General features: G+C 35.6%; 1 protein-coding gene across 1 annotated transcript; it reads left to right on the forward strand.

Moving 5' to 3' along the window:
* The first annotated feature begins 24,010 nt into the window (after positions 1-24,010).
* LOC139701582 (ankyrin repeat domain-containing protein 26-like) lies at positions 24,011-84,241 on the forward strand. The gene is made up of 9 exons (XM_071600681.1): positions 24,011-24,138; positions 43,898-43,970; positions 46,549-46,606; positions 46,699-46,799; positions 62,377-62,607; positions 64,573-64,669; positions 69,947-70,020; positions 83,223-83,973; positions 84,042-84,241. The coding sequence occupies exons 1-9, from the start codon at positions 24,011-24,013 to the stop codon at positions 84,239-84,241; spliced, it is 1,713 nt and encodes a 570-aa protein (XP_071456782.1).
* Positions 84,242-144,179: the final 59,938 nt, after the last annotated feature.

Consider the following 144,179-nt stretch of genomic DNA (forward strand, 5'->3'; position numbering starts at 1 on the left):
CATTAGCCCAATGGCTCCCTCTACGGCATCGTGGGCAAATACCTGGTATTCTACTCCTTTGATACCTAGTTTTGTTAAACCCTCCTCCAATGGGGCAATTCCTTTTAAAATGTCCTGTTTGTTCACAATTGTAGCATGTTCTTGGCCTGGCATCTAAAGCCTGTTTTACTGCAGCTGCCACAATTTGCCCTTGTTCATTAATGTCTCTGGCATCTAAAGCCTGTTTTACTGCAGCTGCCACGACTTGCTCTTGTTCATTAATGTCTCTACATAATTTAATATATGTGTTTAAATCTTAATGTTTCCATGGTCTAATGATATCTCTGCACCAATGATTCGCTTGCTCATAAGCCAGGTGTTTTAATAATGGCATTGCTTGTTCTGTATTCCCAAAAACTCTGTTAGCTGTTTGAATAAGCCTATCTACAAATTCAGCATAAGGTTCATTAGCTCCTTGTATTACCTTAGATAATTGACCTTGTAAACCTCCATGTCCTTGTAAAGTCTTCCATGCCTTAATTGCATCTACAGCAATTTGTGCGTATACACCAGGATCATATGCAATTTGTTGCTGCTGATCCTCATAAGGTCCCTTTCCTAACAACATGTCTAGATTTCTCTGAGGGTAAACAGCTGCTGCATTTCGCCTAGCCATCTCCTTGCAAAATTCCTCATTGGCAACCTCCCATAACAGGTATTGTCCTCCATTTAGCACAGCTTTACACATATTATCCCAATCTGCTGGTGTCATGTTCAAGTTGTTAATGGATTCGACCATGCTTACAGTGAAGGGTGCTTGAGGACCATAGGTTGTTACAGCCTCTTTTAGCTGCTTCACTGTTTTGAAATTTAAAACATGGTAAACTCGCTGCCCTCCTGCCTCAAATACAGGGCATGTTAATATTTGAGATCTTGTCTCAGGATCCCAACTATCAACTGCGGGGGTTGGGGGCCTCCCAGCATATGGAGGTGGCCTTGTTAGTTGGACACTTACATCCTCTGGTGATAGAAAGGTGTTAGTAGCAGTCTCCTGTAGAGGTGGTGCTGTTGGTTGGACACTTACACCCTCTGGTGATAGAAAGGTGTTAGTAGCAGTCTCCTGTTGTAATTTTCCCCCTGATGGCTTTTTCTGTTTTACACTTTCTTTCTCTGTCTGACTAGCTTGAGAGGCCTTCGCTTTTACTTGAATTTTTTCCTCTGTCTGACTAGTTTGAGAGACCTTCTCTTTTACTTGAATTTTTTCCTCTGTCTGACTAGCTCGAGAGACCTTCTCTTTTACTTGAATCTTTTCCTCTGTCTGACTAACTTGAGAGACCTTCTCTTTTACTTGAATCATTTCCTCTGTCTGACTAACTTGAGAGACCTTCTCTTTTACTTGAATCAATATGTCTTCTCCTTCCTCTACCATTGTCTGAACTGAAGGCTTTGAACTAAGCAAACAAGATATGAACGTCCACAATGGCAATGTGCCAACTGGCAGAGTCCCTGGGCTTTTCTTTTCTATTCTTTTTAAATCTTCACCATGATGGTTCCATTGTGATATATTTAACAACTCCTCCTTAAAAAGCCATGGGCTACATTTTTGTATTGTATCAACGTATGCCCTGACTGCTCTTGATTTTACTGGGATGCCTCCTTCCTCTAACAATTTACTTAACACTCTTTCGGTTTGTTTTTTACTAATTTCTGATCCCAAATTTCTACTATAATACAACCCAACAAGATAACACCAAACAAAACTGAGATAGAATGAAATAAAAATGGAACAACAAAAAATCATTATAACCTTTTTCCCTATCTCTTCCTCAGATGCAAATAGTTTTTCCTCAGATGTGAGTGGTTTCTCTTGCATCTCACTCATCTCCAGGGACAGGCAACTTAAAACAAAAGTGAAGCAAATCAAAAGAGGAATTTTAAAATGGCTACCCATCCTCTCGCCCTGCCCTCAGGGGCGAGCAGTTTACCTTATCACTTACCTTCAGTAGCTCCCCGTGCGAGCCACCAAATGCCGCAGTCTGGCTGGGCAAAATCAGGAGCCACTTGTCAAAAGAAACTAACTTTATTTTTAGAACCACACACGCCAAACAAAACAGCCTCTCAGGAAAAACCCTCAGAGCCCCAACTGCCACCACTGGCTTTCCACAAGCCTCTCTCTCCACCTCCCACAATCCTCCTGCTCTTGAGGCCGATTGGCTGGGTCACGTGGGCAGAGCCAAAAAAGTCCCCCAATGAGCAGCTCCGTGGTCTAAAAGGGCAGGGAAACAGCCCAATGAGCATCACCGCATAGGAGCCAATCAGCTAGATGTTGCTGGGGCTGCTGTGAGCCAATCATCAGCTGGCAGCTGGAAGTTTGCTGGCAGTTGGAAGTTTGCTGGGGCCCCTTCGGCTGTGGCTCTCAACACATCACTGTAGTATTCTGACTTTAAATCCTTTGGGTATGAACTGAGAAGTGGGATAACTGGGTCAATTTCAAGTTTTCTGAGGAATCTCCATGCTGCTTTCCATAATGATAAATTGAAAATTTGCCTTCCCACCAGCAAGATATGAATGAACCTTTTTTCCTACATCCACCAACATTTATTGTTGCTTGAATTCCTGATAATTGCCATTCTGATTGAAGTGAGATGAAATCTCAGTGTAGATTTCACTTGCATTTTTATAATTACTAAAGATGAACATTTTTTCATATATTTGTTGATGGTATTTTTTTCTGCTGTGCAGTGTCTGTTCAGATCCTTAGTCCATTTATTGATTGGGTGGTTGCTATTATTGTTGTTATTATTAATATTATTATTAGTAGTAGTATAAAGTTTTTGACTTCTTCATATATCCTGGAGATTAATGCTGAAGCTGAGGTGCAGGTGGTAAAGATTTTCTCCTGTTCAGTAGGCTTTCTCTTCATATTATTGTTTCTTGAGCTGAGAAGAATTTTATTATATTTTATTTTATTTTTTAAGGTGAACTTTCTTTTTTTAAATTTTTTATTGTTGGTTGTTCAAAACACTACATAGTTCTTGATATATTATATTTCACACTTTGATTCAAGTGGGTTATGAACTCCCATTTTTACCCCATATACAGATTGCAGAATCACATCAGTTACACATCCATTGATTTACATATTGCCATACTAGTGTCTGTTGTGTTCTGCTGCCTTTCCTATCCTCTACTATCCCCCTCCCCTCCCCTCCCCTCCCCTCTTCTCTCTCTACCCCCTCTACTGACCTTCATTTGTCCCCCTTGTATTATTTTTTCCCTTTCCCCTCACTACCTATTGTATGTACTTTTGTATAACCCTGAGGGTCTCCTTCCATTTCCATGCAATTTCCAATCTCTCTCCCTTTCCCTCCCACCTCTCATCCCTGTTTAATGTTAATCTTCTTCTCATGCTCTTCGACCCTACTCTGTTCTTAGTTACTCTCCTTATATCAAAGAAGACATTTGGCATTTGTTTTTTAGGGATTGGCTAGCTTCACTTAGCATAATCTGCTCTAATGCCATCCATTTCCCTGTAAATTCTATGATTTTGTCATTTTTTAATGCAGAGTAATACTCCATTGTGTATAAATGCCACATTTTTTTTATCCATTCGTCTACTGAAGGGCATCTAGGTTGGTCCCACAGTCTTGCTATTGTGAATTATGCTGCTATGAACATCGATGTAGCAGTGTCCCTGTAGCATGCTCTTTTTAGGTCTTTAGGGAATAGACCGAGAAGGGGAACAGCTGGGTCAAATGGTGGCTCCATTCCCAGCTTTCCAAGAAATCTCCATACTGCTTTCCAAATTGGCTGCACCAATTTGCAGTCCCACCAGCAATGTACAAGTGTACCCTTTTCCCCACATCCTCGCCAGCACTTGTTGTTGTGTGACTTCATAATGGCTGCCAATCTAACTGGAGTGAGATGGTATCTTAGGGTGGTTTTGATTTGCATTTCTCTGACTGCTAGAGATGGTGAGCATTTTTTCATGTACTTGTTGATTGATTGTATGTCCTCCTCTGAGAAGTGTCTGTTCAGATCCTTGGCCCATTTGTTGATTGGGTTGTTTGTTCTCTTATTGTCTAATTTTTTGAGTTCTTTGTATACTCTGGATATTAGGGCTCTATCTGAAGTGTGAGGAGTAAAGATTTGTTCCCAGGATATAGGCTCCCTATTTACCTCTCTTATTGTTTCTTTTGCTGAGAAAAAACTTTTTAGTTTGAGTAAGTCCCATTTGTTGATTCTAGTTATTAACTTTTGTGCTATGGGTGTCCTATTGAGGAATTTGGAGCCCGACCCCACAGTATGTAGATCGTTCTTGAGCTGAGAAGAATTTTAAAGGCTGCTTCTTTGATTCCATCCCATTTATTGATTCTTGATTGTACTTCTTGTGCTGTACTGGTGTTGTTAAGAAAGTAAGTTCCTAAGCTTACATTCCTACTTTTTCTTCAGTTAGTTGAAGGTCTCTATGTTCTAATGCCTAAGTCCTTGATCCACTTTGAGTTGCGTGCAGGCTGAGAAGTAGGGGTTTAATTTCATTTTGCTACATGTGTATTTCAAGTTTTCCCAGCACCATTTGTTGAAAATGCTATCTTTTCTTCAGTGTTTGTTTTTGGTGCTGTTTTATAATATTAGATAACTGTACTTATGTAGGTTTTTCTCTGTGTCTTCTCTTCTTTACCATGGTTCTGGTACTGATTGTGATGCCTCCTGCATCACTTTTCTTGCTAATGACTGCTTTGCCTATTCTGTTTCTCTAATATTTCCAAATGAGTTTTATGGGTGATTTTTCTATTTCTACAAAGGAACTCATTGGTATTTTTATAGGAATTGCATTGAATCTATATAGCACTTTGGGTAGTATGGTTAATTTGACAATATTAATTCTGCCTAAGATAGGCAGAAATAGGGCATGGGAGATCTGTCCATCTTCAAAGGTCTTTCATTTCTTTCTTCAGTATTCTGTAGTTTTCATTGTAGAACTATTTCATACCTTTTCATATATATATATATATATATATATATATATATATATATATATATATATATATATATATATATATTCCAAAGTATTCTATTGTTTTCTGAGGCTATTTTGAATGGGATATTTTTCTAATTTCTCTTTCAGTTCATTTGCCATTGATATATAGGTACATAAATTATTTGGGGGTGTTAATAACCCAATGAATTTTGATGTATTGTATCCCTGTTCCCATTTATTTCTGAAATTTTTTCTCCCATGATTGTATCTGTGATCCAATTCTAATCCAGAGTTGTGTATTTTAACCTCCAGGCATTAAAAGGTTTGTTTCTTGTCATTAACTTCTTTTTTTTTTTAATATTTTATTGTTGGCTGTTCAAAACATTACATAGTTCTTGATATATCATATTTCACACTTTGATTCAAGTGGGTTATGAGCTCCCATTTTTACCCCATATACAGATTGCAGAATTACATCAGTTACACATCCATTGATTTACATATTGCCATACTAGTGTCTGTTGTGTTCTGCTGCCTTTCCTATCCTCTACTACCCCCCTCCCCTCCCCTCCCCTCCCCTCTGCCCCCTCTACTGACATTCATTTGTCCCCCTTGTAGTATTTTTCCCTTTCCCCTCACTTCCTCTTGTATGTACTTTTGTATAAACCTGAGGGTCTCCTTCCATTTCCATGCAATTTCCCTTCTCTCTCCCTTTCCCTCCCACCTCTCATCCCTGTTTAATGTTAATCTTCTTCTCATGCTCTTCGACCCTACTCTGTTCTTAGTTACTCTCCTTATATGAAAGAAGACATTTGGCATTTGTTTTTTTAGGGATTGGCTAGCTTCACTTAGCATAATCTGCTCTAATGCCATCCATTTCCCTGCAAATTCTATGATTTTGTCATTTTTTAATGCAGAGTAATACTCCATTGTGTATAAATGCCACATTTTTTTTTATCCATTCGTCTATTGAAGGGCATCTAGGTTGGTCCCACAGTCTTGCTATTGTGAATTATGCTGCTATGAACATCGATGTAGCAGTGTCCCTGTAGCATGCTCTTTTTAGGTCTTTAGGGAATAGACCGAGAAGGGGAACAGCTGGGTCAAATGATGGCTCCATTCCCAGCTTTCCAAGAAATCTCCATACTGCTTTCCAAATTGGCTGCACCAATTTGCAGTCCCACCAGCAATGTACAAGTGTACCCTTTTCCCCACATCCTCGCCAGCACTTGTTGTTGTGTGACTTCATAATGGCTGCCAATCTAACTGGAGTGAGATGGTATCTTAGGGTGGTTTTGATTTGCATTTCTCTGACTGCTAGAGATGGTGAGCATTTTTTCATGTACTTGTTGATTGATTGTATGTCCTCCTCTGAGAAGTGTCTGTTCAGGTCCTTGGCCCATTTGTTGATTGGGTTGTTTGTTCTCTTATTGTCTAATTTTTTGAGTTCTTTGTATACTCTGGATATTAGGGCTCTATCTGAAGTGTGAGGAGTAAAGATTTGTTCCCAGGATGTAGGCTCTCTATTTACCTCTCTTATTGTTTCTTTTGCTGAGAAAAAACTTTTTAGTTTGAGTAAGTCCCATTTGTTGATTCTAGTTATTAACTTTTGTGCTATGGGTGTCCTATTGAGGAATTTGGAGCCCGACCCCACAGTATGTAGATCATAGCCAACTTTTTCTTCTATCAGACGGCGTGTCTCTGATTTGATATCAAGCTCCTTGATCCATTTTGAATTAACTTTTGTGCATGACGAGAGAAAGGGATTCAGTTTCATTTTGTTGCATATGGATTTCCAGTTTTCCCAGCACCATTTGTTGAAGATACTATCCTTCCTCCATTGCATGCTTTTAGCCCCTTTATCAAATATAAGGTAGTTGTAGTTTTGTGGATTGGTTTCTGTGTCCTCTATTCTGTACCATTGGTCCACCCGCCTGTTTTGGTACCAGTACCATGCTGTTTTTGTTACTATTGCTCTGTAGTATAGTTTGAAGTCTGGTATCGCTATACCGCCTGATTCACACTTCCTGCTTAGAGTTGTTTTTGCTATTCTGCGTCTTTTATTTTTCCATATGAAATTCATGATTGCTTTGTCTATTTCTACAAGAAATGCCGTTGGGATTTTGATTGGCATTGCATTAAACCTATAGAGAACTTTTGGTAATATCGCCATTTTGATGATGTTAGTTCTGCCTATCCATGAACAGGGTATATTTTTCCATCTTCTAAGATCGTCTTCTATTTCTCTCTTTACGGTTCTGTAGTTTTCATTGTATAAGTCTTTCACCTCTTTGTTAGGTTGATTCCCAAGTATTTTATTTTTTTTTGAAGATATTGTGAATGGAGTGGTTGTCCTCATTTCCATTTCAGAGGATTTGTCGCTGATATACAGGAATGCCTTTGATTTATGCGTGTTGATTTTATATCCTGCAACTTGGCTGAATTCTTTTATTAGCTCTAATAGTTTCTTTGTAGACCCTTTTGGGTCTGCTAGGTATAGAATCATGTCATCTGCAAATAGTGATAATTTAAGTTCTTCTTTTCCTATTTTGATGCCTTTAATTTCTTTCGTCTGTCTAATTGTTCTGGCCAGTGTTTCGAGAACTATGTTGAACAGAAGTGGTGAGAGAGGGCATCCCTGTCTTGTTCCAGATTTTAGAGGGAATGCCTTCAATTTTTCTCCATTCAGAATTATGCTGGCCTGAGGCTTAGCATAGATTGCTTTTACAATATTGAGGTATGTTCCTGTTATCCCTAGTTTTTCTAGAGTTTTGAACATAAAGGGTTGCTGTACTTTGTCGAATGCTTTTTCCGCATCTATCGAGATGATCATATGGTTCTTATTTTTAAGTCTATTGATGTGGTGAATAACATTTATTGATTTCCGTATATTGAACCAGCCTTGCATCCCAGGGATGAATCCTACTTGGTCATGGTGCACAATTTTTTTGATATGTTTTTGTATCCGAGTGGCCAGAATTTTATTGAGGATTTTTGCATCTAGGTTCATTAGAGATATTGGTCTCTAGTTTTCTTTCTTTGAAGTGTCTTTGTCTGGTTTAGGTATCAGGGTGATGTTGGCCTCATTGAATGAATTTGGAAGTTCTCCCTCCTTTTTTATTTCCTGAAGTAGCTTGAAAAGTATTGGTATTAGTTCCTCTTTAAAGGTTTTGTAAAACTCTGCTGTATACCCATCCGGTCCTGGGCTTTTCTTAGTTGGTAGTCTTTTGATGGTTTCTTCTATTTCCTCAATTGATATTGGTCTGTTTAGGTTGTCTATATCCTCCTGACTCAATCTGGGCAGATCATATGACTTAAGAAATTTATCGATGCCTTCACTATCTTCTAATTTATTGGAGTATAAGGATTCAAAATAATTTTTGATTATCTTCTGTATATCTGAGGTGTCTGTTGTGATATTGCCTTTTTCATTCTGTATGCTAGTAATTTGAGTTCTCTCTCTTCTTCTCTTTGCTAGCATCGCTAAGGGTCTGTCGATTTTGTTTATTTTTTCAAAGAACCAACTTTTAGTTTTGTCAATTTTTTCAATTGTTTCTTTTGTTTCAATTTCATTAATTTCAGCTCTGATTTTAATTATTTCTTGCCTTCTACTTCTTTTGCTGTTGTTTTGCTCTTCTTTTTCTAGGATTTTGAGATGAAGTATGAGATCATTTATTTGTTGGTTTTTTTTCTTTTTTTAAGGAATGAACTCCAAGCAATGAATTTTCCTCTTAGAACTGCTTTCAATGTGTCCCAGAGATTACGATATGTTGTGTCTGTGTTTTCATTAATCTCTAAGAATTTTTTTAATTTCCTCCTTGATGTCTTCTATAACCCATTGATCATTCAGTAACCTATTGTTCATTCTCCAAGTGATGTATGCTTTTTCCTTCCTTCTTTTATCGTTGATTTTCAGTTCCATTCCATTATGATGAGATAGGATGCATGGTATTATCTCTACTCCTTTGTATTGTCTAAGAGTTGCCCTGTGACATAATATATGATCTATTTTTGAGAAGGATCCATGTGCTGCTGAGAAAAAAGTGTAACTGTTTGATGTTGGGTGGTATATTCTATATATGTCAATTAAGTCTAGGTTATTAATTGTGTTATTGAGTTCTATAGTTTCCTTATTCAACTTTTGTTTGGAAGATCTGTCCAGTGGCGAGAGAGGTGTGTTGAAGTCTCCCATGATTATTGTATGGTGGTCTATTAGACTCTTGAACTTGAGAAGAGTTTGTTTGACGAACATAGCTGAACCATTGTTTGGGGCATAAATATTTATGATTGTAATGTCTTGTTGGTGTATGGTTCCCTTAAGCAGTATGTAGTGTCCCTCTTTATCCCTTTTGATTAACTTTGTCTTGAAATCTATTTTATTTTATATGAGTATGGACACTCCAGCTTGTTTCCGAAGTCCATATGAGTGATATGATTTTTCCCAACCTTTCACCTTCAGTCTATGTATGTCTTTTCCTATCAAATGCGTCTCCTGTAGGCAGCATATTGTTGGGTCTTGTTTTGTGATCCATTCTACTAGCCTGTGTGTCTAAATTGGTGAGTTTAAGCCATTGACATTTAGGGTTATTATTGAGATATGGGTTGTTCTTCCAGCCATATTTGTTTATTTCTGTTACTAAACATGGTTTGTTTTCCTCTTTGATTATCCCCCCCCCCTTTACTGTCCTACCTCCCACTATTGGTTTTCATTGTTATTTTCCATTTCCTCTTCCTGTAATGTTTTGCCAAGGATGTTTAGAAGAGATGGTTTTCTAGCTGCAAATTCTTTTAACTTTTGTTTATCGTGGAAGGTTTTAATTTCATCTTCCATCTTGAAGCTTAATTTCGCTGGAAACACAATTCTTGGTTGGAACCCATTTTCTTTCAGTGTTTGAAATATGTTATTCCAGGATCTTCTAGCTTTCAGAGTCTGTGTTGAAAGATCAGCTGTTATCCTGATTGGCTTACCCCTAAATGTGATCTGCTTCCTTTCTCTTGTAGCTTTTAAAATTCTCTCCTCATTCTGTATGTTGGGCATCTTCATTATAATGTTTCTAGGTGTGGGTCTCTTATGATTTTGCACATTCGGCGTCCTGTAGGCTTCTAGGATTTGGGATTCTGTCTCATTCTTCAAGTCTGGGAAGTTTTCTCGAATTATTTCATTGAATAGATTGCTCATTCCTTTGGTTTGAAACTCTGTCCCTTCCTGTATCCCAATGACTCTTAAATTTGGTCTCTCAATGTTATCCCATATTTCTTGGATGTTCTGCTCATGGTTTCTTAACATTCTTGCTGAGCTGTCTATGTTCTTTTCAAGTTGAAATACTTTATCTGCATTGTCTGATGTTCTATCTTCTAAGTGTTCTACTCTGCTGGTAGTATTCTCCATTGAGTTTTTAAGTTGGTTTATTGATTCCTGCATTTCTAGGATTTTTGTTTGTTTGTTTTTTATAACCTCTATCTCCCTGTATAGTTGATCTTTTGCTTCTTGGATTTGTTTATGTAATTCATTGTTGAAGTGATCTTTCATTGTCTGATTTTGCTGTCTGATGTCTTCCTTGAGACTCCAGATCATCTGAAGCATATATATCCTGAATTCTTTATGTGACATTCCATCTGCTGCAGCTATTACCTCTTCTAACGTTGAGTTGACCTGCATTGCTTGTGGTCCTTTCTTTCCTTGTCTCTTCATACTGTTCGCGTTCCTTTCTACTTGGTGAAACTGTTGTGCTATTGAATTTTCCCCCTATATATTTATATTGGTCTTGTATAGTTGCAAAGTCTCCCTCGCAGATGCGGGCGGCGGCTCTGCCCCTCCTCCAATTGGGGCAATGTGCCTACCATGCCGGCAGGCCACTGGGCCTGCTCTGCCGGTCGGTAGCAGGTCCGCCTACCTTGCAGGCGCGGGCGGCGGCTCTGCCCCTCTGCAGGCCTCTGGGACTGTTCTGCCAGTGGGTCGCAGGTCCGCCTACCTTGCAGGTGCGGGGGGCGGGGCGGCTCTACCCTTCCTCAGGCCACTGGGCCTGTTCTGTCTGTCGGTTGCAGGACTGGCCTGTTCTGATGGTGGTCACAGTTCCGTCTACCTTGCAGGTGAGGGGGGAGGGGTGGCTCTGCCTCTCAGCAGGCCGGTGCTCTTCTTCTCCCCGTGGGTTGCAGGCCCGCCTACCTTGCAGGAGTGATTAGAAGCTCTGTCCCGCCGTGGGCCACTGGGCCTTTTCTGTTGGTGGTCACAGTTCCGCCTATCTGGCAGGCGCGGGGGGTGGGGGGCAGCTCTGCCCCTCAGCAGGCCGCTGGGCCTGCTCTGTGGGTGGTCACAGTTCCGTCTACCTTGCCGGTGCAGGGGGAGGGGGCGGCTCTGCCTCTCAGCAGGCCGCTGCTCCTCTTCTGCCTATGGGTCGCAGGCCCGCCTACCTTGCAGGAGTGATTGGAAGCTCTGTCCCGCCGTGGGCCACTGGGCCTTTTCTGTTGGTGGTCACAGTTCCGCCTACCTGGCAGGCGCAGGGGGTGGGGGGCGGCTCTGCCCCTCAGCAGGCCGCTGGGCCTGCTCTGTGTGTGGTCACAGTTCCGTCTACCTTGCCGGCGCAGGGGGAGGGGGCGGCTCTGCCTCTCAGTAGTCCGCTGCTCCTCTTCTGCCGGTGGGTCGCAGGCCCGCCTACCTTGCAGGAGTGATTGGAAGATCTGTCCCGCCGCGGGCCACTGGGCCTTTTCTGTCAGTGGTCACAGTTCCGCCTACCTGGCAGGTGCGGGGGGTGGGGGCGGCTCTCTGTCATTAACTTCTTATTTCTTTCATTTATGATCTTATAGGGTGCAGGAAGTTATCTCTATTTCTTGTATTTACCTTGTACTCAAAAATATGATTTTTTTTTGGTTCAAGGGATTGAACTCAGAGGCACTTGACAATTGAGCCACATCCCCAGCCTTATTTAGATACAGGATCTCACTGAATTGCTTAGCACCTTTTGTTTTCTGAGGCTGGCTTTTAACTTGCAATCCTTCTGTCTCAGATTCCTGAGCTGCTGAGATTACAGGTGTGTTCCACCACGCATGACAATATGAACTATTTCAAAGAATGGTCATTGTTTCATGGAGAAGCAAATGAATTTATTGTTGATGGATTAAATAGTCCATAGATGTCTATTCAGTCTATCTGACTAATGTTTTCTATTTAGTTCTGAAGAAGCTAGGCTGGCAGGTTTTTCTTTTTGGGTGGGCATGGTACAGAAAGTTTTCCCCAAACCTCAGCAGTGCAAAGAGTATGCAGTGTGGTCCTCACAAGGCCTTTCATCTGCCACAAAAACTCTGTGTTCCATATGTGGCTCCCTCCAATTGTCACCTCAACCACCCCCCAACACCAGACCATTTTATAGGAATCTTGTTTTGTTTAAAAGCATTGACCCAGGTGTTGGGTATATGACTTAGTGGTAGAGTGCTTTAGTATGTATGAGAACCTGAGTATGGTGCTTATCTCTTTAAAAAAATGACTTGCCAAAATTATTTTTGCCAATGAAAAAGCTTATCAAGGGAGATTGAGGGATACTGGCTGATGTGGGCCATATGTGGAGGTCCTGACCTGAAAGCCTAGAGAAGCAGAGAGTCCATGAGTGTCTCCATGCATCTATTCACTCATTTTGCAAATTTGACTGAGTCCTGGAGGATAAAGTGCAAGTCACTTATGTAGGTTAGAACAGTGTCCAAGATAGTATGTCTGGTCTCCTTCATTTCAGTTAATATTTAGGGGTAAAACAAATTAAGTACAATAAATACAATAAAGAAGGCTCTGTAAAGGACACAAACTAGGCATTCAGTGTTCATGGTTCCAAGACTGGCTTGCTTCTGAGTGAGGGCTTCATTATCCTGTGATGGCAGGAAAAGTGGGAGCAAGGTGCTACCAGAGGCAGTGGATTAAGTGCAGGGATATGAAATAATGCCACAGGCCCTGAGGGGACGGAGCAAGATCAAGGGAGGGTACAAAAGGATTACAAAAATCATTGCCTGGTCATGGGGACTGTGGACCATGGTGAGTATTTTGAACTTTATTCTAAGAGGAATAGGAAGTCATCTGTGCCTGAATCAGGGTGGGTGTCATGGGTCAGCTCCTGGAATAAACTTTCTTCATTGAACTGATTTTGTTTTAACCCAACTGTTATGTTGTTTTCCCATTTTCAGTATATCAAGGTCTCTAATTTTGTTGGACCATTCATTTAATGAAGACTTTTTGTGTTCCTTGTGTTACCATGTTTCTCTGATTCTTCTTGACCCTAGTAGCTTGAAAAGGTGCATGCACATTTGAAGAAACCATTACTTCTTCCAGACTTAAGGACTTATTTGAGGATGGGAAAGCTTTTTCCTGCAGAGCAGTATGGGAGGACATGCTGACCTAGTATAGTACTGGTCTAGTGGCATGGAGCAACATCTTTGTTATCTGAGGTTGAAGGATGCATTGCTTCGCTTTTAGCAGGCACAACTGTTGGTAACATGAGAACCTTCATGGTCATTGGTGGCTAGAGCTATGGGAAATCTAGAGTTGCTATGAGGACTAGCTGGGTCATAGATAGTGCCTCTAGATCCATGCAGAGAAGACTAGAAAAGGTGAAAGACATATGGGCCAGGCAGTGTGCACACTTTGGTGCAGTGTCAGCTGCAGGCATGTGCAATGTAGAGAGGCTACCTGTGGGCATAGAATTAGTAAGGTAAAGCTAGGAACAAGGACAGAAGCCAGGGCTGGCAAAGAGTGCCTATTATGTGGGACCTAGTTTGTTAAAGCACAGGACTGTAAGATCAGATCTGATTGTAGACACATAGGGCTTCAGGGAAGGACCAGAAGCAGAGCTCTGCCTGGCTGCTGTGTATCTACAGATCTGGGGCCTAATCATGGATGCATAAGGCTAGAAACCTCACCTGTGAATTGAAGTATGGTGGCAGGGACATGGAGGTGTTGAGGATGGCTGTAAACATGCACTATTATTTTGTGAGTGGAACTGAGGAGAAACATGTGCAATGGCACAGAACAACTCTCTTCAGGCAAAGCTACATGGTGGTGGGGATGGTTAATGGGACTCTGGTTGCTTACATTTGTTAATATCACCATGAAATAGAGCTGGTGACACATGTGCCTGTAACTTCAGAGGGTGCTAAATATGGCAAGCAGTGGCTCGTGACAGGTGTTGGAAGTGGTATTGTGCATGTGCAACTGCCAGTCCAACATCTGGCAGTGTGCATGGATATGGCTGCAGGTATACACCCATCACATGGGATTGTGCCTCCAGTATGGGCTGTAGCCTTCATGTTCTCTTGCACAGGAACAGGCTGTTTGGGGACCTTGGGTCTGGATTTGTGGCAACTATAGCTGAGGTTACCTTGGGTAGGCAGAATCTAGAGGTAGTGGTACAGGTGCTTGGAGACTGAATGCAAACACCTTTGAGGCTTTTTGTAGTAGGGAAAGATGCAGGGTTCCTCTGTGGCTGTTGGTTTCCTCAGTGGCAAAAACTACTGCAGTCTGTTTGGAGCAAGCACCTGAAGTATGTAATGGCAAACCCTGAGGGAACTCCAGAAATGAAGGCTATAGTTGTTTACAGAATGAGACAGTGCAGAGGTTGTGGGGGTTCTGGGCAGAGTAGCCACTGGGGGCCATGATTTCTTCTGCTGCAAGTTGATCCATGTGTTGCACCACTTCTTCTTTGTTTCAGATCATCTCCAAATAGCTCATCTCTTCTTCTCTGCTCAATTATCTGGGTTGGGAGAAACTGAATCAGGACATTTTGATACTATACTGGAAAGCCTAGGGTGATGGTTGTTACACTATTCTCCTTTTGCTTTTGAGTGGAACTGGTGGGCTGCTTACTCCCTCTTTGTGTTGAGCAGAGCTATGTCAGGGAGTGGATGATGCAGCAGAGTGACACTAAAATTTGCTTTTGGTGCAGTTATTCTGTTGTTTTCTTCTAATCTGTTGTTTTAAATTAAATGCATTCCTGAATTTTTTCCAGATTTTTTAATGGACATCTTAAGTCAGGGATCTCCTTTTCTGCCATTTACTGAATAAAGTAATAGGAAGAGTGCAGTATTTGTTTCCTGCTGTGGATATACGCAGCTGTGCAATGGCAGAGAGGATGAGTCCTGCCCACCCAGGTCTGGGTGGGGGGGGTTCTCACCTGCCCGCCATTGAGGCCCACCTGATTCTGGTGGGGCATCTCACTCACTGTATAGGTTTTGGGGGGTCTCAGGGGAGTCTCACCCAGTTCTTGGTGGGGTCTGTACAGAATAGCCAGGCGCTGATCACAGTACAGGGGGCGGAACTTCCAGGAGCCAATCACCTAGGGCTATGCAGATTGTGGAATGTGCATTTGTGTTTATCAGTGTCACCTGGTAACGACTATTTTGCCAGTTGGTTGGCAGATAGGTAATGGCAGACCTGCTTTGGTAGGCCACTTGACAGAGGTTGTTACCTAATTGTCTTTAGGATGGATAGAGCCTGGAGAAAGTTTGTTTATGTAAGACTGGGAATCAAGTTTTTCGGATATAACCCTCTTGGGAAGATCCACCAGGCTGCCAAAAATTGTGAACTGGGAAGAATTAAACGTTATCTGGGACGTGGATGTCATGTTTATAGCACCGATCATAAAAATAGGTAATAGGGTCTGGGAGGCCAGGGACTGAGGGGTAAGGGACCAATGGGCTGATGGAATTGAAGCCTGCACCATCCAGGCTGTGGCAATGGGAGCAGAGAAGAAAGGATACCAGTTCTCCTTTCACTAGAATATTTGACTTTAATATCCTGTGGAGTCTTCAATATTCAGGACCTGCACACCTTGGAAGTTCAGTACCCAGGACTTCTAATGGGCAGCTAAACAAAACCAAATTTTTAACTTGTTTCCCAGATACTTAAAATTTCCCTATAAAGTCACTGATTTTTTTAAATAAATACACACAACAGCTTTTAATGTACACATTTTTCAAAAGCATTGAAAAATTTTCAGATGTAATCTATTACCTGTTGTGTCCCAAGAGCCTCACAAGAACTCTGAATTGGGAAGATGGCTCCATGTTCTTTCTTCTTTTTTATATTTTTAAAATTCCTTCACACTAGTATATTTAGGGGTGTGTCTTCCACCTCTAAAAATAAGATTTTACTTATTTCTCACATGCTTCACTCACTAATTTATCAAATTCTTAGGATAACTTGGTGTCATCTTGATAATGCAACCATTTTCATAACAACAGTGTTGACAAGCCCTGAATTTTCTGCAAATACTTCATTAACGTCAGTTAGTGAAGGTAACTACCTTTAACTACCTTTCCACATAGGACACTAGAGTTCACTGGCAGCTTTCACACTTTCCAAAACACCAAACACAGCATGCTTTTTCAATTTTGTTATCACTTTAGACTAAAGTAAAAAAGCATCTGCCAAAAGCTTCTCGCACAAAATTCCAAAATTGCTGATTCCACTGTTCCAGTACCCTTTCCTGTAGTTATCCATTACTGTTTATCTGTACAAGCATGGAGAGTAGAGCATTGGTTGAGAGCATCCAGGAAGTGCAAGCTCTCAGTCACCAGGGCCAAGGGAGTAGCACACAAAGGGTGCCTAGTCTGTACAGGGCTGCCTGCTGCTGCCCTACTGTAGCTTGCCCTACTCGGTTCTGAAGAGACTAAGAGTATCAAAGGTAGGCCCTGCTTGTGGTTTGTACATTAGAATACTCATTGACCCCAAATGTGAGCTCTCTCTGTGGTTATCAATTTCACAAAAAAACAAATGAAAATATCAGTACATTTTTTAGTTCCACACGCAGTCATTTAGGGTCATGATGACACTAAGAAAATGTTTGCAATGAACAAACACTTGCCATTCTGTGTATCAAAATACATTATTAACTTTCACAAATTACTTGTTTGCCAATGGCCAAAAGATAAGTGACTGGAACAGGATAAAAAGAATATTCAAATATCTGGAAGAAGAGTAAAATGGAATTGGTAGGTAGTGGCATGAACAGTTTTAAATGTGGCACAGCAGTTATCATTAAATCATCTATTTGAGGAGCAATAAACAGCTCAAGCCATAATCAACAGCCCAATACCACTACTCTTCATCTTCCAAATATTGTAGCTGAGAAATTTATTTCATTTGTTAGACTTAAATTCCTTCTATTTCCAAGGACATAAATATTTTTTTTCTATGTTCATATGTCACTGTCACTTGAGCGTCTGTAAAATTAGAGTATTTTATCTGATTAAATTAGAATTCCAAGGTTGGAAATGAAGCTCAGTGTTAGAGCACTTCTTGCATGGCAAAGCAAAGGGTAAGGGTGCAATCCCCAGCAAAACAACAACAATAACATTGTCGTCATCATCAACATAATAAATTTTAAAAAGAGAGGTAGGAAAAAAAGAAGTCTTCTTTCAAATTCATTATTCCTTAGAATGCCTTTGCCAACATGAAGAAAGCATTTATGTTTTTTCTAATACATTTCTATATAGATATCCTGTAGTGCATTTCATCTATTGTAGATATTACTATACATACATTTCTTATATATGCATATTTTATTTTACATATGCAATTATAGGTTAGTAATTTTGTTTTGGTGAGAATAGAAGAGAGCAAGTATAAAAGATTATTACTACTGAAAAAGTATTGCTTTACTTTATAAAAGTTTCACATAAAAATACTAAACTTCTCAACTTTAGTATTTTTAAGTGATACTTTTATAAAGTAAAGCATTAAAGAATTATTCTTTAATTCTATTCATTTGTACTCATAAAATGAATACATTTTTAATGCACAAGAAGTGCACATCTATTTATTTTGTATTTGTCATATTCTACTATCTCAGAGAACTCTTACATAAAAACTTTCTAGGTGTGACCAGTTAATTAAAACTGACGTGATAGAACTCAATTTCAAATGAAACAGTTCTTCCTCCTTTTCAATCATGCATTCATGGAGGTAAGAAATTGTAAACGTCTCTTGTGAAAAATTAAGACAATATTAAATACTGAACATTGAAAATACCTGATTCTTACATAAATCCCATATATATAAATACTGAATTAATTTAACCATACTAATTCATTTGGGTTCTTTTTCCTTTGGCATTAAGTTTGCTTTTGGTTTGGCCTTTTACTGTTATTATTCAGCCTACTTTACCCATCATACTTTTAAAACTGAATTTGAATGCCATCCATGTCATGAGAACTGCCATAAATCTATTGTTTGTCTCACATTTCACTTAAGGTAAGGCACCATGAATTATGATGGTTCTTTATTTTTTTTATGAAGAAAAAATTAAATGCTGCCAATTATAGTTGTAATGCATCCCAAATTATTAGTGGGATTCCATTGTCAGTGTTGTTAAAATGATAAGAAAAAAAAATCATGTTAGACTCATTGACATACATAGTTTTTAAAATATATTTTTAAAAATCACTACAATACTACTAACTTATTAATTGAAATACTCTTAGTTGATAAAAAGCAATAATGTTGATTACAATAGCTACCAATTATGGAGCTGCTGCTGGTGCTACAAAATCTTCAGATGTTTTACATAGATTCTCCATTAAGCATCCTGGTAGTATTCAGGGAGATACTCATTTTAATCCTTAATTTTTTAGGAAATTGAGGGAGAGTAAGACTGTGGGATAACTAGTACATCACAGAGTCTAAAGTAGAATTCAAACTGAAGATGAGCTAAATCTCAAGTCCATCTTCTTTCTAGGCAAGTGGGCTGCTCTGCTCTGGGGATGTGGTTCTGTGGTAGAGCCCTTCCTTACCTAGAATGCTTCAGGCCTGGGTTCTATCCCCAGCAATATGAAAACAAAGCAAACAAAAATAAGTAAAATCAATGGAACCAGGCACAGTCTCACATACCCATGATTCCAGTGACTTAGGATGCTGAGGCAAGAGCATTGGAAGTTTAAGACCACAGTGGGCAACCTAGTGAGACCCTGCATCAAAATTGTTTATATAATAAAAATATGCTTAGGATATGACTCATTAGTTGAGTAACCCAGGGTGCAATCCCCAGCAGTATCAGAAACAAGAAATAAGAAGAAAATGTCAGTGGCATAGGCTGATCATTCATTAATAAAATAAGTAATGACAGCTACTAAATATTGCACCTTCTTCATAAGAAAATAAAGGAATTAAGAGCTATTTAATGTTTATAATTGCATAAATAGTTGTATATTTCAAAAGGTACCTTATGAATTCCTAATAAAGCTTCTTACTTGCACAGAACCCCTCTACATTATGCCTGTGCCTATGGCAATCCAGCAGTGGTGGCTCTTCTAGTGAAGAGGAAATGCAATGTCGACTTGTGTGACAGTGATGGCAACACACCATTGATGAAGGTAGATATACCAGTAGTTTTGCAGGAAATGAATTTGATGAAATGCTTAGAAGAAAAATTGGTTAATGCCATTTAGTTATAACTAATGAGTAAAACGTGAAATATTTTTCTTGGATTTCCAAAATTTACAATCTATTTCTTGGTTAAAATCAACAGGCCCTACAATATGAGGAAGAGGAATGTGCAATTATTCTTCTAGAACATGGTGCCAATCCAAATGTTCACAACAACAAGGGTGAAACTCCGCTCCACTATGTTATCTTTTATAGGAACACATTAATAGCAACAAAACTGCTTTCATCCAATGCAGATATTGAAGCCAAAAACACAGTATATACATCAATCACTATTATTTTCAAAATATTTAATTTTTTTCTTAAAATTAACAGTAATGCATGATAAAAATACTGATTATAAGCAATTTTTCTTTTTATTAAAATATTAGCAAATGTTCGAAGTTCTCCTCATATTCTTCCTCCTTCTTTTGTAGCTCATGTGTGTATTTAGTTTGCCTCCATCAGTTGAATCCACACTTAGAATTCAAGAGACTCATGCAGAAATCTGAACTTCAAGCTTCTGTGAAGGAACCTGATGCGGTCCCCTTGAACCATAGTACTGTGGGGTGTGGTGTGCAGGGTTTGCCTCTCACATGCTGGGCACACATGTTCTTCAGTTTGCTTCTGGCAACTGCAGCACTTACTCCAATCACCTACTTTGCCTCTATAAATGAGGTTACAACTCCTCTTTTTTAATATAGTGTGATAAAGATTTCATGGTGTTTTCTACTGATATACAAGAATATGGACTACATAATATATTATGAATCTCTTTCAAATGCGATTAATTGTTTGAATTTAGAATTTGGAAGTCAAATAGTTTTCTCTATATATACTATAAAAATCATGTTTCCACTGGAATTTTTGAAAGGCTGATTAGGTCACTCATTGCTGGAATGGATAAATTATTGCTAGAAGTAGATAACTCATGGATTTCGCCACCTGTACTATGTATCAGTCTTCAGCTTTGTTCCTTTAAAATGCAAATGTTTAGTGTCTTTCATGATGCTACAAGTAATCTGTGTAGATCAGCATAAATCTTGATGATACACAAAATTTCTGAATTAAATTTTGCCTAAAATTATAAGTAACTTTAAGTAGCAATTAAAGTGGATAATAAAAAGAATTTTGGAAAATAACCAAGCATTATGTTACCAGGATTGTCATTACAAGTGATAATACATTTTCAATGTTATTTTTATTAGAGTTTATAGTTTTACATAGTAGTTGAATTCATTCCCCCAAAATCTTACATGCATGGAATTCCAGTTGAGTCATTGATTCCCTCTTTCCATCTGTCTACCCCTCCTCCTCCATTCTCCCCCTCCTATTCTCCTGGACCTCCTTTCAACTGTCTATTTATTTATATTTGGTTGATTCTTTTTACTTATACATAAGGGTGCAATTACCTGTGGTATATTTATATATGCATATAACATGAATTTTAAAGATTTCCTTCTTCATTGCCTTCCCTTTTTCATTATCTCTGTGCCTCTCAATCTTCTTTTTCTACACTAATGATCTTCTTTGCATCTTTTGATATTCTGTTCTTCGTTTCTTTTTCTTTAATTAACTCCAGCTTCCACATATGAAACATTTTACCTTTGAGTTTCTTATTTGACTTATTTCACTTAGCATTATATTCTTGGATACCAACTCATTTACCAACAAGTGACATAATGTATTTTTATGGCTGAGTAATACTCCATTGTATGCATATGCACAGAATTCTTAATCCTTTCATCCATTCACAGGTATGTGGGTTAATTTCTTAATTTACCTGTTGTGAATTGTGCTACTGTAAACACACATGTGAATGTATTAGTATACAGTTACACGTAAAATTTTGTTTTACTAATTTTGGGAAAATACTGAGTCATGGGACAGCTGTTTCATGTTGTGGTTCCCTTCTTAGATTTTGGGGAATCTCCAAACTGTTTTCCAGGGTGGTTGTACTAGTATGTAGTCCCACCAACACTGTAAACGTGTGCCTTACCCCCACATTCTTTTTTTTTTAACCAGGGATAGAGAGAGAGAGAGAGAGAGAGAGAGAGAGAGAGAGAGAGAGAGAGAGAGAGAATATTTTTTTTTTCATTTTCAACAGACACAACATCTTTGTATGTGGTCCTGAGGATCGAACCCGGGCCACATGCATGCCTGGCGAGTGCGCTACCGCTTGAGCCACATCCCCAGCCCCACATTCTTACCATATATATTACTGTGTGTGTTCTTGATAATTACCATTATGGCTGGAGTAAAATAAAGTCTTAGTATAGTTTTTATTTGCATTAACATAATTGCTAGAGATGTAGAAGACTTTTTTATATATAGTTTGGACATTTGTGTTTCTTTTGAGAAATTTCTGTTTAGTTCTTTTGCTCAGTTATTGACTGGGTGATTTTTTTGTTTGTGTGTTTGGAGTTTTAAAAAAATATTTATATTTTAATTCTTATTGGACACAATACATTGATTTTATTTTATGTGCTGCTGAGGATCAAACCCAGGGCCTCACATGTGCTAGGTGAGTGCTCTACCACTGAGCCATAATCCTAGCTCTGTGTTAATTTTTTTTTTGAGTTGGTTATTTCTCTTTGTTAATCCCCTCTCAGTGGATTAGTTGGAAAAAATTTTCTCCAATTGCATAAAAATAATATATTTGTGTATTGAACTTTCTGACATGAAAGATAATTATGAAAAAGCAACATAGTTTACTCAGACTCTATCAATTTTAAGCAGAAATTCCTTACATGGGAATCTGGGATTCTGATTTCATAAATAAAAAAGAATCAAGTGGACTTGTATAACATGGAGAAAACTTCCATGTTGCTGGAAAGCTCTCAGAAATATATTCCTGTAACTTCAATTGTTCACATGTGAATATCTCCAATGAAAAATCAGTGTCAAGTAGGTGTTAAGCAATGGAAAAGCTACTTCTGTACTACTGGACATACAATGCACAGTTGTGTAAATTTTCTCTAACAGTAAAACAAGGAATCTTTTCTATGCAGCTTGGTATTTCTGGAAAAGTAGACGTTCTTCAGAATATGATTTATACATCCTACTAGTGAGTTGAGAATTTGGCTTGTTAATGAAATATAATACTTATATCCTTTACTAATATGTATTAGGGAATGGGGCTATTGGGATATAAAATACAGTTTATGTCCTAAAGATGCTCTTGGTTGAGGAGGGTGCATGTTACATAACTCCAAGATGCCATGATGAATGCTTGACAGCAGCAAAGCTCCATGGAAACAGTAAATGTATGAAGCAGTTTTAGAAATGCTGGAGTTCATGTGGCCATTGTAGGCAGAGGAGAGGCATCTCAAAATGAAAGAGCAGCACTTATGGAAGCAGAATGGGAAGAGAAGAGAGTGGCTACTCTTAATTTACATTATTATTATATGCTTATGTTCATATAGTATTTTGTAAGGTTAACTTCAGTTGAAAAGTAGTAATTTTGTGAATAAACTATATTTGTTGTTTTTCAGAGTGGCCAAACACCACTTTTATTCACCATAAAGAAAAACAGACAGATGATGGTAGAATTTTTTATTAAGAATAAAGCAAACATACATGCAGTTGATGATAAGGGAAGGTATAGTACTTTATATTTTTTGGAAAAAGGTTAATATTATAGTAAAATCACTCAAGTTAAAAATATTAAATTAATGGGAATGACAATCATTGGAATAGAGTGAAATTTATGAACATAAACTAAAATTAAGGAGAAAAGCAATTATTCAAACTGAGCAACACAAATAAGAGTATGTAGTATGATTCACATGCCCTTATAATTATTGGCTGATGATTACTATTTGATTTTGTTGATCACATAATCTTGTGTTAGCTAGAGTTTTCATGTTAGTTTTGTAAAATATAGACTTTTAGTTTGTGCTTTTATTCGGTATTGAACTTTTAAAATTTTCTGTAATATTTCATCTTCTCCTGGTATAGTTTTCTTTTGGAAATGCTGTGTTGAGTATAGATAGACATTGAAAATTATTTTTTCCTATATATAACTATTTGCTTTAAATTGCTTAATTTGTAGAATATTGATTTCAGATTTTTCCTGACGTCTAATTAGTCTTAACAAATTTTGAACATTTATAATGAAAAAGAGTGTAAGATATGCTTGAAATCTGGTTGCAAGATTATACATGTAGCATTGATTTCAATGCCTGGCAAATGCTTCTCAGAGTGAATGACTGAAGCAACAATTATTATTATTATCACCAGTGCTACTGTTATTATGTTATTCCTGCAAATACCTTTTTTACTCCTTGACCTTTGGCTGACTGTGAGTTACAATATATTACATCACCCTAAGAAAGAAATGGAGCTTTATTCATTGAAATCTTTGCCAACTCCAGATGAATGACCTCATCATAATTAATGTTCATTGAAGGATTTTAAGTTTGTAACTCTCCCCTTTTAGGACTTGTGATTTATTTTTTTATGTGTTTGTTTTCCTTTTAGACTTACAAATGATTTATAAAGATAAAGATTTGATCTTCCAAGATGTATATGTCTGTTAGTGTATGTAGAGCTAGATGTCAAATTGGTAAAATGTATTACAATGGCTTTTTAATTAAACTTATTAAAATACCTAAATTTGGAGTTATCTCTCTTATTTTAGAACAGCCCTCATGTTGGCTGTGGAACATAAATCAGCACACATAGCTGAGCTGCTTCTTCAATGTGGTGTTAATGTGTCTGCTTCAGATAATTGTGGAGAGATTGCCTTGTCTTATGCCATTGCTAGTGGAAATACTGCGTAAGTATTTACATTATAATACTAATCAACATTAGATGTATATCCACAATAGTTACACCTGTTGCATCTTATATATAAGGTGATATTTCATAGCATTACTATGTATGTAACCGTAGTGAGTTAGGACAGTTCATTAGTCAGAAACCCTTCAAAGTCTAGCCAAGAAGCAGTGATGATACTTTGATTGGGCAAAGAGAAGGATGAAGGGGTAATGGAGGCAAGAAAGATGGTGGAGTGAGATAGACATTATTACCTTGGTACAGGTATGACTGCATATATGATGCAATGGTACATCCTGTAAAATCAGAAATGAAAGTTGTTGCAGTTGTGTCCAATGAATCAAATTGCACTCTACTGTCATATATACATAATTAAAATGGATTCGTTATTTTTTTAAAAAAAATAAGTAGTGATGCGTGCATGAGTCACCTTCAAGGTTTGTTCTCTCCTCTCTCTTCCCCTCTCCTTTCTTTTTCTTCTCATGCATGCTGGGAAATTTTCCTACCACTGAGATATACCACTAGCTAATATCTTAGGACTTTGCAAACCTTTATCCTTAGGGTTTCCAGCATTATCCAGTTCATTTCAAGCATAACCCCTCCTCACAGGTACAGATAGTATCACACCTATGGTTTTATAATTTGCTATTTGGGTCTTGAAATTCCTTGTTTAGCTGAAGTTAGCTATTCTACCATCCCCCTTTAATTTATCAAGGACCTAATGATATCCTTGAAGTGTAAGGAAGATAATTCTGTAGTCAGATGGAGAGGAATGAATAGATTTTTAAATTGTTCCTTTGTCTCTGTCAGTTCTGTTGCTGTGGTGTTTCTGCCAGACCTGGCCCTGCAGTCTGGTAGTGAAGAGCTTTTATTTCAAAATATCCTGACTGATCCAATCCCTGAGACTAAATGGTAACCCACACTTAGACTCAACACTCTTTTTAGTTCTCATGCACTTATGCTTTTTATTCAACAGTTGTTTCCAAGCAGAAGCACTCTGCTTTGACAGCTTGGCCTCTAGCTTTGGCCAACAAATACTAAGCACTCTGACCCTGTCCCCCTTTTAGGAACCTTATTTGGAATCCCCATATTAGCCTTGCCCTTTCTGGTGCATTATCATTTTAGGACTTTGTCTTTCAGTCATAAAATTAAAATCATTCAAATCTATTAGAAAGGTTCAAGTAAAACTTCAAGTAATCTCTGGATGAGATCAGAGTGTTCTGTCATCTTAGCTAACAGATCTGTGCCTCAAATCCTTCCATCCCTTGAAATAGATTTCCTTTGACTGCAGGGGGTTCCACATCACTATTTTCCATGGTGAGTGCCAATTTAGATTGGCACTTCTAGTAGTTTTCCCAAATAATGGAAAATTTCCAAGCTGTTGGAATCGCTGCCTAAAGTTTTCAGCATTTATTAAGGTCTGCCTCAAAAGGAATAGATTAAGCAGATTCATTGAATCTAAGAGAGCTAAGCCCCATCATGACTCCTCAGTATCCATTGTGTTAAAGAAAATTTTGTGTTCCAAGTCAGTTGGAGATTAATGTGGAAATGTAGCTACACTTATCTGCTGATTCTGTTCAACTAGGTAGAGAAGAAATCGTAGTAGTGAAGTTTTTGGCATTTGTTAATTTCTTACCTTTGTTATTATTGATTAGTCTCACAGAAGGGGATGATTATATTCTCTAATTTAAGGAGATATTTATAAATAGAGTTATAAATTAATTGTTGATTTGCTCTGAGTTATAAAGCACAAAGAAGAGCCGAATTGATCATGAAAATTAGGACTCAAGCATTTTTTAAAATAATTTTAACTTTTGAATATTAGAACCTATGAAAAATACACATTAGTTCTAGCTGAGATTGTAAGTAGTTAAGTATGCCATTAATTTACTATTTTGCTTAACATGTTTCAATATTATCTTAGTAAATCTCCATAACAACCTGGTGAACTAAAGTGATACAACCCTTATTTTTTAAAAGGCCTTAAGCCTAAGAGAAAGAAGTTGTGCAAGAACAAAAACTATTTTTTACAGAGACAGGACATTTTCTGAGTTCAAGCTACACTAGTTAATATATTTACCTGACCTGTTCTCAATTAATGATCATTTCATCTTTTTTCTTCTTTAACTTCAAGCTATGGGTGCAGTGACACATGCATTTACCCCAGATACTTAAGAGACTGAGGCAGGACAATTGCTTGAGCCCCGGTATTTAAGATCACCCTGACCATCATCATGAAATACCATCTCACAAAACAGTAAAAAACAAACATTGTACAAATAATTTTCAAGTTAACAAAATGTTTATAGGGCATACAGATTAGGAGAGCATATGAAAAAGTTCTGATACTAGATCTAAAACATTATTAAGTATTGAATTATATTTGGTCAGTGTTTTCATATGAGTGTTAAAATACCAATTTTATTACTTTTTTTTCAAATATAGAAACAGGAATCTAATTCTTCAATACACGTAAATGATATTGTGTGAAGAAATTTTACATTAATTTTGACCCTAAAATTTTATGTCTTTGCAGAAGTAGAATATTTTTATATTATACATTCTGTTTCATATATGGTCACATGATAGCAGATTGGACTTGTTATAAAACCAGGTGTTCTTATCAACTGTTAATATCAGCTCCTATTGAGTGCCTACATTAGTGAATTTCACAGTGATATTTCTGTACACACATATACAATACTTGAATCCTGACCACTCTCCTTACTTCCATTTTCCCCTCTACTACCTTTTTCATCCCCAGTTACCTTCCTTCTTCCTTAATGTCCCCTCCGTCATTTTCTAGTCATTCTTATTTTCTTCCCAGATTCCACATGTTAGGGAGAGAATGTGATAATTGGGGTTTTGTTTCTGATTTTTTCACCTTAACATGATGACCACCCCTTCCATCCATTTTACAATTATTGTCTTTGTTTCTTTTTTAACATTTTTATTTGGGGTTTGAAATATACCATTTCCTGGGCCTTAAAATTTCTACTCAGAAATCTAATATTTTTCTGATGTGTTTATAATTGCTTTGGCCCTTATTATAGATTTCAGTGTACCTTTGGTAATTTTATAGACTATGATTTGGAGAAGTTCTTTTCGGGCCATGTCCATTTGGTTTTCTAAATTCTTATACCTGAATGTCCATAACTTTCACAAGATATAAGAAATAGTTTCTTTTATTCACTGAGAAAGCTTTCATTGCCTATAGCCTGTACCTCTTCTCCATTATGTGTACCAGTGATTCATAAAATAAGTCTATGAATTGTGTCTAGTGGTTTTGTAATTTGTTTACAATCATTTTGATTGTTGTTGATATTGTCTGAATGTGATATTTCATCATCAACTTCAAGCTCTGGTATTTTTTTCTTTCACTTGATCTAGTCTATGGGTCTAACTTCAACTAGATATATTTATTTGAGGTATTGAGGTATTTATTTTCAAGATTTCTAATTGATTCTTTTTCAGAATCTGTATTTAATTGTTCTTTCATGCCCTTCATTGTTTTCCTTAATCTACTCAGTTTTTCTTTGCTTCATCTTTGAAATGATTCACTATTTTAACATTTTTTTGAATATTATTCTGGCATTTTTGTATATTGCATTATCTTTGGAAATAGTTTCTAGGGTAATTAACTATAAAAGAGTCATGCTACTTTGCTTTTTATCTTTCTTATATTTCTATATTGAAATTTGTACATCTTCAGGGATATATATCTTTCCCACATTTATTTGAGTGTCTGCTTACGAAACTGTTTTCCCTGGATGATGTGTCTTATGCTATTGGTTAAGTGTGTGATGTTGAATTATTTTAGAAATGGTGTCTCTATTGTAGTTTCCTATGTCTTATCTGTGACTCCTGAGTGGTGATAGCTTGCACTGTTAAGTAACAACTTTCTTTTCAGTGTTGTGAGAGTGGAGCCATGTTAGTGAAATAGTGATATAGGCAGTAGAGTATCTGAAATGCATTTTCTGTGGTGGTTCCTCCATACTTGTCAATAATATGGTGTCTGCAAATATATGGGAGATACGTAGGCTGAGAACCTGCATAAATGAAGATCTCAAACTCGCATAATTCTGTAAGAGTTTCTTCATTTATTTCTAGTCTTGCTTTAGTGTGTCCAGACCACTGAATTTTAGTCATGTCTTTCCATTATTAAATGTGTGTGTTAGGTTAAAGCTTTTTATTGCTGTTCTTATTTTTTTATTTTTTTTCAGCACCAGGTTTTATTTTATTTTTTTAGATATGTATGAAAATAGAGTGTATTTTTTACATACATGGGCTACATCTGATTCTATTTAGGATCAGAGAGAACTTTTGGCCTTTGGTTTTTTTTTTTTTTTTTTTGGTATTGGCTTATTTCACTAAGTATAATAGTCTCAAGTTCCATCCATTTACCAGCAAGTGCCATAAATTTCATTCTTCTTTATGGATAAGAAATACTCCATTGTGTATATGTACCCCATTTTCTTTAACCTTTCATCTGTTGAAGCTCACCTAGGTTGTTTCCTTAGCTTAAATATTGTGAATTGGGCTGCTGTAGACATTGATGTGGCTGTGTCACTGTAGTATATTGATTTAAAGTCCCTTGGAGATATATATATATATATATATATATATATATATATATATATATATATATGCCCAACTCTACATCATGTTAACTTAGGAACTGATTTCCTCAACAAGACTTCTAAATTGCAACAAATAAAATCAAGATTCAACTGGGGTGATAACTGGTTGAATGGTGATTCCATTCCAAATTTTCAGGGGAATCTCCATATTGTTTTCCACAGTACTTGCACCAATTTGCAGTCTCACTAGCAAAGTATGAGTGTAACTTTTTTCTCACATTCTCTCCACCATTTACTTGTATTCTTGATAATTCTTATTTTGACTGGACCAAGAATGGAATATCAATGTAGTTTTAATTTGCATTTTCTAATTTCTAGAGAAATTTAGCATTTTTGTGTTTTTTTCTACATTTGTTGATTTTATAATTTTTTAAGTGCACGACAACAGTGGAATGCACTACAATCCTTATTACACATATAAAGCACAATTTTACTTCTGAATATAAAGTATTTTTATGTCAATTTATGCCATTTTACATGTACTTTTTTGCACTACAATTCATTTTTTATTTTTATTTGTTTAAGTTAGTTACACATGACAGTACAATGACCTTGACATATCATACATTTGAACCACATGAGATACAATATCTCATTTTTCTGAGTATACATGTTGTAGATTCACATTGATCATGCATTCACATATATACACCAATAATAATAATGTCTATTCCATTCTACTATCCTTCCTATCTTTCCAACCTCTCCTCTCCCCTCCCATCACTTCTCTCTTCTTAATCTAAGGTAGCACTATTCCATTTTTTCTCACATCTTCATACATGTAGTTTGTATAACAATGAGGCTCTCCTTCCACCATCCGTGCAATTCCTTTTCTCCCTCCCTTTCCCTCCCACCCCTCTTCCCTGTGTATAGGTAATCTTCTTCCCATGCTTTTCCTCTCTTCCCCATTTTGTGTCACCCCCCTTATATCAGAGAGGACATTTGGCATTTGTTTTTTGGGGACTGTCTAAATTAACTTAGCATAATCTGCTCTAATGCCATCCTTTTCCCTGCAAATGCAATGATTTTATTATTTTTAGTGCTGAGTAATATTCCATTGTGTATATATGCCACATATTTTTATCCATTAATCCATTGAAGAGCATCTAGATTGGCTCTACAGTCTAGTTATTGTGAATTGTGCTACTATAAACATTGATGTGGCTGAGTCCCTGTAGTATGCTGTTTTTAGGTCTTTTGGGTATAGTCCTAGAAGAGGAATAGCTGGGTCAAATGGTGGTTACATTCCCAGTTTTCCAAGGAATCTCCATACTGCTTTCCAAATTGGCTGCACCAATTTACAATCTCACCAGCAGTGCAATTCTGATCAAAATCCCAATGACATTCCTCACAGAAATAGAAAAAGCAATTATGAAATTCATCTGGAAATATAAGAGACCCAGAATAGCAAACGAAATTCTAAGCAGGAAGAGTGAAACAGATGGTATCACTATACCAGATCTTAAACTATACTACAGATCAATATTAACAAAAACAGCATGGTACTGGCACCAAAACAGACTGGTGGACCAATGGTACAGGATAGAGGACACAGAGACTAACCAACAAAACTACAACTGCCTTATATTAGACAAAGGTACTAAAAGCATGCACTGGAGAAAATATAGCATCCTCAACAAATGGTGTTGGGAAAACTGGAAATCCATATGCAAAAAAATGAAATTGAATCCCTATCTCTCACCATGCACAAAAGTTAACTCAAAATGGATCAAGGGTCTAGGTATTAAACCAGAGACTCTGCATCTAATGGAAGAAAAAGTAGGCCCTAATCTTCCTCATGTGGAGCTAGGCCCCAACTTCCTTAATAAGATTCCTATAGCACAAGAGTTAAAACCAAGAATTAGCAAATGGGATGAACTCAAACTAAAAAGTTTTTTCTCAGCAATAGAAATAATATGTGAGGTGAATAAGGAGCCTACATACTGGGAACAAATTTTTACCCCTCACACATCAGATAGAGCTCAAATCTCTAGGGTATACAAAGAACTCAAAAGGCTAAACACACACACACATACACACAGACACACACACAAATAATCCAATCAACAAATGGGCCAAGGACCTGAACAGACACTTCTCAGAAGAGGATATACAATCAATCAACAAATATATGAAAAAAATGCTCACCATCTCTAGTAATCAGAGAAAGGCAAATTAAAACTACCCTATGATACTATCTCACTTCAGTAAGAATGGCAGCCATGATGAAGACAAACAACAACAAATGCTGGTGAGGATGCGGGAAAAGTGTACCCTCATACACTGCTGGTTGGATATTGAGCATTTTAAAAATATATTTGCTCACCAATTGCATTTCTTGTTCTGTGAACAACCAGTTTCAGATCCTTTGCACATTTATTAACATCCTATGACCACTAGAAGAGAATATTAACTATATTGGGTTGTGTGTGTGTGTGTGTGTGTGTGTGTTAAGTTTTTTGATTGTTTTTTCCATGGGGGCAAGTAGTGGAGATTCAACTCAGGGGCATTCAACCACTGAGCCACATCCCCAGCCCTATGTTTTATTTTATTTTATTTTTTAATTTTTGTTGTAGATGGACACAATTTACTTATTTACTTGATTATTATTTATTTATTTATTTTTATGTAGTGCTGAAGATCAAACCCAGGGTCTTACACCTGCAAGGCTAGTTCTCTAACACTGAGCCCCATACACAGCTCTGTTTTGCATTTTATTTAGACATAGAGTTGCTCAGTGCCTCACCATTGCTGAAACTGGATTTGAACTCTGGATCCTCCTCTTTCAGCCTCCTGTGCTGGTTTGTTTTGAATTATTTATATATCCAGAAGACTAATGTTCTGAGGTGCAGGTGGTAAAGATTTTCTCCCATTTTGTAGGTTCTCTGTTCATGTTCTTGATAATTTTCTTTCCTGTGAGAAAGCTTTTTACTTTGTTACCTTCCCATTTATTGATTCTTGATTTTATTTGTTGCAATTTAGAAGTCTTGTTGAGGAAGTCAGTTCCTAAGCCAAGATGATGGAAAGTCGGGCCTATATTTTCTTCTAGTGGGTACAGGATGTCTGGTTTAATGCCTAGTTCCTTGATGTACTTTGAGTTGAGTTTTGTGCATGGATAGGGATAGTGGTTCAATTTGATTCTGCCACATGCATATTTCCAGTTTTCTTAGTACCATTTGTTTAAGAGGCTGTCTTTTCTTTCAATGTATGTTGTTGGTGCCTTTGTCTAGATTAACAAGACAGTATGTATGTGATTTTTGTCTTTGTGATGTCTTTTCTGTTCCATTGGACATTTTGCCTGTTTTAGTGCCAATCTCATGCCATTTTTGTAGCACTATAGTATAATTTGAGAGCGGATCTTGTGATGTCTGCCGTCTCCTTCACTTTTTTTCACTAAGGATTGTTTTGAATATTCTGGGCTTCTTGTTTTTCCAAGTGAATTTTATGACTGCTTTTTCTATTTCTTTGTGAAATATCATTGACATTTTAATAGGAGTTGCATTAAAACTATAGCATTTTGGTAGTATGTCAATTTTGGTAACATTAATTCTGCCAATCCATGAATATTTGAAATATTCCATCTTCTACAGTCTTCTTCAATTTCTTTCTTTAGTGTTTGGCAATTTTCATAATAGAGGTCTTTCACTTCTTAGATTGTTTCCTGATCATTTGATTTTTTAAATTGTTTTGAATCCATTGTGATTCATCAGCTGATGCATAATTTGTGTACAGGATCATAATTGATTTATGAGTGTTAATTCTATATCCTGCTACTATGCTGAGTGTTGTTATAAGTTTTAAAAATTTTGTGGTGTAGTTTTGTGTCTTCTACATATAAAATATTGTTTTCAGAAAATAGGGATATTTTGAGCTCTTCTTTTCATATTCATATCCCTTTAATCTCTTTTTCCAAACTGCTCTGGTTAGAATTTCAAAATTCATATGTTGAATAGAAGTGGTGAAAGAGTGCAACCTTGTCTTTTTCTAGTTTTTAGAAAGAATGTTTCATTTTTTTTTCCATTTGGAATCATGTTAGTCTTGGGTTTTTTGGTATAGAGCTTTTAAAATGTTCAGTTACATTCATATTATCCCTATTTTCCTACCATTTTAAACTTGAATGTATGCTCTATTCTGCCAAGTGCTCTTTCTTCAACTATTGAGATAATTATGTTATGTTTTTTAAGTCTATTAATGAATCCTGTTTTGATTTCCATAGGTTGAACCAACCTTGTGTCCCTGGGATGAACCCCACTTGATCATGGTGCATTATGTTTTTCATATGTTTTGTATGTAGTTTTTTTCAGTATTTCATTAAGAGTTGATGCATGTATGTTCATAGGGGATATTTGTCCAAAGTTTTATTTCTTTGAGGTATCTCTGTCTGGTTTTGGTACCAGGATTATTCTTCCTACATAGAATGAGTTTGGAAGTGTTTCATCCTTTTCTATTTCATGGAATAATTTGAGGAGTATTGGTGTTAGTACTTCTTTAAGGGTTTGGTAGGAATTGCCAGAGAATTTATCTAGTTGTGGACTTTTCTTTATTGGTAGGTCAAAATATTGATGTATGAAAAATAAGTTGCTTCAATAATGCTAGAAATCTCTGGGTTCAGTGGTACAAACCTATAATCCCAGCAGCTTGGGAGGCTGAGATAGGAGAATTGTGAGTTCAAAGCCAGCCTCAGCAATGGCTAGGTATTAATCAACACAGTGAGACCTCTTCTCTCAATAAAATACAAAGCAGGGATGGGATGTGGCTCAGTTGTTGAATATCCCCAAGTTCAATCCCCAGTACAAAAAAAAAAAAAAAAACTACAAATGAGAAAAAGAATTATGAATATGTATAAATGTCCATGAATCATTCAGGTAACAATTAAATAGGAAAGGGAAAAAATATATTTGGAAAAAAAATAGATCTCAGTGCTTTTGTGGTGCCAGTGATTGAACCCATAACATCATGAAATTGAGGCACATTCTCTGTGAGTGGGCTATATTTAAATCTGTTGTCTTCCACTTTTAGTACATTTTTACATCGGTATAGGACATGAGGGCATATAGATTGCATGCTGAAGATGTGTGGAGTCTATAAACATCTTCCACTTATGAGGAAGATTGAGAATATTTACATCATATTGTATAACACAGTACTAAATGGACCATCCTGCTCTCCTCTTCTATATGGAGAGAAAATGTTCGGCTCATTCTGAAAGCATGAGTGAGTTCATAGCCTATTTAAATATTTTATCATATCAGCTATTACTACATAACAACTTGTTGCTACCTCCCTAGTGCTTCTTTCTGTATTTCCCTATTACCATGTGGTATGGATAAGAGTGTATAAACTCTGAAGGTTGTCATCTTTAAACACTTTTGTCCCTAGGGGAAGTAAAGTTTTGTTTGTACCACACATAAGATAGAAAAAGTAGCTGGAAGTAAGAGATGAGCATATTTGCTGTCTCCTACACTGGAATGTCTTTGTAAGTTTTCTGTCCCTGATCTGTTTACTGCTTTTCTCTAATTTCTGTAGATGTTTTTTTTCATACATTTGTTGACCATCTGTATTTCTTCTGTGAAGTGCCTGTTGAATATCTTTGCTCATTTATTAAATGGGTGGAGGTGGGTGATGGTGTTATTATTAGTTTTAAGCTGGGTTTTTTTGTTATTATTATTATTATTATTATTATTATTATTATTATTATTACTTTATCTATCCTGGAAGTTAATGCGTTTTCTGAGGTGCAGGTGGCAAAGGTATTTTTTCCTATTGTGTTGGCTCACTTTTCATGTTCTAGGTTTTTGTCTTTGCCGTGAAGAAGCTTCTTAGTTTGATGGAGCACCATTTATTGAAAATTGATTTTACTTTGTGTTGAGGGGCCTGCCCTTTCAGCATCTACTCTTGGGAGCTTGAGGGCATTCAGAAACCCCTCCAAAGACAGTTTCAGATAATTGTTTCTGCTATATTATGAAACAAAACTAGCTTTCATAGTGGCTATGTTCCAATTTACATATAACAGTCATGATTGGCCAGAGGGGATACACAACATACAATATTATGGGAGTCCTGCCACCAAGAGTCTAGCAACTGCTTTGTACCAACTGGGAGTAATTTCTTGTCAAAGGAGCAGGTAAATGGTGCTTGCCAGTGTTCTGACAACACTCTGTTCCAAAACATAGTGTTGTATGTTAGGACATCCCTGCTGCACAATGAGAAAGATGAGCATTCCTCCATGTAGATCCAAGGTCAGGCCCACCAACAATTTCTTGTGCTTTAGAGATTTTATTAATAAGTCAGTTCCTGAGCTGATATGTTGGAGTTTGGGGCCTACGTATTCTTCTATCCGGTGCAGGGATTCTGGTCTAATGCCTAAGTAATTGATCCACTTTGAGTTGAGTTTTTGTGCATGGTGGGAAGATTAGGGTTCAATTGAATTCTACTACATATGGATTTCAAATTTTCTCAGCACCATTTGTAGAAGAGGCTATCTTTGCACCAGTATATGATATTTATGTCTTTGTCTAGTATGAGGTAATTGTATTTATGTGGGTTTGTCTCTGTCTTCTGTTTCATTGATGGTCTTACCTGTTTTGTTGCCAATACCATACTGGTTTTGTCTTTATAGCTCTATAGTGTAATTTGAAGTCTGACATTGTGATACCTCCTGCTTCATTTTTCTTGCTAGGTATTGTTTTGGGTATTCTGGGTCTCTTGTTTATCTAAGTAAATTTCATTATTGCTTTTTCTGTTTCTGTGAAGAACATCTTTGGGCTCCAGAAGGGAGTTGCATTGAAATTTTATAGCACTTTTGGTAGTATGGTAATTTTGACAATATTAATTCTGCCTATCCAAGAACATCGGAAGTCTTTCCATTCCTAGGACCTTCCTCAATTTATTTCTTGAGTGTTCTGTAATTTTCATTGTAGAGGTCTTTTACCTTTTTTGTTAGATTGTTTCCCAAGTGTTTTTTAATGCTATTTTGAATAGGATAATTTTCCTAATTTCTCGTTTAGCTCATCTTTTATTGGAGTATAGACACAAAGTTGATTTATGTATGTTACTGTTGTATCCTGAAATTTGATGAATTCATTTGTGTTCTTGAAGCTTTCTAGTGAGTATTTTTTTGAGGGGATCATCTTAATATAGAATCACGTTTTCTTCAAACAGTGCTCGTTTTAGCCCTTCCTTTCCTATTCATATCCCTTTAATTACATTCCTTTGCCAAATTGCTCTGGCAAGAGATTAAAGGACCTGATTTGTTCAGCTCTCTATTTATCATTCAGTCGTGAATTTGGTCTTCTGGTGTTTTATTCATTTATGATCCAATAGATTGCAGAGTATTATCTCTACATTTTGTATTTGCTAAGAGTTCCATTGAGTACTAATAGAAGTAGTGAAAGTGGGCATCCCTGTCTCATTGCAGTTTTTAGAAGAAATTCTGTAGTTGTTTTCCCTTCATAATTATGTTGTCCTTGGGTGTGTCATGTATAGCTTTTACAATGTTGAGGTATGATTCCTTCATTCCTATTTTTTCTAGTGTTTAAAGCATGAATGGATGGGGAATTATGTAAAAAATAGATGCTGCATCTATTTTGATAATCAAGTGTTCTCATCTCTGTATCTATTTGTGTGATGAATTACATTTATTGATTTCCATTTGTTGAATCAGTGTTGCATTCCTGGGATGAAACCCAGTTGGTCATGTGCACTATTTTTTAAAATCTATTTTTGTATGAGATTTAGCAGTATTTTATTGAGGATTTTTGCATCTATGTTCATCAAGGATATTAGTCTGAATTTTTCTTTTCTTGATGTATCTTTGTCTGGACTTAGTATCAGTGTGAGATAGGCTTCATTTAATGAATTTGAAAATTCCCTCTTTTTCAATTTCATGAAATAATTTGAGGAGCATTGGTATTGGTTCTTCTTTAAAGGTTTGGTAGAAATTGGCTGAGCATCCATCTGGTGCTAGGCTTTTCTTTGTTGGTAGAGTCTTGATGACTTTTTTATTCTCATTTTTCTATATACTTCTGGTTAAATTTGGGTAGCTCATGTCTCCTGGAATTTACTGTTGTCTTTTAGATTTTCTAGCTTATTGGAGTATAGATTTGAAAAATATCTTCTATTTATGCTCTGTTTCAGTAGTATCTGTGCTGATATTTCCATTTTCTCCATAGGTTTTGGTACTTTTCATTTTTCTCTGATAGCTTGGTTAATTTTTATCAATTTTGTTCATTTAAAAAATTTTTGATTCATTTCTTTTTCAGTTTTTACATCTTGATTTTATCAATTTCATCTTTGATTTTTATTTTTTCCTTTATTTTGCTTATTTTAGTGTTTTTCTCTAGGTCCTTAAGATATAATGTTAGATTATTTCACTCAGTAACTTTCTATTCTTTTAATGTATGGGCTCAATGCTATAAACATTTCTGTTAGAACTGCCTTCATAGTGTCCCAAAGGTTTTTATATATTGTATCACTATTCTCATTTACATTTAATTTTTTAAATTTAAACTCTGATTTGTTCATCTATCTGTTCATTATTCAATAGTGAATTTAGTCTCCTAGTGTTAGTTTTTTTTTTTTTTTTTTTTTTAATTTTCATCTTGTTGATTTCTAGTTTTATTCCATTATGGTCTGACAGAGTTCAAGGTATTAGCTCTATTTTTGGTATTTGTGAAATGTTGCTTTATGTACTAAAATATGGTCTATTTTGGAAAATGTTCCCTGTGCATCTAAGAAGAAAATGTATTCAGTCATTGATGAGTAAAATATTCTGTGCATTTCTGTTAAGTCTAAATTATTTATTGTAATTTTAGTTCTATATTTAACTTTTGTTGGTATGATCTTTCTAGTGATGAGAGACACATCTTAAAGTTCCCAATATTACTGTGTTGTGATCTGTTTGATTCTCTATATTGAGAAGGAGCTCTTTGATTACTTAGATGCTTCATAGTTTGGAGCATATATATTTACCACTATTATTTCTTTCTGTTGTATTACTCTACTAAGCAGTATGAAAATGGAATTTTTTTATGTGTTCTGATGAACTTTTGCTCAGAGTCCATTATATCAGATATGAAAATAGATACACCTTGTTCATAAGATCCATGTGAATGATATGTTTTTCCCATCCTTTCACAGTTAGTCTGTGTATATATTTGCTAAGAGGTGAGTCTCTCGGAGACAGGCTATTGTTGGGTACTTTTTTTTCCAATTCAATCTGCCAGTGTATGTCTGTTGATGAATTGAGTCCAGTAACATTTAGTGTTATTATTGAGAGATGATTTATGTTTCCTGTTATTTTGGTTCATTTCTAGTTATCAAGTTGAAATAGATTCTACTTTGTTTAACTATTCTTTTAGTTTTAGTTTCTGTATGATTTATTTGCATATTTTATGTTTTCTTAATAAAATATTTATTGAGTGTGTTTTATAATGCCAGCTTTCTAGTTGTGATTTTTTTAACTTTGGTTTATTATGGATGTTATTATCTCATATTAAAATCTGATATAATTTAGTATTCTATGCAGAATCCGTTTTCTCTCAGAGCTTAGTATATATTATTTCAAGACCTCCTAGCTTTTAGGGTCTTTGAAAAATCAGCTGAGATCTGAATCGGTTTGCCTCTGAATATGACCAATCATTTTTCACTATCAGGTTTTAAAATTCGATTATAAGTAAAATTCTATACTTATTCTGTATGTTAGGCATTTTCATACTATTGTGGCTAGGAGTGTTGTAATTCTATATATTTGGAGTTGTATATACCTCCTGTGTTTGATTTTTCATTTCATTCTTAAGATTTTGGAAATTTTCAGTTATTTCATTGAAAAGATTGTTCATTTTTTGTTTTGGAATTCAATACCTTCATCTATCACAGTGAATCTTAAATTCGGCCTTTTCTTATTATCATATATATATATATATATATTTAAATTCTGTTCATGGTCTGGTAACATCCTTTCTCCATGATGAACTTTATTTTCAAGATTATGCACTACTTCTTTATTACCTGAATATTTGTCCTTTAAGTCATCTAGTGTATTGGTGATGATTTGCATTGCATTTTTAATTTGGTTTATTGATTTCGGAATTTTGAAATTTTCTGATTGATTTTTCTTTAGAACTTCTATTTCCTTATTGATATTTTACTTCTTGTGTCTTCTCTGTGATTTTACTTTTTACATTATCTTATATCTCATAGATCAGTTGAAATATAAACTTTCAAAATTCCTTCTCTGATATTTTCTTCACTGTGGTTTTTGTGGAATCTGCTTTTGAGTCATTCTGGTTTGTTTGGGATGCTTTGTTCCCTTGCTTGTTCATATTGTTTGTGTGTCTATTCATGTATCAAAATGGATCTCTAGCAACAGAACTTCTATTCTGTGCATTTCGAGTGATCCTGTAGATACCTTGTGGCTCACAGATTAGGGGGAGCCAAATAATTTCAACCAACTGTGCATAAAAAATATAGAACTAAATTGCATACTTAATTTTTATTTTCACACAAAGTTAGTTGGCACAATAAACAGAAATGTATCAATTTATATCAGTAATGACAGTAAGTAATCATGAGTTATATATTTCATAAAATAAAAGAATAGATGTTTTCTATAGCTTCAATTGTATTAATTGTTCCTTTAGCATTAATGGTGGTGTGTGGAGTTTTATAAACCAAGAGTTCTGGGAGAAATTAAAAATAGAGTACATTATGAAGAAAAAAAGCAATGGTGATAGAAAAGGATGAGCAGTTTCAAGATGTGAGTAGGGCAGAAGCAAAGTGATATACGATGTATTGTTTATGAGGAAGAAGGAAAAACAAGTAAAAGAAATAAAGAGTAAAGTGAGAATAATGGAATTTGACTGTTTGTAAGAGAAAAGAATTAGAAACAAAAACAACAGAGTAAGGAAAAATAACTATGTTTCAGAATAGTTCAAATGAGAAAGCATAAACAAATATGTACAAGAGTATGAATGTCCTTCATGTATCCATCAGTACACATAGAAAAAAAAAAACAGGATTGTTACTGAGAGTATGTGCTTGCTGTCTCTCCCAAAATGTCTTTCCATCTCTCAGTTTCCATTGTCCATGGGATGGTATGGGGAGCTGTGAAAGGTGCTGTCAGCTCCACCCCCAGGATATAGGTCATGCTAGGTTCTAAAATACGTTCTCAGGGGAGGCAGTGAGGTCCTGTCTTTGCCCCAGGTGTTTCATTTCATGGGGAGTTACTGGGCATAAATAAATCAGTGCACACCTAGGAATTTACTCTACTCTTATCCCCAGGGCTACATTCATGGGATAGGGAAGCCAGTCCTTTACCAGTTCTGTTTTTTCAGGGTACTGTTCTTTCTTACCTCCTTAGGTCTGCCCTCAAGCACCAAGGTCCATCACTCCTGCTCATTGAGATTTTAGAGCAACTGCCACTGGTCTTGGGCACAGCTATGTCAAGGGAGGAGAGGAGGACAGGCTCTCTTTGGCCTATCTGACTAGTATTACCCCCAGAGAAATACTGTCCATGCCAGAAATTCTCCTGTTTGCTAGGCTCAGTTTATGTTTTGTGGATGGTGTCTGCCAGATTTATATATTGGACTGAGCCCCAACACATGGATCTAAATTCCCAGTCTGAGTTGGTGCCATTGCAGTGCAGATGTTTAAATATATCTCCAGCTTCAACTCTCTGTACATTCCAGGCAGACTGGTGGTGACTTTCATGCCACAGTTTAATGAGTAGAATAGCTTGACCCTGTGGTCCCACATTCTGCATTCCAAGACTGTCTGCTGCACTTTTCATATATATAATTAGTTTTAGGTAGACACAGTATCTTTATTTTATTTTACATGGATTGAAACCAGTGCCTCATGCATGCTAGGCAAACACTCTACCACTGAGCCACAACCCTAGCCCCTTGTCTGCATCACTTTTCAGTCTTTTTTTGTCCTAATGTACTGATTTCCCCCAATCACATCAGATCCTAAGCTCCAGCTCTGTTTCTCATCTTTGTCTGATATACCCCAAATTCCCCAGTTTTCAAGGTCTCTGTCCAATATTGAGTATCAGTGGCATGCTTTATCTCCCACCTCACAGAGAAGCAGTTTTCTCACTCTCTGAGTCCCATATGGTGGAGCTGTGAGAAAATCCACTTCCTGCTAATTCACCATCATGTCTCCTCTTGTTTGACACTTATATATTTATACTACTTTATTTGACAATGATAAGGTTTTCTTTCATTTTTGCAACTTTTAGTAAGGATTATGATTATGGGACCAATGATTTACTTTTAAGTATCAAACTTTTATAATTCCTGTTGTTTCTTCCTTGCATTTGATAAGTACAAAGTGCGAAACATAGGAGTTGTAATGCATTCATTACTTACCTGTCATAAATACAATTAATATTAATTCTAAAAATTTCTCCGAGTATGGGTCTGGAGGAACATTTTATAACAAAACATCAGAGTCGTAAAATTTTATATTTTATATTTCTGTTTTTGATTAATTATATATTTTACTGTTTTATTTAATAGTGAAAGAAAGTCCTAAAGATGACTCATTAAGAAGGTATGAATTTATAGATTTTAAATAAAAAAAATGTCTATTAACTAAGAGGAGAGTGAAGGTAGAAGGATTTGTTGAGTATTCTATTGTGGGACAGACACTACATTCAGTTAACACTTGTTTCTTAAAGTTGTCTTATAAGAACTTTGAAAGTATCTGTGCTATTATAATCTGTTAATTACTAATAAAGAGCTGTCATTCATAGAGGTTGACTTTTGTCCCATATTTGTGTAATTAATAAGTTTCAGGCCTGTGTTTAGACTGTAGTCTTACCTGGCTGACAGCTCCATTGTGTTGTTCCACTGTACAGGTTGATACCAAGTGGGACCTATACAGGAAAAATCAATTTTATAATTTATTTCAATGTGCCTGACAAATGTATTCTAAATAACATATATATTCACATTTTAACTTTCAAATTGTGTATCATCAATTTAGAAAGTTAAAGGCAGTTGTGTGTTAATTCTGATTTATATTTTACCTGATAAGCCAGGTTATAGTCCAAGATTTTGTCCTGATATTGACAGTTCCACTAGTAATCAGGATTTTGTCTTAATATATCAAAAGCTTTTATGGAAAATCTCACAGAGCTTTGGCCTCATGGTTTCTAATAAACAAGAAGATCGGGCAAGTGCTGTAGAAAAATTATTTTACTGAAAGTTAAGAATAACATTATTTAGACAATGTTGTATTACTTATATTAATCCTTAGAGGACATTCTAATTTCTCTGCTTCCTGATTTTCCAGTTAGTTTCTCTTCAATTACTACCCCTAACAATTTTATGAAGACTTTTACTTTTATACTTTTTTCCCTTTTTTATGACTATAACCTTTTATTTAATTTCTATTTGTATTTTCTGTTTTGTTCTCTTTGTGTTTCTGTTTTATTTTGTCAATTGATTTTTTTTTCTTTTCACAGATCAAAAGTTTAGAAATTTCAGAATTTTAAGGAATTTTAGAGACCTTCTAGTCTTTCAGCATGTGTTCTACATGCCAGCCAAATGATAGTTTTGAGGATGTACCTGAAACTTAGATATATTAAAGGGAGTTTTCTGGGTATAAACAATGACAACAATGAGATTTAAACTCCAGTTTCTTAATTCTGAGCTCAGTACATTTTCTGGTTATCATTTTTAAGGTTATTTTTTTAAAATAATAGATTGAAGATTGACTATAGGAACCCAACTAAAGAGGACAAGACTAGAATTTTTAAGTGAACACAGTGGTAGAGGATCAAAATTTAACTAGTGAAGGAAAGGGCTATAAAAGTATTTACCCAGAGTAACAACACTGTGTTGGGTAGGAATAAGCATTTTAAAAAAGAGACCAAAATCTTAGGGTTTATGATTAGTTTGATGAGCCAAAACAGGAATGAAGGACACAGAATATTAAAAGCTCTCTATAAAGGCATATTAATATAAAATTTAGAGGAAGTCTTAATAGCTTGTATTTTGCCTGTGTTCATCTCTGCAGTGCAAGAATGGATTAGAGACTAGTGAAACAGACAGTGGGAATTGTTAGAATACATGATATCTGTGACACAAAACAGGTTTTCATTCACCTTCACTTTCTTTCCAAATTGCTCATGTCCTTAAAATGTACATGTAGTGCTGGGCAAAAGAGTGATTGGCAGGGAAAGTTATTACAAAGCTTCAGTTGAGTAGTTGGAAAGGTATTCAGACAGGCCAATGATTGAGACTCCATTTAGTTTAACCTTGTGTCAGGAATCTGAATATTCAAGGGATGTAGATTTCAATTTTAGAGACTGCCACTGAGTTTTGCAGATGAGTGACTGGGAAATGGATTCCCAGAGGAAGGAGGGTATTTACATAACAGCTAATGAAACAGAGGTACAAATATCAAGACTCTGCTTTTCTGGCAGTCTTCCCCCCTGGGTGTCTGAGTGCTTGTAAAGGTTTTAAAAGGCTTGCTAGTTTATGAGGACCTGAATAAAGTGAGACCTATATAGGAAAAATCAATTTTATAATTTATTTCAATGTTTCTGACAAAGGTATTCTGAATAACATATATATTCACTTTTTAACTTTCAATATTTTTTAAAGTTCCAGAGAACTCTGTGCATTATTTGTGGGTAGAGGGAATAAATAGTGTATTATTATTGGTGATTTCCATGCTGAAGAACAACATTGCTTAGTATTTGACTCCTGGATATTCACGAGAGGAACTGTGCCTCTTGGTATCTTGTCTTGTGTTACCAGAGGTTTGTTTCAGTTCACGTGAAAAAAAAATGTCAGCCATTAATTGGGTTTTAAATTCAGCCTTCAAGACAGGCAATTTGCAAGAACAAATTCTTATCTGTTTCTGCTCATGTATTGGCTATTGATCTGAATTGGAATTAAGAGTGCCTTAATATCTATTTGAATATTTTATAGATTCACAGCAGTAGAGTCAGAAAGAGGTGAACACAAGCTATTTTTTTAATCGGAGGTCATATTTTAATTATATCAATCAAGAAACACCATTTAATAAGTTATACCTTAAATTAAACAGAGTTTATTTTAAAAAGAAAACTATTCACCATTTTTGTTATACATTTTTGCTTTAAAGATCTATCAAAAAATCACACTCAGGTGATTCCTTGTTTGCAATGGTTGGGGGCAGCTATGAAGCTCATATTAAGGTAAAGTGATCTTTTGTAAAAAACCTCATGTTCTTGCTCTGAATTTTGTGTTTTAAGATGCTAATGCTGAAAATTTAGCTATATTTTTTCTTCTATTTTATATGAATATTTGCTAAGAATCAATTTTAAAGAATTATGTTGATTTTTTTTTTAAAAAATGCTTTTTATATCACTGTTCTCTCAAGTACTTGTGGATCGTGGAGGCTGGAAGTAACAATGGGCTGTGAAATACATAGTGCAAGAAAAATTGCATTAGAAACAGCTCTCTAACTGTAGAGGAAATATAATATTTATTCAAGGATTTTTTGTATCAGTTTTCATTACTGTGGTTTTTAAATCATTCTTACATGACTTACAATACTCATGCCTAAATTAATTTTTATAGAATTGTGGAATTTCCCTGGTGCCTTTAGTTTGGAATATATAATATATATTGCACATAATTTTTCTTTTTTTACTTGGACCCTTGATATTTTGGTATCATAGCAATTGAGGAACCTATATTCTCTATTTCATTCCATGGCTCCATATTTATACTAAAGTAATATTGGGAATTATGGCAACCCAGAAATCTAGAATCTGTATCTTAATACTTGTATTAAAATGGCTTGCATATCCATACTTTGAGTCTTTCCACTAAAAGTGACAGTAATTAAAAAAAAAAAAAAACTATAAGTAAATAGCAGAAAGATTAGAAGAACAGAAGGAGGTACTAGGTCCTGAATTAGAACAAATTATATTCTATGCTTTTATAATTATATTCTGGTATATAACTTATATTTTGATGTATAACTGAAAAGAACCAATAAAAATTCTAAAGAAATGTGAGGTAATGAAATTTTCTAAAAATTTACTCTTCATCTAATCAATGAATAAATGGTGTGTGCAAAGTAATAACCAGTTCTGGAAGCAGAAACACTCAATAATTGTATGGTAATACTTTAGTTTCAAAATTGTTGTTTTTCCATTATAGTTTCTTAAAATATATAAATTCTATGTCAAATTTTGAAATTTCAAATTTTAGATGCTTCTGTATTTACTTATTTTAATGTTTACTGTAAAACACTACTATTTTTATGAACTATTCCAGGTTAGGAAATATATTTGCAAATATCCTGGAGAAGCTAAAAATAAGGTTAAATGTAAGCCATATCTTTTGTTTTTGAAATTACTTTAATTTTATTTCAGTTATGAAGAGCTAAACATTATGTGAGTAACAAGGGTGTAATTTTTAACTGGGAGATAAAAGTATAGAGTTATCATTCTGTGTTCTATTTAAAATGCTACTTTGGTATTATTTATAACTCAACTGAGCTCATTTGGCCTGGAGAAATGCACCATTTCTAAAAGCTGGTGTTATATACAGTGTTGAACATGAGTAAATGTGGATAAAATAAATATCTACTTGCTGAAATGTCCTAAGTAGTATAATATGCATGATATAACTAGTAATTAGGTCTACTGAATTAAAAAAAAATATATGCTTTAAGTTTGCCTTCTCTTTTAATATATGGGATGTAAAAGTTTTGAGTATCTCAAATTGGTGCCATAAAGGAAGAATAAACAAGTTAGAGTAATGTCATAAATATGTTAGTAGGAACAAGAATATCCTCCAAGCCTTCTCCAAACTTGAGTTTAGATTTGAACTTCAGATGAAAATTTGCTAGTTTCTTCCTTCTTGCTTGTCTTTTAAAAAATGACTTACTCCACTGTCTTTTGTTACCTATGTCAAGCAAACCTGAAATTACTTTAATTTTGTGGCAGCAGCACCTGGTTTATTAAGAAATATTTTATTGTTTTATATCTTATTGTTTTGTTAATTTAATTATATGAAGGTAATGGAATAAAAAGAACATGTTTCCCTTTCTAAAACAATGACTTACTCTAATACTTAATATTTCCCTGCAGAAAACATCTCTTCAGTGTCTATTCATTGTTTCATCTCTGTCATTGTGGTTTGGTTATTGAGTCATTGTTTCTATTTAGCAGCTCTGTGTGGTTATTATTCATTGATATAACCCCCACAAGATGGTTTTTGTCATTTATCTTTTTTTGGAAGCAGCAAAATTTGTATAATTACTTATCTTTAGCTATTTAACACATAAGATGGACAAAACTTATACTGTTTATGAATCCAATCAATCTTCTTTAATAGGTAACTCTAAAAGCTCATGTCTTATGAGCTTTCCCCTCAAGAGGTAATTCATGCCAATATAAATCATAAAAACACATTAAAATATCACATATAATTTCTCATATTGTTAGTCTTTTTCAAATGTAGTCTAAGTAAAGATGGCTACAATTTTTTTTTTCTACATCATTCAGCTTAAGAAAATAGTATAATGGATTTCAGCATTTGTGTAAAAATCAATTTTAGACAAGGGGAGTGACATTTTGGGGATCTCTCTGTCATGGCTCCTAATCCTTATCCCATTAGAAATTATAGCTTACTAAGTGAGAGAATTGTAGTTTGAATATACATCAGAATGCTTATTCTGTTGTACCCTACAGTAGTGAAGAACAATAATTATTTTGTCATCTTTGGTTCTTATTATCCCTTAATTTTTTTTCTTCCTAGAACATCCCAGAAAAAGGAGGAGAATTAATTGAAGCTTCCAGACAATCCATGAAGGATGGTAAGCTATGTGAAGACTGCCTGAAATTGTGCTGCTTAATGACTTTAAATTACAGAATTTTTATATACTCTTTATTTTGTTTTTATTGTCAGAAGTAAAATATGACACTGGGAACCAAAAGAGTGGAAATTTACCTGATAACAGTAAACCTGCCAGTCGAAAGAAGGAAGTACTTGAAACCACACTTGTGCAGGCAATCAGAATAAAGAATGATTGTCCTTAAATTCCATCACCTGACTCAAAGGTAATGGGTTAAAAATCTTTCCATTTTTTAAACATATCATCTTCCAGGAAGAAAAAACATGCTAGAAAGAAATAAGGCTACAAGGTTAGAGTAGAAAACAAGGAGAGCAACAGGTGAGGTATATGTATAGAATTAACATTGCCAGAAAGTGGTGGGAATAAACAGTTCTTCAGTGTGCCCTTATGGAAGGAAATAAATAGAAAAGAAGGGAAAAGAACAGCTTTATGAATATAAAGCTGATAAAAGTGGATGCATACAAAGAATTCATTTATGAAGGGAAAGTCAAGTGTCCAGATTGAATAAGAGAGTCAAGATGGCTGATACTTAGAATAAGAAATATTGAAATTAAAAAGAGCAGCAACTCAATATTAGGGCAAACATAGGAATGTTAGGGGAAGTACATGCTGGACAATAGAATAATGTGTTATATTTGTCTATTACTTACTCTTGACATCCTCGAATGACTAGGAGGCAGGGTGTGGGATTACAATCACAATCATTTGTGATTATAATGAATAGAAAAATAAGCAAATAAATGTGGCATATTTTAGCTGCTTAAGAAATCATTCTTTTCTTTGCTTCTGTTCCTATTAAAGCTTCAAGTAATTTATATTTAGTAACAATTAATATAGACTTAATATGTTGATGGTCAGTGCTTGTTGGATTATATCAAAATGGATTATATTGTCACCTATAACTAAAAAGTAATCAATAAAATAAATATATATGCATATATAAATAGTACTGCTATTAAAAAAATAAAATCCAAACAAACGAGTAATAGTGGTAATGAACATGATAAATGAAAAATAAATGAACTTCTAAAAATTAAAAAAGATAATCAGTTTTTAAAAAATGATACACATTAATTATACAGAATTTTCACAGTGGCATATTTTTACATACATATAGATCAAATATACTCCCCTAATGCTATCTTTAACATTTTTTTCTCCATACTCCCAAATTTATGTATGCTAATGGATAAAATTTATTATTCATCTAGTTTTATGTTGAACATTTCCACCTCTAGTTTTCCATGTGAGATCAATAAATGATACTTGTTTCCTGAGTCTGGCTTATATTATTTAACATTATGCTTCCCTGTTTCATTCATTTTCCTAAAATTAACTTAGTTTTGTTGTTCTCTATGCATAGAAATCTTCCTTGTGTATATATACCACATTTTCTTTATCCATTCTTTTATTAACTAGCATCTAGCCTGATTCTATAACTTTCCTATTATTAATAGTGTCATGGCAAAGATGGGCATATGTATATCTCTAAAATAAGCTGACTTTAATATTTTCTGGTAAGTACTGAGTAGTGTATTTGAATAATAAAGTAGTTCTATGTTCAGTTTTTGAGTAGCCTTCATATGAATTTCCATAGTGATATAGTAATTTATGTTCCTGCCATTCACATGTAAGAGATTTTTCTCCTCATCTTCCCAGTATTATTTGCCTTCTTCTTAATGATTGCTTTTTTGAATGGTGGAAAATGGGAGCTTGATGTTGTTTTGATTTGCATATTCCCGATTGATAAAGATGTTATGTTTTTTTTTTTTTTCCCTGAAATGTTGGCCATTTGTATCTCTTATTTTGAGAACTAGCTGTGCATTTGCTCATTTATTGAAAAGGTTTTTGTTTTTCTGGTGTTAAGATATTTGCATTAATATTTTTAGGATATTAATCCTCTGTCAGAAGAATAGCTGGCAAAGCTTTTCTCCATTTCTGGAGGCTACCACTTCTTACTGTTTTGTGTTTCACTTACTATGCAGGAATTTTTCAGTTTGATGCACCCTCTCTTATACATTGTTGCTCTTATTTTCTGAGCTGTAGGGGGATCTATTCAGGAAGTTATTGCCTACATACTGACGTGTTTTCCATATATTTTCTTCTAGTATTTGTAAACCTTCTAGTCTGGTACATATGTCTTTAGTCCTTTCTGAATAAACTCTTGTACAGTGTTAGAAAATAGGCATCTAGGTTTTTTTTTTCTTTTACATACGGATATCTAGTTTTTCCAACACTATTTCTAAAATGTTGTTTGTCTTTTCTCCAAAATATGTTTTTGGTGTCTTTGCCTAGTATCACATGACTGTACCTGTGTGGGTTTGCTCTCTGACTTCTCTTCTATCTATTGGTCTATGGGTCTTTCTTTACACCAGGACCATGGTTTTTATTACTACGGCTCTGTTTTATATTTTGAAATTGGGCATTGTGGTTTATCCATTGTTTCTCTTATGATCAGTATCACTTTGTCTAAGTATTTTTTGTTGGTTTGTTTTTCTTCCATACAGATTTAGAAGTTGTTATTTTCCCCCATTTCTGCAAACAATACCATTTGAATTTGAATGGGAATACATGGAATCTATAATTCATTTATGGTACTATGGCCACTTTCACAATATTAATTCTGCTTCTCTATGAACATAGCAGATATTTTTACTTCCTATTGTTTTCTTATTTTTTTTTCTTCAATCTGTAATTTTTCTTGAAGAGGTCATTCACTTTCTTGTTTAGTGTTATTCCTAGCTATTTTTAAAGTTATTTGAATGAGCTATTACTCTTGCTTTATTCTCTCTAGGTTTGCTATGGTATATAGACAAACAGTTTATTTTTATATGTTTATTTTGTATCCAGTTACTCTGATGAATTCATTCATCAAAGTAGAATTTTCATAGTATATTATTTATGTTCTTCTAAGAATAGGACTAAATCATTTGCATATAGAAATAATTTAACATTTTAACATTCCTATTTGAATCCCATTTATTTCTTTCTATTTTTCTAAAATTTTAAGTACTGTGATTAGTGAGATTGGTGGCAATGAACATCCTTGTGTATTTCCTGATTTTATAGAAAATGTTCTTCTTCATTTTACTATTGGCTTTGGGTTTGATATACTTGGTCTTTATTATCTTTTAATAAAATTCTCCTATTTCTAATCTCTCAGGGCTTTCTCATGAGGGCCATTGAATTTGTCAAAGGCTTTTCCTGCAGCTTCTTAAAAGATCATGTAATTTTGCTCTTGATTCTATATGTGATGTATTAGTTTTATTGATTTGCATGTATTGAATCATCCTGGATCAAAATCAGCTTTTATGGATTTTTTTTGTATGTAACTAGAGTATCAAACCAGGAGCATGGTACGAAGGAACCACATTCCCAGCACCATTTATTGTTCACTTTGATAACAGGTCTCACTAAATTTCCCAGGCTGGCTTTGAAATTACAGTGTTCCTCAAACAACCTGATGCTTTTCTGAGAGTATAGACCTGCACCACTATGCCTGATATGTATGTTATTTTGTAATGTGTTGTTGAATGTGGTTTGCAAAGATTTTATGAGAATTTTTATACTATGTTCCTCAAGGATATTAATATCTAGTTTTTTTCTTGTTCTGTCCAATAATCACTTTTCCAGTCAGGGTAATACTTTGCAGAATTGCTTTGTAAGCATCTTTCCTTTGCTCTTAAATGTAATGGGGGATTAATATCAGTTCTTCTTTAAATATATGATAAAATTTAACCATGTATTCACCTCTAAACCTCTGGTCCATAAGGCTTTTTATTATTGCTTCAACCTAATTGCTTGTTATTGAGCTACGGTTTTCTCTATCTATTTGATTCAACATTTTATGACATATTTCATTAATATCACTTAGATTTATTTATCTTTCAATTTTATTCTTTAAAATAGTCTAAATTTTTCTCATTCATTGAAATATAAGTTTTCTAATAGTCTCTAGAGATCTTTTGGATTTCAGTGGTATCAATTTTAATATTTCACTTTTTGTTTCTAGCTTTATCCATCTGTATCTTCTTTTTTTCTTTTAGTTCCCTTGGCCAAGGGTTTATCAATTTTATTTACCATTTTAAAAACAAACTATTTGTTTTATTATCACTATGTTTTTTTTAAAAAATTATCTATTTTATAATTTTGGCTTTGACTTTAATTAATTATTTTCTTGTATTGGTTTTAGAATTCATTTACTGAGGTTTTTCTTAGACCTTGGGATGCATTATGAGGTTTTTAAATTGAAATATCTTAGATTTTCAAATGGAGGTAGCCCTTAGTGTAAACTGTCCACATACAACTGCTTTTGGTGGATAAATGGAGGGATATCGGAAGGGATAGAAAATGTACTGGACAGTAAGATTTGTCTAAATATGTTATATGCATTTCTGTATAAGTTATAATGAACCTATATATATATATATATATATATATATATATATATATATATAAAATGTTTCAATAAAAGAAAAAAAACAACAAAAAAGATCTGCTTTTACTTTAACCCATAAATGTATAAATGTTGTTTTGATTCTCATGTGGTTCTCAGGTTTATTTAAAACTTCCCTCCCCTAATTTAATTAGTGACACTTTGATTATGCAAATGTATTATCCATTCTTCAAGTGTTCATGAAATTTCTATAGTTTTACTCACTGTTTGCTTCTTTTTATTAATTAGATCTTCATTTCACATATAATATTGAGGTTCATTTTTAAATAATAATACAAGCATGTTATACAATTTTCCAATTTTATCCCCAGTAATATCCCTTCCCTACCTCTATTATCTCTGTTCTACTCCACTGTTCTTTCTTCTATTTACTTGTAGTTGTTTTAATTAGTGCATCATTGATATACATAAAGGTCAAATTCAGTGTGATATATTTTTAAGTGTACAAAGGAAAATTTGTTCAGATTCATTTCACCACAATTCCTCTAGCAGTCACTCCATCCCTCCTAATCTCCTTCCTTGACTCCACTGGCCTCTCTTCTGTTTTTAGGGACCCCCCATTTTCCCTTTATTTTTATCTACCTTCTTAATATAAGGGAAAATATTCAGCCTTTGACTTTTTGAGTCTGAGCAGGATATTTGCTTTGACTTAGTGGGACATTTTCCAGTTCCATTCATTTACTAACCAATGCCATTATTTCTTTTAATTGATGACTTACTGAGTAGAGCTTCATTACATATATATTTTTTATACATTAATCTGTTGATTGGCAACTAAGCTTCATTTGATAGTCTTTCTATTTTGAATTGTGCTGCCATAAACTCTGATGTGGCTACATCCCTAAAATATGCTGATTTTAAATCTTTTGAATCTATACCAAGCAATGGAAGAGTTGGGTGTACCTTTTTTCTGCATCCTCATCAACATTTACTATTATTTGTGTTTTTGATAATTGCCATTCTGAAGAGAGTGAGATAAAATCTCAATGTAGTTTTTATTTGTATTTCCAAACTTCTGGAGATGTTGAACTTTTTAAAATATATTTATTGTTCAATTGTAATTCTTTTTAGAAAGATCCCTTTAGTGTTTTTCAATTTATTCTGTGAGTTATCAATTGTTTGTGATAAGTTTTTTGAGTTCTTTATATATTCTGAATATTAACCCACATTTGTGGATCAGGTGGCAAAGATCTCCGTTTCTGCAGCCTCTGTCTTCATGCTCTTATTTGTTTCCTTTAGTGTTCAGAAGTTTTTAATTTTATGCCATCCTACTTATTGATTCTTGGTATTATGTCTTATGCTTTAGGAGTTTTGTTAGGACAATTGATGATTGTGATAATATGTTGAAAAATTCAGCTTACAATTTTATCTAGCAGCTGTAGAGTTTCTTGTGTAATTCCTAAATCTTTGATCCATTCTTGAGTTGATTTTCCTCTTCATGTGTTTAGGTATTTTTTTCCCAGACCCACCTGTTAAAAAGGCTGTATGTGTTGTTTTCTAATAGCAATCCATTGTGATCTGATAAGGGATAAATGGAATTATTTTGTTTTTGTATTTACTAAGACATGCTTTGTATCCTAATATATGACCTATTATAAAGAAAGTTTTTTGTATTGCTAAAAAATTATGAGTTCTGTTCTTGTCAGATGAAATAGTGCCTAGACAACTATTAAGTTGTCATAATAAAAATTAAAAGTGATATATAGGAAAGTTATTGATGTTTTGTCCACCTAACCAGTCACTGGTGATATTAGTATTAATGTCACCCACACTTCTGTATAAATATTTAAAGACATTTTTCTTGTTGTTGGATTTTTTCCTTTAGCTGTAGGTTGTGACCTTCTTTGCTAACTTTGAGTAATTGTTTAAAGTCACCTTTATCAAATTTGCAAATAGCTATTACATTTTTGGCTTCCATTTACATGGAATATCTCTCTATTCTTTAAGTTTTATTCTGTGAACATCGTTGCATGTCAGGCTGTGTTTCTTGTAGACAACACACATTTGGGTCTTGTTTGTTAATTGAGTATTTTAATCTATGTCTTTTGAGTTGATAATTAACTTGATGTGAATCCAATGTTAATGAGGTGTGTTTCTTTATAATATAGGGTTGACTCTTTATTCCTATTTGCTTATCCACTCTTCTAGTTACATTTATTCTTTTATATTCTCCCATGATTTATTTTAATCTTCTTCTTGTGTATATAGAATTCCATAGTGAATCTTCTACACTGGCAGGTTAGTTGTCATAGTTTATTTTAGTTTATTCTTGTCTTGAAATGTAATTATTTATGAAGAATAACTTTGATGCAGATAACAATGTAGGCTGGCAGTACTGAAGTAAGACAGATAAGACTGGACACCAGAGGAATTAGCAAAGTGCAGGTTTATTGTCTGCAGCCTGTTCAGAGGGGGCTTTCACCTGAAACAAATTCTCTCTATGAATGCTGAGTCTAGACATTTGTTGAGCTTTATACCTGGTGGTGTGGAAATGGGAGCCTGGAAGTATACATTTTGCAGGGTTCTACATGAAAGTTATTTTTTTTTTCTGTGAGTTCTCAGAAGTAACCTATTGTCTCATTTCTTAGAACTGTCAGGGATTTTACAGATTACACCACAAAAGCAGAGTATATTCATTAAGTCCAGGGATAAATTTAGTCTTTTCAATACAGAGCAGATCAACAGAAAAAAAAGGATGTATAACAACATTTGAGTCATTTTGCAGAGATCTTAGCTAATATATTGTATACAAGAAAAATTGTGGTGAGGGTCTCTGGGGAAGCTTAATGAAGATGCATTTGTGGAGTAGGCGGTGCCACTATAATATTTCTGTTTTAGTGCTTGAAATATATTATTTCATGTCCTGCTGGCCCTTAGAGTTATCCAGATGCATTACCATTTACCAATAACTTGGTGCTTCTCTCTTGAATTTGTAAAAATCTTTCTTTGCTCTGAATTTTGGCATTTTAACCAAAATATAATGTAGACAGTTTCTTTTTGGCCATGTCTATTTGGCCTTCTAAATGCTTTCTGTGCCTGATGTTCTTATTTCCACAATTAAATATTTTTTTTCTGGTGCGAGTTCACTGAATAAGTTTCTATGCCATTAGTCTGTCTATACATTCCTTCCTTCAAGACCTTAATCTCAATTGGTCTTTTAAAGTTGCCCTAGAATGCTTGGATATTCTTTTTTTTTTTCTCAGACAAAATGCATGATATTTATTTATTTATTTATTTTTATTATTATTTTTTATTAGATACTATGACATTACAATGATCTTAGCAATTCAAACATTTGAATCAATTGGGGTATAATTTCTAATTTTTCTGATTGTAGAGATTGCAGAATCACACTGGTCATAGAGTCACCTATATACATACAGCAATCATAATGTCTATTCTATTCTGCTGCTCTTCATATCCCCCCTTTCCCTCCCCTCCCCTCCCATCATTTCTCTCTATCCAATATAATGTTATGCACTTTTTTCTCTTTTTAAAGTCTCTCATTTTTATTACATTAGGAAAGTTCTACACCATCCACCTTGTCTTCAAGACTTAACATTCTTCCATCTACCTGATGTAGTATATTTTCAGTACTTCTCATTTCGACTTTTATTTGATTTAATAAACTTATTATTTCCAAATTTTCTGACCTTTTTTCCCCACAAACTCTATTTCATTGTGAGGATATTCTTTCAAAACCTGGATTTCCTTCATAAATTCATGTTTTAGTCCTTTAGTTTCTGAAATTATTTTCATAAGAAATTGTTTGAATTATTTACTATCCTACACATCAATGTATGTGTAGTAATTTATTAGGGATTTAAACACTTTGGGTAATGTGTTAGTGCCTTGCACTCTCATTTTCTTGTTTTAATATACGGAGGTTTGTGCAGATGTTCAAATAGATTTCTATTCTCTTAGATGTGGGCCATTTTCTTCAGCAGATTTCTCTTCAGATATTCCCCAAACAGAGTGTATGTTCTATTTTCAAAGCCCCAACTCAATGACAAAAGTGTTGGGACCACTAATCCAAAGTAATTTAAGAGGAAAGAATAGCCACCAGCAATATCTAAAAGTTAGAAGCTAAGCACATGTTGACTTAAGACCAAAGCAAAAACTCATAAAAATGATCTCTACAACTCAGGTAACCAATGAAGAAGTGGTAATAATAAACAATATCCAAAATTCAGTTGTGAGTGATTCTAAAATTAATACTAAAATACACAGAAAAAAGAAGAAAAAATGAAAAAAGAAAAATAACGCAAATACAAATGAAAAATAAGAAAACAAGTACAAAGAAAATTAAACAAAAGATCATGTGTGTTAGAAACTGAAAAACAAATGATAAAAAAAGCCGTTTAAAGATTCAGTGCCAAGAAAAGAATGATTTCCTCATCTGATGTAATTCAAATATAGACAGTTTCTTCCCCAACATCTACTTTTAAGATTAACCATTTTGGGGGTGTTTGGAGCAACTATAGCTGTACTTGTTTCTTCTCAATTCTAGCCTGAACAGGTCAGTACTGGTTGTGGAGTCTTGAATGTTGAAAAGTTTCATTTGTGCCTACCAGGAAGTACTATAGAACCATTTTTATATGAAGAGGTAAATCAGTCACAATATTGGATTTTTATGTACCTGAGTATGGGGCTCTTGTTAGAGTAGGAGCTATCAACAAAACTCTAGGACATGGAGCCTGTGGGTCACTCTGTGCTGAAAATCCAATTCCACACTTTTATCAGTGAGCTCAAGGTCATGCAAGACATCAAGTCTCCGTGGTTGGTTTCACTTCCTCTAAGCATGGTAGAGATGGACTGCATGCAGGTCTGTGCTTGGTTGGGGGAGATGCAGGGAACAAGCTTTTCAAAAGACCTTTCAAAGCATTCCAAAAATGTTCTGCCCCACAAAATCACATGCAACTCATCTTTTTTTTTACTAATCTCTAAACACCAGATTTAAAAGGGAGATGTCCCCACTGCCCTCCATTCTATAATGCAGCCAACCAGCACACCATAATTCCTGCTGATCAGAGTTTTCGACATATCTCTGTTAATCTGGACCAATAAGATGGGTATCCACAATTCCAGTAAATAGAGGCAGTCCCTGTGTCTTGGAGATAAAACATACAGGAGATCCTGATATCTCAAAGACAGAGTTCCACCAATGGGACCTTTCTAAAGAGGGAACCCCCTTGGTGAATCACCAAGGAAATGACTATAATTGCTTCAGTTGAAGAAGTGGAGGTTCTTCCTTCACATGCCTCTAAGCACAGTGAGATGGCCAGACTCTGGAGATCAGCTCTCCTCTCTGTAGATGGTAGCAGCAAGGTTTTTTTTTTTTTTTTTTTTACCAGAACCAATTCTTTCTTCTTTCACATAGTTCCTACAGGAACGTTTAATTGGAACTCACCTCAGTTTCTATCTCTTGGATGACCATGTAACCATGACTACAGCTTTCCAGAGCTCCTTACAGATATGTGTCTCAGTTACTTTTGTTGATAGAGCCTGACTTGTGTTGTTGATGACTCTTGACCTGCCAAATTCATGTCCTTGTTGGGTCCTGGAAATATAAGAACTTAAAGGCCTTTCTTCAGTAAGCACTCTGATTCTATTTTTATTATTGGTTGTTCAAAACATTACAAAGCTCATGATATATCATCTTTCATACATTTGACTCAAGTGGGTTATGAACTCCCATTTTTACCCCAAATACAAATTGCAGAATCACATCGGTTACACACTCACATTTTTACATAATGGCATATTAGTGACAGTTGTAATCCACTACCTTTCCTATCCCCTACTATCCCCCCTCCCCTCCCCTCCCATCTTCCCTCTCTACCTCATCTGTTGTTGTTCAATTTTCTCCCTTGTTCCCCCCCTTTCCCCTCACAACTTCTTATGTGTAATTTTGTGTAACATTAAGGGTCTCCTACCATTTCCATATTATTTCCCTTCTCTCTCCCTTTCTCTCCCCCCACTCGACTCTGTTTAATGTTAATCTTTTACTCATGCTCTTCCTCCCTGTTCTGTTCTTAGTTGCTCTCTTTATATCAAAGAAGACATTTGGCATTTGTTTTTTAAGGATTGGCTAGCTTCGCTTAGCATAATCTGCTCTAATGCCATCCATTTCCCTGCAAATTCTATGATTTTGTCATTTTTTAATGCAGAGTAATACTCCATTGTGTATAAATTCCACTTTTTTTTTATCCATTCACCTATTGAAGGGCATCTAGGTTGGTTCCACAGTCTAGCTATTGTGAATTGTGCCGCTATGATCATTGATGTGGCAGTATCCCTATAGTACGCTCTTTTAAGATCCTCAGGGAATAGTCCGAGAAGGGTGATAGCTGGGTCAAATGGTGGATCCATTCCCAGCTTTCCCAGGAATCTCCAAACTGCTTTCCAAATTGGCCTCACCAATTTGCAGTCTCACCAGCAATGTACAACTGTACCCTTTTCCCCATATCCTCGCCAACACTTATTGTTGCTTGACTTCATAATGGCTGCCAATCTTACCGGAGTGAGATGGTATCTTAGGGTGGTTTTGATTTGCATTTCTCTGACTGCTAGAGATGGTGAGTATTTTTTCATGTACTTGTTGATTGATTGTATGTCCTCCTCTGAGAAGTGTCTGTTCAGGTCCTTGGCCCATTTGTTGATTGGGTTATCTGTTATCTTAGTGTTTAAATTTTTTTGAATTCTTTGTATATTATGGATATTAGGGTTCTATCTGAAGTGTGAGGGGTAAAAATTTGTTCCCAGGATATAGGCTCTCTATTTACCTCTCTTATTGTTTCTCTTTCTGAGAAAAAACTTTTTAGTTTAAGTAGGTCCCGTTTGTTTATTCTTGTTATTAACTCTTGGGCTATGGGCGTCCTATTAAGGAATTTGGGGCCCGACCCCACAGTATGTAGATCGTAGCCAACTTTTTCTTCTATCAGACGCAGTGTCTCTGATTTGATATCTAGCTCCTTGATCCATTTTGAGTTAACTTTTGTGCATGGCGAGAGAAAGGGATTCAGTTTCATTTTGTTGCATATGGATTTCCAATTTTCCCAGCACCATTTGTTGAAGATGCTATCCTTCCTCCATTGCATGCTTTTAGCCCCTTTATCAAGTATAAGAAAGTTGTAATCTTGTGGATTGGTCTCTGTGTCTTCTATTCTGTACCATTGGTCCACCTGCCTGTTTTGGTACCAGTACCATGCTATTTTTGTTACTATTGCTCTGTAGTACAGTTTGAGATCTTGTATAGCTATACCTCCAGATTCATACTTCCTGCTTAGAATTGTTTTTGCTATTCTGGGTCTTTTGTTTTTCCATATGAATTTCATTATTGCTTTATTTATTTCTACAAGAAATGCCATTGGGATTTTGATTGGCATCACATTAAACCTGTAGAGAACTTTGGGTAATATCGCCATTTTGATGATTTTATTTCTCCCTATCCATGAACAGGGTACATTTTTCCATCTTCTAAGATCTTCTTCTATCTCTGTCTTTAGGGTTCTGTAGTTTTCATTGTATAAATCTTTCACCTCTTTTGTTAGGTTGATTCCCAAGTATCTTATTTTCTTTGAGGATATTGTGAATGGAGTGGTTTTCCTCATTTCCATTTCAGAAGTTTTGTTGCTGATATACAGGAATGCCTTTGATTTATGTGTGTTGATTTTATATCCTGCCACTTTGCTGAATTCATTTATTAACTCTAACAGTTTCTTTGTAGACCCTTTTGGGTCTGTTAAATATATTATCATGTCATTCGCAAATAGCGATAATTTAAGTTCTTCTTTTCCTATTTTTATGCCTTTAATTTCTTTTGTCTGTCTAATTGCTCTGGCTAGTATTTCAAGAACTAAATTGAATAGAAGTGGTGATAGAGGGCATCCCTGTCTTGTTCCAGATTTTAGAGGGAATGCCTTCAGTTTTTCTCCATTTAGGATGATGCTAGCCTGAGGTTTAGCATATATAGCTTTTACAATGTTGAGGTATGTTCCTGTTATCCCTAGTTTTTCTGGTGTTTTGAACATAAAGGGATGCTGTACTTTGTCGAATGCTTTTTCTGCATCTATCGAGATGATCATATGGTTGTTATCTTTAAGTCTATTGATGTGGTGAATAGCATTTATTGATTTCCGTATATTGAACCAGGCTTGCATCCCAGGGATGAATCCTACTTGATCATGGTGCACAATTTTTTTGATATGCTTTTGTATTCGATTCACCAGGATTTTATTGAGAATTTTTGCATCCAAGTTCATTAGAGGTATTGGTCTCTAGTTTTCTTTTTTTGAAGTGTCTTTGTCTGGTTTCGGGATCAGGGTGATGTTGGCCTCATATAATGAATTTGGAAGAGCTCATTCTTTTCTATTTCTTGAAATAGCTTGAAAAATATTGGTATTAATTCTTCTTTGAAGGTTTTGTAAAACTCAGCTGTATACCCATCCGGTCCAGGGCTTTTCTTGTTTCTTAGTCTTTTGATGGCTTCTTCTATTTCTTCCTTTGTTATTGGTCTGTTTAAATTGTGTGTGTCTTCCTGACTCAATCTGGGCAGATCGTATGACTTAAGAAATTTATCGATATCTTCACTATCTTCTATTTTATTGGAATATAGTGGTATGATTTTTCCCAATTTTTCTATTTTATTGGAATAAAAGTATTTCAAAATACTTTCAAATTATCTTCTATATTTCTGTAGTGTTTGTTGTGATATTGCCTTTTTCATCCCGTATGTTAGTAATTTGAGTTCTCTCTCTTCTTCTCTTCGTTAGCATGGCTAAGGGCCTGTCGATCTTATTTATTTTTTCAAAGAACCAACTTTTAGTTTTATCAATTTTTTCAATTTTTTTTGTTTCAATTTCATTGATTTCTGCTCTGATTTTAATTATTTCTTGTCTTCTACTACATTTGCTGTTGTTTTGCTCTTCCTTTTCTAGGTTTTTGAGGTGTAGTGTGACATCATTTATTTGTTTTTTTTTTTTTTTTTTCTTTTTTTGAGGAAAGAACTCCAAGAAATGAATTTCCTTCTTAAAACTGCTTTCATTGTATCCCATAGATTTCGGTATGTTGTGTCTGTATTGTCATTTGTCTCTAAGATTTTTTATCTCCTCCTTTATGTCTTCTGTAACCCATTGATCATTCAGTAACATATTTTTCATTTTCCATGTGATGTAGGATTTTTCCTTCCTTTTTTTATCATTGATTTCCAGTTTCATTCCATTATGATCAGATATGGTGCATGGTAATATCTCCACACCTTTATATTTACTAAGAGTTGCCCTATGGCATAATATATGGTCTATCTTTTAGTAGGATCCATATGCTGCTGAGAAGAACGTGTATCCACTTGATGAAGGTTGATATATTCTATATATGTCAGTTAAGTCTAGGTAATTGATTGTGCTATTGATTTCTGTAGTTTCTTTATTCAGGTTTTGTCTAGAGGATCTGTCTAATGGCAAGAGTGGTGTGTTGAAGTCACCCATAATTATTGTGTTGTGGTCTATTTGACTCTTGAACTGGAGGAGAGTTTGTTTTATGATCATTGCCGCACCATTGTTTGGTGCATACAAATTGATAATTGTTATGTCTTGTTGGTGGATGGTTCCTTTTAACAGTATATAATGTCCTTCTTTATCCCTTTTGATTAACTTAGGTTTGAAGTTGATTTTATTCAATATGAGTATGGCCACTCCTGCTTGGTTCAGAGGGCCATGTGAGTGGTATGATTTTTCCCAACCTTTTACCTTCAGCCTGTGTATGTCTCTTCCTATCATATGAGTCTCCTGAAGGCAGCATGTTGTTGGATTTTTTTTTTTTATCCAGGTTACTAGCCTATGTCTCTTGATTGGTGAATTTAGGCCATTAACATTTAAGGTTACAATTGAAATATGGTTTGTACTTCCAGTCATGTTTATTTATTTATTTATTTTAGTTTGGCTAGTTTTTACTTTTTGGTTATTTTCCTCCCCCTTTACTGAGATACCTCCCGCTGTTAGTTTTGGGCATTATTTTTCAATTCCTCTTCTTGTAGTATTTTGCTCAAAATGCTTTGCAGTGCTGGTTTTCTGGCTGCGAATTCTTTTAGCTTTTGTTTATCATGAAAGATTTTAATTTCATTGTCAAATCTGAAGCTTAATTTTGCTGGATACAGTATTCTTGGTTGGAATCCCTTATTTTTCAGTGTTTGAAATACATTGTTCCAGGATCTTCTCGCTTTCAAAGTTTGTGATGAAAAATCATTTGTTAACCTAATTGGTTTACCCTGAATGTAATCTGCCTCCTTTCTCTCATAGCTTTTAATATTCTCTCCTTGTTCTGTATGTTGGCTATCTTCATAATTATATGTCTTGGAGTTGGTCTATTATGGTTTTGAATGTTTGGGGTCCTGTAGGCTTTCAGGATTTGGCAATCCATTCCATCTTTCATCTCTGTGAAGTTTTCTAGAATTATTTCATTTAATAGGTTGTATATTACTTTGGTTTGAATCTCTATGCCTTCTTCTATCCCGATGACTCTAAAATTTGGTTTTTTATGACATCCCATATCTCCTGAATAGATTGCTTGTGAGATTTAAGCATCTTTTCTGTGATGACTATATTCTTTTCAAGTTGATAAACTTTGTCTTCATTATCTGATGTTCTGACTTCTACTTGATCTAGTCTATTTGTAATATTTTCGTTTGAGTTTTTAATTTGGTTTATAGTTTCCTGCATTTCTAGGATTACTGTTTGATTTTTTTTTTAAGATCTCTATCTCCTAGTAAAGCTCGTTCTTTGCCATTTGAATTTGTTTGTTTAATTCGTTTTCAAAATATACTTTCATTGCTTGAACTTTCTGTCTCATGTCTTCTCTAATATTCCTTTCCATCTGAGTTAGGTATGCCTTGAGTTCTTTCCCTATCCATGTCTCTGATGCTTCTAGGTCCTCCTGTAGATTTAAGTTGTCCTGCATTGTTTGTACTCCTTTTTCTCTTGTTTTTTCATGTTGTTTACTTTACTTTCCAGCTCTATTTGATTGCTGTATTTCTGCTCTCTCCTATAGATTTGTTTTGGTTTTGTATATCTCTGTTGTCTTTCCTTTGTGTTGGTAGACTATGCCTGCTAAAGTGGATTCTGCCGGGAAGGAATTCTGAAGGCCAAGCTCCAGTGACGTCAGCTCTCTGCTATGGCGGGCCCCAGGCTCCTTGCTGGGGTGTCCGAATCGGGGGGTGGGACTGGACTCTCTCTGGTTGGTTTCAGCTCCTGGTCGCCAGAAGGTGGGTGATCTCTAGCCGCCCAGTCGCACTGTCGGTCTCCGGCGGGCGGGCGGTCTCCAGCCGCCCAGTTGCGTGGGCAGCGGGCAGGCTGTCGCCAGCGGACGGGTGATCTCTAGCCGCCCAGTCGCGTGGTCAGTTGCTGGCGGGCAGGCGGTCTCCAGTTGCCCAGTCATGCAGCAGCGGGTGGGCTGTCGCCGGAGGGCCTCTCGGCAGTTCAAACTGTACTCTGGGCCTGCTGTTTGCTGGGTGTGGAGGGTGGCTATTGGGAACCCCGGCACTCTATTGTTTTGATTTTTTCCGATGGCCCCTCCCCCAGCGCTGGCAAGACAGGTTTCGTTTTCACCGCTGATGGGTGGGGGAGTTGGAGGTCAGGTGTTGCTAGTTTTCCCCGCGTCTTTATGCAGGCTCGTTCTGATAATCCCTTCCCCGGAAAGCCTAGGAGAGAATTCCCTGCTGTATGGTAGATGGGTTGAGTAACACACACCTGTATTATTGTTGCAATCTGTTAGAGACTGGTGGTTGTTACGTCAGCTCTCCAAGATGGTGGCCACTGGCTTCCTTGGTGGAGTTTCTGTTGTGGGGGATAGAACTGGACCATTTCCTTCCCCGTCTGAAATCCCGAACTCAGCCCTGGGCTCAGTGAGGGCACAGCCGGCAGGATTCCACAGAATCTGTAGCAACGCTTCTCTCTGCTTGCTGGTAGCTTCTTGGTGGCGCCCCGCCATCTGTAGCTGCGGGGCGGGCCGTGCAGATCAGTCAGCCTGGATCTCCAGTCTCACAGTTGGCTCGTGTTTGAGACTCAATTACTGGACCTCGGTGCTCGAAATCCTTCCTCTAGGTTTCAGTGCATCCCCATTTTGCTGTAAATTCCTAACAAGATAGTTTTTTTGTCATTCTAACTCGTTATTCACCTGCGCAGTGACGCAGTACATGGGGTGTGATGCACTCTATTTGTGCCCATCTTGGAGTCCCTCGAGTAAGCACTCTGATTCTGCTGAGAAGAATCTGCAGTGCACCTGTCCTCCATTGACATCTCAGGCAGAATCCAACTGGATGAAACTCATTACTGGAAGTTAAAATACATTTTTTTAAGATTATAGATGGTGTGAGCCTACCAGAGAAGAGTTTCAACCTAGCCAGTTTTTTTCCTGAAAACTGCTGCAGTTAAATTATTTTATTAACTCTTTTATAACATATGTTTTCGTCTAATCTGTTCATTGGCTCTCTGTAATTGCACTCCACTGCATGCCCTTACTCAGGTTTACCAAACACACACTAGTTGATTTGACTCAAATTCAGGGTGTAGTCAGTAACCACTGTATGCATCTACATATAAGTTTTTTACCATAGTATAATATTTTGTAATTTTTTTCTTTGTGGAAACTGTATTGGAAAAGAAAGAAAACTTTTTAAAAACCAGTTTATCATTTTATTAAACTAGTTTTCCTATCAGTAAAAGTTTCACCAAAAGAAATTTAGATTTCTGTAAGCCTTTGCTTCCCTGAATAAAACAGTGGGAACAAGGCTTCTTTTCTATTTGATGTGACATAATTCAGTCTCAACACAAAAAGCTTATAATTAGATTGTTTTAAATGTTTAATGATGTGTAGCAAATGTGTGTGTATATATATATATATATATATATATATATATATATATATATATATCTTACACTTTATACATGTTATATAGTATATATGTTATATATGGTAGAAGGTCCTCTTATTTTTAGTGGTAATTTATGAGTAGTGTTCGGTGTAATGAAGTTACTTCCTGATAGAAATATGCACATCAGTTAGTAGTTTTCTCTCTCTCTCTCTCTCTCTCTCTCTCTCTCTCTCTCTCTCTCTCTCTTCTTTTAGCTGTCAATGGACCTTTGTTTTATTCATTTATATGCAGTGCTGAGACTTGAACCCAGTTCCTCACACATGCATGGCAAGCACTCTGCCACTGATCCACAACCCTAGCCCTCGTGTTGATAGTTCTCTATTGTTCTTCTATCCTGGTTTTATAGAGTTAGTAGACAAATGAATATAATATTTGGCTGATTTGCAGAGTATATATAACACTGTGATATAAAATATTTCAATTTTTAATGTGCACTTCTCTAGTTTTTAAATCTAATTCATTTCAAATCTGGAAAATTAGGGTCTCCTTAGAATACTGATTAGGCAATCTTCATATAATTCATTAGTTGTTTAATTTTACCAGACGACTATCTCTCAGATTCTTCCTCAGAATAGTGTTGGTCATTCATTTGGTGATGCACATCAAAGAGAAAAAGATGGTATAAATGGACATACAGAAGGTAAGAACCACTCATTATAATATCATTGGATATAATGCATGTTTAAAACATGAGCACTAGTATGATTTAATAGTGGAAGAAATGAAAATAATAAATAGTATGGGAGTTGAAATAGTGTATCTTATGAAGTTACAACCACAGGGCAATTTGGAGTGGTCCTAGAGGAGCTCAGTTATTAGGTCCAGACCTGCTGAAATTGGAGGAAAGTTGGGACATAAGAAAGGGGAGAGAATTATTCGGAAATGAAGAATGAGAAAAGACTATAGACAAAAACAACCAAAAAAAGTAAGAAAGAAAAAGAAAAAAATAAGCAGATGCACATTGATGATGGCCTGATAAAACATTCCTTGGAAAGATTATGACTTCTAATACATCTACAAATTAGAGTACAAAATAGGGAGAATTTTAAATAGGTGAAATAAATGGCCAGGCACATGTTGCATGCCTATATTCCCAGTGGCTCTGGAGGCTGAAGACGGAGAAATAATTTTTATTTTAAAGCCAGCTCAGTAACTGAATAAGGCCCTCAGATATTCAGCAAAACCCTTTCTCTAAATAAAATATAAAAAGTGATGTGGATGTTGCTCAGTAGTTAGACACCCATGGGCTCAATCCCCAGTACCAATAACAAAATAACAAAGCAAAAAGAAACAACAAATAGGCATGTTAAGTTAGAGGAATTGGTAGAAGATTAAGCATGCATAAGAACTCTCAAATTTTATTCAATCATATGTTGGGGACCATGTACAAAATGTATGTTTTGACTCAGCAGGTCTTTGGTTCTACATCCTGAATACATTCAAAGATGCTTCCAATGCTCCTTGATCCACAGACTACATTCTAATTTGCAAGAGCAGTTGAATGAATTGCCCTTTAGAAAATCTAAATTAAGAGCCATTGTGTCTTAGTTCATGGCATAACTATATTAAATTACAGCATAAATCTTGCTTTGTTTTTCATTATGTCTGTTGGCAAAGGGGAAAAACAAATGGATGAAACAGAAATCGTATTTTTTAAAATATTTTTGTAGTTGTACACAATAACTTTATTTATTTATTTATTTATCTTTCTATCTATCTATTTATTTATTTATTTATTTTTATGTGGTGCTGAGGATCGAACCCAGAGCCTTGCACATGCAAGGCAAGCACTCTACAGCTGAGCCATAACCCAAGCCCCCAAATTGTATTTTTTAAAGATTTTTTAAGTTGTAAATTGACACAATACCTTTATATTATTTATTTTATATAGTGCGAGGATTAAACCCAGTACTTCACATGTGTTAGACAAGCGCCCTAAGACTGAGCCAAAACCCAGCTCCTAAAAAATTGTATTTTTAAGATACAGTTACTGCATTGGGAAGAAAAAAGTAGTGGGAATAATCTAAATAACAACAACAACAACAAAAAGAATCAAGACTACAGATCTAGAGATAGCTTTTAAAAATCAAAGGGAGGGGGTAGTGAGGAGGGAGTAAAATTAGCTAGGTAATTTTGAAGGTAATAATAAGGAGACTGAGGTAATGCATTTCAGCTGGTTTCACTATATTTGCCTTCAAACAAAAGTGAGAATTACTGGTCCAGAGATGGTTTTAAGCAGGGGAAACTGTTAGAACTGGGGCAACCAGCCACTTTAATTCCTTTGCTGCATAACTACCAAGTATAGGGAAGAATGGATATCAGTATTTGAGATCAGAAACATAGCATTTAATAAACATGGGGCATTTTTAAAGACAATTAGTTTTTTTCTTTAATGAAACCATGGCTTTGGGCATGCTAGGAATGCACTCAATTACTCTGCCAAGTCCTTTTCTCTAAATAGCTAGTATTCTGATATGACAGATATTTTATGAAAATCTTTGAAAGTCTAAGAAGTTATATCAAACAAGGCTCATTTTGTAAACAGCAGACTCTTTAGGTTAATTTGTTGAATACCAAAGCTGTTATTTTTTGTATATATGCTAATGAATTTGAAATATAAAAGGTTATTCATGTCTGATAATTCTTTTACATTTCAGTTCACTTTTCCCCTTTGGATTACCATATATTAATATTTTATGCTTATTAAAAATTATTTATTAGATACAGTTCCTATGTCTTCTCAAATGAATGAATCAAGAAACTTAGAGTGGCTCAGACCAGAGGATATATTAAAAGAAGATACACCACTGTCCTCCATGGGTATGGAAAAATGATTATTTTAATAAGTGTATACCAAAGCTGATCATTTCTCAGAACTTTCCTCAATGCAAATGAATTATACTTTCCACTTGAAAGTTATCACAACTTTGGACTTACTATATTGTAGGACAAATGGAGGAACAGGATACATACCTGTAATAAAGTTAATTAAATGATTGTGATAGGCTACATTAAACATACCTGCTGTTAAATTATTTTCTTTATTTTATATATTTATGCCCCAAAGTTTCTCCTTTGCTCCTCTGATTAGATATCCCCATTCCCTCAATCAATCCGCACCTTTACTTGGTATGTGTGCATTCCCTATTATATTTGTGGTAATTGGAACTGTAATCTCACTTTTGAAAACCTAACTCTATGCTTAATTAAACTAATATTGGATGTTCTTCTTCAATATATTTGAATCATGCTGCTGTACTCAACAAAAAACAGCAAACACAGAAGTCCAAATGCTAAAATATTATTTATCAAAGCTAACCCATGGAACTTGACTCCATGTCAATTCAGCAGGAAGGTGTGGGTGATTTTGTCATATTCATGTTTTGTGGATTGTGTATCCCTTTTGCTTTTCAGTATTTCAGAATTTCACACATCCTGTTGTGAAGGTAATTATAAACTTCTATATTATCTTGAATTATTAACTGTGTATAGTATAAAATGTACAACATGTATTTAATATCTACTTTCCAAACCCATACAGCCTATCTTAGACAGGAGGTGTTTTCTTCAAAAGAATACAGTGGGGACAACAGAAGAAAGGATATGCAAATCAGGTAATATATATACACATACATACATACACACATACATACACATTCCAGTGTCTATATTGGCATACAAGTTTAAAATTACATCTTTAAAGTCACAAAAAAATGATTTCTAAAAAAATCTTTATCTCAGACATTTTTAAAATTAAATTTCCCAGAATTTTTATACCTGTTAGGTGAATTATGAGGCCCTATTTTCCTCCAAAATTTTATAAAAACTTATTGCATAGCTGCCAATAATTTCCAAATCTTGGGAGATTAAAATAAAAATATGTGTCTGAACCCAGAGATTAAGCATAGTGTGTGAAATAAGACCCAATTAAAATTTAATTTCAATTCTAATATAATACCCACTTTATTGAATAATTACATTGAACCCGTGTTGTACTTTATGCAGCTGTGGATTCTATGTCCTTCATCAGTTTTGATTATCTCTGTATTAAACCATACAAAGTATTATTGTGTATTCTTTATATTATTCATTTTCTATAAAACTAATAGAGTATTTTTAGGAAATTACTCTTTTATGATTTTTATTGATCCAGAGTTGTAAATTCAAAAATACTTACACAAACCACTTTATATATTCCCTCTTCATGCTTTTCTTTCTTTTTTTGTTTGCTTTTGTTTTTAGTTTACTTTTCAATGGTGGGGACTGAACACAGATACTTTGGCATGCTAAGCAGTGGCTCTGCCACAAAGCTTTTTCTCTTATTAATTGGAAGTTTGGGTAAATCCAAAATTCAGGAAACTGACCCCCAAGCACTAAAATGAGTCCCTTAACATACAAAAATGAGAAATTCAAATATTACATGGTAAATCCAAAGAACTTAAACAGTTGGTGTGTTTTATTCTACATGTCATTTGAAAACTTGTGTAACAGTACAGAGCCTCTTATTCCAGAGACCCAGCTTTGTCCTTTATTACTTAATGGAACTTCATTCTACACTGGTCCCAGAAAATGATATATCCTCTATTTTTCATGGAACATTTTTTTTTTCCATTCTGGCCTGCTTCCCTCTATTTGGCACACCTGCCACCTTCTTATTCATTTCTGCTCATGCATATGCTCTCCACACTCATCCTATCTTCAGCATTTGGAGCCATCTAGCTACAATGCAAATGTGATTATAAACCTCTCTAGAAGATAAAAGGTCAGCTTTTAAAATTACCCAGAAATCTTTCATGAGTTCAGCCTAACACTTTATCCTTTCCCTTAATTTTACTGTCATCTTGATGGCTCCTCACCAATCCCTATATTTTCAGACAAATACTGACCCATTTAATGCTTCACTCTGTGTCTAGCTACAGCCTTTTAAGCTTTCCCCATTTTCTGCCTCTTACTGGTAACCTCATTCCTTTAGTCTCTGCTGAATCCTAGCTCTAGGAAAGCCATTATTCCTGGCACATTTTTACTCTATTCTCATAGGGAATATAATAATTCTCGGTTCAAATATACTGTTGATGTTAAGGTGATATAAATGATGTCTTAAGTTCAGGAGCCAAAGGGCTATACAGGGGAAGGAGTAATTTACAAGTCAACTGGTAGATATTCAGTTGAACAGTGGCTGAAATGCTGAGATACATCAAGGGGTAAAAAGCAGTTTATGACAAGGAGATTGATAATCATGCAGGACTGAACAGACTAAGTCTTACAGAAGAACACATTTTTTAGAGTAATGTAGAAAAACTTTGCATATGCAAGATGTTCATTGATAACAGTAGAGAGAGTCTAAGTCACTGTGGAAATGACTACTGATGAATAGTTGTTTTAAAAAGTTACTGTTATGGGGAAGATAATACCAAATTGTGTGTATCCCCACATTTCTATAGTGTTTTTAAAATTTAATTCTGGCAAATTTTAATTCATCTTGAGTGGATATACCTTTGAGATATTCTTGTTTCTTAAACCTGATGATATATAGTGTCTCCTCAGGTAGACTGTTGAAGTTTTATACCACTAAAAACATTACCTGAAAAAAATTCTCTACTGGGTACAGTGGATCACCTCTAAACACAGCTATTGGGAGATTGAGACAAGAGCATGGCAAGTCTCAGGCCAAAACAAACACTTTAGAGAGACCCAGTTTCCAAAAATAAACAAATATACAACTCTGGCAAAGCTCTTGTCAATGTTGCAATGTTCTAGGGTTAAATCACTGAGTACACACAAGTATACCCCACCAATAAACAGTTAAAGAGGTAATAGCACCTAAAATTCAAGCTTATTATTACTTTTTATTTTTGGCAGACTATCATTCTCTCTAAATGTTCTAAGTTGTTTACGTAAATCTACATACATTTTTCAGCTGAACCACTTTGGTTCTCATCATCTGAAGAAGAGGAGGAAGGTCTTGATGACACCAAAAATAAGCAGCCACAGGTGTGTTCACTCAGATATATATTTTTAAAACTTCTGATTTCTTACTGTATTCCTTGTTTTAAGAAAGTCAATATGGGCAAATTTGATTACCTTTCATAACAGTGGTTTGAAATCTAAAGATGATAATTTAATATTGAAACCTAATAGAATTTAACTGGTTATAAATCTGAAAATAGCATTAAAATTCAGGATAACATGTAGATAAATATTATCCTTGTGATTCGGGCAGAATTTTTTCTGAATATTATTTGGGTTTAAGTGAAATGTTCATAAACCCATGTGTCTGGTCATAAATTTATATAAAACAATATTGTAATTAAAACAAAGAAAAAATAAAAATACCTATATCAGACATTCTTGCCACTACCTGGGATGAAGCACAGATGGCAGACACAGAAGTATGGGAAGTGGAAAAATGTGCAAATTTTTATGGACTGATAACTAAATTCATAGGTTTTTAAAATATTCTTTGGACAATTTGGAAAGGAGAAGGGAGAATAGACACTGAGAAAAGCAGAGAGAATACAGTGAGTAAATGAAGGAGAAAGGGCTTCTTCTCATCATTCAGGTTTGGGAACATTATTGGGTGGAAAACTGGCTCTATTATTGTAAGGCATTTGAAGGCAGGGAAATGAGAAGCAGACTAAGTGCAGACTCAGACTCTCTCAGACTCTAATAGATCATCTGTGGGGATCCCTATTCAAAATGCATACTCCGACTTACCTGGCCTGCACATCTATGTTTTCTTCCATGTAAGGTGATTCCAATGATCACTATCTGTCAGCCACCATGTAAAGAGGTCAGGAAAGGATTTCCTTTTAGCAAAACTAAATGCAGAGCCCCTGGAACATCAAATGTAATAAAGTTATTGCATACATCTAGTTTTTATTCTGATCTTGTCTCTTGGCAAGTGATAAGAACTAAAAGTATAGAATTTATATTTCTTAGATCTAATCCTTAAATTGGGAATTAAGAAAGAGTGGTGGACTGGGGTTGTAGCTCAGTGGTAGAGTGCTTGCCTTGCATGCATGAGGCACTGGGTTCTATCCTCAGCAACACATATAAATAAATAAATAAATAAATAAATAAATAAAATGAAGACATTGTGTCCATCTACAACTAAAAAAAGAAAAGAAAAGAAAAATAAAGAGTGGGGATAATTCATAGACAAAATGGAAAATATAAAGAATCAAGACCAGAGATCAAGATGTTGCTTTTGAAAAGTTCCTGGGAAGGTGAAATGTGGAAGAAACAAAATAAGTTAGCTGGTTAATCTTGGAGGGAATGATGGGGAAACTGAGAGCATGCAATTCAGGGGCTATCAGTGTATCTATCTTTCACAATATGTGAGAGATTGTAACTTGTCCATCATTTGAATCATGAGGGGCTTGTAAGTTGAGGAAAGATTCCAGCCATGACCATATTTTCTCCATACCTATCAGACATATTGCTTGCTGTGGATTAAATTGAGTCATTCTGAGGAGCAAAATTGCATTTCAGAATCATTCGTGGTTTTTAATGACAGCTCTGCTCTTTCTCTTCTTTCATCCCTCCCTCCCTCCCTCCCTCCCTTCCTTCCTTCTTTCCTTCCTTCCTTCCTTCCTTCCTTCTCCCTTTCCTCCCTCCCTGTCTTTTTTCCTTACATAATTACTTTCTGAATTTCTTTCCTATTTGCCTGAAAATAAAATTTTGATCATGGGCATTCTAGAAATTCACTTCATTACTGAGCTACATCCTCATCCTTCAAAAGCTAATTATAATTTTTTGATAGGCCTGGCCTTTTATGAATACACTTAAAACACTGGCAAGTCACAGCAAACCAAACTCATTTGTAAACAGAACTCTTTATACAGTTTACTCTTTGAATATCCAAAATCTTTGTCATATATGCGTGTGATTTGTGTGTAATAATGTATTACTGTTATCAGATAAAGCTGTGCTCTTCCATTTCAACTTTCCTTTTAAATTTTTATGTCTCAAAAATTTAAACCAATCAAACCTTATTTCTTAGATGTGGAAACTATCTGTTCTCACACAAGGGGATCATGAAAATCTAATGTGTTTAAACCAGAGAATACAGGAATAGAGGATGCACAAGAGGAACCAGCATCCCACCTGAATATAAGAAACCAACAATAGGTGTCATAGCTTTCAGTGTCAAAATATGTATTTCAACTGACTCCTTCAGATATCTTTGTTGAGAAATGAACCTAACATTTCCCTGGGATCTGAACAAAGCTTTGGCCTTACTAAACAAAAATGAAAGGACAAATTCAGTAAATATATACATATTTAAAATTATAAAGATTAAATCTTTTCAATAGTATTTCAGTAAGATAGGTTCTATGGCTTGTTTTTGTTTTGACTTCACCTTTGCCATTGAATCTCTTAGGGACCTTCTTTGCTTCTCCACTAAAGGATTGTTGGATTCTCCATCAGTCTGTATCTTTGTATTGGTATATGTTTCCTTGTCTGTTTTATTTATGGTCATTGGACAAATAATCTCAGGTTTGTGAAATGAACAGCATGTTTCACAAAACCTATTCACAAAATTCTTTTGGCAGATTTTAGTCACATGATTGTTCTCAGCCAAACCAGCCAGCACAGAAACCCAGGAGATAGCATAATTTTTAGCACATCTGAACCATAGACCTCAGATGTATGTGGAGGCATCTGTAATGTATGAGTTGTTTTGTCCTCTTCAACTTTGCTTGATTATATACCCCTTTTGTTTTTCAGCCTCTAATGATTCATCATGGAAAGGATTAGGCAAGTTGAAAGAAAAGACAGTCAAATTGGGTAAGTTTTACATTACAACACTTCAGGGAACACAATGTTAAAACACTTGAAATGCTACCAGTTTTTCTCACATGCAAGGTGGTTTTCCCAAAGAGGTGGGAGGATTTTCCTCACAATGTCATCATTAGTCACAGAAAATTATCTCTCCTCTGTGTTTCTGGGAATATCCCCTCAATTCTGAATTGTTTCCCCTACATATCATACTATTACATTCTCCCTATTTCCAGCCTTTGGAGTGAACTAGCTACCAAGCATCTCTTTAGAATGTGAAAGGTCAACCTTCTGAAATTTCTTAGAAATATTTCCTGACATGAGCCAAGCCTCATGCTGTATCTTTATACCTTTCCTCTGCCTCAACTGTCCTCTGGCATTAGGCCTCACCTATCCCTTTATTCTGAGAAAAATCCTGACCTATTTCATACTTTTCTCTGTGTGGGCCTACAGCATTTCATGCTCTCACCATCTCCTGCTCTCTGACTACTCACCTCTCACCTGTCTTTTTGAGGGGTGAGTAGCCAGAAAAAAACACCATCCCTGGGGGCACATTTTCTCTGCCTTCTTAGGTCATTTTCTCTGACACTTCAGCTGGTCACATTATCTTCCAGACACATAGGTTCCCCTTTGCCCTTCTTACCGGAGTCACACGGGTATAGTCTAACCTGCACCAGTTTTTTCTACCTTCCATCAGGCACAGTGTAGGTCCCTTCATAGGCACTTCCAGGATCCTCATGTGTGTGTGTGTGTGTGTGTGTGTGTGTGTGTGTGTGTGTTGTTTAGAAGAACTGAATCAAAGAAACCACTGTTGCACTCTTTCTGAGGATGGCTATGGCTTCAGCACTCCCATCACCCATTGAGAGAAGAGCATGCTTTTTAAGCACCAGTGCATAGTGCACCTTTGGTCAGATCAGTTTAAGCAATATTTTTGATCTCAGGTTTCTCCTTAGCAGGCCACATCATGGTACAACTTAGAATGCAACTTCCTCTTCTCTCCCCCTTTGTCTGAGGCAGATATGCACTGATATTTGCATGCAGGTTGTAGGCTTTTTTTGTTTATGGTCCACAGATTACTGAATCTCTGGACCTTTTCAGTGTTCAGAAATTTTAGGGATTTGAATAAAATCCCTCTTTCACTCACTTTGCTGAGAAGCTCTTCACCAACTCTTTGGTCTCCATGCAATAGTGCAGCTTAGAATGCAGCTTACTCTATAGTATCATTTTCCCAGAATCAGCCCTTCTTTCCATGTGTATTTTCAAGCTTGTTTCTGAGCAAATTTCATTGATCTTGAGTAGACAAATCTTGGCAATATTGTTTGCACTGAACCTTGTATCCTGTCATGTCTCTATAAGATGTGTGTTGAGGATTTGGATCAAGAAAAAATACTCCCTGAGAACTCAATGTTTGTTGGGTGCAAATGGGTACATCTTTATTCACAACTACTTGGAAGTCCAAGCCTTGAAGGATGGCTGTATTCAGTCCACTCAGAGGACTCCTGTTGACAATTAAAGTGGCCATGGGATAGAACTAAGTGGTAGAGTATTTGACAAGAATGCATAAGTTTGTGGATCCACTCCCAAGGTGTATACACAAACAAAGAAAAAGAAAAAAGAAAAACTGTGGAAAGTTGAAACCAGTAATTATTCACCAAATATTAAACTTAATTGGAAATCATATTTGGGAATATTAAGTTGTTTTGGTGTTACAATTACCCTTTTCTATTTGGATTGATGTTCACTCTTTCTAATGAAGTTCTAAGGAATGTGAGTAAATGTATTCATTTATCAGCAGAGACTCATATTGACATGACTTCAGAGGAGGAGCACAAAAGTTTTGATGATGCTCAATGTACCCAGTCTCAGGTATGCCAACATATAAAGCATTTCTTCCTGTTTCCTCTTGTTTTTATTTTTTGAGGAAAGTAAAGGAGGCCAAATGAAAATACCTTTTAAATAGTTTTTTGGAATTCAGGTATTATATATTACTAATTACATCTAAAACCACTCTGAACTGGTTAGAATCTGAAAATAGCATTAGTAGTCCTGCCAACTTATAGCTAAATTTACTATGTAATGGAGGCAAAACAATTCTAAATGTTGCTTGTGCTTCCAATTGCATAAACATTTTGAAAAATAAAAAGTTGAGACTAAAATTGAGACTGACGAATAACCACCTGGGTTATGAATGGTAATGGTCACTGACTGCGTTCATGTGAAAGGGTGATGTTGTCAAAGGCTCAAAATTCTAGTGAAAATCAGTAGTTATTTGCTACAAGTTTATATATATATATATATATATATATATATATATAAACTTTACATCCTGGTTAATGTTTATTTGTTTTTTTTTTGTTTATTTTTAATTGATTTTTTTAAAGTAAATGACAGCAGAATGCATTATAATTCTTATTACACATATATAGCACAATTTTTTATATCTCTGGTTGTGTATAAGGTATGTTGACCCAATTTCTGTCTTTTTATATGTATTAATTTTTTTTCCCTGTGGTGACCTTTTCATTTTGTTTCTCATCCTTGCAGAAAATTCAGTCAATATGTTGAATAATTTTATCAAAATGTCTTAGTATATTAAAGAAATGTATTTGTGTGCATTAATGGGGGAATGATGGAATTTAGAGATGCTGTCTCATCTTTTTTCTCACATTTCCAACATTCCTGGTGTGAGATTTAGCACACATCTAGATTTATTTTATTTGGCTGGCTTATGTAGGTCCTTGGGTTTACAGCTTTCCCTTTGGGATGTATCCTGGGCAGGGGCCATATCTCAGTGTCAAATCCCCAACTGAACAACTAAGTCTCATATTTTCAAACAAAAACTTTGTTAGTTCATTGTTTAAAAAGTGTAATCCTATTTAATATGAAACATACTCCTCAAAATTCATTAAAATAAGACTTGAAAGCCTTCTCACATTTGATGGTGAATGCAAAGTCGGATGAGTTACAATGAATATCATTCCTCCCGTCCTTTGGGGTGTATACACCTTTGTTAGCATGTTGTCAAGGAATGCCTTTTCTATGACATCCACCCTGATTTTACCAAATCAGGAGCCATTGGAAGATAAGTGTTCAGCTTCATCTGGAGCCCAATGCTAAAACACCCTATGGAAAGTATGACTGCTCAGTCTGTAGTTATCTACATGTTAGTTAGCTGCTTTCAAGACCAAAATTTGGGTGATGTCTAAAAGAGTGATAGTGAAGTCTTCATGCAGCTCATTGGGGTCCTTTATTTTGCAGGTATTTTCTGAGGATCATCCACAGATGTGTGTTTCTCACTCATCTGGAGAGAAACATCATAAAGCAAAAGAGAAAGAAGATGGACATGTCCATGGTAAGAACAACATATTCTAAACAGTTCTTTGGATAGAATATTGATTTATAACATGAGTGCTGATATATTCTAATACTGGGAGAAATGAACCTAGTAAACAGGGAATAAAGAAAAAGCAAGAAAGATAAAGAGTTGTCTCTCTCAAGACCAAAGTCCAGAAGCAGGTTATAGTGTGAGTGTCCCTCTTAGTTTCTGTACAAGACAAGTATAGACCACAGGGGAGTTGGAAAACTTGAATTTTTATGTTGGAAAGAATAATGTTCTTCACATTCTACCTGCTTTCTGTTCATTTATCAGTGTATTTTCATTTTCCTCAGGGAATCTTTTCTATAGATCAGATTTATGTATTAGATCACAAACCTCTTTTCTAATATCATCTGTCTAAAATTATAATCATCTTTTTTGTGTGTCTGTCTTCTCAATTAGACTTTAAGCTAAAGAAAATAGGGATCTAATCTCATCTGCTATATCTTCAGAGTTCAGCATATTGTGTCATATGTTTTATGCACTCATTGCTTTAGTGTATGAATAATGCATGTGAAATATACAGCATTCGTATATTTAAATTAGTCACATATTTTATTTCTATCTTCTTTTTTCTGACAGATTCTGTTAGCCTGTCAAAAACCCAGAAAGCAGTTCTATCACTTCAAAGAATAATAAAAAGCAAAAAAAGTCACTGCACACAGTGTTCACTACATGTTAAAAAAATGCACAACTGGAAAATGAGATTCATGAGCTAAAAAAGAGGGTATCAGAGTTTAAGCAAGAAAATATAGAATTGAAACAACAGCTCCACAATTTGAGGTATTATATCCTAGATAGAAAGAAGGAGTGGAATCTTTTCCTTTAATCCAGTAAAATAAGAAGGACAAAATTTTTTTAACAACTGCCTCATCTGTTAGCACTTTGCAAAGGAGAAAACGTGAATAAATTATAAAATTCTTACAAATATGATAGCATATTATTAAATGTGATTACTTCTAAAAACTAAGTTCATATTTTTCCCCATCACAATTTTAATGGCTCTATGGAACCCCATCTGCTAGTAATCTATTTATTTAACAAGCATAATTTGGGATTGTTATTTGTTTATATTTTTAACTTTTTATTACAATTAATATTTCAAGAAATATCATTTATAGAAAAATCATTTCCTACTCAGATACCATGGCATGTGCCTATAATTCCAGCAGCTTGGGAGACAAAGATAGGAGGATCAAAATTTCAAAATAATCCTCATCAACCTAGCAGCAATGTCCTAAGCAAATTAATGAGACCTTGTCTCCAAAAAAAAAAAAAAAAAAAAATGAAAAAGACCTTGAGATGTAGCTAAGGGATTTAGCTTCTGTTTGTTCAATCCCTGGTACCAAAGTTGGGGATGAGAAGAAAAGAAAAAATAATAACTTTCTATATTTCTCTTTACTTTTGAAAAAAAAAATTCAATATAGAGTTATTTGGTTAAAGTTGGGAAACTTTAAAAAGATTACAGGATTTTTAAATTTCTCTCAAGAAAGTTTGTATTCCACAAGTGAGGCATTTTTCACTGCCCTGAAACATGTTATTATACATTTATAGTTTTTAGGCTGATTTTGGGGATCAAACTCAAGGTTTTGTGTTACTAGTGTGATGTGCTAGTGCTGAGCTAGACACTCGGCTACACTTCTAACATTAACATTCATTAAAAAATGAAATGAAAACAGATTATTTTTTTATTCAAATTCATTCTCATTCATAAATTTGTTCATATTTCTATATTGAAAGGACATATACTTTTTATGTTTTTTAGGTATACATGACAGTAGACTATATGTTGACATAAATTTATTTTTGTTATGTCTTATATTCCATTGTGTGTACACACACACACACACACACACACACACACACACACACACATTTTTGTATGCATTCATCTGTTGTAGAACATTACTCTTCATTATTGGATTAAATATTAGGTCCCATCTTGTTCAAAAATGGATTTTGAGTTTTTTGTAAAATACATAATGATCAAAAAGTAAGTTGAGAGTGTTACCATAAAAGAAACATAAAAAGTATAATAACAGGTATTAGATTATTTATCCCAGTTCACGGTTATAGTAACACAAAAGATACATATTTTTATATCTTTATTTTATTTATATGTGGTGCTAAGGATCAAACCCAGCACCTTACCCATGCTTGGAAAACACTCTACCACTGTGCTACAGCCCCAGCCCCAAAAGACACATATTGAAATAAGAATGTCTGAATATGCTGTTACACTGTAAGCCAATTATAGGTATACCTGACATATTTTATGAAGATAAATTATATTACTACTGAATTCATAAGTTTGTATATAAACAATGTCTTTAAAACTTATTTGATATGAAATTATCTTTTTAACTGGGGAGGACCTATGATTGTGCAAAAAAAATTACCTTAAACTTGTCAATTTACCAAATCATTTCTAAATTCCTTTTCTGTGGTATCTAAAAGATTTGCTAGTAACAGAAACTTATCAAATGACAAAACAATCTTTTATTATTGACTTTCAATTATATATGTTTTACACAAGATTAAAGGAGAAATTTAAAATGTTAAACTAGAAAAGCTTCAGAGAACATAGAATTTTTATTAAGATACTAAATCAGCATACAAAGAGCCACAACATAAAAAGACATTTTTGGTTTTTGGCAAAAATCAATTAAAAGGCATCCATATTAACTTCAGATATACCTTAAAAGAAGATGAGGTGAAGAGAAAAAATGATGATATGTTACATGAAAAAAAAAATAAGAACCCATTAAAAGAAAAAGAAGCAGAATTTAACAAAGAGGATCAAGTGAGAAAGCAAGCTGAAATCTCTGTTTGTACAATAGATACAGAATTGGAGACTGCAAGAAATCATTTTAATCAGGTAAATGAACGTTCAGTAAAGTTTCAAATTTTTACTGTATTTCATTTGAATTATTTATAAAATCCCTTTAACTTATTGTATGTGGCCATGTTTCACTTAATGATGGCAATGTGGTCTGAGGAATGTGCTGTTTGGCAATTTCACCAACATGCAGTCATCATGTGTGTGTACTTCCACACACTTCAGACATCTCCCACAATGCCATGAAACACAGACTTATAGGACCTCCATTTATATGCAGTCTGCTGTTTCCCAAAGCATGGGTATGTGGGGTGTGAATTATTATTTTGATTTAAAACACAATGTTCATTATTTGGCAATAAAAAATTTTAAATAAAAGATCTGACAAACCAGAAAAAAAACCCACAATGTTATCTGACTCTAAAATTAAATGATGATATTTATGACAAAACTAGTTACAGCAAAATTTAGCAACTGTTAGTTGTTCAGCATTTGTTTTCTGAATGAAGAAGTTTAGTTTAATCACTGACATAAATACAAATTTATGTGTTTTATGTTAAAATACAAACTAAATATCTATGCACCTATTTAAATCATTTTTTAAAAAGTGTTTCACAATTATATTTCTGTGTGCATTTAAGAAATTTTTTTTAATTTTTTAATTTTTTTTAAAGATAGAGGGAGAGAGAATTTTAATATTTATTTTTTAGTTTTCGGTGGACACAACATCTTTGTATGTGATGCTGAGGATCGAACCCGGGCCGCACGCATGCCAGGCAAGCGCGCTACCACATGAGCCACATCCCCACCCCAAGAAATGTTTTCACTCACCCAAATTTATCTGTCATTTGTGCAAGTGAAGTGTAAGACATTTACTCATAAAGAATAAATCTACCTTTTGGAATTATTTTTTAATCTTGAAGGTCCCACTCTTAAATTATGCTTTTAGACTTCTGTCACCTGCTGATATACAGCCAAAACCTTGCTGAAATAAATTTGTAGATTTTAGCAGAACAAAATGAAACCTACAGACAATTTCCATGAGAACATAATGCCAGAATTTACAATATGAAATTTCAGTAACACATCTTTGCAAACAAAAAGAGATAGACATGTGCAGAAAGGAAATGTTTCCTGAATTATTTTCTTCTGTTTTCAAATGAGTGCGTGTGTGTGTGTGTGTGTGTGTGTGTGTGTGTGTGTGTGACATAGTTAAACAGTAAATCTATTAATCATGGGAAAGTATAGAGGGTTTTAAATCCATATATTTATAACCATAATTTACATATTTTGGAAGTGAGGGGTGCAATTTTGTCCCATTGAATTAAGTAATGTTCTTAATTCAACTGTATTTCTCTGCAGCAGTCCCATGATGACTTTCAGAGTAGCCTTATAAAGAGAAAAGACTTTTAATATTTTCCAGAGGAATAGATGATTTTTCTATGATCTCAAAACCCTTGCTTCTAATAGTAGATCTTCTAGTTTGGGGAAGTGACTTTACTCTCTTGTTGTATTAATGTGCATTACTACTCCCACTGTTAAGTAAGGAGGAAAAGTGGGGCCAGCAAATACTCTGGTTTTGTAAATCATTTTCTCACTCTTGAGAAGAGAAACAAACACTTTGCTTCAAGTAATCTCCTACTTCAGTACAAAACACCTTTGGAAAAAATGGCATACCATAATATATTCTTAGAAATAAATTACTGGTAAGTATTTGTTCCTAATACATAAGATCTGTTTATTTCCTTTATTTTATATTGACTCATGTTTCAATCTTCACTGAGATGAAACAAATGCTACTGAGTAGAAATCTCAGGATTTTCTGAGTAGAGTCTTACACATTTTGCCTTATTTGTCATTTGTATTTTGAAACACAGGCCTTCTTTGGTGTTTATCCATTCATAGGACAGAAGTAACTGGCTTTGTGGATGAGCACTAGAAGCAGAGGCAAAAGACTTGGAGAAAAATCATGCAATTTGCCTATGTTTTTAGCCTTGTGCTCTTTTTCAGAATTTTGATACATTGTTCATTGATATAGATCATGTGTTTAATGCTGTTCCTACATTTATAATTTATCAATAGATGCAATTCTCATTCCCAGCTACAAAATGTTAGAAAACATAATATGCTAGGAATATTTTTAGGAAAAGACCTTGGAGAACTTTTGTATGTCTCAGTAGATGTAGAGCTAAGGCTCTTACTATGGTCTGGTTGAATACATGAGGTGTCAGATTGCAAACTTATTCTTCTTAAAGTTAAGTGTTCTTTTATTTGCCACTGAAGCCATCCCAACAGATAGGTACATAATAAAATATTTGGAATTTTTAACTGTTTAAAGGGTAGATCATACGATCCTAAAAGTGGATCAACAGAGAAATAGTGAATTCTAATTTTTATTTATTGTTTTTAGGTAAACATTACAATAGAGTTCTTTTGGTGTATTACACATTCATAGCATACAACTTCTTCTATGTAGAGTTTTTCTGGTCATGTATTCATATGTAAACATAGGAATGTAATGTCAGATTCATTCTACTATATTCCCCTCCCCTCTCAGCCCTTTATTCATTTTTGTCTAACCAACAAACTTCTATTCTTTTATCCTCCACCCTTATGTGTGTTAGCAACTACATGTTAAGGAGAATATTCAGACTTTGGATTTGGAGGACTGGATTATTTCACTTGGCATGACAGTGTCCAGTTCCATTCATTTGCCAGCAAATGCCATAATTTCATTCTTCATGGCTGAATCCATTGTGTATATATGACACATTGTCTTTATCCTTCCATGTGTTGAAAGGCACCTAGGTTGGTTCCACAGCTTAACTTTTGTGAAGAGCTGCTATAAATATTTATGTGGCTGTGTCACTATGTTATTATTGGAGTATACACTGAGGAGCAGAATAACTGGGTCAAATGGTCATTCCATTCCATGTTTTGTGAGAAATCTATATACAGCTTTCCTGAAAAATTGCTTGGTGCAATGTATGAGTGAATCTTTTCCCCACATTCTCACCAACATTTATTGTTACGTGCATTCTTTATATCTCAGTGTAGTTTTAATTTTCATTTTTCTAATTGCTAAAGATGTTGAACATTTTTTTCATATACTTGTTAACTGTTTGTACATATTTTTCTTTGAAGTGCTTGCTCAGTTTTTTTTTCATTTATTGATTGGGTTATTTTTTGTTTGTGAGTTATTTTTTGAGTTGTTTATATATTCTGGAGATTAATGCTCTATTTGACATATCAGTGACAAAGATTTTCTCCCATTCTATATGCTGTCTACTCACATCCTTGATGGTTTCCTTTGCTGTAAAGATACCACCCCATTTATTGATTCTTTATTTTACTTCTTGTGCTTTAAGTGTCTTTTTGAGTAATTCAGTTCCTACACTGACAAGATGGAGCGCTGGGCCTGTCTCGTCTTGTAATAGGTCTAGGGTCTTTTATCTATTATCTAGGTCCTTGATCCACTTTGTTTTTGAGAAATAGGGGTTAAATTTATCCTACGACATATGGGTTTTCAGTTTTCCCAGCAAAATTGGTTGAGGATCATATCCTTTCCCCAATGCATGTTTTATAGTGTGTTTGTCTAGTATTAGATAACTATATGTGTGGGGTTTTCTCTGTCGCTTCTCTTCTGCAAAGTTATTTTTTTTTACATTGGCAAACTAACTAATCACTTAATCTATTCTTTCATTCTGGTACAATGCAGATTTTTTCAATCTTTAATTTTTTTCTTTTTTTATAACCAGGAATTGAACCAGGGTGCTCAACCACTGAGATGCATCCCAGCCATTTATTTATTTATTTATTTATTTATTTATTTATTTATGAATGAGTCAGGGTCTCACTGAATTGCTGAAGACTGGCTTTGAACCTGTGATCCTCCTGCCTCAGCATCCTGAGACACTGTATTACAAGCAGGAGCCCCTGAACCTGGCAGTTATTACATTCTTTAAGTTGTAATTTTCTTTTACTCTCATAGATCCACCTTCTTGAATTAACTTTTGAACTCTTGGGAATTTATATTTTTATAAGCTCAGAAGTTTACATCTAATTTTTCTTCTGTGGGTATCTATTTATTGAAACCCTTTCACCATATAAATATACAGGTTTTTCTTTAATTTCAGTGAAAATTATGAAACATCATTTTATTGAGTGCTAGCTAAATGTATTCTTGGTTTTATTTAGGTTTCTCCTAGTGATGGGACAGAGAACAAGCTATTGCATAAATATCACAAGAAGAAGGATGAGGTCTCTATGAAGAGACTGGGAATGGACACAGTAAAATATCAGAACCAGGAAAAGAAGTGCTTTGAGAATACTGAAATTTTAAGAGAAAAGAATACCATCCTTCCATGGACACAAAAATTGAATGAGGAAACACTTATGGAAATATTTCAGGACAATGAACAGTTGGGTATTTGGAAAGTTGAGAGTACATTGCAAAATTTCACACCTGAGAGTGAAACACAAAGCACAGAAAGACCAAAAACAGATGTCAAATCTCACCCTGCCAGATCTGGTCCTGCTCCACCCCATCATGGTGAAAGTCCAACACCAAAAAGAAATCTAGAACTTGCTTTCCAGAGAGGCAGAGATAAAGACTTTAGTTCACAGGAAAAAAAGAATATTAATGTATCTAACCTAAACGGTAGTAGTGAGATTCCTTCCCAACAGGTTCCAAAGTCTGAAGTAAAAACAAGTGACCTAGAAAACGAGCTGCATCAGACAAGAGTAATGACTTTGGCTACAGATCAAATAAACAGACACCTAAAACAAAGACAGTGCCAACTGAAGGAGATGGAACACAGGTATCAAAATGAAGAAAGAAAAAGGAATGAACACCTCAGAAAGCAGGAAGCTTCTAAAGAGAAGGTATCTAAACTACAAAGAGAAACTACATTGTGTAAAGACCAATTGCATGACTATCAGATCAAAGGTGAAAATAAAATAGATGGAATTATTAATGTCCAATCCCAATTTTATGATGTTATAAAAAACTTCAAGCTCGGAATGACAGATATCGTCTCATGCTGGAAAACAAATATTTGGAATTAATCAATGAAACTAATCATTTAAAAGAACAACTGGATCAATATGGAAAGGAGAAAGCAGAGGAAGTAAGTATCAAGCAAGATATCTTTATAAAGAGTCTTCAAAGGAATACTCAAAGTGATATCTGCTTATGGCTAAATGTTGAATCTTGATGAATATAAAAATGTAGATATTATGAATGTGTTTCTGTATCAACACAGAACTACAACCTGTTGTCCAGCAAAAATAACTTAGACCTCATTTGCATCACAACCAATCTGTGTTTGAAGTGCTGAGTATTCCAATTTCCCTGCTCTGATTATTACACACTGTGTACATATTTTAAAATAACTATAGGTACTCATGTGTCAACTAAACACAAAAGACTTAGTTAAAATGAATTTTAATATTTAAAAAGGAGGAAATTTTTAAAACTTGGTCCTGACAGACCCTTCAATTTAAGAAATTGTTTCTTATAAAGATTTAAGAGGTTGAGTTAAGATTTTTTTGTAGGTTTATATGCTGACATTAGTAATATGGTCTCAATAATGCTGAAACAATATCTAATTTGGGTGCTATTAATTCAACCCAAAGTTTGCACATGCTAAACACATGTTCTACCAATGAGCTACATCCCATTACTGAATAACAATTTTAATGTCTTCTTGTTGCTATACTTGATGATCACAATGAAACACATAATGGAAATGCACATACCTAGTTTCAAATAAATTAGTTACTTTTACAGTTCATTCCAGATTTTACAGTTGAACTGAAATGTAGATGCTGTATTTTGTAATAGACTTTCTTCAGTATATTTTTGTATATTTCTAGTTGGTAAATTTATTTTTAGTCATTTAAGTTTAACATAAATCTGAAAATAACTGTCCTGATATTTTTTTGTTTTCATTCATGTCTTGTCCACCTCTTTAAAAGCATCTATTTGTCATCATCATAAATTGGGACTAATGTGGTGAATTGCAGCAAAACCACAGTTGATTTCATCTGTAATTTGATGCATATATTCATGATAACTTGCTAATAGTTTTCTTCATTTCATGGCCTAATTCCTATTATATAGTGAGTTTCAGTACAAAGATAATTGTAGCCATCTAAAATTCATTAATTTGGCACTGAACCCCCATTTCCAGACTAATGAGGGTGGCAGGGTTTATGTAAAGCAGGAGTGGTGTGAAGACCAGTGAGAAATCTAGGAGATGTGGACAGGTAGTGAGGTGGAGACCAGGTTATCTAGCATCTCCTTTATTCTTTGTGAAAGTATATTGGAATTATTTTAGCAAACCTTTAAAGATGTGAGGATGTGGAGTATTAACTTGAGTCTCTAATAAGAGAGGGATAATAACCTTTGTAGAATTCAACACTACCAATGAGACCTGTGTAACCATTTTTGATTGAGATTTCAGTAGTGTGTTAAACATTGCAACTTATCAAGAGCAGTATGTAGAGATACAGGGCTCACCCTGTTGTGTAACGAACGTGATAGTGACTAAACAGGAGTACACAATCTTCTATTTTCTTAAGGGAATTCAGAAATAAACCGAAGCTTACTGTTGTATGTAGTGATATTTTTTTCAGAGTAAACATCATTATATAATAATAATAATAATAATAACAATAGTAATAATAATAATAATAATAATAATAATAATAATAATAATAATAAATTTTTAAAGTGAGCTGAGTAACAAAATCATTAACAGAAATATCAGGTAGTTGCGAGACATCTTGAAAAACAGCCAGCTGGTACCCTGAAACTACAACGTGTATCAGAGTCTTCTCTAGAAGATTTAGCACATTTTCACATAAATTTAAAATATAAAGACAGGATTTAATGAAGAAACTAAGACAAATGACAAGTCAAGTATGTAGAAAATTGAACAAGTCATCTGTAAATCAACACCTGCTTAAGTAATAAAAGTTATTCTGGGATACTAATTTCAATGAACAGCTTTCTTTATATTTTCATTATAATTGATCTTATTATATTTGGGGATCTTTACACTGCACTTATTTCTTACACTTAAAATTTTCTTTTAGAATTTTTCTTTCTCTTTCAAAATCAGCATCTTTCATTAAACTATCTAGTCTAAGGAAAGCTGAGACTTTTTTCTATAACCCAGCAGCTTTTCATGCTGTCTCTCCTTCCATGGTACAACAAGGAAAACTAAATTAGAGGTACTATTTAATAGAATGTTTCAGGAAAATTTGTTATTTTTACTTCATTTTTGTGCATCTATTCAAAATCTGCAAGTAATTACTAAATTGACTTTAAAAATGTGTACAAATCTTTTTATGCTTTTCTCAAAATACAGATATGTTTTAGGTTTTAGACTAATTATTGAAAAACTTAGTCTATTTCTTTATTTTTTTTTCTTTTATTTTAGATACATTATGAAGCATATAAATATTTGTATTATGTCTGGACTGATATCCAAACTAGACAATGAAAAATGTTAGCTAAGTTTTTTTCAGTACATCTCTTAAAAGGCATTTTTATGATATATGTAATGCACCTGACACCAAATTCACCCATATAACATGTAAAATTCAGTGTCTCTTAGTACATTAACAGAGTTCTGTAACCATTTACACAGTCAATTTTAGAATATTTTCATGTTCTTGAAAAGAAACCTGGCACCTCTTAGATGTCAGTTTTCTAATCCCTACACGTCCAAAGTCCTAGAAAACTACCAATATATTATTTTAGTAATTTACAAATGTAAAAAAATAGTAATTTTATTTATTTTTTTTAACTTTAGGCAAGCCTCTATTTTATTTTTACGTGATTTTTAAATTTGTTTTAATTAGTTACACATGACAGTACAATGACCTTGACATATCAGACATTTGAATCACATGGGATACAATATCTCATTTTTCTGAGTATACAGTTTGCAGAATCACATTGGTCATGCATTCACATATATACACATGGTAATAATAATGTCCGTTTCATTCTACTATCCTTCCTATCTCCCCAGCCTTCCTCTCCCTTCCCATCATTTCTCTCTACCTAATCTAAGGTAACACTATTATTTTTTTTCTCACAGCTTCATACATGTATTTTGTATAACAATGAAGGTCTCCTTCCACCATCCATGCAATTCCCTTTCTTCCTCCTTTTCCCTCCCACCCCTCTTCCCTGTGTAGAAATAATCTTCTTCCCATGCTCTTCCTCTCTTCTCCATTTTGAGTCACCCCCCTTATATCAGAGAAGATATTCAGCATTTGTTTTTCTGGGGATTGGCTAACTTCACTTAGCATAATCTGCTCTAATGCCATTCATTTCCCTGCAAATGCCATGATCTTATTATTTTTAGTGCTAAGTTATATTCCATTGAGTATATATGCCACATGTTTTTATCCATTCATCCATTGAAGGGAATCTAGGTTAGTTCCACAGTCTAGCTATTGTGAATTGTGTTGCGATAAATATTGATGTGGCTATGTCCCTGTAGTATGTTGTTTCTTATAGTTCTTATTAGATGTATATGACAGTAGATTGTATTTGAATATTTACATTCATAGATTATAACTTCACATTTTTATATTTGTATATAATATGGAGTTACACTGGTCATGTATTCACATGTAAACATAGGAAAGTTGTGTCAGGTTTATTCTACTGTCTTTTCTGTTTCCATTTTCACTTCCATTCCTTTTGTCTATTTCAATAACTTCTATTCTTTCCTCCCCCATTCATTACTGTGTGTTAGCATCGACTTATGAAAGAGAACTTCCAGCCTTTGGATTTGGGGGATTGGCTTATTTCACTTAGGATGATAATCTCCAATTCCATCCATTTACTGGCAAATTCCATAATTTCATTCTTTCTCACAGCTGATTAATACTCCATGGTGTGTACATGACACATTTGTTTAATCTGTTCATCTATTGAAGGGTGCCTCGGTTGGTTTCATAGCTTCAATATTGTCATTTGAGCCACTTTAGACATTGTTGTGGCTGTGTCACTGTAGTATGATGATTTTAAGGATTTTGTGTGTAAACCAAGGAGTGGGATAATGGGTCAAATGGCAGATACATTCCAAGATTTTTGAGGACTCTCCATACTGCTTTCCAGTGTGATTGCACCAATTTGCAGTCCCATCAGCAATGTGTAAGTGAACATTTTCCCCACACTACCACCAACATTTATCATCATTTTATTCTTTTCAGTTCCCATTCTGACCCGAGTGAGATGGAATCTCAGAGTGGCATTTGCATTTCTCTAATTGCTAGAGATGTTGAATTTTTTTTTTCATATATTTTCTGACCATTTGCATATGTTCTTCTGGGAAGTGCCTTTTCAGTTCCTCTGCCCATTTATTGATTGGATTATTGGTTGGTGTTCTTTTGGTGTTAAATAATTTGAATTATGTGTTCATCCTGGTGATTAATGTTCTATCTGAGGTGCACATGGCAAAGATTTTCTCACATTTTGAAGGCTCTCTGTTTATAATTCTTGATGATTTCCTTTGCTTTGAAAAAGATTTTTAGTTTGATACCAACCCATTTATTGATCCTTTTTATAAAAAAAAATTAGTTGTATATAGACCACAATATCTTTATTTTTATGTGGTGGTGAGGATCAAACCCAATGCCTCACACGTGGAAGGCAAGCACTCTACCACTGAGCTACAGCCCCAGCCCCAGCCCCATATTGATGCTTTCAAAAATATTTTTAGTTGTAGATGGACACATTATCTTTATTTATTCAGGTGTGGTGCTGAGGATCAAACCAAGAGCTGCACACATGCTAAGCAAGCACTCTACAGCTGAACTACCAGCCACCATTTGCTGATTCTTGATATTAACTTTTGCTTTTTGGAAACCTTGTTTGGAAGTTGGCTTATACTTCTAACTCTAAAATTGCTCTGTAATGGATATTTCATGCAAGTGAATTTATACAACAGTAGTAGGTCTTTTTTTTTTTTTTTTACCAGTTTCATTGACTTAGAATACTGTTTTCAGGGATCCTCTGTGTTCTAGCAAGAATTACTATTTTATTTCTTTCTGTTGTCTAGTAGAACTTTGTTTTATGACTATGTCACTTAGCCAGTTATCAGTTGCTAAACCATAAAATGCTTCCACCTCTTGATAACACCAGTACTACATGGCTGGGGGCATCTATTTACAAGTTAATATTTGGACGTGCTTTTATTACCCTGCCTCTTTGTGGTCTTCATGAATTGTGCCTATTGTACCATATCTCTGTCTTATTCATGCTGTACTTTCTGACTTGTCTGTTTTTATTCTCTTGATCATGTTTATTCAGAGATCACATAAAATATATATTTTTTTATTTTTCATGCACTTTCTCTGAATTTTCTGTCACCAACAGTGTTTGCATGCTGATTACTCTTGTTGAGATATAAATTCTCCCAAGGTGAGAGTAATATCTGATATCCACAAATATTTTAGAATGAATGGAAAATATTAATGCCTAATAGTTGTTTTAACAAATTTGCTATTTGATATCAACCAATATTTTTTGTTAGTAGATTGGCCTGTTAAGACTTTTATTCTAACTATATTTCAGTGACAAAATATAAACTTAAATTCACTTAATCCAATAGTGAAAGTGAATTCAGTATGGGAAAAATCATCTTCTATATAGATTTCCTCAACATTTATTATGTAGCCAGAATAGGGATTTATAGATCTGTAATCTTTACCAAATGAAAAGCTAATATACCTTATTATAGGAACTTAATCTACTCTTCATAATGCTGGTATAGATTATGTTTTGTTGCAATTCAATTTATGTAAAACTTGTTGTTTGAGTTCGTGTCGAATATTTTCAGTATCTTCTTTTCATATTGTGTTTTTTCATTCTTCTTTTATTCATGCAGATGGATGATCTTACTACAAAGATGAACAATGCATCTTCAAAGTATTTACGTTTGAGAACAAACGATGAATGTTTTATGCAGAACTTGTTTTTTTATAAAAAGTATACAAGATACATTTGAAAAAATAGAAAGGAATCAAAAGAAGTTGGAAGAAAATGTAGTAAACTTTCCAAGGCACACACGGAGCACTCGAGTAGAACGAGGACAAGGAGTATGGTGGGAATGAGACATTGAACATCGAGCAAGATGGGATTTAGAGGAGAAGCAAGAACAAGTATTTCTGATTTTACAGTCTATCTTACTTCTCTGCAATTTGCTTTCATTCATTTTATTGTAAACTGTATTTTTGATATATATATTATAAGTATATTCTATATCTCTTGAGGAAAGATGTTGTGTAAATTTCTAAGAGAAGGAAGACATTTGATGCCCCTTCAAATACCTCAATTTACATCATTCTTTCAGCTAATTTGATCTGAGTAATAATTTTCATCAGATATCTGTTGGATATTTGGTAATAGTGGACATAATTAAGACTATGAGGTAATGCAGAAATACAACATACTTTTAAATTGTTAATTTAAAATTTTCAACTTCCATATTTTGAATTGATTCTATTATTCTTTAAACTGTTGGATAATCTGAGTGCTAACATGAGAATGATTCATTATTTTGAGCACAGATCAATGGCAGATAGATAGCCTAGCCTGTGCAACGCCCTGGGTTCCATTCGCAGTAGAAAGGAGGAGGAGGAGGGCGTGGAATGAGGAGGGAAAGGGGGAGAGGAAGAACTCTATTAATATTGGTTCAGATTTAATGTAATTGATACTGATGACAGAAGTTTACAGTCTAATATTTTTTTTTCTTCACATTTAAAATTGCTTTCTGAATTTTTGACTCAGAACTAAATAAAATAACTACATAATAATTATTTTGGTTCTAATTATTTTTAAAATATATTCTTTTTATTTTCGTTACACACAAGAAGCAGCTCCAGAAATTTCAGAGCAGTTCAGAAAGACTAATTTTACTTCAATAAGAAGTCGAATGGAACTCAGAATTAGCCATCTGGAATCTGAACTGAAAATTCTAAGAAATGCAACTGAAAGAATATAGGCATTTCCATATAGAACAATCCAAATTCCACAAGTATGTGAAAACTTAGACTGAAAGAGAGCAACTTAGTCTCCTTAATTTGTGTCTACTGCATAACTTTGAGACAGTTGATGAGATCGGTAGCATGCAAAAGCTAACTAGACCCTATAATTTGTGGAAGTAATGTTAGGAAATGAATGTACTCTTTTTTTAAATTTTTTATTGCTGGTTGTTCAAAACATTACATAGTTCTTGATATATCATATTTCACACTTTGATTCAAGTGGGTTATGAACTCCCATTTTTACCCCATATACAGATTGCAGAATCACATCAGTTACACATCCATTGATTTACATATTGCCATACTAGTGTCTGTTGTGTTCTGCTGCCTTTCCTATCATCTACTATCCCCCCTCCACTCCCCTCCCCTCACCTCCTCTCCCCTCTTCTCTCTCTACCCGCTCTACTGTCATTCATTTCTCCCCCTTGTATTATTTTTCCCTTTCCCCTCACTTCCTCTTGTATGTACTTTTGTATAACCCTGAGGGTCTCCTTCCATTTCCATGCAATTTCCCTTCTCTCTCACTTTCCCTCCCACCTCTCATCCCTGTTTAATGTTAATCTTCTTCTCATGCTCTTCATCCCTACTCTGTTCTTAGTTACACTCCTTATATCAAAGAAGACATTTGGCATTTGTTTTTTAGGGATTGGCTAGCTTCAGTTAGCATAATCTGCTCTAATGCCATCCATTTCCCTGCAAATTCTATGATTTTGTCATTTTTTAATGCAGAGTAATACTCCATTGTGTATAAATGCCACATTTTTTTTTATCCATTCGTCTATTGAAGGGCATCTAGGTTGGTTCCACAGTCTTACTATTGTGAACTATGCTGCCATGTTGGTATCCTATGCAAATGGCAGCATTTCGTTCCCTTTTCCGGGTGACCAAAGCAATGGGTGAGTCCTGACCAGCCCTCACAGGCCCCGTCTCAGTCCTGTTGCCACTGCCCACGAAGGCTCGGTTGGTATTTACCTCCACAGTACTCAGCAGGACCCGGACCGAGAAGCAGTTTCCGCGGGCTCCTTAGCCCTGGGCCAGAGCAGTACCGGGAGCCGGAACTCAGCCGTTCTGTGCTCAGTGTATGCTCTGATAACAGCAGGCTCCAAGAAGCAGTTTCCGCAGGTTATTTAGCACTGAGCCTGAGTAATTTGTCTGCAAGCCGCAGGCGAATGGCAGCCTGAAATTACCTGTTCTATGGCTGAATGAGCTGCGATCAGACGAAAACAGGGATGGTGAAGTCAGCTCTCCAAGATGGTGGCCGCTGGCCTCCTCTGTGGTCTGACCGGTGTGGAGAACTGAATTGGACCGCTTCCTTCCCCGTCTCAAACCCAGAATTCAGCACTTAGTATGGTAATTGCACAGCTGGCAGAAGCCCGCGGAAACTGCAGCGCTGTATCCCTGCATCGCTATCTCCTCGTTTCCCAGCGTGTGCCGCAGACTCTAGCCTCGGGGCGATTTGCTGAATAAGCAGTGTGACCCTCTGTGCGGACAAATCTCTCGCGTTTGAGCCCCCGTAGCCGATCCTCGTGCGATGGAAATCCTTCCTCCAGGTTCTGGAGCGCCCCACTATTGCTGGAAATTCCTAACAAGATAGCCTTTAGCCATCCTGACTCGTCATTCTCCCACACTGTGACACAGCACACGGGGGCAATGCACTCCTCTTGCCGCCATCTTCCCCTCCTCCGAATGTACTCTTGAAATATTAGTCTAGGAAGTTTATCTTTCACACTCACCTTTGCATTTTACATCTGAAGGTAAATTATCAAGCTTTCTTCCCTTGGCATTCTCCTGTATGTAATCTGGTCTATTAGACTTTTAGTTAAGTATTTTTGAAGTTTTGTGATTCACATAGTTATATTGTGACAAACTGCTTCTACATGGCAACATGAACAAGTTTCACGATTTTTGAAAGATTATAACTTAAAACTTAAGTGTCCAGTGTTGCCATAACTACACTCTGGGCACATTCTGACACCTGACAGATTAACTGATTTTTATTTTAATTTTTTAATATTATCCTTACATGGTATCTAGAGACAAAATGTTCTATACAGTTTTTCCTCTCTACATTGTCATACTTGTGATGATGGGAAGTATAACCTGCAAAGTGGTTAAAACTATTCTGATGATCAATGTTGGGGCCTGTGAGTGACAGAATGAATGGGCAGTCTCCTGAAGCCCTGGTAACAAATTCATGGGCCAACTTTCTAGGCAGCAGCTTTAATCTATCTTGATCACCCACTCACCTATCTTGTTCTGTACCAGTGGCTGTTGTTCTGAATTGTATCAGTGTCAACTGCTTAATTTATCTAGGTAATATTTAGAATATATATATGATGTTAATAAATGCTTGACAATATCTTCAAGGAACATTCTTTAAGTCCTTGAACTGGTTCACTAAATATGAATCTTTCTAGCTTTACTTAAATTTTCTAGTTGCATATGTTTAAGGAAACCATGATGATTTAATGTACTTCAACATAGTAAAATGGCTTTGGTAGTCAAATAAACTAAAGTATACATCATCTGCTATATCTGTCTTTAAAATACCAATATTTCTAATGGCATTCTCAAGAATTTTCCAAGGAGAGTCTTTCAAGAAGGCAGCATTGTTACTTGCAAAGTCATACATCACTGATTTCTGTCCCTCTTCCACCAACATTGATTTAATTAAAAGTTTGAAGCCCCCTAGAAATATGTACACTTCTTTAGAGAAATTACAAACCCACAATTGCATGCACTGTCTCTGTTCTGATTCTTTTCAGTGTTGTGCCCACATACGAAGAATTTCTACCTACTCTCTTTTAAAAATTTTATTTAGTTATAGATGAACAATACTTTTATTTTCTTTATTTTATGTGGTGCTGAGGATTGAACCCAGTGCCTCATATGTGTAGGCAAGTACTCTACCACTGAGCAACAATCCCTCCACTTACTCTTATGGAAAATTTAAATTCTTCTTTTATTTGATGAAAATTTTGAAAGTGCATTTAGACATAAATAATATTGAGGTTAATTTTGACATAATTAAACAAGCATGAAATATAATGTGCTCTAATTCAGTGACCAGTACTTCCACGTTTTCTCCCCTTCTTCCTCCCTGTGTTCTCTTTCTTCTGCTCTACTGATCTTATACTTATTTGTAGTTTTTTAAAGTTTTTTTGAATTATGCATTATGAATATACATGAAGGTGAAATTCACAGTGATATTTTCATATGGATTCACAAAAAAACATTTGATCAGATTCATTTCACTATTCCATACTGAGTGCTGTCCCCAACTCCCTGGCTTGGGTTGGGTTAGGGTTAGGGTTAGGTTAGGGTTAGAGTTGCATTGTGTAACAGGAGCCTGTCAGCACAACCAGGTGATTTCCTTCATACTAAGACTTCATTTGAGCAAGTCAAATATTAGTCCAAAAATGATGAGCTATTTTTTAAGAGCTGATAAGAAAAACAATGTTCAGCTATTTTGAACCCATTTGAAGATATTTCTATAATATTTGACAATTTATTTATCAGGGGTATTATTACAATAATGAAATATCTGCTTGAAAATGAACAAATAAAATATACCATCTTGCTTTCATTGCACCTTGGTTTAGAGCTTCCATGTTTTTTTTTTTTTTTTTTTTTTTTTTTTTTTTTTTTTTTGGTTGTTTTTTTCTTTGTACCAGGGATTGTACTCATGGGCACTTGACCACTGAGCAACATCCCCAAACCTATTCATGTTTTACTTAGAGACAGGTTCTCACTGAGTTGCTTAGGCCTCATGGTTGCTGAGGCTAGCTTTGAACTCAAGACTCTCCTGTCTCAGCCACTTAAGCCACTGTGATTACATGCATGTTCCTTCACACCCTGCTTCAATGGTGTTTTGATGAACTTCTTAACACATAGTAAAGCCATGCATATCTATGTTAAATGTGGCCTCAAGCTTATTCTTTTATTTGGCATTTTTACCTAAAAAATCACAGGAGAAAAAATCTAAGCTTTATAAAACAATTCTGAAGTTAAATAGTTGTGACATAAAGAATAATTTTAATACATAAATTACAATTTAATTTAATAGCTGATATATATTTTTGAGTTTGTTAGCTTACATGAATATCTTTATGAAAAAATAAGAGAATCAGGTTGGAAGTGCATCAGAGTCATAAAATTGGATGACTATGTACAAAAAAGAATAAAAGTTAGTTGTTATGCATGATGCAAGTATAAGTTGTTCTTACTAGTTCTTACCAGAAAAATGAGATAATTTATCATTTACAAAACAATGATAAATTGTGTATGAATGTAGACACAATGCAAAGGGGATTTTTTTGGGGGGGCAACTCTTTTTCCAATGTATTTCTGGGAGAAAATGATGTTTCTTTTTTACTTGTGCATAAGCTAGTTTATTTAAAACTTAATGTAATAGTTCTACATTTCCTTGTGGAACATTAGTTTGCCATATCATGTTAGCCTGGATAGAAGAGTGGTTTTTAAACTCTCTCATCATGATACAAAGATATGTCTCTGTAATCACTGCAGAATGCCTTCAACGGTGAAGGTAGAAGGAGAGGAAAAAACTACTAGAGAAAGAATGATCAAATTATTTTATGTGAATCTGTGAGTATGTCATAATTACTTCCTCTATTATATATAGTTAAATGCACCAGTAAAAACTTTTGTTTAAAATAATTTTCTTTAAAAATAGAACATAAATACAGGAATGGGAATTCTGTCTTTCAAAATCATTTGTTTTCACATCAAATGTGTAGAGGCATTAGACACCACCTTATTGTTATCACTACAACATACTTACTATGTTCAGTAATATCTTTTAGACCCTATTTGGGGAATTAGTGAGAGAAGAGTTTTATACAAAGAACACTCTACATGGTGATATCTATATAAGAGTTGGAAGTATTTACCACATTTCTCATCAAGTGCACATCTATAATGAGCCAAATGCTTAAATACTGCTGGGTGTAACTTCTGAAATCAATTACAATTAAAGAGCTATGTATTTTTCCCAATTCTGAAAATCAACAAATTAAAGACCTTAAGTGTGAAACTGCTTTTTTTTCCCACTTCTGCCCCACTATTAAACTGTCAGCCTATACACTGACATTCTTTTGTGGGAAAAAATGGCATCACCCTTTTTCTGTGGTCTATGGTCAAAAGCCCAGACTGACTTAGTAACAGTCACACATTTAAAATACCCTGTCATGACTCTGTCATTAGTTTACATTTACCTCAAGAAAAGTATGAAATTTCTTAGCCAAAAGTTAAAATATCCAAATCAAATGGATGTCTGTCAGGTTATTCAGCCTATCTCATCTCATTTGCTTTACTGTCACTTTGCTCTAGATTCTAGTGACACTGGACCACTGTGATTCCACAAGTGTTCTTTCTCATCTCAGTGTCTGCATGCACCTCTTCCCTTTCTGTCACAATTTCTCCTTTTACTTCAGATGTTAACTCATGTATCACTTCCCCTGAAGGACCTCAAACACTGACACAAATTTGGGACAGAACTCCCTTCTAAGTGTTCCAGTATTATCCTGCTTTAGCCTTGTCCTAATGCCAATGACTCTGTATGGAAATGGCCTGATTATCTGCTTTCAAAGCTATGGTATATGACTGTTGAGACATGTCCATTATCATCTCCATGTTGTCATCCCAGTGCTTGCCAGAATACCCTAGCATATGGTTGTCAAATTTATGCATAAGGGGTGGAAAACCCAAAGCTCTGATACTCAGTCATAATGACAACTGTGTATGAAAATATGGGCATACTGCATTCCATAGTGATTTTGTATTGTGGAAATATCTATTTTTCTTCTTATAAACAATGAAAAGTTCTAAACTTCTTCACTGATTTATACTTATAAAATCTTTGAGAAAAAAATATAATTCTTTTTCTCTTCACTTGCTGCAGAATTTGAATCCTGACAATGGGAGCTTCTGCCTTATGTATTACTAATAAGACAAGACAAGATCTACTTTTGGAAACATCATAAGGATATACAGAGATTTTAAGAAAAAAATATGAAAGCTAATATTGTGTTTTTCAGACTGTTAATATAATATTTAAATTATTTATGATATGTATGATGTAAAAACTTTATTGAAATGGATGTGTGTAACATATATAATATGAAATTATCAAAATATGAAAATTATTTATATCTGTAAGAAAATTTGAAGTGCAAGTGCAAACCAGTTTTTAGTGAGATGTGTTTTCAGACTATCTAAATGTTAGCATTTAAGCTCAATTCAGCAACCAAGTCAACACTAATTTGGTAGATCTAAATATCACATTAATGATGGATTATTTATATTATATCACTGAATATGGGTCCAGAGAATTAGGCAACAATATTTTTGCATGCTGGTTACTATATTCACTAATGGATTAAGGTATTGCAATTATTATACTGCCATCATTAAATTTTTATAATTTTAATTTGAGACACTGACTTAATAATTTTTCTAATAAGAATATTTGCTTAGTGTCTTGTCTTTATTTTTTTCCTTTTCTGTTTGTTTATACAATCTTGGGAAATAATAGTAAATTTACAGGTTCTAATATAAAGTATTTTTGTCTGGTGAAGCATTTTAAATTGAATTGCTAACATATGCTATCATTTATGATAATTTTAGTATTTTGTACAAGTCAGAACATGCTAGATAACTACAATTCAACATTCATTCATTATGAATATATTTTTCAAATATTAACAAGTAACAGCATAGTTGTTAATTATATCAGTTTCATTATGAAGGTTATACTGTTATCTAGCATGTTCTGACTTGTAGGAAATACTAAACCTATCATGAAAGATGGCATATGTTAGCAATTCATTTTAAAATGCTTCAGTGGTAAAATGTACTTTGCATTAGAACCTGCAACTTCACTAGTATTTTCCAAGATTGTATAAAGAAAAAAAGCAAAAACAAACAAACAAACAAAAAAACACATTAAGCAAATCAACACTTATACATTCTATCATAATGCCTTCAACCACTTGATCCTCAGATTATTTTCATGTTTTTCTAGTAGCCTAATATTGTTCTTTATAAAAAAATTATTCAAAGACATGAAATGAAATTAATTGTTTTATTTTATAGATGCCTTCAGATTTAAATATTCCTTAGTCTTTTCTTAACCTTCATGACCTTGAATTTTTCAGGGGGAAAGCTTGTAGAATGGGCTTAAAATGTATTCTCTGGTTTCTTTATGATTGGAACTAGGTTACATGTTTTTGGCAAGAGTACCACAGAAATCAATTCTATGATTTTCACTTTGAATCACATTATGTGACCTACAATATCCTCATTACTGCTGATGTTAATATTGGTCATTAATGTGGTATTTGCAAGATTTTACTTTGAAATTATTATTTGTGTGAAGATAGATTGAGAGTATAAATATAAATATAAATATAAAACTGTATCATTCACCACTAAATTTGTTCATTTATTACACCTATAGAGATTCTTGGTTTATTTTATTGTGTTTGCTGTTACTTGTTAATATTTTAAAAAATTATTTTTATTTCAGAAATGTTCTATTTTGATAATCTCAGATTTATAGAAGATTTAAGACAGTAGTTAAAGGAATTAAGAAGAAACATTCCCCAAATATCATTCTTCATTTCTAGATAAGTCTAGGTACATAACAGTTTTTATCTCTGAACCATTTGCAAGTTGCACACAATGTCTTTTTATTTGTAAATAAAAAAACCTCACATTTTCTAAAAATGAGAAATTATCTCTGTAACTATGGTGCAATGATCAAAATAGGTAAACTGTATTGTGAATATCTGCTCTACAAATCTTATTTAAAATTTGACAGTTATTTTAACAAGTGTCTTTGAACCAAAATAAATCCAATTTTGGGAAACTTTAATATCAATTATTCACTGTGTCCAGTGGTCTTTTTTTTTAATCTGTAATGGTTCCTGACCATTTCTGGGATATTCATGATATCTTTGATTTTTGAATGGTGTATGTCAGTAGTAGTTCTGTAGATTTTTCTTCAGTTTATAATTAGATTTTAATTTTCATAACCAGTGGATAAATGCTCAATATTTGACTCTCAAATTAACCTGAATGCTGCTGGTAGATTGCATATAGGGATCCCTGTTCCACCAACATGTCAATATATTTGGTGATATTAAAATTAATACCAATGGAATTTGCAAAATATTTTTTAGAGGACCTCATCATGAAGACTTTAGGGTTTGTGGACCAGAAGTTCTCTGTGGTCATAGCCTAAAAATTATTATATATTCTGCCATATATAATAATTGAATGCCTAATAGCATTCCAATAAAACTATATTTTCGGGGTAAGGGGGTGAGGCTCAGTGGTAGAGTACATGTATAGTATATATGAAGCCTGAGGACAAATCTCAACATGGCAAAAGAAAACAACAACAGTAAAACTTTATTTGCCAAAACAAGTTACATTCTGGATTTAGTCTTGATTTGTTGGTTCAATGTTCCTCTAATGCTTTGAAAATTCAGTGGAAACCTGCATGCAAATTTTTTCTTTTGTATGCACAACACACTTCATATGCATCACATCATTCTTCTACAGAGTTTCTGTACAATTCAGTTTATGAAATAAGAATATTTTCTGAATTTGCCCTCAGGTTTTGTAATTAAATTCACCATTTAAATATTAATAAGTACTTTGCATATCTGCCTTTGAAACTTATTCTGTTATCATTTTAAAAATACTATTATTAATTGTTGAAAGACCTTTATTTTATTTATTTATTTATTGATATGTGGTGCTGAGAATCAAAAACAGGGCCTCAACCATGCTAGAAAAATTCTCTAACACTGAAAAACAACCCCAGCCCTCTGTTAACATTAAGAATAAGAAAATTTATACTCAGTTTATCTAATAAATCAGGAAGAAATTTTCAAGGTGACTTTAGATTAAATTTTTATGAATTTATTACTTAATACATTTTTTAAGCATTTTTGGTGTTACATATGTAATTTTTAAAATGTACAAAGTTTTACATATGATCATCATTATGTAAAGATTGAAAAATACAGTTAAAGAAGAACAAAGATTATTCATTATTCCACTTAGATAGAATGTCTTTCAAAAGGAGGGTCTGCAAACACTGAATTAAAATCAGTTTTTATTTTATTTTATTTTATTGATTGATTGATTGATGATATTCTGATCTAATCCAGGATATGCTCTACCCTAAGACATATCCCAAGTCTTCCATTCATTTGTGAATCTCACTCTTGTGTTTTTTTCTTCCTGCATAACTCCAAGAATTACTTTTCCCAAAGTTACCATTGAATTTTACTTTTAACACATCTACATTTAACTTCACACACTTAATTTTACAATTACTAATTCATCAATGGAACATTTCCACTTCTAATAACAAGAATTCCCAAGTGGCTGAAGGGAGTTTAGACTCCACAAAAACAGCTATACAAATGATTTCTCTTTCGCACAACCACACATAAAATGTATATAAAGAGCCTCAATACCCAGCCAAATAGTTGTAGTAAAACTAATTAGAACTGGAGATAGATGTCAAAACCAAGAACAGCCTCACTAAATGGTAAAGGAAAGCTTTTGCCTTTCTCACAGATCAGCTTTTCCCCCAAGTTGACACACTAGTAGGATCAGGAGAAACTGCCCAATTCTCAGTTTTCCCCTTTTGGCATCAGATAAAGGAGAACGTAGCTCCAATATTCTGGAGTTTTAGGGAACTGTTTTCTGTCTACTGTGACACAGAACTGGTGGCATATTTTGATAATTAGTCACACTGAGAAAGAGGAAAAACCATTGAACATCAAAGAACCTACAGTGCAGACACCAGGTGGAAGAACAGTTTATGTACTTTTGATAGAATCCCACAGCTCTCTTCCTAGAAAGCTAAGTGTCTGGAGAGAGTGTGTCCACAGCAAGGGTGACAAAGCCCTTAAATACTTAACTGGGCTTGCTGGTGAAGATCATCCCCTGTGTGCAGCCACCAGGAGAGAGAAGTTTCAAACTAAAATTTTCAACCAAAGGCAAACTAGTTCAAGGAGCACCCTAAGAAAAGCCACAACACAGAGCCACGCTATCCTGTAAAATCTGTGGGGCCTAGAAAATAAGGTTTCTTAGTGTTTCTGTTAAGAAACAAGAATGTCAAAAACTACAGTCTTAAAAGTATTAAGAAATAGTAAACAATGAAAAATAAATGACAATAAATTAAATATTAGGGATAAATCTATCAAATATATAATTGAAAATACAAATGATCATTAAATTTCTGGTTCTCAATCTCCCTGACCCTCGGTACTGGGGATGGAACCCAGGGGTACTCCACCACTGAGCTGTACACACCATCCTTTTTAAATGACCACTTTTAATTTTGAGACACTAAGTGCCTAGGCTGGCTTCCAACATAGGATGCTATGCTTCCTTCCACCTCTACCATGCTGGGATTAAGGGCATGAGGCACTGTTCCAAGCTTCTCAACCTTAAATAAAGGAAAAAAAAATAGGGCAAGTGGAACTTTAATACTAGTATTGAGAAAGAATAATAACCACAGTCCAGTAAAGATAGTTTAAAAAACAAAAAGTTCAGGAGATTGACATGTACATTTTTCCAAATGGTTTTACTTGGGAGGCTGAATCAGATCACAAATTCAGGGCCAGTTGCAACAATTTAGCAAGGCCCTAAGCAACAATGAGACTCTGTGTCAGATTAGTATATGAAAAAGTTTGGGATGGAACTTGGTGAAAGACTACCACTGAGTTCAATCTCCTATACCAATGAATAAATTAATCAAAATCAAAAAAGAATATGGCAGGTAATTAATAGCAATTCACTTGAGAACCAAGAAGGATTATTTTTAAAATAAATTTCAAACAAATAAAAATAACTCAGTAAGTAACAAATATGAATGGATAAATTATATCAGAAAGGGGACTATAAGCTACCATTAGGTGGGCAAGCAGACAGTATAGGTTAATAACTGAGTTCTAGGTATATTTAAGGATCAGATAATTAGATTATAAGGTGCTTCAATATGTTCTGGACTGCAGAATTTTATCATGGAAGTCTTGGGGTTTTATTTTATTAATATCAAAAAAACATGAATATAAACTCAGTGGATTAAAATTTGTACAAATGAATGGAAGTGGAAAAATCTAATTACAACATCTGTAAAGAGAATCTATAAAACAAGAAAAATGCATTCTAGATATAGAAATCCATAAGTTAAAGAGATTCTTCTCATGTCTAATCAACAGTTTAATGAGGAGTACAGATAAAGGAGCATCTTGGTGAGTACTTCTAATTAAAACAGCACTGAAAGTGAAAAAAAGAAATGAGCACCTCTTTTTGCAAATCAGGAGACAGCACCATTCTTAGATGGCAAAACACTTAATTTTTTCAATTAAAATATTGAACCTGAGGCATGCCAGCTAATGCTGTTTATATACTTATATAGAAAATACAAACATTTAAGCAAAGAAAGGAGATAAATGACATATACACAAGAAAGATTAAAAGTTCTTTATTATTAATCTTATAATTTTTCACTTAGAAAACCTGATATATTGTAAAAAAATCCTCAGTATCTTAAAATCACAATGAGATATGAATAAGACATGAATTTGGAAAATAATAATTTTATTTATGTTAGGAATTAGTAAGCAATAAATTTTGGTTGCTATTGTCTGAAATCTGTAATAGACAATAAATGAATCTGAGTGGACCCATTCCAAATCTGGTTATTACTAGAATAGTGACAGGGTGATTGCCTACTATGAGTGTGCATGAAAGTCCCTCAGGTTGATGCCTAGCAGCTATAAAATGAAACAAAAGAGTCAAAAAGTTGCCTTTATTTACACGTATGACCATGCTGTGGATTGGTCTACAGGCATTAATTTCCTGATCTTCATGCAATATCCAATTTTCTGCTAATGTAGCAAATCACTTTAAAGTTACTTTATGTACCTCTCTTGCTCCTTTGTAAGCATATCTCAACTTGTGTCACACAACATTTTTTAGGTGACTATGTAAAATTTTCAAAAATTCAGGTTTCTAAATGACATTACTTAAAAATTTTCTCCTCTTTTATTTCTGTTTTTGAATTCAATTAATCCATATGACCAATTTGTATATTTGAATAGTACAAAATATCCTGGAATAAGCTAATTTGTGTCTACAAAGAAATATTGTCTTTAAAATATTTATTCTTCATGGAGTTTTTATGTGCACATATGAACAAAATTTTAAAATTAGCTTTTATGATATATTACAAAGAAATATTCAAGGGGTCTTTTAGTTAATTTATATCTTTTTGAATTTATTATTAACTATCTTGGTCTAATGTGGTTTCTGGACCAGATACATGTAATGTTAAAAAAAACAATAGTGTCTGGGTATAATGGTGCAGGCCTGAAATCCCAGTAATGGGAGAATAAATTAGGAGGATCACAAAATCAAAGCCAGCCTCAGCAACTCATTAAGAACATCAGAATCTTAGACCCTGTTTCAAACTAAGAATAAATAAATAGGCTGGGGGGTACAGCTTAGAAGTAATGCAATCTTGGGTTCAGTCCATAGTAACACCCAGAAAAAATGCTATACATACACTACACGATCATCCTGTTATAATTGAAACATAAAATCAAACAAGAACAAAATGAAATCTGTCCCCATTATGACATTTTGCTATGCCTTTTAAAGAAAGCCTTGTTGTCAATCTTTAGCAGTAAAAACAAATATAATAGGGCTTATCAATATTTTATATAAAATATTATATATAAAAAATATTGATAAGCCATATTATATATATTTGTTTTCAATTATATATATATATATATATATATATATATATATATATATATATATATATATAATATTTAATATATTGCAAATAATATAGAGGTAAGTATGGCCAAAACAATGCTGAAGAGACTATAAAAATGGGTACATTATATTTAATGGATACTAAAATAATGTATATTTTATGAGATAGTTAATATAGGGGTGTGCTTAAGCAAGCAGGAAACCACTCAATAAAAGAGAGAAAAAAAAACAAAAAGGAATATTTCTGAGTATTCCCTGAGTATTAAAACATAAAAAAAGAAGTGTAACATAGTATTACTTTATTTATATATTTATCTACTTATTTATTTCTTACATACATGACAATAGTGGAATTCATTGCAGTCATATTTATCCATTCACAGAACAATTTTTCATAACTCTGCATATAAAGTATGTTCATGCCAAATTATGCCATTATACTTGAGCTCTCTTTTTTTGCATTACAATTCTTAATACACCTTTATAACACAAATCGTCATATCTCTGTTTATATATAAGATATATTGACACAAAATTCACATCTTCATACATGTATTTTGTATAATGATGTCTGTGTCCTTCCACCATCCATATTATTCCCCTTCTTGGCAGCTGGGATAAGAACCTTAATACCAATATTTGAGAATACAGAGGTTTCTTTGACCTGGAAAGGAAAAGAAGGCAAGGTGAGGCTTCCTTCTGACAGCCCAGGGAAGTAAAAGAAAAGCAGCATGGGGCAAGGAGAGCTCAGCTTCCCCTCTACAGTCAAGTCTTTATAAGACAAAACAGCAAGGAAGGAAAAGGCTTGGCTTCCTCTTCATAGCAAAGCTAAGGGCAAGGACAGGAACAGTGAGACAAATTTAGCTTCCCAATGACAGCCATCTCAAGGCAATGCATGGCAAAATGCAGAAAGGCCAGGCTTGTTTCCCCCTCAGTAGCCAAGCCATAGCAATGCAAGAAAAGAAAGGTAAGGTGAGGAAGAAAAGCAAGCAAGGGTTGGCTTTCCTGATACAGAAGGCAAGGTCAGGCCAGGCAAAGCCTGGCTTCCCTCATGACCAAGCCATGAAAGTTTGGGCCAGACAGGGGAAAATTTGGCTTTTCTTAGATAGCTCAATCACAGCAAGGGACATCAAAGGAAAAATAAATAATAAGGCAAGGCACGTCTGGTTTTCCCCTTCATAGCTAAAGCATGGTCGGTCAAAGAAGCAGGCCATCAATTCAAGTTAAGGCAAGCTTTGGCTTCCCCTGATGCACAAGCCATGACAAGGCTGGAAGGACAAGTCAAGGTCATGCTAGGCAAGGCCAAGCAAGTCTTAACTTCTCAGCAGCCATGCCATGAAGAGGCAAGGCAAGGCCAGATAAGGCAAGGCCAGGCAAGAGTTAGCTTTCCTCCAATAATCAAATCATGGCAAGAAAGTCAAGGGAAGACCAGACAATGCAAGTGTCAATTAAAAAAAAAAAAAAAAAAAAAACAAGAAAACATCAGACTGTATCAGACTGTATCTCACAACTGATTCCTCGGCTGGGTCTGTCAGTGAGATCACCTAATATGGCTCATCGGTATGGTCTCAGCTACCTTCAGCATGTGGTATTTTTGTAGCCAGACTTTTTTTATGATGGCTTGGGGTATCTCAGTATATAAGGCAGAGGTGTGTCTATTGTCTCATTTGGTTTATTCTTGGAAGTCACTCACAAACTTCTTTAACACTGATGCAATTGGTCATGGTCCTGCCCATATTCAATACAGAAACCACACTACCTAATTCTTAGTGGGCTGGTAAGAAGTGGTCAAACAGACTGCTCACTCTGCGTAAAGTTGTTTTATCAGTCCAAAAAGCCCTGTGACTCCACTCTTCATTACTTTTTGATGTCTTCAACTATCACTATAATGTGTAAGTCACTGTGTATTCTAAAAGAACCAAGTTATGCATGATCCTCTAATGGTCTTAAAATATCTTGGAATAAGATGCAAAATTTGTACTTTATGTATCTGCCAGAATACTTAGTTGCAGGACTTAAACATTTATTGAAGGGCATTAGGTAGCTTAAAGATTTTCTAAAAGGGTCTGAGAATCAGGGTTGGAAACTATATGGTTGGGAGAAACCATAAAGTTATATTGCATAATGATTAGGGAAGTTCCTGATGCCACTGATACTGAGCAGACATTGCCTCTCACCCAGCACAATGTTCCAGAACCTCTGGCCATTGCAATCTCTGAAATCTCATGTTCCATTTATTCATCCTAGCCAGGGTGGATCTGTGCAGAACCTTCCTCTGAATGTCATTTGCTTCCCAAGAGATGTCTTATGCATATGTACTCAAATGGCTGATGTTAGCCCTTTTTCTTTGTGTGAGCTGCAGCCATGGGAAATGGACTTCTACTGTCTGTTCTGTGGATACACAGATTAATAGTGTCAAAAATCCTCTTTCATAGGAATGGTGATTACATGGTGTTGACAAGGCAAAGTATAAAAAAATACTAGGTGAATATGTGTGTATGTGTGATTTTTGTAAATAACATGTTTCTAAGTAGCATGTTTGTAGTTTTTTTCAGATACCCAAAGAGCACCCTAATCACCATATATTAAGAATCATTGCCTACCCTAAAAATAATCTCTATCATATGAACTCCCTTGTATAAGCCCAAATGTGTGTGTTTACTAGCTTTGATTATATGAGTCAATTATAATTTTTCAGAATTTAGAATTGTTGAGAAGCAATGATCTTTAATAATGTAATCAATTATTTTTAAAAAACTTGATGAATTTTGAAGAAGCATTCTTTTGAAATGGTTCTTTCTTTCTTTCTTTCTATCTATCTATCTTTCTTTCTTTTTCTTTGCATTGCTAAATCTCTGTTTTGTGTTTCTTTTTGGGATGATGATGAAGTACAGTGTTCAATAAATCTTTGATCCACAAGGGAGCTTATTTTAATAAATTTTGCATGTTTCAAATTTACAAACATACATACAGTGACAAAATCTAAAGAAAATGAAAGTCATAGAAAGTTCTCAATAAGGATTTAGTTTAAAATTACATTTTAAGGAATGGCTTAAGGTAAGAACACATCAGCTCAACTTTCTATAATTTGTAATACTTGGTCTATAATCAGATTCTTAGGAAAATCAGCAAATGTTAAATTTCCAAAATTAACCAATTTTTGTCACTATTTATTGGGAGGAATGGTAGAATAAAGAATTTGGGAGTCTCTATGTAAAAGATTGAAACATGAACTTCAAATCTAAAGCACTGTGAAGGTGTTTTGTGCAAGATCAGCCAGCTCAAGACAGAATTAGAATTGAGGGCTTCTAAGTTTCAACCAAGTGTCTTTTCTTTTAAAACCCTCTCAGATATACCTGCAACCCAGATTTATATCAGTTACTACTATGTAATAAACCACCCAAAAATGTTAGTGGCTCAAGAATATATATATATATATATATATATATATATATATATATATATATATATATATATATATATATATGTAAATGTTTTTTTTTTGTATATATGTAAATGTTGAGGACAGTTTTGCTCCCTCCTGCACCCATGGTTAGCTGCTTCTTGACTAGGTACCTAACTGAATCTTGGGTGAGCTCTACTAAACACTGGCTCTGCAGCTGGGCAAATATGGTCAATTCTTCTTCACAAGTTTTCTCACCCTCTATCAGGGCTTTCCTCATGTTGCTATCAAGGCTGCAAAAGATAGAAGACAAAATTTAGGTACTTAAATAATCATTAAGACCAACACCTTAATGATGGGTGTTGGCCTTAGGCCAGCAGAGGGCGCCAACAGACAAGCCTACCTGCACACAAGTCATGTAAATGTTATAGCAGTTCTACAAGGTTACTGAGAACAAAAAAGGAAGAGAAATTGTGTCCCATCGTCCCAGATGTGCAACACCTATAGAAACCTAAATACAGTATATGATATTTAATTATGTGATATGTAATGGTTATAAGACTATAAGTACATTAAAATAAATATAATATTGATTAACAGCAACATGATAATATATAACCTCTCAATGATAAGTTCAAACCTATTTTAATGCATCTGTATCAATTTCATTGAAATAGTCATAGAATTGAGTTCTTGGGAATTTAATGGGTTAAGTCTGAAAATCTACTCCAGGTCAAGAAGGGATGCATAAGATTTTACTAGACAGAACAGAGCAGTAGGGCATTCATTTAAAAGTCATTACAGAGAGGTAGAAGGCCAAGAGAGGTCAGGAGCAAGTATTCCAGCATATAGTAAAGGCCTTTGCACTGAAATTAGGCAGAATATGTGTATAGTGATGATCAAGATATGCGATTAGTATAGTTTTTTTCATTCACTAGTGTACTTTTCTCCCTTTATAAATCATATTTTCCTTTTAACTATTTGAAGGTAGTGTGTGCCATGACCAATAAACATGCATTACTGCTTTTGTTACAAGAAACAAGTCCAGGTACTCAAGAGACACTAGCATAAAGGTTCAGATAAACAGGCCTTAGTTCTAAGTAAGTCTTTATAGATTTTTAGTTTCAGTTTATCTTACAGGGCCTAACCTTGGAACTACATGGAGGAATGCTTATCTTGCTCATTGATCATCAGGGAAGTCCTAACATGGAATACTATGTTTGGGCACAAATTTCTGTCAGAACACTGTCAAGTGCAACTTCCTTGTTCCTTTGACAAGGAGTTATTCCCCTTGTTGGTGCAAGGTCAGCCTACATATCAGTTTCTAGACTCTTGATGTCTGGACACCCATAAGATGCTATGTTGTGAATCACCTCTGGCATATCATGACTGTTATATGTAAATTGGCACATACCCACTCTTAAAGCTATATTCTCTGTGCAATAAAGCATATGCTGTTCTCTGAAACAATCTCTGGAGAGGTTTCTCCATGCCCTCAAGCTCCCACAATAGATGTTGAAAGGGCAGGCCCTTCAGCATACTGGTTCTCAAACATTGGATAATCAGGTGATTTTGCTTGAGGGATCCCTGGCTATAAGGAAATGCAATGCTCAAAACATAAGTGGTCAGGGCAAAGGGTAATTTACCTGGTTAACATAAACATGCTCATCTACTAATTACACAACAGCATTTAAACGCCCAGGGTATAAAAGTAAAGTATGAGGAATTAGAGACTTTTTGGCAAGAATTTTTAGCTACAAATTCATGGTTTCCTTTGGAAGGAATATTCAATACCAACATCTGGCAACCAACTGGCTCTGAAAAATGCTCCTCAACAGGAGTTGCAAACATATAAACAAGCCTCTAACTTCTTTTAAGTTATTTTGTTAGCCGTTATTGGCTCACTCCGGGTGGAGAAGAGATTGCAGCAGTGTCCCACTGTTGTTTGGGAGAAACAGCTATCGCAAGAGAAGATCAGAAAGAAAATGGGGAAAGCTAACAAGAACAAAAGATAGTGAGCAAGAGGAGGGTAACACAGATGTAGAAGAAAAGGGGTATCCTATGTGAGATGTTGAGATTTAAGTAGAAATGGAAAAAGAACAGGAGAAAGAATGTAGAAAGAGCAAGGAATCTCCTCTTTGGCTATAAGCTCTTATACCCTTCTTTCTCACAGATGTTGCAACAGTGCCATCTAGAGTAGTTGACTCCTTCTGCATATATTAAATCAAGCTGTATGATGTCAGAGATGGCAATTTTAAGCTTAAAATAAGACATGAAAACCAGTTCTATTATTTGTCAATATTATATATTCCAGGCCTTGGAGCCTTTCTTCAAGGTACCAGACCTCATGATTATACACTATATGGATGACATTATTTTAGCTCACCCCTTTGCACAAAGTCTAGACTCCATCTTTCAACAAGTCCAATTAACACTTAAAGAAATTGATTTAAATAGAGCTCTAGGAAAGGTTCAAAAATTAGCCCATTTTCACTTTTTGTGAATCATTTATTAACTCTTGCAGAGATCTTAGTACAGGCTCCCAACATTTACATAAAATCTCCCATTACTTTAAATGATTTACAAAAGGTTTTAGGAAACAGAAATTGGCTTACATTTCAACAGGTTCTTTGAAGGGCTCTACCTCCTCTTTCCAATGTTTGGGGAATGATCTATACTCTTTGTCTTTAAGAAGATTAACTCCTGAAGATTGCAAAGCCTTATAAGAGGTTAATAATCAGCTTGCTGATTTGCATCTTAGCCAATGGCCTGATTTGCATCTTAGCCATGACCTGACAAGGACATTATTTCTATAGTTTATACACCTCACCTATTCCCACTAGTCTTCTTTTCCAGGAATAAAGTAGCCATTTAGAATCAATGCATCTTTCTGCTGCTTTTTTTCAAAATTACCCCCAAATTAGTATGTTTTGTCTAATGGTATTACAACTACACACTAGGACTCTTCAATTCTTTGGGCTAAAACCTGATAAATTAATCTTGCCATTAAATAAACAGAAAGTAAAAATCCATTTGAACAATAATATCCTGTTTCAGGATTCAATTATGACTTTTCCATTGGTTTACCTCATTGCAAACCTATCCAAGATTTAATTGATAAAACAGTTCATTTTTTAAAGATAATTTGTGATAAACAAATTCCTGGAGCTGACCTTATGTTTACTGATGCCAATTATTCTGGTGGCCTATTAATTCTTATTTGTAATCTTACCATGGATGAATACAAAACCTGAACTTACAAGGAGCTACCTGCCTTAACCCAATTATTAGAGTTACAGGCAACAACTTGGGTCATTGAAGCTGAGTCACTATATCTATCTATCTATCTATCTATCTATCTATCTATATCTATCTATATCTATCTATCTCTATCTATATATATATTTACTGATAGTGTTTATTGTGCCTAACTTATAGCCAGGTTTCCCTGTTCTATTATTAAAGGGAAAGCAAAATCAGCTTTGGATATACTCCTGTTTTTCTCAAAGAGTGCTCCAAAAATGTACTAACTCACTGTTCATCACTCATATCAGAGCTCATATGTTGAACCCAGATTGCAATGCAAAGACCACTGACTCTAATTCTAAACCAAATTAAAACAAGCTTATATTGTGTTCACAAGAGAGCTTATCAGAGAACTGCCTCACCCAAGAGTAGGACAAGAGGATAGTGCCTGGTCTAAGAGCAGGGAAGTTTTTATAACATAAAAAGTTACAAAGATAGATGTCTAGGCAGCTTACAGCTGACAGGGTCCTGGGAAGCATAATACAAAGGCAGATATCAGGTTAATGATCCACATGTTTTAACATCTCAAGGTAGGGAGTAAACTCAGATTTCACCATCAGAATTAATGAGGAGCAGCTGAGATTTTTAGGAAGGGTTGTTATCTGGTCAGGGAGAGCCAAGCATAAGTAAGTTCAAAGCTTGGGCAGGAGTTCCAAGGAAGTTTAAAACACCAAAGTGTGATCAGGCCAAATAGAAAAATTAGTATTTTACACTAAAACAGAAATGATCTTTTCATGACCTTGTGACAGATGGCTCCCAGTCTTAAGATGGTATTAGGCTGGATTCATCACATACTGTTTTACTTGGAGTTCTCTCAAAGTTTAATAATTTAACAGATCAAGCCATGTTAAGTGTATATGGCACTGATTGGGAATCTGCAAGAGTTACATGCTCTATTCCATCATTCAGTCCACTCCATCAAACAGTTGTTTCCTACACTCATTATCCTACAAACTAAACATATAGTGAAAACTTGTAAAAGTTATGCTTCTCTTTTTGGGGGAGGGGGCTGACAAACTCAAGGAGTCATTTCATGGGGTTTAAAGGCATTGTCTTTATGGAGATTGTTGTCATACACATACCCTTGTTTGGTAAATTAAACTATTTATATGTCACAATTGACACATCTTCTGGACTACTTACAGCTACTCCTATGGCTTGGGAAAAAATAATCATGTCATTCAACATATGGTCAAATGCATTGTGCAAAATGTTTTCCACATAATGTCACAACACACAATGGCTCAGCTTATAATTTCAAAATATTTGCTGTATTCTGTGCACAATGGAACATTAAATATTTTCCTGGAATTCCTTATAACCCTCAAGGACAAGCCATTGTGGAGACAGCCCATAAAAATTGTATGGCTCAAATCACAAAAATTAGAGATGGAATCCCTTGCTAACTGATGCAATTCCTCATATGTTAACCAATATGGCTTTATTTACCTTTTATTTTTTGAAATTTGATGATGTTAACCATAACTCAATACAGAAATATTAGGAGCCATTAACAAGCCCCTCAAGTTACCATAAGTGATCTGGAAATATCCTCAAAAACAACAATGGCAACCACCAGCCCCTGTATTAACCCTAGTGAAAGCCTTTGCTTGTGTTTTTCCAGAATATGTAGACCAATCTGAATCCCAGCAAGACTTGTGCAACACTTGATGGCTGATTCCCCAGTTGCAGCAACTGACTCTCAAGATGAGAAAGCATCATCAATGACAATGAACCACAACATCTAAATACCTGTGGTGATGTCAACGTGTTGGTCAAGCAATTTGAACAGATGGGAGAAATTCACATCAAAATGTCTCCCAGCCTTCAATATTCTTAATTTATTCTTTAGCTACTTTAATCATTAATAGTATACAGACTATTTCTTTGTGGACCTTCATGGCTCATGCTCCTTTCCTTATAGGTGTAGAAAGGGATGGAACATTTTCTCAAATTTTTAACAATAATTCTCAACTGTTTGCAGATATTTCTCATCCAATTGGTTTCTCCAAAGTACCCTGGAACTTCTCCATTCCCTTGCCAGACAGAGCTGTTGTTGTTGTTGTTGTTTTGTTTGTTTGTTTGTTTAAATTTATTTAAAATAAAAGATGACAGCAGAATGCATTAAAATTTTTATTACACATATATACCACAATTTTTCATATCTCTGTTCTTACATAAAGTATTATGAAAACCAATTTGTGTCTTCATACATGTATTTTGGATAATGATGTCTATCACATTCCATCATTCTTGCTAATTTTCTGTCTCCTCCCCTTCCCTCTCACCCCTCTGTTCTATTTAGAATTCATCTGTTCCTCCCAAGCTCCCCCTCCCTACCCCACTATGAGTCAGCCTCCTTATATCAGAGAAAACATTAACCAATTGTTTTTTGAGAATTGGCTAACTTCACTTAGCATTATCTGTTCCAATGCCATCCATATATCTTCCAATGCCATGATTTTATTGACTTTTATTGCTGAGTAAAATTCCATTGTGTATATAAGCCACGTTTTTTTTTTTTTTTTTTTTTTTTTTTTTTTTTATCCATTCACCCACTGAAGGGCATCTAGGTTGGCTCCACAGTTTAGCTATTGTGAATTGTGTTGCTATAAACTTCGATGCGGCTGTGTCCCTGAAGTATGCTCTTTTTAAGTTCTTTGTGTATAGACCAAGGAGAAGGAGAGGTGGATCACATGGTGGTTTCATTCCCAACTTTTCAAGGAATCTCCATACTATTTGCCATATGGGCTGCAGCAATTTGTAGTCCTACCAGGAATGGATGAGTACATTTTTCCCCACATCCCCATCAACACTTATTGTTGTTTGTCTTCACAATACTTGCCATATGACTAAAGTGAAATAATATCTTAGAGTAGTTTTGATTTGCAGTTCTCAAATTGCTAGAGATGATGAGCATTATATATATATATATATTTGTTGATTGATTGTGTATCCTCTTCTTATATGTACCTGTTCCAGTTCTTAGTCCATGTGTTGATTGGGTTATTTGGGTTTTTCTTGCTGCTTAGCATTTTGATTTCTTTATATGCCCTAGAGATTAGTGTTGTATCTGATATGTGAGGGTTAAAATGGTGTAGGCTTTCTGTTCACTTCACAGATTATTTCTTTTGCTGAGAAAGTTAAAGTCAACAATTAAATGACTTAACATTACATCTCAAAGCCCTAGAAAAACAAAATCAAACTTTTTAGTTTGATTCCATCCCATTTATTTATTTGTGGTTTTAATTCTTGGGCTGTAGGAGTCTTATTAATAAAGTTGGGGCCTAATCCCACTTGAAGAATATCAAGACCTACTTTTTCTTTTATTAGACACAGAGTCTCTGGTTTAATTCCTTGGTACTTGTTCCATTTGGAGATAAGTTTGGTGCATGGTGAGAGATAGCTCTTTATTTTTTATTTAGTTTTTGCTCATAACAACATAATACAACAAATAAGCTCTGCTTTTGAGATTCAAAAAAAATCAATAAAAAATTACATGTGGCCATCTTGGTTCTCCTGCAACAAAATAACTTTAAAGAAGAACAAATCAACACTGGCCTAGTGGTCCCAGGCTCACAGCAGTTTTATTCCACCCTACCCTCATGGGGAAGACACCAACCAGAGCCTAGCCTCTGGTGCAGAACCACCCCTTTTGACCAGCAGAGTATTGTGGAAGCGAGATTTCAGCCCAGACCACCTATAGCCACCTGACTCCCAAGAGAAGTCAAGCCCAGTGGCCCATATTTACCTGTCATGTTTCTCATAATAAAAACACTAAGGGTAACTCCAGGGCAACTGGGAAGCATGAAATAACCACACAAGAGACAGAGATACCTTTTTGGGGGAGTCCTGTGATGCCTCCTCTGACATTAAGTGTCTGGAGAGATAGTGAGTGCATACTGAACATTTTTGTTGAGGAGAATCCATTCAAATGAGGCAAAGGATCTGGTTTCAGGGATTGAATCTATCTTTCTGAAGTCTGCTGTCAGCAGGTTGGCTGACATCTAAGAAGGCCATACCCAAAACCAGAGCAGGAGAAATGGACACACAAAGGGCATTTCCATGGAACATTCTACCCCAAACAGAGAAAAGGGGTAATATCACAAAAGAACAGGTGAGCATAGCTCAATCCATGGGGTGACATGTCTATCTCTGAAGATGCATTCTCAACCTCCAGGACTGGGGTAATGTCCAGGTCACTTCATAATGTAGTGATGGTGAGAGCCTCTCTGCTCCAGGTAGGAGAATGTGAAACATTCAAACTGGCTGCCCACATTTACCCACACCAACTTATGCAGGACCCAGATTCAGTACGCAGAAGCATTCATTGAGGGACACCAGTAGAGTCTGGAAGCCCAACATTGAGGCAAGGTACAGACAATCTGCATAGGTATTACAAGAATATTGGAAAAAATGTAATATCTCAGATCCACACTGCAATAAAGACACAAACACAACTTGAAAAAATAATGGAGGAAAGTGCCCCAAACAAACAAGGACACTATAATAACAGAACCCATGTACAGTGAAGTTGATGAAATGTCAGAGAAGGAGTTCAAAATGTTATAATTAAAATGATCTGTGAATTTATAAATTACCTAAAGGAGCAAATACAGGCAGAAATTGATCACTTCAACAATAAGATAAGAACGAAAATACAGGTAGCACAAGATTACTTTAAGAGAGAGATAGAGACTCTGGAAAACAATAGTCAGAAATCCTTGAAATGAAGGATAAAGTCTAATAAAAATTTTAATAGACAGCATAACCAATAGACTATATCACTTGGAAGAAAAAATCTCAGATAATGGAGACAAAGTATACAATCTAGAAAATAAATTTGATCACACAGTGAAGATAGTTAGATGCTGAGAGCCATAGCCACGTAGGAATGATGCATGGCATTTTTGGTTGAAAGGTGACGCCAGCAAGCCATTGAGATGATAATGATTATGTTAAGATGTGCATTCAATTGGAGATTAGACCACTGCTGAGTTCCCATTGGTTGGGGAAGTGCAGTAGGAGGGAATTCCGGAGGAGGGATTTCCTGTTGGTGTAGTGTGTCCTGGGAGAAGGCCACGCGCTTGGCATTCATGGGAGTTTTGGAAATAAAGTTTGTTCCTGCTTGAGTAGCTCATGATTTTGTGCCCAGCCAGACTGCGGCAGTTAGACATCATGAACAGAACATTCAAGAATAATGGGGCAGCATCAAAAGACCAAATTTAAGAGTTATTGGGATAGAGGAAGGCACAGAGTTTCAAACCACAGGAATGCACAATATATTCAATGAGATAATATCAGATAATTTTTCAAGCATGAAGAATGAATTGGAAAACCAAATACGAGAGGCTTCCAGGACACCAAATGTACAAAATTACAACAGAACTACAGCAACACACACTATAATGAAAATGCCCAGAATATCAAATAAAAATATAATTTTTAAAGTCACAATAGAGAGAAATCAAATCAAATATAGGGGGAGACCAATTCAAATCTCTGCAGATTTTTCAACCAAGCCCTCAAAGCCAGGAGACTGGAACAACATATACCAAGCTGTGAAAGAAAATGAATGCCAATGAGGAATCTTATATCCAGCAAAACTAAGCTTTAGATTTGATGATGAAATAAAAAACTTTCATGAAAAACAAAAGTTAAAATATTTACAGTTAGAAAGCCTGAACTACAGAAATCCTCAGCAAAATAATTCCAAGAAGAAGAAATGAAAAACAATGATGAAAATCAGCAGAGGGACGGATTACAGCAAAGTAAAATCTACTAAGAAGAGAAACCAAATCACATTAAATATCAAAAATAAAAAAAAAATATCTGGGAACACAAGTCATGCCTCAATAATCATGCTGAATCATAATGGCCTAAACTCACCAATCAAAAGACATAGAGTAGCAGATTGGATTAAAAAAAGACCAACAATATGCTGCCTACAAGAGACTCACCTCATAGAAAAAGATATCCACAAACTGAAGGTGAAGAGTTGGGGGAAATTGTACCACTCACATGGACTGTGGAAGCAAGCAGAAGTTTCCATCTTCATATCAAATAAAGTAGACTTCAAACTAAAGTCAATCAAAAAGGATAAAGAAGGACACTACCTTCTACTCAAGGGAACCATACACCAACATGACTTAGCAATTATAAATATATATATACCCAAAACAATGAAGCATCTACATTCATCAAACAAACTCTTATCAAATTCAAGAGTCAAATAGACCACAACACAATAATTTTGGGTGACTTTGACACTTCATTTTCTTCACTAGGAAGACCTTCAAAATAGATGCTGAGCAAAGAAACTATAGAACTCAATAATATAATAAATAACATAGACTTAACTGAAACATATAGACTAATTTATCCTCCAATGAGAGAATATACTTTCTTCTCAGCAGCACATAGATCCTTCTCTACAATAGACCATATACTATGCCACAAAGCAACCCTTAGCAAATATAAAAATGTAGAGATACTACCCTGCATTACATCAAATAATAATGGAATGAAATAAGAAATCAATGATAAAATAATAAAATCCATCCCAACCCCTGGAGACTAAATAATATTCTAATGAATGGACAATGGGTTGCCAAGGACATCAAGGAGAAATTTTTTTTAAAAAAATAGAGGTAAATGAGAATACAGACACAATATACCTAAATTTCTGGGGCACTATGAAAGCATTTCTAAGAGGAAAGTTCATTGCATGAAGTTTATTCCTTAAAAGAAAAAAAAAAGTCAACAATTAAATGACTTAGCATTACATCTCAAAGCCCTAGAAAAACAAGAGCAAATCAACTGCAAAAGCAGCAGAAGGCAGAAGATAATTAAAATCAAAGCTGAAATCAATGAAATTGAAACAAAAGAAATAATTGAAAAAAATTGACAAAACAAAAAGTTGGTTCTTTGAAAAAATAAATTAAATTGGCAGACCCTTAGTCATGCTAGTGAAGAGAAGAAGAGAGAATACCCAAATCACTAACATATGTGATGAAAGGAGAAATATCATAACAGACACTATGGAAATACAGAAAATAATTAGAAACTATTTTGAAAACATGTACTGCAATAAAATAGAAAATATTGAAAGCTTCAAAAAATTTCTAGAGTCTTATAATTTGCCCAAACTGAATCAGGGTGATATAAACATTTTAAACTGATCAGTTTTGAGTGAAAAAAAAAAATAGCAGATGCCCTCAAAAGTCCACCAACCAAGAAAAGCCCATGACCAAATGGATACACAGCCAAGTTTTCAAAGACTTTAAAGAAAAACTAGTACCAATATTCTTCGATTTATTTCAGGAAATAGAAAAAGAGGCAGAATTTTTAAATTCATTCTATGAGGCCAATATCATCCTTATTTCAAAACTAGGCCAAGACACATTTAAAAAAAAAAGAAAAAAAGAAAAAACTTCAGACCAATATCTCTAATAAACATAGATGCAAAAATTCTCAATAAAATTCTGGCAAATCAAATAAAAAACATATCAAAAAGATTGTGCACCATGATCAAGTGGGAGTTATCCCAGATATGCAAAGTTGGTTCAACATATACAAATCAATAAATATAATTCATTACATCAATAAGCTTAAAGATAAAAATCATATGAACATCTCAATAGATGCAGAAAGGGCATTTGACAAAATACAGTACCCCTTTACATTCAAAACACTAGAACAACTAGGGATAACAGAAATATATCTCAAAATCATAAATACTATCTATGCTAAGCCCCAGGTCCATATCATTCTAAATGGAAAAAAAAATGAAGGCATTCACTCTAGAAACTGGAACAAGACTGGGGTGACCCTTTTCACCACTTCTATTTAGCATAGTTCTTAAAACACTGGCCAGAGCAATCAGACAGATGAAAGAAATTGAAGGAATACACATAGGAAAAGAAGAAATCCAATTGGCACTATTTGCTGATGAATTGATTCTATAATTAGAAGACCCTAAAAGTTCCACCAGAAAATTTCTAGAACTAGCAAATGAATTCATCAAAGTAGCATGATATAAAATCAACACCCACATATCAAAGGCATTTCTGTATACCACTGATAAATCCTCAGAAATATGAAACAAGGAAAACTACTCCATTTACAATAGGCTCAAAAATATAAAATACTTGGGAATAAACTTAAAAGAAGGTGAGAGATCTATGTAATGAAAATTACAGAACTCTACAGAAGGAAGAAAAAGAAGACCTTAGAAAATTGAAAGTTCTATCTTGCTCTTGGATGGGCAGAATTAATATTATCAAAATGACCATACTTCCAAAAGCAATATACATATTTATTGCAATTCCAGTCAAAATTCCAATGGTATTTCTCATAGAAATATAAAAAGCAATCATTAAATTCATCTGGAAAAATAAGAGACCCAGAATAACTAAATCAATCTTTAGCAGAAAGCGTGATCTATACCAGACCCTCAACTACACTACAGAGAAATAATAACAAAATCAGCATGGTATGGACACTGAAGCAGACTGGTAGACCAATGGTACAGAATAGAGGACACAGAGTCTAATCCACAAAATTACAATTATCTTATATTGGACAAAGGTGCCAAAAACTTGCATTGGAGAAAAGATAGCCTTTTTAACAAATGATGCTGGAAAAACTGGGAAGCCATATGCAACAAAATAAAATTAAACCCCTATCTTTCACCATGCACAAAACTCAACTAAAAATGAATCAAGAACTTAGGAATAAAACCAGAGATCCTGCAACAAATAGAATAAAATGTAGGCCCTAATCTTCATATGTGGGATTAGGCCTCAACTTCCTTAATAAGACTCCTGTGGCACAAGAATTAAAATCAAGAATCAATAAATGGGACAAACTCAAATTAATTTTTTTTCTCAAAAAAAGAAAGTATCTGTGAGGTGAATAGAGAGTCCACTTCTTGAAAGCAAGTCTTTACCCCTCTCATATCAGATATAGCACTCTCCACTAGGGTAAATAAAGAACTCAAAAAGCTAAACACACACACACACACACACACACACACACACACACAAGAAAATACACAATCTATAAATGGGTGAAGGACCGGGAGAGACATTTCTCAGAAGATTATGTACAATCAATCAATCAATACATAAAAAAATGTTCATCATCACTAGGAATTAGAGAAATGCAAATCAAAACTACGCTAATATTTCATCTCACCTCAGTCAGAATTGCAGCTATTTTAAAGACAAACAACAAGTGTTGGCTTGAATGTGGGGGAAAAGGCACATTCATATACTGCTGGTGGGACTTAAAATTGGTGTAGCCAATCTGGAAGTCAGTATGGGAAGCAGTATGGAGATTTCTTGAAAAATTGGGAAGGGATCTACCATTTGACCCAGCTATATTCTCCTCAATCTATACCCACAGGACTTAAACACAGCATACTACAGGGACACAGCCACATCAATGTTTATAGCAGCAAAATTCACAATAGCTAAATTGTGGAACCAACCTAGATGCCCTTCAATAGATGAATGGATAAAAAAATGGCATAGATACACAATGGAATTTTACTCAGCAATAAAAGAGAATAAAATCAGCATTTGCAGGTAAATGGATGTAGTGAAAGAACATAATGCTAAGTGAAGTTGGTTAATCCAAAATAACCAAATTCTGAAGGTTTTCTTTGATATAAGGAGGCTAATTCATAGTGGGGTAGGGATAGGGTGCATGAGAGGAATAGTTGGACTCTAGATAGGGCAGAGGGGTTGGAGGATAATGGAGGGGTCATGGGACTATAAATGATGGTGGAATGTGATGATCATTATTATCCAAAGCACATGTATGAAGACACATATTGGTGTGAATATACTTTGTATACAACCAGAGATAAGAAAAATTGTGCTATATATGTGTAGTAAGAATTATAATGCTTTCTGCTGTCATATATAAATAAAAAATCAAAGCTTTACATCAAACTTAAAGACTGCTTTGTGATGTGTATTTTATGCCCATTTATTGAACTCAATTTTCCTAAAATGATTCTCTATAAAATTATACTATTGTGTCAAATTATATTCATGGACCTTGGGACAATCAATTTCAACAAAATCCCTTTAATCTGACTGTCCAAATTGTAAAAACTAATTCTATTCAAATTAAGATGCCTATGGTTTCCACTTTCTTTTAAGGGTGGGCTACACACTTACTTGACCAATGACAAAAGTTAATTTCATGGTTTAATCCTTACAGTCTGTTAACATATGGCATTATTAGGTATACTTCTCTTGTTAACCTTGTTTGTTATCAAAAGTATTATTAACTGTATGCCTGAAGCTGAACAAAAAAATTGTCTTAATAACTCAGGTTGTTGAAGACTTAGAGTGGGGAACTGTTTCAGGCCCTGATCTTGACCTACCAGGGGGTCTTGCTCATTGTGCAGCAGGGAAATCCTAATATAGAATGCTATGTTTTGGGACAAAATGCTGTCACAATATTGGCAAGTCCAATTTCTCTTTGACAAGGAGTATTTTCTCTGTAGGTGCAAGTTCAGCCTACATGTCAATTTCTAGACTCTTGGTGTCTGGATTCCCATAAGATGGTATGTTATTGTATGTTATGTATCACCTCTGGTCTATCATGACTGTTATATGTAAATTGGCACATATCCACTATAAAAGCTATTTTTACTGTACAATAAAGCAGATGTTGTTCTCTGAAACCATCTGTGAAGGGGTTTCTCCATGCCCTCAAGCTTCAACAGTCGATGCTGGACAGTAGGGCCAGGGTAATAGCTTTATAAGTATTAGTTAATTCAGCTATCAGGTTTTTCCAAAGTTCAGTCAATTCATGGAAGCAAAAAAAATTATTTTCAAGATAGACACCTTTGTCTCATTGATGTTGACAATTGCATGGGTAAGGATATGCATAGTCATAAAATAGTTAACATCCCAAGCACCGTTAATATACTAAGAAAAATTGGAGAAGTGTAAGGTTACATTTTCAGATACAGCATATTGGGTGACACAAATACTCTAAAATTTAGGGTCACAAGTGAGCCTTTGCAACATAAACAGAATATCTAGTTTTTCCTGGTAGAGGTCTAGTTCTTGCTGAATGACTAAGATAGTGGCTTGGAACAGTTTATTTATTCATTTTGAATGGCATAGGATTCTGCCATGGTAGTAGACAAATTGTTTATATTCTGAGAAGTCTAGATGCTCTGAGTGAGTAAAGCAGCAGCATTGGTTGTGGCAGCAATAGTGGCTACCAGGGCAATAATCCCAGTGATGATATGGCTAATTGCATAAGATTCTTCATCTCCATGTCCCATGGACTCCTACACTCTCCAGACAGGTTCACTGGAAGCCAGACTGCTGGGGACACTCTGAGAATAAATATACATTTAGCTTTCATAGCATGGGTTAGCCAATTTGTCAGCCAGCAGGATATATTGACTGCATAAGGGATCTCTGTCTTAGTGATATTTATGCCATCAGTATCATTGATTGTTAGCATAGCAAAGGGTGGTGTAACACAAGCTTGTGTGTAGTGGGGTATAATCATAATTTGGCACAAAGACAAATCCATGCATATATAATATATAGTATGTTAAATGTGCTTGGGATGTTAACTATTTTATGACTATGCGTAATCTTACCAAGACAATTGTCAAAATCCATAGTCAGGGTATGGACTCAATATAGACCCATTTATCCAGCTGGCTGCTGCCCATTTGATGGGTCTAGTAGCTAAAAATATTGGTGTGATATCCATCATGCCATACTGATTTCCAGAATACCCGTTGGTAATGTATAGCAGTTACTGCAGTAGCCCATGTGGTTTTGGGGCACATTAGTTACATTCCAGGGGGCTGCACCTGCCTAGGCACATAGATGTTGTTCTTCCCCAGAGAAGATATGGCAGTAACACATTGATTCCATGGAATGTTATCATTATCAGAGGGGGACGTTCCAAAAACCATTGTTGGGTACGTTGGTAGCAAGGGTTTTTTGCATTTCCCATGGGGCATTCTCTGGTTATAGGTAGAATTAACTGTAACTCTAAGGTCAGTGAGAGATAACCCAGCATATGACTTATTATAGTTATCTACAAGAGTTTCATTTGCAAGAGCAAAACAGAGAGGAGTGCCTGGATTGTTTTAGTAAGAGATGAAGCAAGGCCCTGAAAATATCAGGAAACAGTTTTATTTGGCTGCAGCCAGGTTCAGAGGGCACAGCTTTTCTGTAATCCTCAATCAATCCCCTGAACCCTGAGTTCAGGTAGTTTCAAAGTTTTATTCCCAGCATGTAAGGGGAGATGCTTAGAATTTTGCAGTCTACAGAAGTTCAGATAAAAGCAACTTTTTCTTTCAGTGTTTTGGGCAAGTTAACCCTTCAAGGACAATACCTGAAAAGTGGAGTGATTCTTCTTCTCCCCTTACTTTTCTCCCCCTACCAGCTGTTATTATAGAGCCCAATTGGTAATTTCTCTTACCTTAAAAATGTAGACATCTCTGTGAAGCCCAGCTCAAGGCCAGAGGCTTTGTTTGCACATTTCAACAAACTACTATATTTGATATGTTTGTGAAAAACTAGTAAGGGGGTATCCAGCACTTGAAGTGCTGGTATCTTCTTGGCCAGTGGCCAAGTAAACAGGGTGACACAAAAATAGGAAGTTTGTCTACATTGAACTCTTTTACTGGCAGTCCTAAAATCAGCCATGGTAAAGATTTCTAAACCATATGTGGTTGGATTTGAAATGGATTTTTAATGCAGGGGAGGGGGCTCTTCGAGCTTACTGTCTGCTGTCTCTGGAAAAGAAATATACAGACTAAAATAAGAGGCTTAGTGCTCCATGTCAAAAATAAGGGAAGAGATTTACCTCCCTTAACTCTCAAAGCATTTATGCTAGAAAACTAGGGGATTTAAAGTACTTCCTCCTGACTCTAAAATGCACATACAACCTTCTGAAGACTCAATGGGCTCCTTGTCATCTTTATGACTTGGGAATGTCTTTCTTAAAGTCCTGGGAGCCACCTCTTTGGAAAGTAGACTTGGGAGGATAATGCTAGGTCCCCTCATTTCTGTAGGACAGACAGCTGAGCCCCCCAAGTGTTTCTCTTTAAAATGCAAAGTTATCCTCTGTGACAAAGATATCAATCAGTAAGCTGCTTCTGTAGATAAAGCCAAGTCTGCAATAGAGATGTCACCTGTCCCCCAACACCGGTGAACTCAGGAAGAGCTATGGACAAGATTTGGCACCTTTGTGCTCTCTCACTTGGGGACCAGGTTTCTAGTCCACATATGCAGAGCACTTAGTCTCCCCCACTATGCCGAGTTCTGTCTTTTTATTGCCTTCATGGGTTGTGTGCATGGAACATCCCCAGCGGCTGAGCACATATTAAATAATACAAATGCTTTCTACAACCTTTGTGGTGAGGTTATAGGCTTTAAAAGACTTGGTTTTTAAATCTACTCTAATGGTCCCCTCAAAACTGAAAAAACTCTGGGTGGCTTACTAGTTAAATGTCACCATAAGGGAACAAGAATGAGGAAGGAGTATAAGTCAAGAATTACTTGAAAATGACAAATTCTTAAAAAAATTCAACTTGTTATCTGCAATTCCCTCTCCAAGTTTGCAGCCTAACTAGGATGCACAGTGGCAGTGGCCTTCTGTCAGTGAAGATGGGAACAGTTCGCTCTCAAAGGGAAATTTTCAAAGAAGGTTCAAATATCTTAGTGACCCTTTCTGGACTCTTCCAAAGAGCACTTGGTCTGGTTACCCCACAGTCCAGCCCTGCTTACTAGGTGGCCTTCCAACCTGAACCTGGCCCACTACCTGACCTCCACAGGGGGCCCAGCAGTCCCTAACCCGCCCGTGGTTCCCTCCCATTGTAAGCTCAGCCTCTGAAATGAGCTGGGGTGGAGTCAGCTGGGTGGTTTACTTGTAGTCCTGGCCACAGACACCATGCCCAAGCAGCTCTGGGCCCTCAGGCGACCCAGCACGACTCCAGGGAGACAGTGGCAGGACGTCTTCACTTCCAGGCCTGAACCCCCTAGGAGTGGGGCATGTGGAGACCAAAGGACATGCATGGATGGACATGGGCCGCTTACTCCTAGGGACTGTGTGGACCCATGTGGACCCACATGTGGTGTTGTGGGCCAGACTGGGCCAAGCATGAGTGGTGTGACCACCGGGAACCTGGAAGCCCACTGCGGGCATCAGGCATTCCTTGTTGGGACCAGGCCTATGGCCCCAGTGCTCCGCACTCTTGGGGCCGGGGCCACCAGGTGCACACAGGTTCAGGTGCACTGGACCTCGGACACTATGCATCTCTCCCCGAGGGCTCTAATGTCAAGGCCACGTCCTGGGCTGCTGCAGGAGCCTGGATCACACTCTGATCAGAACCCAGCTACAGAGCCTGAGGGTCCCCAAGTAGAGGCTGGGTGTGAGCATCCCTGGCGAGAGGAGGTTGACACAGCTTGACCGCCATGCAATGGGAACACTGAGGCAGCTTGGCTTTCCACCAGCAAAATTCATAGGGTTCCCAATGTAAGGATGATCTCCAGGTCCTCGTCTTCATTGGCTCTGAGACTTTCCAAGTGCAAAACAGAGAAACAACTGAGCCACAAACTGGAGAGCACACTGTGGGACAACGCAGCACTGCCCAAGAATTTCAATAAAAATGTTGATGAGTTCTAAACCCTTCTTCCTGCTCTCAGTCCTGACTGACTCTTGTGCACTTACTTGTTAGGCCTCAATCTCCCCAGCTCCATCAGCACAGCACTTAGTGTGTTCTCCCAAGTGCGCTGGAAAATACTGGATGATGGAAAGATGGGGGACCCAAAAATATTGAATTTTTATTTTTAAATCTCTGTTTCTCTGCTCCCCACATGACAGGCAGGCTTGAGTACAGGGCAGACCCCTACACAACTCACTTCATGCTGAGTGTGGACAGACCCAAACATGGTATGGCCAGGAGCCTCACAATCAAATAGAGGGTGACTTCACCAACCAGAACCATGAATCCACTTTGAGAGGAGGCATATCAAGGCACAGAGGATGACAAGGTGACTTGGAGAGAAGGTGACATGGGAAACACAGAGGTCCAAACATGGCAATTTCACATCTGCTCTCCTTCATCCCTCTGTCAGTCTGTGAGGTGTGAAGTAGAGCCGTAACCACAATAATCACTAAAACTAGTTTCTGTTCTAGTTGTTGCACTCAGGCAGAGTGCAAATTGTGATAAATTGCCTTCTACAATAAATGGACTTGTCTAACTTCAATTTTGCTTCATGAAAAACTGATATTTTAAGATTTTTATGCCTAGTTAATTTTCAGTTCACTAAAATTGCTGTTCTCTGAGCATTTCAATTGGTTAAAGTTAACTGAAATGTTCACATAATAGTCTCCTCCATTTTTATACTTATTAAAAAATAAAGCTGGTAGCCTTCCAACTCAAACATGTGGTGAAGCAAATTCAACATTCACTAAGAGACTGAATAACAGAACATGAAGTCCGCTGGTATCTACCATCAATAACCATGATCAATGTTTTCATTTCTCTGAACTTCCATATCTACAATTATAAAATGAGGTTAGTCCCCACCTATGACTACAATCTTCATAATAAAATGTTTTACACTGCAGTGAATTAATGTACATGAGATTCCTTGGCACTGGTTATTTAAATTTGCCACTTGTAAGCTTTGTGTGTTTAATGTGACAACAATAATACTCAATAATTATGGGGTTATGAAGTACCATATGCCAAACAGGACTTAGCCTGCTTTATTTATTTATTTATTTATTTATTTATTTATTTATTTATTTATTTTTGTTTCTTTTCTTTTACTTTTTAATTATTATTGTTGGTTGTTCAAAACATTACATAGTTCTTGATATAACATATTTCACACTTTGATTCAAGTGGGTTATGAACTCCCATTTTTACCCTGTATACAGATTGCAGAATCACATCAGTTACATATCCATTGATTTACATATTGCCATACTAGTGTCTGTTGTATTCTGCTGCCTTTCTTATCCTCTACTATAACACCTCCCCTCCCCTCCCCTCCCCTCTTCTCTCTCTACCCCCTCTACTGTCATTCATTTCTCCCCTTTGTATTATTTTTCCCTTTCCCTCACTTCCTCTTGTATGTACTTTTGTATAACCCTCAGGGTCTCCTTCCATTTCCATGCAAATTCCCTTCTCTCTCACTTTCCCTCCCACCTCTCATCCCTGTTTAATGTTAATCTTCTTCTCATGCTCTTTGTCCCTACTCTGTTCTTAGTTACTCTCCTTATATCAAAGAAGACATTTGGCATTTGTTTTTTAGGGATTGGCTAGCTTCAGTTAGCATAATCTGCTCTAATGCCATCCATTTCCCTGCAATTCTATGATTTTGTCATTTTTAATGGAGAGTAATACTCCATTGTGTATAAATGCCACATTTTTTTTTTATCCATTTGTCTATTGAAGGGCATCTAGGTTGGTTCCACAGTCTTGCTATTGTGAATTGTGCTACTATGAACATTGATGTAGCAGTGTCCCTGTAGCATACTCTTTTTAGGTCTTTAAAGAATAGACCGAGAAGGGGAATAGCTGGGTCAAATGGTGGTTCCATTCCCAGCTTCCAAGAAATCTTCATACTGCTTTCCAAATTGGCTGCACCAATTTGCAGTCCCACCAGCAATGTACAAGTGTACCTTTTTCCCCACATCCTCACCAGCACTTGTTGTTGTTTGACTTCATAATGGCTGCCAATCTTACTGGAGTGAGATGGTATCTTAGGGTGGTTTTGATTTGCATGTCTCTGACTGCTAGAGATGGTGAGCATTTTTTCATGTACTTGTTGATTGATTGTATGTCCTCCTCTGAGAAGTGTCTGTTCAGGTCCTTGGCCCATTTGTTGATTGGGTTATTTGTTATCTTATTGTCTAATTTTTTGAGTTCTTTGTATACTCTGGATATTAGGGCTCTATCTGAAGTGTGAGGAGTAAAGATTTGTTCCCAGGACGTAGGCTCCCTATTTACCTCTCTTATTGTTTCTTTTGCTTAGAAAAAAATTTTAGTTTGAACAAGTCCCATTTGTTGATTCTAGTTATTAACTCTGTGCTATGGGTGTCCTATTGAGGAATTTGGAGCCTGACCCCACAGTATGTAGATCGTAGCAAACTTTTTCTTCTATCAGACGCCATGTCTCTGATTTGATATCAAGCTTCTTGATCCATTTTGAGTTAACTTTTGTGCATGGCGAGAGAAAGGGATTCAATTTCATTTTGTTGCATATGGATTTCCAGTTTTCCCAGCACCATTTGTTGAAGATACTATCCTTCCTCCATTGCATGCTTTTAGGCCCTTTATCAAATATAAGATAGTTGTAATTTTGTGGATTGGTTTCTGTGTCCTCTATTCTGTACCATTGGTCCACCCACCTGTTTTGGTACCAGTACCATGCTGTTTTTGTTACTATTGCTCTGTAGTATAGTTTGGAGTCTGGTATCGCTATACCGCCTGATTCACACTTCCTGCTTAGCATTGTTTTTGCTATTCTGGGTCTTTTATTTTTCCATATGAAATTCATGATTGCTTTCTCTATTTCTACAAGAAATGCCATTGGGATTTTGATTGGCATTGCATTAAACCTATAGAGAACTTTTGGTAATATTGCCATTTTGATGATGTTAGTTCTGCCTATCCATGAACAGGGTATATTTTTCCATCTTCTAAGATCTTCTTCTATTTCTCTCTTTAGGGTTCTGTAGTTTTCATTGTATAAGTCTTTCACCTCTTTTGTTAGGTTGATTCCCAAGTATTTTTTTTTTTTGAGGCTATTATGAAAGGAGTGGTTGTCCTCATTTCCATTTCAGAGGATTTGTTGCTGATATACAGGAATGCCTTTGATTTATGCATGTTGATTTTATGTCCTACCACTTTGCTGAATTCATTTATTAGCTCTAATAGTTTGTTTGTAGACGCTTTTGGGTCTGTTAGGTATAGAATCATGTCACCTGCAAATAGTGATAATTTAAGTTCTTCTTTTCCTATTTTTATGCCTTTAATTTCTTTCATCTGTCTAATTGCTCTGGCCAGTGTTTCGAGAACTATGTTGAACAGAAGTGGTGAGAGAAGGCATCCCTGTCTTGTTCCAGATTTTAGACGGAATGCCTTCATTTTTTCTCCATTCAGAATGATGCTAGCCTGAGGCTTAGCATAGATTACTTTTACAATATTGAGGTATGTTCCTGTTATCCCTAGTTTTTCTAGAGTTTTGAACATAAACAGATGCTGTACTTTGTCAAATGCTTTTTCCACATCTATCAAGATGATCATATGGTTTTTATTTTTAAGTCTATTGATGTAGTGAATAACATTTATTGATTTCCGTATATTGAACCAGCCTTGCATCCCAGGGATGAATCCTACTTGATCATGGTGCATGATCTTTTTGATATGTTTTTGTATCCGATTCGCCAGAATTTTACTGAAGATTTTTGCATCTAGGTTCATTAGAGATATTGGTCTGTAGTTTTCTTTCTTTGAAGTGTCTTTGTCTGCTTTAGGAATCAGGGGGATGTTGGCCTCGTAGAATGAATTTGGAATTTCTCCCTCTTTTTCTATTTCCTGAAATAGCTTGAAAAGTATTGGTATTAGTTCCTCTTTAAAGGTTTTGTAAAAATTTGCTGTATACCCATCCGGTCCTGGGCTTTTCTTAGTTGGTAGTCTTTTGATGGTTTCTTCTATTTCCTCAATTGATATTGGTCTGTTTAGGTTGTCTATATCCTCCTGACTCAATCTGGGCAGATCATATGACTTAAGAAATTCATCGATGCCTTCACTATCTTCTATTTTATTGGAGTATAAGGATTCAAAATAATTTCTGATTATCTTCTGTATTTCTGAAGTGTCTGTTTTGATATTGCCTTTTTCATCCCGTACGCTAGTAATTTGAGTTCTCTCTCTTCTTCTCATTGTTAGCATGGCTAAGGGTTTGTCGACTTTATTTATTTTTTCAAAGAACCAACTTTTAGTATTGTCGATTTTTTCAATTGTTTCTTTTGTTTCGATTTCATTAATTTCAGCTCTGATTTTAATTATTTCTTGCCTTCTACTTCTTTTGCTGTTGTTTTGCTCTTCTTTTTCTAGAATTTTGAGATGAAGTATGAGATCATTTATTTGTTGTTTTTTTTTTTTTTTTCTTTTTTTAAGGAATGAACTCCAAGCAATGAATTTTCCTCTTAGAACTGCTTTCAATGTGTCCCAGAGATTACGATATGTTGTGTCTGTGTTTTCATTTATCTCTACGAATTTTTTAAATTTCCTCCTTGATGTCTTCTATAACCCATTGATCATTCAGTAACCTATTGTTCATTCTCCAAGTGATGTATGATTTTTCCTTCCTTCCTTTATCATTGATTTTCAGTTTCATTCCATTATGATCCGATAAGATGCATGGTATTATCTCTACTCCTTTATATTGTCTACGAGTTGCCTTGTGACATAATATATGATCTATTTTTGAGAAGGATCCATGTACTGTTGAGAAAAAAGTGTAACTGCTTGATGTTGGGTGGTATATTCTATATATGTCAATTAAGTCTAGGTTATTAATTGTGTTATTGAGTTCTATAGTTTCCTTATTCAACTTTTGTTTGGAACATCTGTCCAGTGGCGAGAGAGGTGTGTTGAAGTCTCCCATGATTATTGTATGGTGGTCTATTAGACTCTTGAACTTGAGAAGAGTTTGTTTGACGAACATAGCTGCACCATTGTTTGGGGCATATATATTTAAGATTGTTATGTCTTGTTGGTGTATGGTTCCCTTGAGCAGTATATAGTGTCCCTCTTTATCCCTTTTGATTAACTTTGTCTTGAAATCTATTTTATTTGATATGAGTATGGACACTCCTGCTTGTTTCCGAAGTCCATATGAGTGATATGATTTTTCCCAACCTTTCACCTTCAGTCTATGTATGTCTTTTCCTATCAAATGCGTCTCCTGTAGGCAGCATATTGTTGGGTCTTGTTTTGTGATCCATTCTACTAGCCTGTGTCTCTTAATTGGTGAGTTTAAGCCATTAACATTTAGGGTTATTATTGAGATATGGGTTGTTCTTCCAGACATATTTGTTTATTTATGTTACTAAACATGGTTTGTTTTCCTCTTTGATTATTTTCCCCCCTTTAGTGTCCTACCTCCCACTATTGGTTTTCATTGTTATTTTCCATTTCCTCTTCCTGTAATGTTTTGCCGAGGATGTTTTGAAGAGATGGTTTTCTAGCTGCAAATTCTTTTAACTTTTGTTTATCGTGTAAGGTTTTAATTTCATCTTCCATCCTGAAGCTTAATTTCGCTGGATACACGATTCTTGGTTGGAACGCATTTTCTTTCAGTGTTTGAAATATGTTATTCCAGAATCTTCTAGCTTTCAGAGTCTGTGTTGAATGATCAGCTGTTATCCTGTTTGGTTTACCCCTAAATGTAATCTGCTTCCTTTCTCTTGTAGCTTTTAAAATTCTCTCCTTATTCTGTATGTTGGGCATCTTCATTATAATGTGTCTAGGTGTGGATCTCTTATGATTTTGCACATTCGGCGTCCTGTAGGCTTCTAGGATTTGGGATTCTGTCTCAGTCTTCAAGTCTGGGAAGTTTTCTCGTATTATTTCATTGAATAGATTGCTCATTCCTTTGGTTTGGACCTCTATCCCTTCCTGTATCCCAATGACTCTTAAGTTTGGTCTCTTTATGTTATCCCATATTTCTTGGATGTTCTGCTCATGGTTTCTTAACAGTCTTGCTGAGCTGTCTATGTTCTTTTCAAGTTGAAATACTTTGTCTTCATTGTCTGATGTTCTATCTTCTAAGTGTTCTATTCTGCTGGTAGTATTCTCAATTGAGTTTTTAAGTTGGTTTATTGCTTCCTGCATTTCTACAATTTCTGTTTGTTTGTTTTTTATAACCTCTATCTCCCTGTATAGTTGATCTTTTGCTTCCCGGATTTGTTTGTGTAATTCATTGTTGAAGTGATCTTTCATTGTCTGATTTTGCTGTCTAAAGTCTTCCTTGAGACTCCAGATCATCTGAAGCATGTATATCCTGAATTCTTTATCTGACATTCCATCTGCTGCAGCTATTACCTCTTCTAAAGTTGAGTTGACCTGCATTGCTTGTGGTCCTTTCTTTCCTTGTCTTTTCATACTGCTCACGTTTCTTTCTGCTTGGTGAAACTGTTGTGTTTTTGAAATTATCCCCCTATATATTTATATTGCTCTTGTATAGTTGAAAATTCTCCCTTGCAGGGTCGGGTGGTGGCTGTGCTCCTCCTCAAATTGGGGTGATCTGTCTACCATGCTGACGGGCAGCTGGGCCTGTTCTGCTGGTCGGTCGCAGATCTGCCTACCTTGCAGGCACGGGTGGTGGCCCTGCTCTGCCCCTACTCCAATTGGGGTGTCATGACTACCACACCGGCAGGTCATTGGGCCTGTTCTGAGCACGGGCAGTGGCTTTGCTCTGTCCCTACTCCAATTGGGGTGACGTGTGTACCACGCCAGCAGGCCACTGGGCCTGATCCGCTGGTCAGTTGCAGGTCTGCCTACCTTGCAGTCGCGGGTGGCGGCTCTGCTCTGCCCCTCATCCAATTGGTGTGACGTGTCTACCACACCCGGACCACTGGGCCTGTTCCAGGCACTGGCAAAGGCTCTGCTCTGCCCCTGACGTGCCTACCATGCTGGCCGGCCTCTGGGCCTGTTCCACCGGTCAGTTGCAGGTCTGCCTACCTTGCAGGCGCAGGTGGCGGCTCTGCTCTGCCCCTACTCCAATTGGGGTGACGTGTGTACCACGCCGGCAGGCTGCTGGGCCTGATCCACCAGTCTGTCGCAGGTCTGCCTACCTTGCAGGCACGGGCGGCAGCTCTGCCCTGCCCCTCCTACCACGCCCGCGGACCACTGGGCCTGTCTTGCCTGTCGGTCGCAGGTCTGCCTACTTTGCAGGCGCGGGTGGGGCTCTACTCTGCCCCTACTTCGATTGGGGTTATGTGACTACCATGCTGGCGTGTCACTGGGCCTGTTCCGGGCGTGGGTTTTTTGGCAGCATTTCGTTCCCTTTGCCGGGTGACCAAAGCAAAGGGTGAGTTCTGACCAGCCCTCACAAGCCCCGTCTCAATCCTGTTGCCACTGCCTATGAAGGCTCGGTTGGTATTTACCTCCACAGTATTCAGCAGGACCCGGACCGAGAAGCAGTTTCCACGGGTTCTTTAGCCCTGGGCCAGAGCAGTTTCGGGAGCCGGAATTCGGCCGCTCTGTGCTCGGTGTATGTTCTGGTAGGAGCAGGCTCCAAGAAGCAGTTTCCTCGGGTTCTTTAGCACTGAGCCTGAGTAATTTGTCTGCGAGACGAAGGCGAATGGCAGCGTGAAATTACCTGTTCTATGACTGAATGAGCTGTGATCAGTCGAAAACAGGGATGGTGACGTCAGCTCTCCAAGATGGTGGCCGCTGGCTTCCTCTGTGGTCTGACTGGTGTGGAGAACCGAATTGGACCTCTTCCTTCCCCCATCTCAAGCCCAGAATTCAGCACTGAGCACGGTGATTGTACAGCTGGCAGAAGCCCGCAGAAACCGCAGCACTGTATCTTCGCATTGCTATCTCGTCATTCCCAGCGCGCGCTGCATACTCTAGCTGGGGGGCGATTTGCTGAAAAAACAGCGTGACCCTCCGTGTGGACAAATCTCTTGCGTTTGAGCCCCCGTAGCTGATCCTCATGCGATGGAAATCCTTCCTCTAGGTTTTGGAGCACCCCAATTTTGCTGGAAATTCCTAACAAGATAGCTTTTAGCCATTCTAACTCGTCATTCTCCCGCACAGTGATGCGGTACACGGGGGTAATGCACTCCCTTTGCCACCATCTTCCCCCTGTGTCTGGCCTTAGCCTGCTTTAAACATAGAAACTCATTTAACTTCAAATGAATGACAAAAAATTGCTATGAGATGGATGTTGTCCAATTTTATAGATCAAGAAACTGAGACATTGGTTAAGTGAGTGGCCTTTGCCAAGGACATGCAATTTAATTAATGGTGGACATGGAAACCAAGCTGAGTAATCTTATTGCAGCATGTATAAAGCAAGGTCTATAAAATAATGAAGTGTGCTACCATTAAATGAATGCCAAGTATAGATAAAACACTATGGATGTGGCATTTAATCCTATGTGAATTTTTAGACAATTAACCCAATTATGAAGCAGACTGTGTTTTGGTCAACATATGCCTTGTTTTATATACAGCTCTCTCATCAGTGTGCAAGAGAGAGCTCACCCAATGATAAGATCAACATTTTGTGGGCTTCTAGTCTCTGTGCTCTGCTTTACTCTGGCTCCAGTCCCTGTTTTTTTTCCTTTCTGTGCAGATGTGCTGTCTGTGAGCTGGTGTCTCTGACCCATTCGTGACCATCTCCAACCCTGACTTTGTCATACTTTTATTTGTGACTATCCAACAGAGGCTGGACAAAAAATCTGAGTCCTCAGTCATATTCCAGGAAAGAGCTTGGGCCCAGCCCAACTCTAGCCCAAATGTTCACTTTGATATAGTCACCTCAACACCAGGCCATGATCACTGCACAACAGCAATCAGCAAAGCAGGACGTGGGAGACTGCACAGGCCACCAGGCCTTAGAGGCAAATAGCTAAAGCTAGAGTGGCCCAGCTAGGCACAGTGGCCCATGCCTATAGCCTGTATCCTCAGCAATTGGGGGCTGAGGCAGAAGGATTGCAAGTTTGAGGACAGCCACAGCAATTTAGCAAGACCCTGTCTCAAAATAAAAAGTTAAAAAGGACTTGAGGAATGGTTCAAAGGCAACACATTCCTGTGTTCACTTCCCAGTGTCCTCCCACCCCCAAAAAATAGCAGGGCAAATACACAGCACCTGTCCCCCAATGTATATACCTGTAGAGGGGTGTCATGACACACCTGATGAGCACGAGTCATGATCAGGGCCAATGAAGGTCTACACCAATCCATGGGGGATGCAGTCACTTGAACCCCCAGCCAGACACCTGACAGGATGTTTTATCCCCAGCTTGGCTGCCAGCCAGTCATCTAGAGATTGTGTCATGCACAGAAGGGAAGGGGCAAGTTGTAGCTTTTAGGAATGTGTGCTTATTTTTTACATATACTTCATGGAAGTGGGCAACAGGAGATTTGCTGGGTTGATAGTTATCATTCTTCTCTTGCACTTAGAAATTGAAATAATTTGATGTGTATATAAATACCCATTTTTGGTGACTTTAAGACAAGATGACAAGCATTTATTATTTTCCTACCATATATAGTCACAGTGTCACCCTGTTGCATAGGGTGACAGCAACAGGCTGGAAATGGGGTCTGATTTAGGCACAGAATCTGTCATGGCTTGAATGTTCCCTCCCAGATGCACATCTAATTATAAAATTAAAGAAATATTAGGGCTGGAAGCAGATCTCAGTGAGAGAATATGACATTTGAAAGGTCCAATCTCCAGGGTCACAAAAAATTAACATCATTATTTTCTACTTATTCCTCAAAACCCCAAGAGACTTAGATTCCAATACAAAGTGTTGACTGAAAACCTTGTGCTAAGAAGAGCTGAGTTCAGTTGCCAGGAAACATGTGCAGCAACCATCAGTGTCTACTAGTGCCAGTACCTGGGGGGATGGAAGCGTCAGGGGACCAAGGGAATCTCAGGGCAGAGCTCTTAGTGTGGAGGAGTAGAAGAATCCAACAGCAGAAAAAGAAGAGAGCACAATGGTGATTTGTATCTCCAAAGACCTCATCCATCCATTTACCAAGTCAGCAGCAGCTTCTGGGCTCCACTCAACATAAACAGAGACCCTCTCATTCAGCTCTGGGTGGAAATGAGAAGCCTGGGGAACCACACTCATGGTGTGCTACAGGGATGACAGCTCTCCAGCTCTGAAACACATCTTAAATCCACCACGTTGGCCAAGGTTTTTCTCAGTGATGTAAATGCTTCTCTTTTTTCACTGCAAGAAAATCATCTGCTTTACAATAAAGTTGAAATAATGATAACTCTAAATTATGCTAGTCATCTTAGTGAAAAGAACAACACATCAGAAAATACTGACATAGTATTAACACAGTGAATCTGGGTTTAAAAAACAATAATATATGGGAATGCATATAATTTAATCATGTGGCTAAGATTAACACCATTTTCAGGTGAACCTGTAGGCAATCTTTTGGGAACATATTCTGTGTGTAATAGCCACACATTTAAATAAAAATATCCATGACAAAGAAATAAAGGTCCCATGGTCTAGTGGTCAGTTGTTATGAACTCATTACTAAAGCCTGCAAAACATACGTTTACAACATGTTCTAATAATTAGCAAGGATGAGAATGAAGAGAAATTTAGTTAATAAAAATGGAGCCATATGCAAGAGCAAAAATGTGTTTCAGGAAGGGGGGCCTGCATTAGATGTAGCCACTGGCTGGCCTCTGTTAGCTTTTTTTAGTTATAACTTGGAGGAATGCATAGGGTGACAGCAACAGGCTGGAAATGGGGTCTGATTTAGGCACAGAATCTGTCTTGGTTTGAATATTCCCTCCCAGATGCATGATACCCAACTGTGCTGTGATAGTATGGGAGGTAAGGCCTTCAAGAGGTCATTAGGAATTCATATGTATTAATGATGCTATCTCAGGCACAAGTTAGTCACCACAAAGTGGCTTTGATATAAAAGTGAGCACTCTCTTGCATGAGTTCTCTGGCTTCTGCCCTCTTCCTGCTGGCTTGAGTTAGCTTGCCCTTCCATGAGGTTATAATGCTATGGGAATGTCCTCTCCACAAACACTGATGTCCCAGCCTCCAGAGTCCTGGGGCCAAATTAGCTTCTCTTGTTTATAACTCCAACAGCCTGCAGTATCTGTTACAGCAAATAAACCAAGACACACTCTTACACTCTGTTAATAATGATGAAGTCACCAAGGATGGCACAATGGCAGGACACACCAGGAACAGAAAATTGTAAGAGGTCAGCTCCACTGATACACCAGATTCCCTTACACTTCTCCTAGAGTCATCTTAAAATATATCTTGCATGCACAAGGCCTTGGTTCAATCCCCATCAACACACACACACAATATATATATATATATATATATATATATATATATATATATATATATATATATATATATATATATATATATATATAGTGAGAACTGAGAACACATTCATTTTAGCACCAGCTGAGAAGTTCTTGCTTGTACGCAGATTCTGGACCCTGTAGTAATTGCTGAAGGTGTGTCTCACCCCAGGCTCTGCCTGTACACTGCAGGTATTTAGACAGATGGCCCTCCCAAAGATTGGGTTTTACATCTCTCTCCAGAATTTACATAGAACCTGAAAAGCTTCTCTTGAGTTTGTAAAGAGTAATTTTCTACCACTGGTTGAAAGAGAAGGCTCAGGAAAGAAGTAAAGAAAAGCTATGGAAAAAAAAAAAAAGTTTCTCCACACCTGAGATTGTGGACTGTGCCTGAGAGGTGGCTAAGCATGGTTCACAAACTCAGGATTAAGACCTCAACTAAGCACTCTGGTGATGGTTTCCTTTGAGTGGGAGTGGTTATAGGGCATATTGCCCAGCCACATGTGAATAGCTACCCTGGGCAAGTCCCTTTTGTGGGTCTCAGTGTAAAACTGGACAGGAAAAGTAGAGATGACTTCCTGGTTATTTTGTGTGAAATATGTGTGATAATACACGTAAATGCCTAGAGTCACAGAGAATATTCCAGAAGGGCAGTGAGTGCAGTTATCACTATCACTACCAATGTGTAATCATCACTCCATGGGATTTAGAAGGGCTGGTGATCACGTGTGTTGGTTTCCTGTTGCCACTGTCAAAAATAGCTACTGACTTGCTAGCTTACAACAAAATAAACTTATTATTTTATAGTTCTAGAGGACTGAGTCTCAAATAGGGCCTGCTGGGTATTACAGACTGAATGTGTGTTTCTTCTCCAAATTGTGTAGGTTAAAATCCTGACCCCAGTGTGATGGTTCCAGGTGGCATAGTGAATTAGTAAGAATCCTGATAGATCAAATCTATGGAGTTTTTGCAAAAATGAGAAAATCTGGGATCAGCTTTCTTGAACTCACAATGAATGCCATTTTTTCCTTTAAGAGAGAGACTGTTGAGTCTCTCTCTTTCTCTTTCTCTCTCTCTCTCTCTCTCTCTCTCTCTCTCTCTCTCTCTCTCTCTCTCCCTCTCTCTCTCCGGCCCCCCTCTCTCTCCTAATACATAAATCTTTCTATATTTAATTTCTTTTTGTCTTATATAATAATAGCCAACATTTATTGTCTTTTTATTATATGGCAAAGACCAGACCAGTTGTTTAATGTGCACCATTTTATTTAAAATTGAAACAATTCTGTGAGATACTTACTATTATTATCTATGGTTTTACAGATGAAAAAAAGAATTTCAGAGAGTTGAAGTAACTTTCCCAAAGTTACATAACAATGGTGAATAACAGAACTGGATTTGAATCCCAGAAGACTAATCTCAAAGATCTCTTTGTTAACATTTAACTTTGTTGTCTTTCTTTTATGTTTAAAATGTAATATACCTTTATAACTCACTGAGCAACTTATCAAAGTGGATCTATAATCAGCATGTTTAAAAAAAAATCTAACATTACACATGTTAAATTCTGCTAATGTAAGCAGTATCTCATTCAAGCAGGATATATTTCCTATAAACTTATAAAACATCTATAATTTTATACTGTTTTCACCTTTTAATAACCCTAAACTAAAAGTCTGACCCTTTACTTGAACCACAAAATATCTTTTATTCTTGAGGTAAACATGAAATAAAATATCTGTACAAATAGTCCTCCTTTGCAAGCACATAGTTTTCTTTTATTAGATCTCTTAGTGAAATCATAATCCTATGTTTTATACCAAGAGCTTTCTGGGGACCACCACAGACTTTAACATCAGAATTTAACTGCTATTTTTGGTAAAAACTGGATGTTTTCATAGGTATTTAATAAAAGACAACTTCTTTTGGAGGGGATGGTGTAGAGTAAGCAAAGAAATTTGTAGAAGGGAGAAGAATAAACACAGAAAAAATGCAAAAAATGAATCTTCTTTGCAGTTTTTTTCTTTTTTTAAATAATGAACTATTCTGAAAAAAAAATTGGAAGTTATTTTGTTAATCATAAGACTGTGCTCTCCTTCCAACCTAAATGTTAACTTTATGAGCTATCAAAAGGTTACCCAACAATATTGGCACCAAACTCCCTAAATGTTCATCAGCTGAATGAACAAATAAATTGTGTATATTCACCCAAATGAATAAAAAAGAATTGTTGCTATTTTTATCAATTTGTACATATTACATGGAATTATATTGAGCTAAATAAGACACCAAAATGACATCTCATGTTTGATTGAATTTAAATTCAGTCCAACAACAGATTAACCTGTGATATTAGCAGTCAGAATAGTAATTACCATTTGGACAAAGACTATGACCATACAGGGAGGATTTTTGTTCCTTGACTTGGATGCTAATTACCCAAATGGGATCACTTTTTGCTGTGTGCTTCTGATTTGTGGATTTTTCTGGCTATATGTAATAATTCAAGAACAAATTTGAAGAAATAAAATAAGGAGAACCCACCCTCACAAAGAAGAAGAAGAAGAAGAAGAAGAAGAAGAAGAAGAAGAAGAAGAAGGAGGAGGAGGAGGAGGAGGAGGAGGAGGAGGAGGAGAAGAAGAAGAAGAAGAAGAAGAAGAAGAAGAAGAAGAAGAAGAAGAAGAAGAAGAAGAAGAAATAATCTACTGAAATGATAAACCACAAGTGCTTCTATCTGTGGAGAGAACATTCATTATCTATCATTAAATGTGACCAGAAAGAGAGCCACCTAGAAAGCTAACCATGAATCTTCAATTCATTTCTTAAAATCTTCTTCTAGAATTCAATCTTACAATGAATTTTTCTCTCACATAAAACTATGTTTGTCAGTTAATATAAGGTGTTGTTTTATATAAAATTAGAACAGGGAAACATCTGAAAATACCTGGAATACTAAGGGTTTAAAAATCTTCCCAACTATCACCACATTAATGCAAGGACCTCAGTAATGATCCAATCTCTACCAAGTTTCCTGCTCTAGAGATTGAACTCTTCTGGTAAGGCCACAGGTGGCGAAAGACATTCAAGAAAATGCTATAAAACTTAAAGTAATGTCCAGAAAAGCATTATATTTTCCTTAGGTCTATAGTGGATTCATCTGGGAATTTGTTTAGAAGATTTTTATCTTGATAAGGTAATACGACCAATTGTCAGATCAATTAATTCTTTGCCATTCTCTGTATACTGTAGTCCCTCTTTGATCAATATAGTATACTGCATGATAGCTCAATAGGATTCATATAAAAATTTATAGTATACAAACTTGTATCAGAAATAAGTATACACTAAATTACATAAGATAATGAGAAATACGGATTTTTTTCTTATTTTAACTCAAAACTTTATACTAACTTCAGCTGTTACTGCTGTAGAGTCTCTCTTGTCCCACAGCATAAGAGGGAGGCATTGACAGCTTCCCCAAATGCTGGGGGATGAATTAAATATTTTTATTTATTTCATCATTACCTCTTAGACAAAATATGTTCCAAATCTTTGAAACAGAAACTGGCTTTTGGTAGAGGTAGGGGACAGAAATAAGCACCAAGTCTCTATACATTATTTACTATCAAACTAGTGACTCAACACAACACTGAGGCAGACAAGGTTTCCAAGGCAAATACCAACCAGCAGATATATTCCATGCTCATAGGAAGCTCAATTTCAATCATTTAGTCCTTTTTCCTCAACTAAAGAAGATCTCAATCTTTAATTCCCACATCTAACTTAAAAGTTCTTCCTACCTAAGCATTGTTTTAAATACTTATCCTTCTAAGTTTAAATTTTCCTTGCAACACAATGCCCATTATTCTACTTCCACCTTCATCTCAAATTATCTCTTTAACTTGGTTTTACTTATTGCTATAGCCACCCACCCAAGTCTACCCCAAAATAAGGTACAATTTATAAAGATTGCCCCCTACATTGCAGTTTAACCACAGAAGTCCACAATACCATTTTTCTTGCTTAGGTTTAGGAAGGATATATTTTAACTAAAATTTCATTATCATAAATTCCTTCCGTATATTTCTTCTATTCCTCCTTCTGTTTTACCACAATCACAATGTAGCAAACTCTCAAAATGTGTGTGTGTGTGTGTGTGTGTGTGTATAAAATTTGTATGTGTATAATCATACAAAGACTTCCTAAAATATATAATTGTAAGTATGCCACAAAAACCATTTGAGGGCTAGGGATGTGGCTCAAGCAGTAGTGTGCTTGCCTGGCATGCGTGCGGCCTGGGTTCGATCCTCAGCACCACATACAAAGAAAGATGTTGTGTCCACCAAAAACTAAAAAAAAAAAAAAAAAAAAAAAAAAAAAAAAAAAAAAAACCATTTGAAATTCCAATGTTAGGGATATAGATTAAAAAATACACTGAAGTTTTTTTTTTCTTTTTTTTTTTTAATAAGTTGTGTTTGTTGTTTGTTTTCAGGGGTAAGAAGGCCATAGAGGATTGAGGGCCTTCATACAAGAACCAATTGCTTCACCTAAAACTACAAACTGTATGCAGCAGAATTCCATTGAAGACTAAAACTTTTTTTTCTGTAAAAGAAAACAGTTGAAATTGCACAAATGAAAAAGAAAGTCTCTATACCTTGCCCATAAGGATACAAAACATTAAATAACTACTTTTCCCACTTGAGAAAGAGGCATCATGTACCAAACTAGAGCATTATGAAGTAAGTATTAATGAATAATAGAAAAAAATCATATCCACTTTCTACCTTTTAAAGACTTAAAACAATGGTAAAATGGTTTTAGAGAATGCCCATGAATTTGGTTATCAATTTAGAATAAAACCTAAGGGATAATTTGTGAGTGCCATCTGGGATTCAGGCAGCCTCATCAACCAAAAATAAAACTTGTTGAGATCATCCAAATTTAAAATTCACATACTTTTTTTTTACAACTGGATTGAATTAGTCTTTCTTTGGTAGAGGTAGGGGACAGAAAAAAGCACCCAATCTCTATACTGGCTTGCATGAAATAAAATAATTGTTTGCAGGTTTTATAAAAATAAAAACTGGCATCTTTAGAAATTAAAATGTGAAATGTTCAAGTTGAAAACCACAAAAAGAATTCCTTTATCAAAAAAGTTAGTTGTGAGACAGGATTCATTGGCATTAAACTCTAAAAATGACAGCTCAGTGAAAAACAATTCTGTTTGAAATTCTCATTCTATGTATCTGCCACAAAAGGACACACAATCTATTATGTCATAAGTTCTGAAATCCAAAAGATTTATAAACATAGTTTAAGGTGGAAACAGGATCCAGAATCTAGAAAAAGCTCTAATTCATCCCTAATTTAGCTAGCCCAGTCTAATGATAATTTTTAAGAAACTTGTAGCTAAAACCTGTTACCTGGCACACTGGAATTTGTTTTCAAAAGCAATGTTTGTAACATAGTCCATGTTGTTTTCAGACATTTTCCTGTAGAACCAGAGGCATCTTAAATTTGCAAGTTCAAATTGTGTACTTACCCCTGATACCTACCAAAATGAGGGACTGGATATAGAGACAGATTTCCTGTCCCCTAAAATGTTTTGAGCACTGCAAGAACTGCTGATTACTATGTCCTGTCAATCTCTGGGATTCTTACAGGCAATTCAAAGGGGGATATGGCAGGGTGAGTAGTTCATACAGCCAGACTGTTTTCTGAAGGAGATATCCTGCAGATAACCTGATATGAGATACCCCCTCAGGGACACTTTACATCTAATAATCATACCAAAAGTCCATTTTAATATGAAATATGAATCCAATATGTTTAGAAACATACTCAAAAGGCATTCAAATGTCAATTTTCTCATATTGAAGCCATATTTAAAGTTAGGTAGTCAGTGTAGTTAGGTAAATCGGGTCTAATATCAAGTGAAATCTAAAATGGAGGCCATGCTGAGAATGATTCCAGGAAATGCAGGACAACTCATGAAATGTTAATGAAGTCTCAAAAAAGCCCTAGGCCCAAAGTCCATCCCAAAGGAATGTTAATTGAAACCAGGAAACAGCCCCCAACAGATTTGGAGATAGCCCATCCCAAAGAAGTGTTAATGAAGTCCTTTCTGCCCAGATTACTACTTTGGCTCACCTGTGTCCCACCCCTTGGGCCTTCCAACCTACATTCCATCACTGAAAGAACTATAAAAAGGGAAAACAACCGCATTTCCACGGATTCCACCTCTTGGGTCCCCTTCTTCCTCCGGGAGAAGACTTTTCTGCTGTCCTTTAATAAACTTCTAATTTCCACTCTGACCTTGCCTCAGCATGCTTCTTTGGTGTTATTCTTCAACATTGGGGAAGCAAAGACTCTTCACCGGTCAACAGTGGTAACAATATTGTGAAGTATTTCCTTTTAAACATAAACCTTTTATTTCCCAAAACTAAATCCAAAGAAAATTATAAGTGCTATAATTTTATACTACAAAGTTTTATACTACAAAGAACAAAAGCAAAAACATATGTTTTCCTGCCCTTTTCTAAGCTTCTCCTCTCCCCTACTCTACATCCTGCAGATCATTTGTAGGTCTTGGTTGTTAAAATTTATTTCTACTGTAGTCTTATAATGCTCTAGATGCTGAAAAACTTCTTATCCTTTAGCATTACTTGGCTTAAATTTATGCACTGCTCTTAGAAAGGGAACCCGAAAGCCTTTTTAATGACAGATGTGTTATGGAAAATTTTCCCCACAAAGTTCTGATGCTGTGAAATATCAACTCCATGAAGTCCCAGAAAGGAAATGACTTACATTCTTGGAAAATGAAGCCACTAGCAGATTTCTCTGACAGCATTTTTTAATCCCCAAACTCTACCCTGTGGCAACTGGGATTATTTCTTACAAAAACTACATTTAAATTGATGCTTATAAAACCAATAAGCAAATATCACGAGGTCCTTGAGAATAAGGGAAGGAATCATCCATGGAAAATACAGCAAGAAATTATTTTCCTCTACATTTAGAAGTGGTAGAGCACAGATTTTTAAGTCTAAAGCAACCTGAGAATTGTAAGTTTGTCTTCCCTGCTGTGGGTGATGCTCAGCTCCTGAGGAAAATGCTGGCAAAACAGATTCCTTGATAAAATAAAATAAAAACAAAAACTAAAAGGGTAGAAGGGAGTCAATGACCTAATATTTCTTTAGGCACTAGGTACACAACTGTACTGTCCCAAAATTTTGCAAGCTTTCATTTCAACTTTAAAATATACTAGTTTTGGACATTTTCCATCTCTTCATATCCTTTAGAAAATGCCCCACTATTAGGCTCTGCCTTCCTGGGACTGGAGGTATTTTTTTCATCCTTTGACCTCCCAGGTGTGGCCTCAGGTGTCCCTACCTGACAGTGCCTGACCAT

The sequence above is a fragment of the Marmota flaviventris genome, chromosome 13, assembly GCF_047511675.1.
Source record: "Marmota flaviventris isolate mMarFla1 chromosome 13, mMarFla1.hap1, whole genome shotgun sequence".
Taxonomy (NCBI): Eukaryota; Metazoa; Chordata; class Mammalia; order Rodentia; family Sciuridae; genus Marmota; species Marmota flaviventris.

Coding starts and splice junctions, on each gene's coding strand:
- LOC139701582 (XM_071600681.1), top strand. CDS start 24,011: ATGTTGGCTGTGGAACATAAATCAGCACACATAGCTGAGCTGCTTCTT. Junction 46,800..62,376: donor TTGAAACCACACTTGTGCAG/GCAATCAGAATA, acceptor GGTGATCTCTAG/CCGCCCAGTCGCACTGTCGG. Junction 62,608..64,572: donor CTGGGCCTGCTGTTTGCTGG/GTGTGGAGGGTG, acceptor TAATTTTACCAG/ACGACTATCTCTCAGATTCT.